The sequence below is a fragment of the Petaurus breviceps genome, unplaced genomic scaffold (genome assembly GCF_028583685.1).
Source record: "Petaurus breviceps papuanus isolate PSGF00001 unplaced genomic scaffold, PetGlider_PUasm1.0 582, whole genome shotgun sequence".
Classification (NCBI taxonomy): Eukaryota; Metazoa; Chordata; class Mammalia; order Diprotodontia; family Petauridae; genus Petaurus; species Petaurus breviceps.
This window is the reverse complement of record NW_027186390.1, coordinates 454,837-585,389: the sequence shown is the minus strand read 5'-3', so window position 1 is coordinate 585,389 and position 130,553 is coordinate 454,837. Positions and strand designations below refer to the sequence as shown.

Here is a 130,553-nt window from a genome sequence, read left to right as displayed (position 1 = left end):
TAGATAGATAGATAGATAGATAGATAGATAGATAGATAGATAGATAGATAGATAGATAGATAGATGCATAAAACATTTAATAAGTGCTTAGTATATGCCAGGCACCATTTTATGCACTGGGGATACAAATACAAGCAAACATGATGGCTCATACCCTCAATGAGAACACATTCTGTTAAGAGAAGAAAATACATATAGGGGAGTGAAAAGAGAAAGGTAAACAAGAAATGGCATGATCTAGAGATGGTTAAAAAGTGAGGTGAAGGTTCGATCTCTACAAGATAAGGCAAAAGCATGCTTATGAGAGCCCAAATGGCTCCAGTTGCAGGATCCAAGTTCTGGTGGGAAGGAATTGGGGATGAAGGCCATAGTAGCAGTGACTGAGAAAGCCTGAGTCCAGGAAACACAAGACAAACATGTATCAAATCCCAAATAGTTCCAAAGGTAGTTCCAAGTTTCCACTGGGGAGAGTGATGGTCTTTATGCCAGTAAAGAGGAGCTAGAATTCCTGAGATATTTTTGTTTTCTAAATTTCAATTGGCATATTTCTTTTTCATTGCCTTAAAATGTTTGATTTTTCCAAGATTTCTTTTTTCAACTTCAAATTTTTACTGTAGCTAAGAAATTTATGTAATTTCCATTGCCTTTCCACAAATCTTAAGTAATGGATTGGTTATACTACATACCTGGAACACTATCATTTTCCTAATTTCTACCTCCTGTCTTTTCTGGCTTCCTTCATCCCAGCTAAAATTATACCTTTTACAGGAAACCTCTCATAATCCCTCTTGACCCAAATGCCTTCTGATAATAAATTTCCTATTTATTTTGTATACAACTTGTTAGTACATTTTTTGTGTGCTTATCATTTCTCCTATTAGGTTGTGATCTTCTTGAGGGCAGGGACTGTCTTTTTCTTCTTTTTGTATCCCCAGTGCTTAGCCTGGCATATAATGTGTACTTAATAAAATACTTATTGACTGATGGACTTCATTACATAACATCCAGTGGAAAGATTTAGATGCTAAAAGGGAAGTCGAAGGAGATGTAAACTGGTTGAAAGTTTGTGGAACTTGACTTTGATTTTTTTTCCTGGTACAAATACTAACAGTTTCCCAGGACTAATTTAAACTTCCTCCACTAATGTCTCTAAGTAAACCATCATATCATCTGTGAAAACTGATCATTTTGTTTTCTCTTTGTCTATGTCCATGCCTTCAATTTCTTTTTCTTGTCATTTTGCCACAACTAGTATTTCTAGCACTATATTAAACATCTATGTTTCAAATACTTGTTTTGCCACATTTTACAGTGTTGTTGTAAGTAAAATGCTTTGTAAGCCTTAAATAGCCACTGAGATATGAGCTGTTAGTTTTTGGAACAGCTTAACAAGGGGAATAGGTGAAATTTCTTTTGAGGAAGAACAGAGTTTTAAAAAAAAAAGAGTATGCGATCACCTCAGGTAATGAAGAAAGAAGGATAGGCTACTTTTCAATGTTACAAATCTATTTCATAAGTATTTTTAGGGTGCTTTCTATGTACATAGTACTATGGAAAACATGAGAAATAGAGGAGATCTTTGTTTTTCAGAACTAACATTTTAGGTAGAGAAATAAATATACATGCTTGAAACTTAGATGGCAATGTGTATTACTTTGACAGAATATTTAGTGCCTTTTCACTGACTCTCTGGATGCTTCTCAGCTTACAAGGCACAGATCTATATAAATAAAGTAGTTTATTTCCTTTGGCTTATATTATTACACTAGCCCATGGTGATCTCTCCATACTCTTTCCTTTTATAGCACTTACTGCTGATATTGTTCATTTGGGACTTCAATTTAATTTGGTTCAATTAAAAATATTTATGAAGTACCTTACTTATACTCAATTTTCTGTTAGTAGCCAGGGACTTGAGTTCAAGTTCTGGTTCCAAAACTACCTACCATATGCCCCAGGAAAATCCTAAACTAATATCAACTATAGCTTATTATTATCATTATTGTTGTTATCATTAACAATAGCTACCATTTATATAGCACTTTGTGGTTTGTAAATCTTTACATATATTATCTCACTTGGTCCTTTGAAAAACTCTGTAAGGTAGGTGTTGTTATTATCCCCATTTTACAGATGAGGAAACTGAGACTGAGAGAGGTTAAGTGACTTACCCTGTGTGACACAGATAGTCATTGTCTGAAGAATGACTTAAGCTTAGGTTTTCCTGACTCCTGTTCCCTGTAATACTTCTAAAATGAGAGTAACTTGTACTTGTAAAAATAATTTAAAATAATCCTATAGGGTTGTAAAAAAAAGTATGTTGTGAATTGTAAAACAACATCTAAATATGCTGTCATTTTTTATTACAACTATACTCATGGTCCCCAAAGTGTCCTCAATTAAAAACCTCAATGAATTAGAGACCTGTTTAATATGTATGTGAATAAAATAGTAAAATTCATTATCAAAGAATCAGAACTGCTCTGATTCTTCTCTTTAAAGTTGAGAATGTCCATATGGCAGATTTGAATAGGCTAAAATCTCTCACCAAAGAAAAATTATGCAAGTGGTATAAAGGATAACATTGGAAAGGTATATGACTGAAAAAAGAAGATGAGACAGCCAGTGAGGTCCACATCCCTCAGATGGACTGATGGACATTCTACATACTCCTTTGGCCACTATGTGATGGCAAGAGATCTAGAGAAAACCTCTCAGCATATTGGACAGAGACCCTGTAGAGGATATACAGGAAGACATGGACAAGGGTCATACACAATGCTGCATGAGGCATAATAGCTTAGATCTACTTGTTCGATGTTGACTGATGACCATTTAAAAGCCCATTATTGGCTATGGTCCCTCACTATTGGGATCCTCTGGAACAGGTACTTTCTTTTGAGGGAGAATTGAACTTTTCAAGGGCTCTAGACTCAAGATGCACTTTAATATATATTTTTCAAAAATCTTCACATATTTATCCTTTATGATAAACACAAAACCAGAAATACATTATATACATTTAGGAAAAATTCCCATTCATCTATTGACTTTTATAAGTAATATTCTTGCAAAGATAGTAATGTACAAAGATATAATGGAATTATAGATTTAAAGACGTTACTTAATGTTTCCAAGACAAATCGAAACTAGTGGATTCTCAAGAAATGGAAATTATTATAAGAAAATAAAGCCAGAAGGGAGCTTATTGGTCATCACTTGAATCCATCCCCTTCATTTTACAGGGGAGGAAACCAAGACCCAGAGATATAAAGGATCTTGCCTAGAGTCACACAACCAATAATTCCTAATAAGCTGATTTTTTTTTCAAGAATTAAGTTTATTGTAGCCAACTCTACTACACCTGCCCTAATAGGATAGATTAGATGACCTCTGTAAATTAATTTTTTCCTTGCAGTTCTGGCTGTATTCACCAAGGATTTGTACTGCTAATCTTGGCAATAGTCAAAAAGGGCCCTTTAAAATGTAATGGTGTTTGCTAAGGACTTAGGATATAAACAAGTTAATAGAGAAGGAACTCAGGTGGTTTATGGAAAGACCTCTATACTGAAGCATACCATCCAGCTCTTTTCAGACAGTATTCCTTTTTAAATAGGACTTTTAAAACTTTGTCATTAAAAGACATAGGAAAAGGTAATTTTTCTATTCTATGTAAAGACTGTCCTTGATAGAGGTAGACAAGTGGCACTTTTACTCAGTAGGGCCCTTCTGGTCCATCTAAAACTGGAGCCACAGGTGGCTGAGGATTGAGAGTACCTCTTTCTGAAGGAGCAGATCACTATGAGAACAGTTTCTGAGACAAAGCTTTATGCAAACTTAATGTAGTGTATGCATCTCAACTGTTTGAGGCAAGATCCAGAAAAAACAAAACAAAAAACTATAACGGTATAAGTGATGGAAAAACAAACACCAGTATAGGAAAGGAAGAGAGACACTTCTCCTTGATGTCTACATTTCTTTGGGCAAATGCTTTTAAACCAAGTGCTATGGAAGTATGGATAACCAGGCAGGCCCTTAGCTTATGTCCTTAGTGGTAGGGGTTCTTGTTCTTAATACATTGTGCCTTTTAGGGATAAATATCCAGATAGTGATATTCCATTTGTACGTTGATTAAAGATTATTGTCTCTGCTTTACATCTGAAAAAAGAAGAAAAACAATTGCATTCCTTCTGTGTGTCCCCTTGATGCTAAACACAGAGTATACATTGAAAATAAGCCTCTGCCTTTTATTTCTCAAAAATACCCAGGGGCCAGATATTTAGGCCACCTTAATTTATCAAATATCAAAGATCACATTTTTTGGGGAAGAGTTCCAATTTGTAATATTCTGACTAAAGTAAACTTGCAAGCAGCTATGCTCTGCATAAATGTGAGTCACACAAAAAAGTTCTTAATCAAACAAACACTTTTACTCAGCCAAATCATCAAAAATTTCCAGAAAGCATTCTGGTAAAACGCTAGATCACAATTCTGATTTATAGTTGAAAAAGTTGTCTCCCATCTGTAATATCTTTAACACCAGGCAAATATCTCCTGCTACCTTCACATCCTCACTGAATTAAGTGAGCTGCTTAATATAATAAAAAGTGATTTATGTATACTCATTAGCTCTAGAGTTCCCTGCTCTCTGTTGCCCAAGTCAGGGCAAATTTTATAGGTAGCTCTTTCTACCAATGAGGAGCCTAGCATTGTTCTGCAGAAGCTATATTGGCATTGATGAGATCAGATCATTGCAAAAATTAAAAATAATACTGGCTAAGAAACAGAAAGGTAGATTAGTGGAACAGAGAGGACATACGATGCACAGTAGCAAATGATTATAGTAACCTTGTGTTCAACAAATGTAAAGACTTAAGTTTTGGGGATAACAATTCATTATTTGATAAAAATTATTGGGAAAACAGGAAAGCAGTCTGGGAGAAATTGGGCATAGACCAATATCTTACACTATTTACCAAGATAAGGTCAAAATGGATACATGACCTAGATATAAAGAGAGATATCACAAGAAGATTAGAACTAACAGTCAGATTAACTTTTACAAAGGAATATTTATTTCAAAATATCTAACAATAACAAATACACAAACGTCTTACTCCCTACCGCAACATATGGAACATAATACCCTCCCTCCCCCAGTTTTGTATCTCTTCATGTTCTAGGGAGGGGAAGAGAAGTAGGTTCAAACCTTAGCTCAGTTTCTATAGAGCAGTCTTAAATTCCAAGACAAAAACCCTCTTTGGCCTAGACTGCACAGGTGGCTTGGAGGCCACATATGACCCTTATATGACTCAGAGTACCGTCCAGGGAATCCAAAGATCCTTCTCATGAGCTAGCCCCCCAAATAAAATACCAACCTCCCAGTATATTTAGTTTTCAACTAATAGTCCCAGAGCCAGAAGGCATCACAACCCTTGTGACTCAGTGCCTAATTAGCTCAGTACCAAAAGGTGTGAAAAGCCTTCCTACCAGCCAAGCCTCCCTCTAAGCAAGCTCCTTCCTAGGCAAGTTCCTCACCCAATGGGCTCTATGTGACTCAGGATGCATCGCAGCTGTTAAAGCAGCAAAATATCCATCTTGGAAATACCTATGTACCTTTAGATCTGGGAGCACAACGCCTGTTCCAAGGAAAAAAGGACACGTGATCACATAGGCCTATTAATGGATGGGGAGGATCTTTACTTTTCATTAACATGACAGTAGTGAGTACCCCATTTATGGAAATGTTTAATTAGAGTCTGGATAACAACTTGACAAATATTGGTTGTAATCATTAACCTCTCATTGTCCTTCTAACTCTAAATTCTAGCATCCTAGGTTCAAAATTGAAATCCTTTTTCTATTTATGGTATCACAATTTTTCCACTCACAGGCTCATCTTCAAGTTATCTCTGGCTGTTTTTGCTCCTTCACACCTTACATCCACTCAGCTACCAGTTCCTGTTTATGAGACAGCAAGATTGTGCAGTGGATAGTACTGGGCCTGGAGTTAGGAAGACCTGAGTTCAAATCCAGCCTCAGATACTTACTAGCTGTGTCACCCTGGGCAAGACACTTAAACGCTGTCTGCCTCAGCTTTTTCATATGTAAAATGGGGGGTGATAACACCTACCTCCCAAGGTTGTTGTAAGGATCAAATATGGTAATATTTGTAAGGCACATAGTAGGCACTGTAAATGTATATCTCTTTCCTTTCTCCTTCCCTATTGATTTATGCTCTGCAATTTCCCTCTCCTTTGTCTTTTCCTTTCCCTTCATACAGCTACTACTCTAGTTCAGGCCCTCATCACTTCTTACTTAGACTCTCATAATAGCTTTATAAACAGTCACCTTGTCTCCATTTTCTATTTTTTTTCAACCTGTCCTTCAAAGGACCGCCAAAATAATCTTCCTAATTCATAGCTCTGATCAACAATTTTCTGCTGAAAAATGTTCAGTAGCTCCTTGTTGCCTATCAGATAAAACCCAGATTCCTTATACTGACAATCAAGGCTTTAACTATTTGGCTGTAACGTAGTTTGCTTCTTTTCCAGGCTCATTTCACAGGATTTTTTATGGGAAGCCTTCCCCAATCCCTTTTAATTCCAATGCCTTCCCTCTGCTAATTATGGCCCATTTATCCTGCACATAAATTGTTTTATATATATATATTTGTTTGCATATTGTCTCCCCCACTAAATTATAAGCTCCTTCAGGGCAGGGACTATCCTTGCCTCTTTTTGTATCCCTTAGCACAGTGCCTTGTACATATTTTTGTTTAGTTGTATCAGTCATGTCCGATTCTTCATGACCTTGTGGACCATACTGTCCTTGGGAGAGTTTTCTTGGCAAAGATACTGGAGTGGTTTGCCATTTCCTACTCCATTGGATTAAGGCAAACAGAGGTTAAGTGACTTGTCCAGGGTGATATAACTCATAAGTGCCTGAGGTCAAATTTGAATTCAGATTTTACTGACTCTACCATCAGTGCTCTATTCACTAAACCACCTATCTGCCTCTTCTGGCACATAGTTGATACTTAATACATATTTGTTGACTTCCCCATTGAAAATTCTCTATTTCATCCAAACACTATTTCCCTAAATCCTGCCCTCTTTTGCCTCCATGCCTTTGAACAGTACTTCTGCTATATCAAAAACAATTTCTTTACTGCTTTTCATTCCCATCTTCATTTAACATCCTTTTCTTTCCTTTCAGATCCCTCCCCTGTTTGAAATGATCTTTCTCAATCAGAAGCTCCTATTCCATTCTGATCTCTTATCTATTTTCAAAATTGTGCTAGTTATTTGTGTACATACCTCATTTCTACCCATTTTCTCATCATGTTAGAAAGTAAGCTTCCTGATGAATGTGACAATTTCATCTTTGTATCTTCAGTGTCCAGCCCAGTACTCATTGTAGGTACTCAGTAATGCATATTGAATTTAATTAAATATTTATAAGCATCAATTTCTGCATAAAAATTAAGTAAGCTAAATGTGGATCACAAGTATGATTTATAATAAAACTTATAAAAAAGCAAATGTAATTTATTTATTTTTTTGCTTTTTGGAGGGGGGAGGGCAGGGCAATTGGGGTTAAGTGACTTGCCCAAGGTCTAGTAAGTGTTAAGTGTCTGAGGCCAGATTTGAACTCAGGTCCTCCCTATTTCAGGCCCTAGCAAATGTAATTTTAATGACACATGATTATAATTAAGGTAATAAAATATTAGTCTTGAAAACTGAAGGTTAAAAACCGATTACAGATGAACAAGCTAGCTTTGAAAGTTACATGTTGAATTTATCATACTTGAAAAGGAAGCTGTACATAACAGGGGACTCAGTTACACGTACCATCCTCTGCTGCTCTGTGTATATAATAAAGCTTATTTTGTTTGATGTTAAGTTCAGAATGACATTTTAATTTTACAAAAGCAAACTGACAGCTAAGCAGAAACAATTTCCTAATTTGCTAATACATTTAAAAAACATTTTGTGGTAGATAACAGCTAGGGAGTCATAATATTCATATGCTATATACACATTAGCTTATTCTTTGATTAGTTCATCTGTATTATGTAATTAGCATAATAACAATAGTGTGTTAAGCAATTGCCTTAATGAGTCAGATGACAGAGACATTCCTCCTGTGCATACATCTTCTTAAGATACAATGCTACTTTTTGGGTTTGGCCCCTGTGGACAGAACTAGGAACACTGGGAAGAATCTGCAAAGAGGAAAATTTAAGCTTGATATCAGGAAAATAAACTGCCTAAGAATTATAGTTGCCCCAATGTAGAATAGGCTGCCCTTGGGGGTGATGGGCTCCCTCTTCTTGAAGACCTCTAAGCAGAGATTGGACAACCATATGACCAGCGGGGGATTCTTTTGGTGTAAGTACTGAACTTAGGTCCCTTATAACTTTCTGGTTCATGATTCAGTGAATCTGAGATTCTATTCATCCAACTTTTAAAATCTAACATTTTCTGATTTATTTCAAACAAGCTATAGTACATGTGCATGATAGTCATACTAGAAAGTTTATGCATATACATAAACAAACACACATATATGTACATATTTCCCTCAACAGGTCGGAATGGTCTATTTCTTCCCTCAGTTTCGTTATCAGATTTAGAAACTGAGCATTTTGAAAGTGGCTATCTAGCCATAGCAAATGTCACTAAATAAGTGTTAGAAAGGAAACTTCTAATCTATTTAATATAGACTTGTATAAAATGTGCTAATGTGAACTTCCATTTCTTCTTTTGGCTTGAAGCAATCAAGAACCTCTGATATACTGATTTAAATACCTTGCTTTTGCATGTAGTAAAAAAAAAAATAGAAAGCTTCATTTAGAATGGTAGGACAGGAAGAATGATATTCTTGGGAAATGAAAAAAAATATCTGTTGTAGTTTTAAAATTACATCAAGATAAATATAGTTTAATACAACTGCACTACTATTAGGCTTTTAGTGTTTAAAACATTAGTAATTGTTATATTTATTTTCATTTGAAAATCTAAACAGCCTTTTTCTCCCAAAAGAAAAAAATGGGGCCCCTAAAGAGCTCACTCAATAGTGTTCGGTTCAGAAAACTTAGCCAGCTACATATATAGGCATTGCATACATACAAATAATCTTCTCAAGTTATTTATCAGCTGTGGAAATGAAACATGAGATCATATGCAATTGACCCAATGTCATCTTCTAGAAAAAGCACAAAGGAGTCAGAAGACCTGGGCTCTGCCCTATGCTTCTCCATTAATTAGCCTTATTGTTTAACTTCTTGTCATTTCAGTTTTATCATTTATAAAATATGAATAATGATACCTAGAAATGATATAGAAACTTTGAGAATAGGTTCAGATTGTAAGTCCATCTTCCAAGGGCCAGCCTATCTAAATTCGAAATGGTTTGTTATCAGATCAAATGATTGGCCATGAAATCATAAAAAAAATTTTTTTGTCATAGCAACTCATGAAGCCATCTATTAAAGTGTGGGTTATAATCTGTGTCAGGGGAGGGAGTGTCTGCACCAATGAAATCATGGGTCACTAAAGTATTGTAGTCATCACTTGCACAATGTGTGGTCATGCTCTCAAAAGTGAAATCAGCTTTGTTGAACTTCGGATTGTCCTTCAGAAGTCCTCATTCTCACATCTAAAGAGCTGATCTATTTGATCAGAATAATTGTTTCCAGGGGCCAGCCCACATCGATACATATCGCAAATTTCTCCTCTCTCTCCCTTGGGTGGAATTGGTTCCTCAATGTATGCCAATGTGGATTTGCTCTCTTGACAGTCATCTTGAATCTTAACTTCTGGATAGATGGTCCTCGGGGTGCAATCTGACATGCGACTACAACTTTGAAGACTTTTCACATCACATACATTGTTGCTGTATTTCACAACAGGTGATTTATAGGCCTGATAGGATACTTTAGTGGTAGTGGTGATCACTGTCTGTAGAGCTGGTGAGGCTCTCCCTAGGTACCTGCAGGAATACTCTGAATTATAATAAGGGTGAGTGGTGGGGGCCTGGTTATTCCTCTCCCCACAGCTAGTTTTCCCAAGAGTTGCTTTTCTCCCATGATATTTGCTGGAGATATCCAAGTTCTGATCATGGGTACTAAGTGAATTTACACTATAGTGTGGTCCATTGAAATAAGTCCAGTCTGTGTCACTGTGTTTTTTACTGGAATCTCTGCAGAGGTTGGGATATGGGTTAGAGTTTATATAATTGGGGACTGTGAATTCATAGCCACAATTTGGCCTAGGCATATAGATCTTAGGATTTGGACATTTCTGAAAGGATGGGATTATGTCTTCTTGAAAGCAGGCTGAGTCATAGGTAGCTTTGTAAGGATCAGATTTTGGGAAAGAAGAGTAAGATTGAACTGGAATAGGAAAGCTGGTATCTGTAAATATACTGAACCCTTCGAGGTTTTCTGAACTGGACAAAGTATTAATGAAATGACCACTGGTGTCTTGATACTGTTCAATCTGAAAAATAAAGCAAAGGCAGATGAAGAATTAGATGATTTGTATATCTTTAATATACAATGATATCAGTAAGCTATGTCAGTTTTGCCCCAGTGTGTGTCTGTAATTAGGAAAAACAGCAAAGGATTGCAAAAATAACCTAACTGGAAGAAAAGCATTCTGAAATAAATAATGTATCTTTCAAATAGATTGGGATGCAAAGCCTCATTATCCTTTATGTTAACATTTTCATGGAAATCCCATTTTCTTCATTCTATATCAATAATGTTGCTAGCTCCTGTAACTAGGAAGAAAAGTAAAGATTTCAGAACTCTCACAGGAAGAACATTTCAAGATAGCAGCTCCAAACAGTAAGCCAGTCAGTCAACAAACGTTTATTGAATATTTGCTAGATGCTAGACACTCTGTAAGTGCTGGGGATAGCTCAGGATGTAGACTAGGGCTGGATAGAAAGAGCAGGAACTCTAGAGATAGAGAGCAAATGGTATACAGAATGTTTAGCACAGTCCCTCGCACATAAGTGCCACATCAATATTAGCTATTATTATTTATAGGTTAAAGATAACTCAGAACCATTTAAAGGCTTTCATGGAGTAACCCATCTCACCTCACTATGTGATCTTAGGTTAAACCACTTAACCTCACTATACTTCACTTTCTTTAACTGTAAAATGAAGGGGGTTAGATTACGTGATTTTTAAGGTCCTTTCCACCATTGAGATCTATAACCTTACCCAATCTCATTTCCTATCTGCTATTTAATATGCATTATCAACTCCCCATCCCTCACTCACATACCAGTCAGGTCAATCTCATTGTCACATACACGTGAGAATGGGTTAATGGTCTTTCCTTACTCAGGCTGTTCCAGTCCACACTAAACATTCTCTTTCCCCAACTTCTGTTTTATTGATCACCAGAACTGCAGAGTTTAATACTTAATTGTTTACTGATTGTGTCATGTACTTTATAGTTTGTCTAACTCAATTAAGGAGGCAAACTCTAAAAAATTAAGGAAAAGAAAAAGGCCCTATATTTTTGTGTCCTTTCTATTGCATAGTACAGCAGTGAGCACAATGCAAGCTGATTATCTGATTCTGAATTAAACTGGGGAGAAATAACTCCTAGACCTCTATGACTAGCTAATTAAAAATAACCAAACTTCCATTTCCACTGGCTCTATATGGTTTTTATCTAGTCCTTAGGTTAATGTTTAGAGTTAATACACATATGTGGAAGGAGGTAATTTCCCTCATGTTATAGTAGAAGTGTGTGGGGAGAGCAGAGAAGAAGTTGATTATAGAGGGCAAAGTTGGATAGGAGATTGATTGCATTTATCAAAGGGAGGAATAACAATATCCATCGTAGGTGGCCTCTGAGGAGCTGTGATGGGTAATCTGGTTCTCCCTATTATTATGATTACATCAGGTCACCTGGGACAAATATGTTCCTTAGATGCATCATTTAAAGGGCAGCTCTCTAAATTACCCTATAATCCTGACCCTCCATGGATTATGGTGGAGAGTAGTACCAGTTGGAGGAACCAACCTCTAGGTTAATAAATTAATATTCCTGGCATGTAAGGCATTATACTAAACATAAAAAAGAAAAGAAAGCCACAAGTTAAATGGCTTGAAGGTAAGTGTGACCACTAAGAAGAATATGGAGTGATAGCAGGCAACTCAGCGTGGCTGAGTGGGGGGAGTGGTTTATGTCTCTTTTTCAGTATTATCTCCATGGCTTCTATGCTTACTGCACTTATTTAGTTTAGAGGATCATAGATTAGGGCTGGAAGAGACATAAGAAGTCAACAAGTCCAATTCCCTCATTTTACAGATGAGGAGACTGAATACCAGTGACTTGTCCAAAGTCACAGAAGTAGTAAGTGAGAGAGGCAGGATTTGAACACAGATTTTACAGATAAGGAAACTGACACCCAGAGAGACTGAGTGATTTGCAAAAGGCCATGAAGCAGAACAAGGATTTAAACCTAGGCCCCTTCACTCCCAATCCAACACAATGCTTGTGCCATTGTTCATAACAACATTAGCCATACTATGAAACTGTCCTTGGAAAACAGGTTTCCTGGACTGAATTGCCAGCAACAAAAAATTTGTCTACTCCTTAAGTCAACAACTCAGAAGAATCCCTCGAGTATGTATATTCATTTTATTTTTGTGTTATCTTTTTTTAAAAGAGAGCACTCTCAAATTCTTTCTCTTCCCCTTATATTTCCTCATCACAACCAATCAATTGACAAGCATTAATTTAGCAACCACTGTGTTCCAGGCCCTATAAAATGTGCTGGGCATTGAAAGGCCAAAGTGAAAGTCTCTAGCCTGAAAGAGTTTACATTCTATAGGGGGAAACACCATGCATATAAATAAGTAATGGGACCTTACCAACCTCTTAGGGTTCTAATGAGTATGAAATGGAAAAAAAAAACTTAGGAACTCATTGAGGGCAGGAACAAGAATCTATTTTTTTTCTCCAGAATTTTCCCATATAGTAAGTTCTTAATATGTTTTCTCAATGAATAAACAAGCCAATTAAATTCTAAAGCACCATGCAGACATAAGGTAATACCTGTGGCTCCATGTTCCTTTTCTTTTGAGCCTGGTGAGGTGATATTTGTCTCTTAATAGCACTTCTTCTTGCTTCTGTCTCTGATTTACTCTCTGGTCTTGGATGATCATGAACTCCCTTGGCCTGCATCAGTTCAAAATACTAGTCATGCCTGTGTTTACCTAAGTATAGACAGGATGCAGAACAATTCCAAGAATCCTGACTTTTTAAGAGCAACCATTGGTATGATAGTTTATGAATAACCATATAGAAAAGATTTCTGTTTGCCAGAAAGTACTATAATTGTACAGCTACCTTGAGAAAGATTCTCCACATAAACTACATAAGCTGTATTTAGAGGACCATTCAGGGCTATTTAGGCGTGACATAAAGAAGAGGGAAGAGAAGGGCAGAAGCATTTGTATAGTTCCTACTATGTACCAGGCACTTTACAGATATGATTTCATTCAATTCTCACAACAACCCTGCAAGAAAGGTATTGTTATTATCCCCATTTTACAGTTGATAAAACTGAGGCAAACAGAGTTGGAGTGATTTCCTCAGGGTAATAAGGCTTATAAGTGCCTGAGGCTGGATTTGAACTTAAGTCTTTCTGTCTCCCGGCCCAACACTCTGTCCACTGTGCTACCTGACACACTACACTAGGAAACAGGAGATTTGGATTCTAATTCCTCCTTTCTTTTCCTTATGGTCACTAACTAGTTGTGTGACTTTGAGAAATAAATTTAACCTTTCTGGGTCTCAATAACCTCACTTGTCAAAATTGAAAATAATACCCTACCTTACTGAAAGCCAGGATCTAGATAATTGATATCACAAAGTCTTTGGGGATATTTTGTCCTCAAATTTATCATAGCAAATAGTTTCTTCTACTTAGTATGGCACTATCTTTGCAGCGTTGGCAAAATTATTAAATTTCCCTGGGCTTCATTTTCCTTACCTATAATGAAGGGGTTAGACTAAACAACTTTTGGGAATATTTCCCAGGGGCAGCTAGGTGGCACAGTGAATAGAGCACCAGCCCTGGACTCAGGAGGACCTGAGTTCAAATCTGGCCTCAGAAACTTAACACTTACTAGCTGTGTGACCTTGGACAAGTCACTTAACCTGAATTGCTCTGCCTTCCCCCTCCAAAAAGACAAAAAAAAAAAAAAAACGAGAACACTTCCCACTCTGGACCTATATAGAATTGTTCTAAATCCTGATCAGAAAGCATAGATTTATCTTACCTGGAAAAATATTGCTTTGCCATCGAGCCTCCAGAAGTTGGTAACAGGGTAGCCACTGTGACCTCGGCAAGGTATCAACTCTAAAGCTGAATTACAATTGGGACATGCTTTTTCTGCCAAATCAAGGGAAGATATTAGTGGGTCTCTCTTCATTCAAAACACTACCACCACAGACCCTTCCAACTGAAGGAAAGATAATAGTTATACTTCAAAATCCCGTTTGTTGTCTTAGATCACTTGACCAGTGACCAAGCTGATTCACTCCATCTAAATAGATCAGTACATCAGAATATTTGACCACATGTTTTTTGGTAGCTCAACGGCCATAACTTTCCATGCTTCTTTAAAGAGTCTGTCTACTTAATTAGCTAAGACAGAAATATAAGAAATGAAGCAGAGAATCTGGGCTCAGTCAAGTTAGTATCTCAATTTATGAGGCTGCCTTTTTTTCTCTGTCTCATTCATTCCTCCCTTCTATTCACCTCTGTGTAGCCTTTACCCAGATTTTACCAGCACCTTCACAACTTTACATCTTTACTTGTTCCCTGGGGAAACCTGAAACTAAAGTACAAAATGATAGAACTATTTAAACAAAGGACAGGACATCCTTCATGGCTTCTGGAAATCTCTTTCTAGTCACTTACACAGTGTAATTTGAGTACTGCTCCTTCCCTCTTCACCTCATAACCCCCTTTTCATCTGCCTGTCACAACTGGCGACTCTTTTCTTTGGGGTGAGGCATTGGGATTGTATCTCTAGGAGTGCCTTGTTAAAATGTAAACATTTGGGGCAATGAACTAATGGAGGTAGCACACTGTAGGGGGAAGAAGACATGACTTCCAGTGCTAGTCTTGTCATTGCTGTGTGACACTGAACAAGTCACTTAGGTCTCTGGGTTCCGTTTCCCTCATCTATAAAATGAGAATTTTGGACGAGATAACCTCTCAGCTCCAAAGTTCCACAGCTTTGATGCCTCTAGTCTTTAACCTTAGCTGTAATGCTGATGCCCATGTTTGGTCTAGAGTAGGGTATGTGGGACTGATGACAATAACCACCACACTTCTTATTCCATTCCACTTTCTCATTAACAGAATTACCACTTTTTGGTAGATAGGAGTCAAAAGGGAATCTGAGTGCACTGGAGCTAATGCCAGTAATAAAAAGAGGAGTGTAAGGGAGACCTTGTTGTATAAGGAGCATTATTTCAAAATCAGTGTTTCCCTATGGTGGTTAGAAGGAAAGCGAGATGATATTTTTAGCCCTTGGATTAAGGGTCATTTATTTTTTTATGAAATTATGAACATGGGCAAATATGGCTCGCATTGAGCAAAACTGTGGATCAGATGAAGTTTGCCTTGGGCATTTTCTAACTCAAGAGAGTATCTCTCTCCCTTTTGGTCCACCTTGGATCCCATAAGAAGACATTCCCACAGGGAGAGAGCTACCCTCTTAAGTTAGAAGACACCCATGGCAAACTTCATCTGCTCCACAACTTTGCCTAAGGCTAGCTATGTCTGCCCGTTTTCACATTTTCATAAAATAATAAGTGACCCTTTATCTGGGGGCTTAGAAAATCTTCTAATATCACTCCACTTCCTTCTCACCACCATGGAAAAATACTGATTTCAGAATAGTACTCTTTTTATAATGAAGGTCTCCTGTGGGACCTTTAGTAAGTCACTTAACTCCTCTGAGTTTGGGTTTTGTCATTTGTTAAATGACACTGTTTCAAGATCTAATATTGTGTGACGGTGAGTCATCACTCGCCCTACCCCCAACCCCTCAGTCCCATCTTACTTTGCTGCTTTTGCCGGGCCTTGTCACAGATGGCAGGCCGAAGCTGCAGCCTTGAGCCATCTGGGAGGTAACAGCTACGTGTACACACCACCACACCAAGGCAAGACTTCTTGAGGATCAGGCAATTGTGATTGTTGGTATTCCGCATGGCCCAGCCGCTGAGATGCCGCTGAGCATTCTTCTCATCTCCTCGGTAGATGAAGCGAACGTAGCCATCTGGCCATTCTCTGAAGTGATCGAAGTGTTTGAGCTCCTGAAAGAGATGAGGGATGGAGAACGGGAATTTGGAAATGGAGAAGAGAATGGGATAGGGAAGAACAGAGAAAGAAGAAAGATTGGAAAAGAGAATGCATTAGATAAAAGCAAACTAGTATAGAGAAAACTAGATGTTCAGCCCTCCATCTACTACATTTTAAAAAAAATTAATAGTTTACTTCAGTGAGAACTGGTTCTTTTCAAAGTAAAAAAAAAGGACTTGGAAAGACTTAGATGAATTTATGCAAAGTAAAGTGAACAGAACCAGGAGAACATTGCACACAGTAACAGCAATATTATATGATAATCAACTGTGAATGACTTAGCTATCCCCAGCAATATAATGATCCAAGACAATTCCAAAGGACTCATGATGAAAAAATTTACCTACCTCCATAGAAAGAACTGAATATACTATTTTTCACTGTATTTTTCTTGTGGTATGTTTTTTTTGTCTGTATTTTTTTTTTCATAACATGCCTATTATGGAAACATGTTTTGCATGACTGCACATCTATAAGCTATATCAAATTGCTTACTGTCTCAGGAAGGGGGGTAAGGGAAGGAGGGAAAGAATTTAGGACTCAAATTTTTTAAAAAAAATGAATGTTAAAATTGTTTTTACATGTAATTGGGAAAATATTCCAAGTTAAAATAAATTAAAGCCAAAAAAGGAGATGATTTTGATACAGAATAGAGCTTTATTTTATGTATCTTATTTATGGACCTTATTTATCTTATCATCATATTTATGGATCATCTTATTTATGGATCAGGTAAATCACAGTCTGATGATGAAATGGGATATTGACAAGAGCACTGGGCTTATATTCAAAGGAACTGAACTCTTCTCATCTCAGACACTTATTAGTTATGTGAACTTGGGGAAATAATTTCATTTCTATGACACAATTTCTCCCATCTGTAAAGTCTTTTCCACTTTAAAATTCTCCAAAGTTCCATACAGTTCTCAAATTCTGTGACTCCATGAATTTATTTCCAAGTTCACACTAGTGAACGGTGCTGAACTTGGAGTTGGGAAGAACTGCATTAAAACCCTACCTCAGGCAGGCACTAGCTGTGTGATCCAGGGCAAGTCACTTAACTTATCTCAGCCTCAGTGTCCTCATCTCTAAAATGGGGTACCTGCCTCACTGGATTGTTGTGAGGATTGCATAACATAATATATGCGCAGTATTTTATAAACTGTGAAGTCCTATTACTATATACCAAGTGATAGAATTCCAGTTCAAGATGATTTGCATATTCTATTTTCTTTCCATTGAAATAGAATTTAAGCTGTAAGCATCTTCACCTCTCTACAGTATTCTTTCCCCCAGAGTATAATACCCACTGGTGAACCCCTTCTAGTCTTAATAGCACTTTTATGAGGTAAATACATAATACAAAACATTGACTTCCCCCAACTCTCTCACCTGCTATTCCTTCCTCACTCCACAGTCATACATCCTTCAAAGTTAAAAAGGATGCCTTAGACAAGTGATAGGGAATCCCCCTTAAATTAGCATAACATTAAATGAAGAGAAATGGGAGGCAGCAGAATATGTGGACAAAATACTGCATTTCATGTCAAAGGGTCTGAGTTTGAATCCTGACTGTTCCTTTCTAGCTGAATGGTTCCATGCAAGTTTTTTAGTATCTCTAAAGCTAAAGTTTTCTCATCTATAAAATAAGGGGTTAGGCTAGATGATCATGAACGCACATTCTAGTTCTAAATCTATGTCCAGTGATTCCACAGCCCATGCCTGTCAAATACACTGCAGCATTGGTATATGCTGGAGAAAAATATGAGTGACCAAGAGAGTCCAGTTGGGAAGTTTACACAAAATGTCTAAACAGTGTCATAGAACAGGGGTCTCCAAAGTGGAATGTGCATGTCCTAGGAGGTTTGCAAGGCAATCCAATGGGCTGTGTGAAGGAACTATTAAAACCGAAGGGAGTAGCTGAGCCATGCATCAGGCTGGCAGCCACTGCCTGCCTCTCCCTCCCCTTATCTGCACCCAATACCTTCCCAGGCTAAGGGCAATAATTTTCTTCTTGTCCCCTAATCACTCCTGCCCTCTCTCCCCTGCAGCAATGGCAGACACATTATATAAGCCCTTTGACTTGGCTGTACACACCATGTCTATTGGGGAATATATTGGGGCCTGAAGAGGGTAGAATTAGACACATTTTTCAGGTGGGAAGATGCAACAGGAACATGCAAACTTTCTTTCCTGGAAAGCAAATACCATTTTGGGGTTCACCCTCAAGAGAAGGTGCATGGGAAGTGTACACAGCTTGGACAGACTGGAGGTCCATTTATAGAATTATAGGGTGGGAAGGGGGCCTCCATGGGCTCAGGTTTGCCATGGGTAGGGGAATGGGGTGGTGGGAAATGATTTTTGATAATTTAAGTTCTTTGAAGGTAGGAATGTTTTTTTATTTTTATCTTTATATTCCTAGCTCCTAAGACAGTGACTTGCATGTAGCAGGCATTTCAGAAGAGTTTACATCAGTGTACCATGTGAATTATAAGCAGTTTTATTTTTCCTTCCCAGTGGAATTAGTCCCAATATTTGTAAAGCACTATGAAATTTTCAAATAGGTGCCTAATTTTCCAATATTATGAAAGAAGGAAGGAAATAAACATCTACTGATGACCTGCCATGTGCCAGGCACTGTGCTAAACACTTTATGAATATCTTATTTGAGCCTCACAACAACCCTGCAAGGTAGGTGCTATTATTACCTTCATTTTACAGTCAAGGAAACTGAGTCAGAGGTAGAGTTATTTTGCCCACAGTCACACAGCTAATTAATATCTGAGGCTGAATTTGGTCTTAGGTCTTCTTGACTCCAGGCCCAGAGTTCTTCTACTGTATCACCTAGCTGCCTTTATTAATGTCACAAATAATAAGTGAAATAGAGACTTAAAAAAGAACATAAAAATACTTTGATATTATTATTTTGCCATTTGGAATCAATAAACCACCAAATTCTAGTGCTAAAAGGGATAGTTTTTTTTTCTTTTTGGAGGGGGAAGGTAGGGCATTTGGGGTTAAGTGACACCCAAAGTCACATGGCTAGTAAGTATGTCAAGTGTCTGAGACTGGATTTGAGCTCAAATCCTCCTGACTCCAGGGCCAGTGCTCTATTCATTGTGACACCCAAAAAAGGGATCTTAAATAAAGATTTCATGGGAATTAGTTCTTAAGCCACATGAATATTTGCAAATTAATGCTCTCTCTAATTTGGATGAGATAAATTGATTAGGAAAAATTATTTGCCTCAACTCTGAAAAGGATCTTTTTTCTAAGACATAAAAGGAATCAGCAAAAATATATAAGACCAAGAGTCATTCCCCAATAGTTCAAAACATGTGAATAAACAATTCTCAAAAGACTTGTAAATTATTTTCAGCCATATGAAAGACTGCAAATTATTAAGAGAAATGAACATTTTAAAAATTCTCAGGTTTCACTTTATACCCAGCAAACTGGCAAAGGTGACAAAGGGTGGAGATAGCCAATATGGGAGGGGCTGTGGGGAGACTGGTCCACTATTATACTGTTGATGGAGCACTGAAATGGTCTAACATTTCTGAAAAACAATTTAGAATTATGCTTTTAAAAAGTAAAATATCTTCATGGAGCTCAAAGACAGAAAGGTATTTTATATTCTAAAATATTTATGTCAGTACTTTATATGGAAGCAGAGCACTGGAACCCATTGGTTGGTAAATAGGCAAATAAACTATATTACAAGAATGTAATGGAATTCTACCATGCTATAAGAAATGGTGACTATGAAGAATTCAAAGGCCTATTGGAAGTCTTTGGCAGCTAAGTGGTGCAGCAGAAAAAGTCCTGGACCTAGATTTAAGAAGATATAAGTTCAAATCCAGCCTCAAATGCATACTAGCTATGTGACCCTGGGAATATCATGTTTTAACCTCTGTCTGCCTCAGTTTTCTTACATGTAAAATGGGAATAATAATAGAATCTATTTCCCAGGGCTGCTGTGAAGATAAAGTGAAATAATATGCATGAAATACTTTGCAAATTTTAAGGTATTATGTAAATGTTTATAATAATGATAACAATAGTAATAATAAATACACAGTGAAATAAATAGAACCAGGAAAATAACAACAAAGTAAACAGGAAGAACAATAAAATAAAACTGAATTCTTTGATATTGTAATGATGAAGTTTGATTTCCACCCCAATAGATGAGAAAATGTACTTTTCTCCCTCCCTCTCTCCCTATCTCTGGTAGAGGACTATGAAAGTAGAATGGGTAATAGGCTGGTTGGTTTCAGTGAATTGCTTTTTTGCTTACTTGTTTGTTTTTGAATCTTTGTTTCAAGGGAAAGTTTTTTGAGTAGTAGTAGGAAGAGAAGGAGCACTTTGGAAAATGAATGTGTTGTTGAAAAGGATCAATAAAACATTAAAAAAATTTAATACTGTCACCAAGGAAAATTAAACCAGAAAGATACACTGGCAACTTTTATTACAAGCCTTCTATTTTATAATGCCTTAGTCACTGAGTAATGTCTGAATTATCAAGAAACATGTGGTAGTGGTCCTTCACTAAAATAGCTTTCAGTATATAAATGTCTTTACTTATATCCATTGCGTATACTCTTTTCACCATCTACCATCCCTTTCCCACCCCAAAGCCAGCGTGACTGCCTTTACTAAAGCTGTATTTTAACCCTTGATAGCAAACTGAGTCAGCCCCTTTATTTTACAGAGAAAAATGAAGTTTACAGGGATTCAGTGCTTTGTCCAAGGTCACACAGCTATTAAGTGGCAGAGATCAGAGTCAGACCCAGGCTGCCTTCTTATTCCAAATCTAGGGCCCTTTCCACAATAACACACCATCCTACTAATGACCACAATGGCCAGATACCTAGATTTTAAAAAATTGTAGATAAAATAAAGTCCCAAACTAAATACAACTAATGTGTGCTTAATTTCAATTATGATGCAACTACAATAGTCTAAAAAGAACCATGATAGGCTTAATTTAAAATGCTTTCTTATTTGAGAAAGGACATTGCAATTTTCATTTCCTCCCCCTCCCCAGAATACAGAGACCCTTCTCTTTAAGATACAATTAATGAGAACCAACCCTACATTGAAAATCATCTAGGAAAGAGAGAAGCGATTGTGATCAGTGAATCTCCAATCTCTTAGGGGAAGAAAAGGGTTATATTTAGCATTTTTTTCTTTCTTTTTTTCTTCCTTGAAGGGATCACAATATCTTTACTAATAATAGATAAAAGAATACACCTTGTTATTTGCATGTGTCAGTTGTAATGGTCAGCTAGGAGGTAGAGCGGATAGAGTGCCAGGCCTGGAGTTAGGAAGAGCTGATGTCAAATTTGACCTCAGACACCTACTGTCTGTGAGATCCTGGACAAGTCACTTATCCTTTTTGCCTCAGATTCCTTATCCACAAAATGGGGATACCAGAATCTAAATTCCCGGGGTGTTGTGAGGATCAAATGACATGATATTTATAAAACACTTATCATGGTACCTGCTATATAAATGCTAGCTATTTTTATAGGCAACTGTGGTGTACTGAAAAGAACACTGGACCTGGAGTCAGAAGACATGAGTTTGATCCCAGCGTCACTAATGGGCAGTTCCATGATCCTGGATAAGTCAACTCTGAGTCTTGGTTTCCTAATTTGTCAAATGGAGAAAATATTATTTCTATTACTTATTTTATAAAGGCATGTAAATGAGGATCCAATGTGATAATTTGTGAAAAGCCCTTTAAACATTAAGGTTTTATATGAATCTCAGTTATTGATTATTGATTTTAACAAGTCATATATATTGATGAAGAACTCTAATTTACCAATTAGTTATGGGTTAGTCTACCTAAATTCGGTAGACAAGACTTAGTCAGGCCAATCAACCCTTTCCCCCACCAGGTTGGGAGGGCTGAAGAAAGGATGAAGGAGGGGGTCAAGAGTCAGGAAGTGGTAAATGGTAGAGCAGATCTACTCCAAAATGACTTTACCATCTTAAGAGCTGCACTTTGTTTAATTGTATTTTAGTCTTTTCCTCACTCCAAGAGAACATAAGCTCTCCAAAGTCAGGGACTTTTTCACTTTTGCTTTTATATTGCCAGCACCTTGTAAATATTAAGTACTTATCAAGTGGTTAGGTGGCGCAGTGAATAGAGCACCAGCCCTGGAGTCAGGAGGATCTGAGTTCAAATCTGATCTCAGATACTTAACACTTACTAGCCATGTGACTTTGGGCAAGTCACTTAACCCCAATTGTCCTGCCTTCCTTCCCCCACAAACCCCCCAAAATACTAAGTACTCATCATAGATTCACAGATCTAGAACTAAAAGGGACCTCAGAAGCCATCTTGTCCAACACTCTTATTTTACAGATAAAGAATATGAGGTCAAGGGGGGTTGAAGGACTTGTCCCAAGTCACAGACGTAGCAGGTTTCAGAGGCAGGATTTGAATCCAGGTCTTCTGACTGCAGAGCCAATGTTCTTTCCACTGTACCATGATCCCACCAATAATAAATATTTATTTAATTGAATTTTCTAGTAAAGTTTCTGAACCCAGACCTTATAATGGTTGAATTGAAGGAAAAAATGCACAACATACCCTAGTCAGGAAGTGATCAGTCAGTTTTCCTTGAGGCTGAGAGTTAGTTTTATGGGAATAGGATATACAGAAGAGAAATCTTTATGTGTGGCAGCTTTGGGGTTTGGTGGCAGAAAACTAATCTTGCCCTTCCAGGAATACTTCTTCACACAACCAAATAGATAATATGGTCAAAGTCCAAAACTGCAAAAGGATTCCAGAAGTGGTATTTATTTTCTATATACTGAACTCTCACTTTAAAAATCCAGATCCCCTCATAACAACTTAACGACATTTTTGTATCTCTAGAAATATTACACCTATTCTCTACCTAGGAAATAGAAAGAAAGAAACAAGAAAGAAAAAGAAAGAACTAATATTTATGTAGTGTTTACTATGTTCCAGGTACTGTGCTAATTGTTTTATGATTTTTATCTCATTTGTCCACAGGCGCTCTCCCTTTCACCCAAAGAAAGAACTAGTTAGGTTTATTTGTTTAAGAACTCAGTCTATTTTTGATGGCTATCAAAATTAAACCTTTTCATAGGACTTAGAGATGGAAGAGACCTAGAGATCATCTACTCTAATCTCTTAAATTCATAAATGATGAAACTGAAGACCAGAGAGTTCCTGGGATCACATAGGTAGTAAATAGCAGAGCTGGGATTTGAAGCTGAATCTTTTGACCCAAGTTCTGTACTTTATAACACACCATGGACTTAGTACAATAAAGAAGTCAATATTTTAGGATTATAGTTAACATCAATGTAGTGAAAGAACCGGGGCTCTTAGATCTCTTGTCTCCCAAGTCAATGTTCTTTCCCCTGTACCATATTTTTGGTTTTTGGTGGGTTTTGTTTTTTGTTTTTTTCTTTTTGGAGGGGAGAAGGTAGGGTAACTGGGGTTAAGTGACTTGCCCAAGGTCAAATGGCTAGTTTTTTTGTCTTAAGTGTCTGAGGCCAGATTGGAACTCAGGTCCTTCTGACTCCAGGGCCAGTGCTCTATTCACTGCTCCTTCTAGCTGCCCAAGTCCCACATTTTCTATGAAGTGGTGAGTTTGGGTTCTCTGGTCATCAATTGCTTCATTTCATCAAACGAAATAATTAGATTAACTAATTCCTAAGGTATAATTGACTCTAAACTCTTTTTGTCTTAGGATCTTCTTTAAACTCTAGGTCTTGACTACAAGCTTATGACTCAACTAAGCAAAGCTGCCTTTTACTCTCCTAAGAAATAGTTATTTTCTAAATATAAAGAATTAGGTTCCATTTAGTCCGTTGTCTTTATTTTATAGATTGGAAATATTTTTACAGACTTTTAATGGATTACATAAGGAAGTAAGTTAAGTTGCTTTCTAATTATACCTATTTTTTATACCAAAAATGGAATTGCTCAGTCTACTTACCTACCTTATTGCCTGGTTTTGAATTTTGCTGACTTTTGACTGATTAAAAAATCAATCAATTAATCAGTAAGCACTTATTAAGTGCCTAATACTATCCTAATACTAGGGATATAGAAAAAGAAAACAGTCCCTTCCTTCAATGAATTTAGTTTAGGGGAAACAACATAATTTCTTCCAAAATGCAAATCCACCCTCAAAGAAGGCAGATCTCCATATACATGGCTGTGTATATTCAAGAGAATAATATTTAGGATTGGAGGGCAGTATTAAAAGTAGAGCAACAAAAATGATTTGAGCCTAGCCAGCACTACTGGAAGAGGCTTCCTTTTTTTGATTCCTTTGCAATGGATTACTTTTAGTCTGATGTGGAGACTGTCAAATTTGAATAAAAATTAGTCACATTATTTCATAGTCATACCACATGTTTTTACTTGGAAGTAATAACATGTAAATCATATGAAACAGGCTTTAAAATCTTTCCTGTACATTTCAAGAAAGGCACAAGCTTTCTTTTTCTAAGAGTAACCTTATAACATGAAAATTATGGCCCAAATTTCAGGGAGAAGCTTTTGGGAGAATCAAGATGTGTAGATCAGAGATGCATTTCTGTTCTCTCTCTTGTCCTATTTCAATCTAATTACTTCAAAATTGCTTGCAAAAGTCAAATTTCTGAAAGCTAACTTGTTGACAGTAGGGGCACAGTCTCTATCCCTTTCCACTGCAAGAGAGTGTAAGGCTTATTTCTGAAAATAGGAATGTGGACCAAAATTTGGGGCCATCACTCTGATAAAGGGTTTCACTGGTATTTATGCAAAGTAAAACTAAGTAGTTGGAAGAGACAGAAAGAGAAAGAGAGACAGAGAGAGAGTTCTGCCTTTCTGTTGAAAGAAAACCCTAGTGGGCTTAATAGATCTAGTCCCTCAACACAGTTCTCACTTACTTGAGGCATTTTGGGATCATTAATGTCCCAGTTGAGTTTCATCCCGTAGGAACATGTGCAGTCGACCTCCTCAAAGGCATCCGTTGCCATTTTCGAACTTCCCTTTCTCTGCTTTCTTTAGTCTTTCTTGCCCCCAAGGGGGTTAGGGAAACACCTTCACCTAAACCCGTTAATCTGAGATTAAAAAAAAAAATCAATAATAGTTTTGGAACTGAGAAGGAAGTTATAGGATTTTTTTCCCCTTATTAAAACAAAAAGAGCCAAGTTTTAGAAATTAAGGAGGCCACTTTTGGAGAGAAGGGAAAGCATCTCCCATGGAGAAGGAAAACAGCCCTGGGAGAGTATGAGCTGTGTCCAGGACTTTGGTGCTGAAGAGGACGAACTGCTAGGATCAATGCCCTTCGAGCACACTTCACCACCAGCCGGTGGAGGCTCCTCCTTGCTTTATGTAGACTGAGAAGGGAGGGCAGTTTCTTCTCCCCGCCCTTCTTATGCCCAAAGTCCTGTCGCTCCTGAACAGTTGATTTGATCAATGGACAGATCCCTGAATCCCGAAATCCTTTCAATGACTAGAGGGAGCCTGAGTCAAGCACTCCCGGGAGAGGAGAACTAGCCAGGAGCTAGCACTTATAGTTCTCGAGTGGCGGCGGCGAGTTCCCTACACTAGGGGAGGTGAGGTTCCCAGCCAAGTTCTGCCCCCTGAAGTACAGAAGGATAGAGGGTTCCTGCCCCTGAATCTAACTTCCACGGAAAAGCTATGAAGTAACAGCTCTGGAAATTGTATTTGAGTGATCAACCCTGGCTCCAGAGAAGATATGGCAATGCACTGTCCTCCCTTCTTTGTAGGACTATGGACAGGGAACTCTTCATAAAATCTTAGACTTGGGTGAGATGTTTGTTAGTTTTGCTGAACTGTCTCCTATCTTTCTTTTTAATTCTTTGTTTTAAAGGATAGCTAAGGGAGAAAAAGAGGAAGGATATACACTTGAGGAATATAAATGACGTAAAAACAAAATATTTCAGTAAAAGTATTTTTAAAAATTGTAGTGAGATCCAAATGAACCTTATCTATTAAAGTGAACATTTCAATGTAGACAACTTTGCTTAAGCCTAAAGATATGGGGAACTCTGGTCTACCTTACAGAATTAGAGAATTAAAAGGTGACTTTACAATAATATTCCAACTCACTCTCTTACAAAGAGGAAACAAGTCCGGAGCTGAGAGTCCCCAGTCACATAAGTGGCAGAGACCAGTATTAAACACAGGCCAGCTGGCAGCCAACTCCAAGATGCTTTCTAGTGCAAGACCTTGGGTATATGTGCTGCCATCATCTAATTGTATTAGCCTGTATTTTCCTTCTGCCAGAGTTTTTCGCAGGCACTTCTAGGGCCTCAGACTCTCTGGTAGAGCATTCTGGTTCTTATTTCCATAGAAGAGACTGTCCTATGCAGCAGTTGTCTCCACTTTCCTTCTCCATTGTACTGGTTGTGAGCATTTTCCGGGAGCAAAGCAGCCTCTTCCTACAAGATGAGAATTTTTTTGAGCTCATCATTTTCTGGTTCTGTTAAAATCTCCCTTGTATCCCAACTCAATTTCACCTGGCCACAACCGTTACTACCCGTGATTTTTTGAAATGGATAAATTATTTCAACCAAAGCATTCCCCCCTCATCTGGGGTGCTTGTGGTAGTGGTGCTAGGGATGGGTGGGCCTGTCGGAGGTTCTATATTCCTTCTGACATACACAGGCAAATGAAGTGAAGGGAGACTCAGTTCCTGGAGAGTTGATTGGTTTTATTGACTTTCCTCTGCACCTTCCTTACTTTCCAACTCAGGATCCAGAGTGCCCTTTTCTATTTCCCCACGCAGGATCCTGAATCTGAAGTAGGCTGTTTAGTGGAAGGAGGTGGTAGAGATCAGGGTTGTTATGAAACTGAATGCGGGGACTGGGGAATGTGGAAGGATGAGCCTTCAGAAGTCTGCCTGAGTGTCTGGAGTTGGGAGACTGGGGATCAACCCTTGTGGATTAAGTGGGAAGTCAGAAGTGAAGATATTCAAGTCCAATTAAGAGGCTAAGAAAAATGAAGCAGCCAAAGTCCCATGAAACCACGAACTCCTTGAAAACTAGAGTGGAATGTTAATTCCTTGAGGATGTCAGGGACTGTTTAATTTTTACCTTTTTATCCCCAAAGCCTAACACTGTTTCTTCTTCTTTTTTTGTTTGTTTATTCTTCACTTTTTTTTTTTTTTTTTTTGCACAAAGTAGGTGTTTAATTGCTCATCTGCATGAACCTCTTAGAACTGAAACACTTAGAGGTGATGAGGGTTGAGAATCAGGGGAAACTTTAGATAGCTTCTGAAGTCCTCTAAGGTTCGGTCTGACTTAGACATTCTGTGATAAACAAGATCTTTCCAATCTGCAATGTGCTATAGACAATGGAAGGCATTGTTATGGCTATTATCATCGTGTAATAAATGCTCGTGGCTAGCTCTTTGCCACTGGTAGGGCAGAACTAACTTCGGCAGCTATACTGATACTATACTATATATAGCTTTTTCTCCGGGGTAATAAAGCTAAATACTTGCACCTTCCCCCTCTTTCTTGTGCTTCGCATTGATTGTCTCGACCTTAGGCTAAACTTCCGCAAGGCTCGGTTGGCCTGGTAGGAGGTTCTGGTATTCCTGTTGTCCTAATGCAAAAGAGTCTTTTACGCAAAATTTGTTCAAGACTTTGCTTACAATAAGTTTGTGCGGGCGGGGGAGCCTTAGGGAATCTAGAAGTCATTGCCTACCTAGGTCAAGGGTCAGTGGTAGCGGAACGAGGAGGAAGTGGGAGGAGAAGAGAGCCTTTTCTGGCTGGATTCTTGGAGTCTCCTGGCCCACCCGCTCCTTAGCGCCAACCACGTGGCCTACCGTGAGCAGGACCCCGTGACTCGGCGTCCCAGTGGCTAGGGCTAATCCGCCGGCCTGGAGCAGCTGTCTTATTAGCGTAGCGCTGAGAATCCTCTGGGGCGGCAAGGGTTCCTCTGTTACCCGAGCCATAGGATGGAGGAGGTGAGTGGTATCGGGAGGGTGCTAGGGCTGAATCCAAAATTCTGCCTTAGTTCCAGTGTGCGGAGTGACTGCAGAGAGCCAGGGTCCTCTACTTTCTACTTTGGGCGAGTTAAACTGGAGCAGAAAGGGAATTGATTTTCAGTTTGTAGAGGGGACATTACTGTAGTTTTAGGTTTACCTAAATTCCAGCCATTAAACTGCGTGGTGCAGTACTATGTATGTATAGTGTATATGTATAGTAGTATGCTGTGCTGGGTTCAAATTCCGATGGGTCACTTAACTTTGAGTCTCAATTTATTCATCGGTAAAACGAAAAGGTTTAGATGCTTTCTGGGCTCTTCTTTGTCCTACTAGCTGAGTGAATAGTAAACCTTTGTCTTTAGAGAAACTTCATTTTGTCTTGCTTGTTAAAAGCTTAGATACAGAAAAAAAAATACCCAACCAAAATTCTGCTTCAAAAAAAAAAAAGCATGTGATAAAGAGTGTGATAATATCCAGGCGTTTCCAACCTGGTGTCTGTGAATTTTTTAACAGAATTTTTTGATAACTGTATTTCAATATCGCTTTCTTTGTAATTTTGTGGTTTATGTATTTTAAAACATTATTCTGATAAAGGGTCGATGGACTTTTCCAGGTTGCCAAAAGAAAGCTGATACAAAAGATTTCCTGCGAAATTTTAAAGTGGTGCCGACTCCTTTGATTCATAGATTTAGAACTGGACAGGGACCTTGAAAACTATCATTTCTAGCCCCATCTTTTCATAGCTGAGGAAATTGCCCTTGAAAAGTTAAAGGACTTGTCCCAGGTCACACAGCTGTAAATGTCTGAGGCGGTTTTTCAGCCTAGGTCTTCTTGACTCCAAATTTACTGACCCTCTGCATTTCCCCACTCTCTTTCTTGTTCCTGTGCTTGGATAGGTTGGTGGCTTCCTTTCTCCTCCTCTCTCACTTCTTCCCTCTTCTCCCTCTATCCACATAGGGAATGATACTGTTATCTGTAGGTGCTGTGCCCAATGGAAAATAAATTTTGATTGCTGAAACTTTGAAGGATATCTTGGATAGACACTAGAACTAGATTCCTTTTTTTCAAGGACCATGCTTTAAACCTAAATCACTCTGACTCTCCTTGATTGGCCAAACAGTGTAGGTCCCAGCCCAAGCTTCATTTGGTCGTTGTTTGGGTTTTGATGACTCCCAGTAAGAGTAAATAGAAATTATTTCTGTTTTGGCCAGAAACCCTGAGGGTCTTCCCTTCCCAGAATGAATTTTTTTTTAAACTGGGTAAAAGAGACTCTTTTTTTGCCTCATTTTTACCTAGCCTTAATCACTGAATGGGTGTTGCCTCAGACAAACTGAGACCTGGGAAAGACCTTAACTTAAAAAGACCAAAGTCTCCTACTGCCTCTGGGGCCATCTCCAGTCATCCTGATCTGTATCTTGCCACTGGACCCAGATGGCTCAGGAGGAGAAAGTGCACAGTCCTCCCTCACTTAAATCCAATTCAGACGTCATGATGTCTCCTTCCTGATGTCATGGTCCTCATTCAGAATGAAGGACAAATAACAATATTGTCCCAGGTAATCATTGGACAACTGCTGCCTATTTGCATTTGTAAAGGGAATTTCCTCACAACCCAGCTCCCTATACCCATGAAATCATTGATCTATAGCAAAAAAAAAAAAAATGTTTAAAATTATGAATGGGCCTGCAAGTAACATTATTTTTCTTTATTAACTTATTCTGATTTTGAAATTGGTTTTTAACAGAATCATTTTAACTTTCTTGATGAATGATAAATTGTTTTTTAATTCTCAGTTTTAATTTTTTATTTGTAGAATCACATTTGAAATGAAATTTTGACTTCCTCTTCCTGATATTTTAATTTATTCTCACAGATGTTGATTTTAAAAAATTAGATTGGGGAGTATTTTTCCTTTGTACATGGCTATGTAAAAGTTTTAAGCTAACATGCTTGTTATTCATACTAAAACTACAAATGTTTTATTATCATGAATTATTTTAAAATAATGATAAAGAGTTCTTTTCCTACTTGAAAACTTATTGGAATAAAAACTTTAAAAAGTTATTTTTACCATGGACAGATAAAGAATGAGAATGCTCCTGAAGATGATGAGAGTGTATCTGCTGAGTTCTCGGTAAAGATAAACTTTATTTTGTGTTCTCTTAACTACTTTACACAGCAAGTATTAATGCATTTTCATATAGGCATCATTGAATTTGCTCTCATTTGACTTTTTACATGATAGTAGTAAAACTAACCATTATAATTAAAGAAATTAAAAGTAATGTAATTTATAATGTATTTATGTAATTTTATTTTAGATATAGATGATTGGACATTGAATATTATTGAAAACTTCAGGTTTGCTAAATTTTTGCTAAAACAAATGGGGTTTTAGGATGCAGACAGGGAAATATCTAAGTTGTCAGTCACATGACAATCTTGTAATGTGGGATGTAAGATTGGAGTATCATAACATGTGAAAGGTATCACATTCAGATGTTTAAAAGAACTGAATGATTGGGGGGTATGTCTTGTGAGAAAAAGAGAGACAAGAGAGACCCTGACCTAGCAAAAGGCAAAAGGTGTAAGCTAATGTATAAGTAGAAAACGACCAGTTCACATATTCCTTATAAAGATGCTATTTCCTGAACACTTAATACTTTCTTATTATTTCTAATCACATTGCTTTTATATTACCTTTCTCTCCTTCATTACAATCAATAATGGCTCTAGGGGAATATGTATATTTGTATTTGAGAATTTTTACTTTTCTAAAGACTAGATCTTTTTTTCCTCCTCCAAATTACAGAGTCTTAATTAAGATTATCATTGGTTGTTGTGCATGATAAAATTCCATTTCACTTCTACCTTATTTTTAGCCCAAATTATCTCCATGCTTAATTTTTAGTTGTAATGGTATTTCTGTGAAACTTGAGTGTGCATTAATGATCTTTGTTGAAAAGGTGATTTTCAAACTTTTTTTCTTTCCAGCTGCAAAAACTTATAATTGATGCATTTCATGGTCATGGATTTGAAAAAATAGGAGAATATTTACAACAGAAAGAGAATTCTCTTTGTCAAAAATACGACCAACTGCTATTAATCCATCTTGATGGATTGATAAATAAGGCAAGTCAAATTTTTGAAGATAGAATGCCAGTATGTAATTTTATCTGAGCTTCATTAACATTATTGTGGCATGAAAATACAGGAGTTGGACAATAATGAATTCCATCGTGTTTCATTATTGCTGAAATGTATTCAGATGTTCTTCATAAATGATACCAAAGAAGATGAGCAGCTGTTAATACAACAAGGATTGATTCCCAAGATAAGTGTCTTAATTAAACAGAACATGGTCATGGGGGGGGGGAGCTTTTTTTTTTTAATCTTACCCCTTTTGTCTTATATCACAATCATTTTTAGATATCTCTTTTCTCTCCTCACCCTACCTTCTTTTCTACTACTTTCAGCATTGTATTCAAGGAGAAATTTATAAGGATACTCTTTGCCTATGCTTCATGTAAGAAAACCATAGTGGAGAATTATGGTTAATTCAAAACTATAAACCCTAGCAACTAGAGAGTTGTTCATGAAGTCAGGAAGACTTGTGTACTGCCCCTGGCCCATGTGACCCTGGGCAAGAAAGATACAGAAACCACCATTCTAGTCCTGCCTATCCCTTAACCCAACACTATTCATTCTATTTATGGGCTGCCTTTTTGGATTGATACATATTTCCAGGGTCCATAGCAATCACAACAAAATCCTAAAGATAACTCCAGAAGTTTGTTGAAAATTGAATCTTTTAAATCAAGTCTCATTTTTCCATTGACTTTTTGTATAAAATTGGATATATATCCTTCAATTCAACACATTTAATTATGCAGCAGGACTTCACAGTCTATTGGAGGGATAGGTAACAGAAACAGATAAGTATAATAAAAAGGAAGGTAATTATAGGTCAAGCAAAGATTCAGACAAATTGGTCTAGGAAAATGTGAAGTAGGAAGGAGTTTTTGGCTTTGGGTAGGGAGGTGGAGAGCTTAGAAGAGGTGGTACCTGCACTGCACCCCAAGAAATGGATTATTTGAAAACTTTTTGCCAAGAAAAGGTTTTGACTGGAGTCAGACTTTGTAGCATGATCAATGTTTAGAATTCTGGAAGTTTTCTTTCCTGTAACACTGTCTCAAATCTGGAATTCTTATCTTTCACTCATGCCTTGGAGATCCATTTTCAGTGCCTCTCAAACTGTGGGTCGACTCCAATAGGGTTGTGAAAATTTTGGCAAGAGTAAAAGGTTTCTGAGTGTGCAATGACCAAAATTTTTTTTTTGCTTTTTTTGGGGGCAATCGGGGTTAAGTGACTTGCCCAAGGTCACACGGCTAGTTTGTGTGTGTGTGTGTGTGTGTGTGTGTTAAGTGTCTGAGGCCAGATCTGAACCCAGGTCCTCCTGACTCCAGGGCTGGTGCTCTATTTATTGCACCACCTAGCTGCCCCGAGCAATGACCAAAAATTAATTCAAAATCAAATGTATAATGAATCTGAGGTGTTTCTGGCAGCACTTGTCTATCTTGCATTGTGAAACTTCACTGCAGCCTGGTTTCTGAACACAAAGCACACAAAGTACAACACTTTGTACTGCACATTCCCCCCAGGATGCACAATGCCAATAAAGGCTGCCAAAACTTGAAAAGGGGTCATGAGTGGAAAAAGTTTTAAGAAGCTCTGGATTAAATGACTAGAGCTCCTGAAATTTCTACCTAATCCTTTTATCTAATTTTTTTTTTTTTTGGTTCCAGACCTGTGATTTCATATTTTAGGCACTTCCAGGTTTGGAAAATCCCTTCATAGATGTAGATTGGCAACTGTCTATAGAGAGTTATTTGAATCACTAGAGGTAAATCTAAGGGTGTGTTGGTCTTGGAGCCCATTGTTAAATTTTCAGTGTGAGTATTTATGCCTCATAAATTGGCAATTGCTACAAATCAGGGTTTGATTTATTGTTGATCATATATACTTAAAGTCTTAATAATGTATCTTACACTTAAAAGTATGGTTGCATACATCTTCCTCTTGCTAAATATTGAACTGTATACCTTTGAGTAAATAAGTCCTTTGTGGTCACACAATTAGTATATATAAGAGACAGGACCTGAACCCAGGTCTTTTGACTTCAAAGATGGTCCTCTACCCACCATATTCATGCTGCCTATCTGTATCTATATCTAGCAAAATGACCTTGACTGTATGTGTATATAATCTGTCCAATAGAGAGTTTGTTGTACTGTAGAATGAAATTCCTTGTATATGAGATTTCAAGGTGGATTTAAAAAGCTAATTTTTAAAAAATTGTTTTGTAAGACTGAAATTCTGTAAAATAAGTTCTTTTTTTAGTTGAATAGATAGTAGTGACATGGTCATTCATGACTACATTTTTTTTTATTTGTACATGGCCTCCTGGTTTGAAAGAGCTATTGGATTTCTGACCAGTGGAGAACTAACTATAACTATGTCCTTGGTTCAAGTTATAGAAGACTTTTTAAACACTGCCTTGGTAAGAAAAGAATGGGAATGGATGTTTATTAGCCAGATGCCATTTAATTAACTAGAAATGTCAAGAATGTAGAAGTTTTTAAAATAAAACTTTAGTGTCTATAAGATGTGAGCTTTGTGAGTATTCCTAACTTTATTCTGAGACTTTTACCTAACATGGAAACCATTTCCTTCTAAGCAATTTAGATTTAGGAATAGAATATTATAGGAAAAGGTTGAGATTTTCTTCCCTTCCATAAACTGGCTGTGGTAAAAACCGAACAGGACTTATTTCTGGACATCTGAAGGGGTTGAAATTGAAGTAGAGTTATCATTAGCTTTTTTTCTCCCCTATAGCTCTCCATTGGGATAGCACTAAAATAGGAATTCTTATCCTTTTTTGTGTCCTAGACACAAAATTGGCAGGCTGACGAAGCCTGTGAACCGCTCCTTAGAATAATGGTTTTTAAATGCATAAAATACATAGAATTATAAAAGAAACCAATTATTTTGATAAACAGTTATCAACAAAACAAGTTCATAGACTCCAGGTTAAGAACCCTTGCATTTATTTATTTTTTAGGGGTAGACAGTTGGGGTTAAGTGACTTACCCAGGTATTCACACAGCTATGAAGTGTCTGAGGACTGATTTGAACTCTGATCCTCTTGACTTCAAGATTTGTGCTCTATGCAGAGAACCCTTGCAATTTAAATTAAAGCTTAATTTTAGAATTCTTTATTAAGATATTATATGGTTTCCTTCACTTTCATATGTTTTTCCCTTTTTGTTAGGTAATTTCCAAATTCAGTCATAAGGGTAAGTAAATTACTGGCTGCTTTAATTAAGAGGTGATTGTCAGAAAGTCTAGTAGAACGTTTGAGTTGTCTTATTTGAACTCATCACAAAACCACAGTCTGGGTTTCAGTTTTTCATATTCAAGAACACTATCTTGTTCTACTCATTCTCCCTTAACTCACTTATTCAAATCGAGCCATTTCTCCACAACACCACTCCTGTATGACACCTTATTTCCAATCACTTAGTTCAGGCTTTCATATTTCACCTAGATTATTGCAAAAGTCTTTTAATTGGTCCTCAACTGTGGCAAGTTAACCCAGTTAGACTCAGTTTCCTCATCTGTAAAATGAGCTAGAGAAGGAAGTGGCAAACCACTCCAGTATCTTTGCCAAGAAAACCCCAAATGGGGTCACAGAGTCAGAAACAACTAATTGACAAAACAACAAAAATTTGCTTCAAGTCTTTTCCTATTAAAGTGTATCTTACACAGAACTACCAATATAGCTTTCCTTAAATGCAGATCTGAATCTGTTATTTTCCCATTCAGTCAAATTTATTGCCTCTAAGATGAAATAGAAAGTCCTAATTTATATACCTTTATATACCTTGCCCCAACATATCATTCCAACTTTATTGGACATTACTCCCCCTCACACACTCTGATCCAGCCAAACTGGCTGCCCCCATCGTTCCTCACTTGGTACACTCCATCTTTAGTCTCCTTGCTTTCACACTGGCCGTCCCTCATCTTTGGAATGCACTGCCTCCTTACCTTTGCCTCACTGAGTCCATTCTTCCTTCAATCGGCAGCTCTGTCGCCATCTTTTCTATAAAACCTTTCCTGCTTTCTGATGCCTCCCCAAACTGCTGGTGTTCTCTTTCTCAAACTAGCTCATATTGAATTATTTTGTATTTATTCACATTATATTTATGTAGTTCTTATCTTCCACATTAGAATGTAAGTTCTTTATGACTAGGGACTGTTACCTTCTTTTGTTTCTTGAAGCACTGTGCTTAGTACATAGTGGGCACTTAGCAAATACTTGTTGATTGATTGATTGAACTCACCTAGGGATGCTTAAGCTCTGGGGGAATGATTTAGTTCAACAGATATTTATTGAACATATTTACAAGGCCCTGGAGATAGAAAGGTGAAAAACTAACAGTGTCCTTGCTCTCAATAATAAAATAACAGCTCATATTTACCTTGAGGTTTATAGCAAAGTGGGAGTATATGACTTTCTTGTGAGATGATTGAGTGTATGACAAATGTCAGGTAGAACAACAAAAGAGATTCAATGATGAGGGATTACTAGCTGGGAGAACCAGGAAAGGATGTATGGAGTTACTGGTGCCTGAGTAGGACCTTAAAGGGATGGAATTTAGTGGAGGGAGGGTATTTGTGCATGGTGACTGGTCTAGATCAGAGGGGTTTTACTAATTGATTTGGGATGGAATGTATGCCAAAGTAATATGGAAAAAAAAGACTTGAAGTATGTTGGAACTTGATTGTAGAGAATAATGTATAATAGGATAAAGAATCTGTTTTATATCCTCTAGGCAAGGAGAATCTATTGAAGGTTCTGAGGAGGGGCGTACTATGATCAGATTTATGCAATGAGATAGAAGATATGATAGAACTGTGATAGAAGATAGAACAATGAAGATTGTTTTAGTAGTGATCAGATTGATGAGAGGAAAGGCTGGAGGCAGAGATGCTAGTATGGCAGGGCCTATACTATGTAGATAACTGTGTGTGTGTTGGGTGGGGGGAGGAGGCAAGGCAAGACAAGAAGGAAAACAAATTAATTCAACACATAATTGTTCACGTCAAGTTCAAGCTTACAAATTACTCATCTGCCTATGTGGTGTGTGATTTGACCAAGACTAGAAGTACCTGCCTCCTTCAACGTATCTCTCCTGTACAAACGTCAGTGACTGAAATGCCATTATTAGATATGTGGTGCCTGTTCCAAAGGTCTTCTTTTAACTGGACCATTCCCCTTTAAAGGAAATCTACCACAAACACTTTTAGCCTACGTGACTTTTATTATGAAAGCACTTGGGGGTTATATGTGGGGGTGAGTGCAGCAAAGGAGTGTAAAAAGGAAGGTCGTTGGATGTCAATGGCAAATTTAGCTTTTTTTGCAACTTTACCTAGATTCCTGCCATCAGGTGATGTTTTAAATTTGGTGATAGTTACATTGGTACCTTTTTTGCATGTGCCTCATTTATATTTTAATTCTGCTTTTAGGAAAAACTCAGCTGGATTCATTCCTATTTAACTTAGGACATCTAGTGGCAAACAAGACTATTAATTATTTGATTCGACAGGAGGTATGTGATAGCTGATGAAAATGGTGACAGGCATCATGTGGTAGAAAGACTGGATGTGGAGACAGGGAAACTGAGTTTAATCTCACTTGGGACATTTACTGGATATGAGACTGCACAGGTGACCTAACCTCCCTTGATCTTCTGTTTCTTCATTTGCAAAATAAGGCAGTTGGGCTAAATGGCTTCTCAGATAAATTCCAGTTCTAGGTCACAGAAATGCGTAGGAAATCTGGGTGGGGGTGGGGAGGGCAGGGAATTATATTTGACTTTCCATGTCATATTGCATCTGTCTCTGTGTGTGTGTGTGTTTTCTCTTAAAAGGGTCTAAGGACTTTGAACTCCATCTTGAAAAAATTGCCTCGGGGAGAAAGAGAGAAATCTTTTTCAGAAGCCAAGCACTTTCTTATGTAAGTAGCCTCATAGCCAATTGTGGGATGTTACAAAGGATATAATATATAATAGAATATGAAATATGATATAATGAAGCATAACCATAGTAACTAATCTCTATACAGTGCTTTAAGATTTGTGAAGTGCTTGATATATTATCTCAATCTGGAATAAATTGTGTCCTTTTTTTCAGGCTCTGAGATACTTTCTTGAAAATTAGGTGATGGGGAGAGATGGTCTCTTGGGTCACTAATTATGGGCTGTCTATATAGTATAAGAAAATGAATCAATTAACAAGCATTCATCAAGCAACTTAACTGTGATAGGTACTATACTAGCTAGAGATTCAAACATGAAACAATCCCTAGCCTCAAGGAGTTTATGTTGTTGGAGAGACATACACACACACACACACACACACACATATATTTCCCCAACAACATATACGTATAAATACACATATGTGTATACACAAGCACATGCAGAACAAATGCAGAATAAAGATGAGGTAGTCAGGGAGGGCAGACCCTGGCAGGTGGGAGACAAGGAGAGGTTTTGAGTAGACAGATGTGCTATTGGAGTCGTGTCTTGAAGGAAGAGAGAGCTTCTCTGATGTGGAGGTGAGGATGTAGTATGTTACAGGTATGGGGGATGGCTAGCATAAATCATGGAAAGGGAGATGGAGTATCCCATGTAAGAAACTGTAAGATAGTTTCCCTGATTTGAAGAGTGTGAGATGTAGAGCGATATATACTGAGGCTGAAAAGATACACTGGGGCTAATTTGTTATTGGTGGTTTTAAAGACCAGATAGAGGAGTTTGTCTTTAGTTTAAATTTAGTGCCAAGCTGAGGAGTGACAAGGTAGTGTACTTTAGGACACTTTGCCAGTTGTATAGAGACTAAGAGCAGGGAAGAGACTGGAGGGAGGGAGACTACACCAGGGGTGGGGAACCTGCAGCCTTGAGGACACATGTGGCCCTCTAGATCCTTGGGCACTATCTTTTGACTGAGTCTAAGTTTTATGGGACAAACCTTTTTATTTAAGGAATTTGCTCTGTGAAGTTTGGATGCAGTCAAAGGGCTGTACTTAAGGACCTAGAGGGTCACATGTGGCCTTGAGGCAATAGGTTCCCCACCCCTGAACTAGATTATTGCAATAGTCTACCTAAGAGATGATGAAAGCTTTGGACTAGGGTGGTTGTGGTATCAGTAGGAAAGAAACAGATGCAAAGGGATGTGGAGAAAAGGGAGTCAACAAGAATCTGGCAGCTGATTACACCAAGATGAGTGAATGAGTGAAAAATTAAGGATGAATCCCAGGTATCAGAACTGGATTAAATTAAATTTATCAAATTAAAATGGGGAATGGAGCTTGCTGATTATCAGTAATACATACAAGGATTTTTACAGTGGTTGAATTGGGCTTTGGATAAGAAATTCTCAGGTTACCTAGCACTGTGGTTTATAAAGTAAATCCCTTCAAAGAACCGTCAGGCAGTTAGTACAAGTATTATTATTATTATCCCCATTTTACAGTTGAGGCTTTCTTACAGAGTAAGAACAAATTAGGAAAGATGCTTTCATGGTTCTGCTTATATGTGATTTTACCAATCTTAACTGTATATTCAGATATTAGGGATCATTTCTTCTCATTTTTTAAATAGTTTTTAATGTAATCTTATAATTGTGATATAAGTTGTCTCTACTTAGGTTTAGAAGTATGTTTTTGAGCAACTCAAGATATTTTTGGGCTATAGACTAAAGATGGGGATCATAGATATGGCAAAAATAGACAGCTTATTTTTAAGTGGCATTACTTGTATTATAGTTTTGGAGTTTTTCTTTAGAATTTAAATAGGCATGAAGTAGTTGATTAATTGATTACTGAAAACTAATACATGTATTTTTTTTTTTATTGAGCTATGACTTGAAATTCCATAAGACTTTTGAACTATACCTATAAAATGGAGATTTAAATTGTTTTGGATTAAAAAAAATAACTTCAACAGTGTTTCATTTTTTACTTTGGATTTGGTTGAACCATAAAAAAATACATAATTTAGGATAATGTGGTAGTTACAACTTCATTTAATTACTGAAATCTCATAAATTCCCAAATCAAAGTTTTACCTGATTTGAAAACTGATAAATTATCAAATGCACAGACCATGTATAACATGCACCAGTCATCAAAGGTCCATTAGGTGACAGAACTACTTTACACTCATATATAATATAAAGGAGTATAAAGGACGATTCCTTGTAAGAGGTATGAACCACAGATTCAGGACTTTAAAGATCTCAGATGAGGAAACAGGCACAAAGAGGGTACAGTAACTGAAACCTCACCTGCATTTATAAATACCTCAATTGACTGTAAAAAGCTAATTTATCAATTATTTAAACTTTTCATTTGACCATTTAATATATGTTCAGGAAATCTTTTTTTTTTCTTTAAAAAGAATCTGTAATTTTTATACTGAAACTGAAAACATCTGTAACTTGTTTTTTGTTGTTTATCATAGATAAATTTTTACCTAATTGGACCTACCATTTATATATAAGACTTTATTGTTCATACTGTAATTTAAATGAACTCATGTATGTTAATTTTTTTCAGGAAAGGCCTTGCCAGGGCAATTCTGGACACAGGTGGTAAGATGTTTAGAAGCATCATGAAAATATTTTTTTATGCTGCTGTTTGTTATACTTGTGTGAGAATTAAATTCAGATCAAATCAAAATAGAGATTTTATTTTGATAATACAAAATAATTAAAATATCAGCTATTATTTCAATTGCTATGGGAAGTCATCTTGGATAATCTTACACTGTAATTCTATTCCATAGGAACTTTTAACAAACTTAATTTAAAATTTTTATTCATAAATGTATGCATCTTGTAAAAAGTTTTAAGCATCTTTTAACATTTTAAGGATTCTTTTAATATTCCTTTATTCTGTGGATCTTGAATCTGTATGTAGGGTGGGTGGATTGCAAGGTTAGTATCAAAGTACATAATGTATGAAAGTTAGTGAAGTAAATTTTATTCCTCTTAATATAAGGAAACAATGCTTGATTCTGAAGAGGGAATTTTTGAGGGCAATTAAGTGCTACTTTGGGGAATTACTTTTTTACTTAAAATATAGTGACTTCTGATTTTTTTTTTAATCCTTAGATTATGATATGCAAGTTGCTCTTTTGGAAGCCTTGTGTAGGATGATGAGCAAAAAGTCCCAACCTGACCTTGCCCATACATTGTTTGAAGATGATACTGTTGCTATAGCTTTCAAAGATATAAGGGACAGAGAATTTGAGACGGTAAGAGGCCCTATCTAGAAAATTCAATTTTTCAGATATTAAGCACCTAGATACAATGGGGTATACAAAAAGGTATAAAATGTATGACCACAGATCTTTTAAAAAAAAATTTAAATTTTTCCCCAATTACATGTAAAAATTTTTTAAAAAAAGTTTTCAGTTCCAAATTCTATCCTTCTCTCCCTCCTCTTGCCTCTCCCTGAGACAGTAAGCAATCACATAAAAAACTTACTTTTCATATTAGTCATTTTGTGGAAGAAAACTGGAACCAAAAAAATGGAAAAAGAAAGTGAAAAATAGTATACTTTGGTCTGTATTCAGATGCCTTCAGTTCTTACTCTGGAGGTGAATAGCTTTTTTCATCATGCGTTCTTTGGAAAAGTCTTGGATCATGGTTATAGATTTTAAGAAGTTTAAATTATCACTGGAGACCTGTGTGTATAAGACAAAAAGACAATGTAAGATAATATGTTAAAATAGGTCCTGTGGGCAGTAGCTACCGGTATCACTGTGGGAAAACCACTTAAACTTCTCTGGGACTTACTTCTTCACCTGTAAAATGATGGGGTGGTACTGGAAGGTTCCTGCTGTGGCCCTCCCAGCTGTTCCTCTAAGTGTTCTAGGATATGAGAGTGTAGATAAATCAGATGGAGTTGGAATACTTGGTGGAAGAGGCTGTGACTTGAAATGAACCTTGAAATTTAGATATGTTTAGAAGAGTAAGAGTAACAGCATTCTAGCATTGGAGGGAACTTGACTAAAGCAATGAAAGGTAGGAATTCTCTATGGTGTTTGGGTACACAAAGAAGATTGACTTGATGTAGAATGTAGGAATTATATTACATGATCCAAGGAACACAGACTTTGTAAATAGCAAATTCCCTATTTTGTTGTTATTCAGTCCTGATGCTTCATGACCCCATTTGGTGTTATTTTTTTTTTTTTGCAAAGATACTAGAGTGGTTTGCCATTTTCTTTTCCAGCTTATTTTACAGATGAGGAAACTGAGGCAAGCAGGGTTAAGTAACTTGCCCAGAGTCACATAGCTAGTAAGTATCTGAGGCCAGATTTGAACTCAGGAAGATGAGCTGTATCCATTGTACCACCTTGCTGCTCCAAATCCCCTATAGTCTAGAGAGGAAAAAAAAACTGATCACTCTGCTTCCATATAACTTAGGTCCACTAGAACTTTTTGAACAATGAATGGGCCCTCCTTTCCTCATGTGTACCTCTGGAATAGAGCAACATTGACTTTTAGAATTTTGTTGCCCAGTTTACCTTGCATTCTGAAATAAATCATTATGTGAAATTAAGGAGTCGAGGTTGAGGAGGCTAAATGTGAGGATTGACTCCTTTGAAAAATGCCATCTTTTTACCTGTAAGATAGCTCATGATGTCCCCCCGTTCATCTTGAACAAAAATTATGTTTGGGAGAGGTAGTATTTTACACTTCTAATTAAATCTGAAGTTTTTAATATATTTTATCTCAGATGCCCACTAAGATTCTTCCTAGCACTTGGTCTACCCTTAAGGATCTTAGAATGGTTTTTTTTTTTCAAATGGCATCTATGTGTACCGTAGATACAGGTTTCAGCCTTGTTGACCTTTTGCTTTTCCATAGAACAGATAATCACAATGGGAAAATTAGGGTTGAGGGAAGGGAATAGGAAAGGATAGATTGCTCCCAAAAGCAGTCAAGATGTTAAGTGATGTGAGGAAAAAAATGGCAATCTTTTATTGAAAATATATATAAATTTCTCTCTCTCTCTCTATATATATACATACATACATATATATATATACATACATACATACATACATACATTAACAGAATGTCTACTTAGTACTCAGAAATGGCATGGAAAATGAGGAGTCTTTTGTTCATTTAAAAAAATTTTATTTTACTTTTTGTTACATCTTAAATTCCAAACTACCTTCCTCCATCCTTACCCTAAATGGAAGGGCCACCATTTGATGCAGATGTGTGTGTGTATAAAAGATATACATACACACATATGTATATGGGTACACATATGTACATATATAAATTAATGATTATAACTAATAAACAGAAGCATGCATAGTGTGTCTTCACAGATATATGTATAAATATAAAACCATACTATGCATACCTCCAATTATCATTTCTTTTTCTGAAGGTAGATCATGTCTTCCTTTAAAGGTACTTTGTAGTTGATTTGAATATTTATAATACTCATAATAGGTTAGTCATTCACAGATATTCCTTGAACAATGTTGGTACTACTGTATCCAATGTTCTCTTGGTTCTGCTCATTTAACTCTTCTTTATTTCATGCAGGTCTTTCCATTTTTTTTTTTTTCACTAAAATCGACCTGCTCATCATTTCTTACAACACAATAGTATTCTATCACAATTATATACCCCAACTTGTTTAGCCATTCCCCAATTGATGGGACATTCCCTCAATTTCCAGTTATTTGCCACCACAAGAAGAACTGATATAAATATTTTAGAAACATATGGGTTCTTTTCCTTTTTACCCTGGTCACCTTGGCACACAGACCTAATGGTGGTATTTCTGGGTCAAAGGGTATACACAGTTTTATAACTCTTTGGACATAATTCCAGATTGTTCTCCAAAATTGTCTGATTAGTTCATAGTTCCACTGACAGTGTATTAGTATCCCAGTTTTTTTTCATGTCCCCTCCAACATTTGTCAGAAAATAAGGAGTCTTACTAGAAGTGGATGTAATACTTTCTTGATGATGAAAGGGAGCAGAGCTAAGATTAATCAGAATAAATTATTATTAATCTATTAAACTTTAAATTGTGCTTTGGGGATCAGAGAATGGAAGGTTTATCTTCCTAGCTGCTCTTATCTTAGGCAGATGCAAAAATGAATCTATGCTCTCATAGTATTTACCATATGATAGTAGGGTGAAGGGATCCAGAAAAGAACTGGCAAATGCATCTGAAAGTATTCATTTGAGTTGATGATCCATGCTCACATGTTATCAAAAGTGGGCTAGGGGAGGGAAAGAAGAAGCTTAAAATTTGAAATGAACTACTCTAACATTGCATGTTGAAAATAACTTGCTTACCTTTCCAAGGGAGTGAAAAATGGCAACATGCATCAAAGTGGAAACCTAAAATTTCTCTGGAAGAAAAAATATTCTTCTAGAAGTTCCAGATATCTCTCTTCTTGGAATTTGTGATAATTCTGATTTTTGTGGACCTTGGTTCAACCTTGTGCAGTCTTATTTTATTCCATCGAATTCTTTTGGGGCTACGAAAAATTCCTCTTCATCAGCATTCTAAAAGTATAATGCAAGCCAATAAAAATTTAGTTTATAATCCCAATCTGTAATTTAAACAAATAACAATTTTACCACTTGTTTTATCTTGAAGGACAGTAGAAGATTTCTTAATTACCTAAATGATAAACTTGGCGATAAAAGAAGGTAAGAATACCAATTTGAATATCATTGGGCTTATTGGTAGCAGTGGGATTTAGAAGTATCTTTGATATTTTAGAAGAACAAATAAAAAGATCATTGACTTTGTAATTGGAGGAACTGGATTTGAATTCAACCTCTTCGACAGAATTTGTGTGACCTTGGGCAAGTCACTTAACTTCTGTAGTCCTTAGTTTTCCTACTCTGTCAAATGAGAGAAATACAGTAGAGGCCTTCCAACTCCTTTCACCTTTTTATTTGTTATCCTAGATGTCTTCCATTCCCTGTTAGAGATTCTGACAAACTTCATTAGCAACCAGCTTTGAGATTTATTAGTTGGAATCTTTGCCCAATTCTGTCCAAAGGGATTTAACAACATACCTGATTTATGTTAGAATGTTTGTCTATAAAGCTTCTAAATTTTGTTTTAGTTCAAATCATATTTTTCTAATAGTGTGCTATTTTTCAGGGTTTATACATTTCCATGTATTGCTGCCCTTGTTGATGGATATGAGGTAATATTATCCTCTCCTTTTCCTTCATCTCCCATGCATGTTCATTGCATAAACAATTTAATTATGAATATGAAATCTATTATGGTTTGGGGAACTTGCCAGAAAATCTTACTCCATTGCCTCATTTTGGCATGTGTATGTGACCCTCAGTTCCTAAAAGCTATACCTGTCAAGATTATACCATACTTGAAATATTTAGAGTCCCAGCAACCCACTTATATCCCATATGGATGTTGTCAAAATAACCTACCCTAAGTACAGAAAGCTGTACCACTAATTGTTTGGCCACTTGGTGATTGATTATTTGGCTGTGGCAATTTAATAAGCAAAGAAAAACACAGTCGCATTCAGTCCTATGTAGCTGCCTTTCATTTATGTAGTGATGGTATTATGGTGACGGAAAAGGGGGCAGCGAATGCTAAGTACTACAGAGTTCTTAGACTGTAAACATTAGCTCAGCTGTTGGTATTCTAAATGTGAGGTTTTTGTCTAGTTACATACCACTGGAGGAACCTAGTCATTTTGCAGTTTGTGTATGTCTCTTGATGAGGATGGAAAAACACAAAAGAATCCATATGTGAAGAATTTTATAAGATCCTGCAAATTATGAATGTATATTTTGATATTTGTCAGATTCAATGGAGGGAGACTGGGCTAGGTGAAGTGGTTGGAAAATAAGAGGAGACAGAGAGAGACCAAAGACTAATAGACACACAGAAGGCTCTTACCTTATTATAAGGGATACATTCTTTTAGAAAAGAATCAGAAAGTTCTAGACTGAGAAAGCCCCAAGTAACATCACAAGAAAAGAAACTGATTATATTTTAAAGGACAGAAAATGACTCATTACTGATTTGGGAATTCTGACTAAATCAGCTCATATCATCAGATCACCAGTTTGTTAGAACAAAGATCAAAATTAATACAAAACTAGAAGAAGAAAGACATTGCAGTCAATGAAAACAACTTTAAGCTGTACACTATGCCTCAAGGTGGCATCATGGAAGGGAGGGGTAGAACTGAGGCAGCTGGTACAGATGGAGAGTAGGTCATAGAGTGAGCTGGGATGGAAATTAGCCGCACGACTGGGGACTTTTGATTGTAGTGGTTACAGGTTAGGACTCCTCAATCAAGTCAGCAGCGAATATGAAATCATCCTGTTGAGGGTTGGCTAATAGGCTCAGCAGGAACTCTGATCTTATCTTAAGACCAGAACCTGCAATTCTGTCTGGAAAGAATTCAACTCAAACTGAATTGGAGTCAGAGTTGTAAAAGTTTATTATACGCCTTACAGTGGGCAAGGATCCTTAGGGGACCTGCAAGCTTAAAGAAGACATAGGCATAGCTTTTAAAGAGTTAGGGCTATTCATTAGATGTCAATTAGGCTGACCAGGTGAGAAGAGGGTGGGATTAGGGAGGAGTTAAGGTGTGGACAGTGTTTAAAGGGACATGCAAGTTCTATGTAACTGTGCAGGCATATTACCCATGATTCACTGGGAAAAAGGCCACGGTGGGGGGGGTGGAGGGCTGGCGGGCAGCGGGGCTACCTGGAGGTGTGGTTTTAGGCTTGAAATGTCACTAAGTCAGCGAGCTGTCAAGGGCAGACTGAGAAGTGCCCAGTCTGCCACCCATCAGTGTCATGTTTGACAAGATTGATATCTGGGAACCAAGGCTAAGGAGTTAACCCAGAGATAGGGTCCTGAAGGATTCATTGAGGCAGCTAAGGAGTCAACCTAGAGATAGCATACCGAAGGATTCATGGGGGCAGCAGGACACAAGGGGGAGATAATAGTTGCCTAAGCTGGAATGTCTATAGATACTTCTGTGAAGGATTCACAGGTGTAGCCTGTCACTGTTCCAAGTTGAGATAAACAATTCAGGAGTTGTTGCTGGGCAGAGTTAATGCTCTGAAGCTGGGGCAAGGGGGGAGGGGAAGGGGCAGAGTTAATGTTCTGAGACTGGGGCGGGTAGTGTGATTTTACAAACTGGTTTTACAGACTGATGTTACAAAATGGTATTACAAACTAATGTTACAAACATAGATCCCAAGCACCCCATCATTACTGATGTTACAAATTGGTATTACAAACTATTACAAACATCGGTCCCAAGCACCCCATCAATCCTGGTGGAGAGGGAGCAAACAACGATAATTATAATAGAGAAAACAAATTAGAATGCGAAAACAGGAGTCCAAATAAGTCCAAGTTTTACTTCTGAAATTTTTACCATGGGAGTAGTGGGAAAATCATGTGAATAGTGACAGGCAATTCTTATTCACAAGCAGACTACACTAACAAACACAATGTAATTTCAGGGGGCAAGAAGGATGCTCTTCGCCAAAATATTTCCCCCATCTAATTGATAATACTTGATACTTACACAAATTGTACTTCTTCCTTGCCTCTGCAACTCACTGGCTTAAACTTTTCAACGGAAATCTGCATCATCTGTAGGAGGCTTTTCTCGGTCCTCCTTTCCACCCCCACCTCTCTTCCCACATCATTTTCCTTACAGTGTGTGTCTTATATTTAATGGTAAAAAACACATCCAAGATTGTAATGTTAAAATTCAAATATGGCTTGATTTACTGTCCTTGGTGGTGAAATGGGTTTATTATGAAAATCTTTGTAAATGTTTTCTGCCTGTTTTCCTTCCACATTTTTTTTTTTTGTATTGTCTCCCCCATTAGAACTGAAGGCGGAGACTGTGTTTCCCTCTCTTTTATATCCCCAGCTCTTGGCACAGAGCTTGGAACATAATAAGAATTTGATAAATACTTTTTGACTGATCACAACAGAAAATAGTGCCTTTAAAAAAATTTTATAGAGAGATTACTAAAACTTTAAATATTCCTGGAAGAAACAATACTTTGACAAATGTATTCATCCTAATGCCATCCCACATTTATATGGCACTTTCTTTATAATAATCCTGCAAAGGAATGAGTGGGAGCTGGCTTTTCATATCTCTTTTTGAGGGTCATGCTCAGTCTTTTTAATGCTGTAGCATTTACTTTCAGTTGTTTTTGTTTGTTTTCCCCATTTTTGTGGCTATGTTCATTGTGTATGGGGTTTTCTTGACTCTTTCTTACTTTACATCAGTTAATGGTAAGGTTTGCTGTGCTAATTTTGTATAAATCATATTCATGATTTCTTATAGCACAGGATTATTTCATTATATTGAAGTACCACAGTTTGAAATTTCATTTATAAAGTAATTTTATCTCTCACAAAACTATATAGGCATAGGGCAAGATCTCAGGGAATAAATTGGAATAATCTCTTTTCTTTGGAGTCACTTAGGGCTGGTGGAAAATTGCCCAGGAAAGATGGGAATAATTTCTTCTCAAGTATAGGCCATGAACCAAAGAAAACCCCATAAAGGAACTCCACACATGGGATGGCTGGGCTGGAAGAACTTCTGCAGGGGGTTTAAATCTTAATTAACATATTTGAGGTTCTCTCTCTCTCTCTCTTTTTTTTTTTTTTTTTTTTTTTTTTGGGGGGGGAAAGACAGGGCAATTGGGGTTAAGTGACTTGCCCAAGGTCACAGGGCTAGTAAGTGTTAAGTGTCTGATGCTGGATTTGAACTCGGGTCTTCCTAACTCCAGGGCCGGTGCTCTATTCACTGTGCCACTTAGCTGCTCCTCTATCTCTTTTTTTAATGCTTCTTTTTCTTCAAGTTCATTCCTGGGCACTTAAATTTCAACCAAGTTATTCCCTATTCCAACAGTTATTCTATGTTGTTTTATTCTTTTAATTTTTACAAACATTTACGCCCTCCCTACCCCAACCCTGCACTGTGCCCTCATTGAACAATGAAAAAAAAAGTTCCTATTAGATATGTTAGGCAAAAATAAATCCCCATATCTGTTATGTACAAAAATTTATATGCCCAGCACATAGAAGGTACTATATAAATGCTAACTTTGTTGTTGTTATTGTTATACCATGAAATCAGAGGCAAGGCTGAAAAAAAAAAATGCTGGCACAGCAGTAAACACTGGGAGAGATAAGTTTTAGATAAGACTTTCCTAGTCTCTTCCTTGGAGTTCACAGCCTAGTATAGGGGATATCACAGTCGTACATGATATGCACAGAAAGCTGTAATACAAAATGCTTAAAAGAACTATAAACCAAAGTACTTTGTGAGGTCTGAGGGGGAAAGGGCCATTATAATCTCAGGCATCTCTAATTGATCCACAAATGATTTTTGAGAAGTTTGTTGTGGTAACTTGGGCCATTTTAATCCTATAGTGTTAACACAGGAACTGGTGACGATTTTCTCCTTGTATTTTTACTGAGAAACAGTACAATCCTGTAGATAATCATCCTGTAGCCAGTGTTGAAATATCTACCATCCTTTTTTCCTTTTTTCTTTTTTTAAAGAGCAGTTGGGGTTAAGTGACTTGCCCAGGATCATACAGTTTATGTGTCTGAGGGAGAATTTAAACTCAGGTCCCCCTGGCTCCAGGGTTGGTGCCTCTACCCACTGTGTCACCTACCTGCCCCCTTTTATTTTCTTAAAGTTTTTTTTTTTTCAGTTTACAAGCATTTGTTTTTTTCTACCATCTGCCTGCGTTGGGGGGAAATATTACAACAAACATATACATATGTATATTACATATATATGTACGTGTATGACACACACACTAGTTATTCAAGCAAAATGAATTCCCACGCTTACCATGTCCAAAAAGTATGTCTTGTTTTGAACCAGTCCATCATTTCTGCATCAGGGGGTAGGTAGCACGAATCATTGATTCTCTAAAATTGTGGATGATCATTGGACTGATCAGTGTTCTTAAGTCTTTCAAAGTTGTTTATGATGTGTTACAAATTATTCTCTTGGTTCTGCTCACTTTGCATCAATTCATACAAATCTTCTGTTTTCTCTAAAACTATCCCTTTTATTCTTATTGCACAATAGCATTCCAATCTATTCATATATCATAATTTGTTCAGCCATTACCCAATTGATGAGTGCCCACCATTCTATGTAGATAAAAATGAAACGCTAATGTCTTGGGGAGTCAAGCTAAATAGCCACTGAAATAAATAGCTCTATTACCATAGTTCTACCTTAGTTTCCTTTTTTAAAAAATGAAATGGGTATTTTCAGAAAGTTTTTCTTTTTTTCTTTTAGTTTGACCTTTGAGAATGCACATATATGATAGAAATGGTCTCTGTTTTCAGGTGAGGAAACCACATGATGAAAACCTGGAGAAATTTTGGATTGATTTTAATATAGGAAGTGAGAGCATAACTTTCTATATCGATAATGCTGAGGTAAAGATTGTTTTTGTACCATATCTGATTAAATCAAAATGCTTCTAGATAGTTTGGGTGAAAAGTATATGTACATGTTTCCTTTATTTTTTTTTTAAGTGTGAACTGTGGGATTCAGTAAGACTTCTAAAGGAAGCTATTGGCGGATTCAGTATAAAAGGTAATACCTTAATCATAAGCATGCCTCAAAGGAAGTGTCGAGTGTCTTGCCCATGACCTCATCCCATCTCTCCTCCAGGCTAAGGGAGAATATGAAGACTAGTCATTGTTTCCCAGTCTGGACATGCCCTTCTAGGCTTTCTTATCATTGTGATATGATAAATATGACATGTGATATGATATATATGATATCGTATCATATGATAAATTAACCTGAACTTTGTTTAAACAAAGGAAAGGTAGTTTTGCTGAGTCTTGCTGACTTCAGGCCCAGAACTCTATTCACTGTGTCACCTAGCTGCCCCCTTTCCAGCCCCTATTCTAGTACTGGCTAGTCCATGTCTATGTAAACTACTATCCTTTGTTTCCCCATCTAGAGGCAGCTAGGTGAGGCAGTGACTGGAGTGCTGGACTTGGAGTCAGGAAGACTTGAGTTCAGATCTAGCCTCAGACACTGTGTGACCTTGGGCAAGTCACTTAACCCTCTTAGTGCTACAAGCAACTAAGACTATAATTGAAAAGAAGTCCTAAGGGGGAAAAAATGTGTATGTGTGTATACACATATAGATCATGGATAAGTTTTATTTGTGTTTTGTCAACTTGAAAATGCACTTTTTTTAAAAAATAGATGCTCATGATTGCTGCCCACCTCCTGACAGGTGATGACTGACTGTTTAGAATAAGACATACTTTTATGGATATGTCCAATGTGGGGATTTGTTTTTCTTGATATCACTTGTTTTAAGAGTTTACTTATTTTTTCTTTTTTTTCAGAAGTGGGAGGTAGAAAGGGAAAAAAATGTCTGGTAGTTGAAGAAAAAAATTTAAGGCAGAAATAAAACCAATACAGAGAGAAAAGTATTGTACTGCATACACAAAGTAGACTTTAATGTCTTCCACTCAGGATATTATAGGATAATCATAGAATTTCTTTTTAGGCTGGAAAGGGACCTCAACGACCCACTCTTTCAACTTTCTCATTTTACATTGGGGAAATTAACTCCCAGAGAAGATTAAAGGATTTGTCCAAGGTGACACGGGCAGAATTTGAACCTATGTCCTCTGATTCCAAATTTGTTGTACCTAATATTAGAATCCCTTTCAGAGAAGGCAGAAGGATCATTTGCTGGGCCCCTCAAAAGCTGCACTTCTTTTGGGGGCACAGCTGATTGAGGCAGTATTGGTGTTAGTGGTATTCAGGCACACCGTTTTTGAGAGTCAGGCCATCCAAGTTGATTCTCTACTGACCACACAGTAAGTGGACCTGAGCAGCATTGGGGGTGTGTGATGGGTGGGAAGGGAATCACAAGGGTTCTAGGTACCCATAGGGAGAAGGCACTAAAAGAGAAATTAGGAAGGTACCAAAGACATCTCACAATTTTTTTCCTTTGATTTTGGAGAGATCACTTCATATTTATTTAGTGCCTACAAGAAATTATCTATCCAACAATTTACAGAACAGTTTATAAAGTGTCTGCTTTTCTCTCCTTCCCTATCAAGTAGCTCAGAGACCATTCATCTGATATTTTACCTTAAAAAAGTTATTTTTAAAAGTCAAGGCTGACAGAATACATTGTGATAATGCAAAAGAGGTTCATTCACACTTTCTAGTCAAAGACAAATTGGATGCCAAGGGTTATTTTTGACATTAGTATTGAAGTCTCATAAAAGTTTTTTTTTTAAAAAACTTCCTCTCCACAATTTTATTTGTCAGGTAGGTGGCACAGGGGTTAGAGTGCCAGGTTTGGAGTCAAGAAGACTCATCTTCTGGGGCAGCTAGGTGGCACAGTGAATGGAGCACCAGCCCTGGTGTCGGGAGGATCTGTTCAAATCTGGCCTCAGACACTTAATACAAAAACTAGCCCGTGACCTTGGGCAAGTCACTTAACCCCAATTGCCCTCCCTTCCCCCTTCCAAAAAGCTAAAAAAAAAAAAAAAAAAAGACTCATCTTCTTGAGTTCAAATCTGACCTCAGAAACTTACTAGCCATGTGACCCCGGGCAAATCACTTAACCCTGTTTGCCTTAGTTTCCTCATCTGTAAAATGAGCTGGAGAAGGAAAGGGCAAACTACTTCCATATTTGTCAAGAAAACTCCAAATGGAGCCGTGAAAAGTTGGATACAACTGAAATGACTGAACAAAACCAAGTTTATTTAGTGTCTGATCTATATAAGTACTTGTCCTAGAAAATCTGGATAGGTAGCAATGGTAAACAAGCATTTTCTGATTCAGTAATCCGAAATTACGAACAGTAAAACAAACCTTTTGGTATGCCTTCTATATGATGCGTCTCCCTTCTTTTTTTCTTTTGGTAGAAACTGGAAAAAAAAAGGTACTTGTTGTTTACCTGAAGAAACCTCATGTTTTCAACAACAAAAAAGTGATGAAAGTAGAAATACATTTTGATTTACAATGCAACATTTTAAAGATTTGCATGAAAGTTCTTGGACCGGACAAATACCTGGCAAGTTCATTTATTTTCAAGTTTTAGTGTTGCTCATTTAAAAACATCAGTATTTATGATTCTGCAAAATTCTTGTTTGGTATTAAAAACTCAATCTTCATTGATAGAAGTGGTTGGAAAGTTGAGATTTTGCTTCCTTGTAGATAAACCCTGACCTTTAAGAGATACTCATAGGATATGTAAATCACTCCTCACCACTCTCAGCTCCCATCTACAATTCCCATCTTTTCTTCTTTCAGGGTTTGGTCTGCTTGCTCATTTGGTCATTACTGTTCCTTGTTTCGGCCTTCATTCTTTTCCAGATATTCCACAGAAAAGAACTCGGGTTTCTAAAGTGATCCCTATTCTGAAACAAGTACATAATCTTAATTTATCCTCGGAGTTTATAAACCTAAATAATCTTGTTTTCTTCTGATGCTCCCAGTGCTAAGTATTCATGTTATGTAACAATTCACAAAGCAAATTTGTTTAGCACAACAAATGTCTCTGTCTCTCTCTCTCTTCGTATCTGTGTCTGTCTCTCTCTCTTGTCAAGGTAATCAGGGCTAAATGACTTGCCTAGGGTCACACAGCTAGGAAGTGTCAAGTGTCTGAGGTTGAATTCATGTCCTCCTGATTTTAGGGCTGGTGCTCTATCCACTGGGTTACCTAGCTGCCCCAACAAACTCTTAAACTGGCTTTGAGTTGTTATGTAAAGGCTTTTGAAGTATGTTTGTTCTGATAGGCTGTCTCCTTCCACATGCCTGCCCTGTTGAATCCCTGAAGTTTTTCTTCAGGCCTCAGCTCAGGTGTCCCAGTTCACTCTGAAGCTCATAGACTGGACCACAATAGGTCCATGCCCAAGCTCCACCTAATGTTCTGTATTTTGGGCCCTCCTGGCTTAGAGTGAAAGTCGATGGTAACTGTTTCTCTTTGGAACTGCAACCCAGACAGTCTTCCCCTCCCAGCTTGATTTTTTTTCCTAATTAAAGGGGCCATCCTTTGACTCACTTCTTAAAGAGTCCTCTTCACTGAATGGGCATTACCTCACTCTCAGTACCTGAAAAGGCCTTAGCCTAAAAGGGCCAGGGGCTCCCATTGCATCCTGGGCCATCTCCGGTCATCATGATGACTATCTGGTCACTGGATCCAGATGGTTCTGGAGGAGAAAGTGAGACTGGTGACCTTGCACAGCCCTCCCTCACTCAAATCAAAGTCAACTGCAAGTCCTGTCATCATCTCCCTTAAGCCAGGGTCCTGTTCAAAAACCAAGGACAAACAACCAGTTTAAGCTCCTTGATGATGGGATAATGATTCATTTTCTCTTTGTATTTCCAGTGCCTAGCAAGATACCTTATACATTAGTCATTCAGTCAATAAACATTTACCTACTGCTGTGTAAATATGTAAAGTGCCTACTATGTGTCAGGAACTTTATGCTAAGTGCTACAGACACAAAGAAAGAAAAAAGACAGCCCCTGCCCTCTAGGAGCTCTAATTCTAATGGTAGGTGGGGAAATGTACAAACTATTTACAGGATAAACAGGAAATAGCTGAAGGAAGGCACTAGTAATAAAATAGTAGACTTTTGATAAATGTTTGTTGAATAGATATGACAGACTATTCTCAAGAAACTTATAACATCATGTGAGAAAGGAAAAGTTCACAGAAATCTGTCCAAATTAAGAGAATGGAATGTGCAAAGATGAGAGAGGTACAGACAAAATGTGAGAAATTTGAGGAGAGAATATTTTTGTGAGGGGAGGTCAGAGATCTATTAATAATTGTTAAACTTGGGGTGGCTGGGTGGTGCAGTGAATAGAGCACCGGCCCTGGAGTCAAGACCTGAGTTCCAATCCAGCCTCAGACATTTAACACTTACTAGCTTGTGACCTTGGGCAAGTCACTTAACCCCAATTACCCTGCCTTTTCCCCTCCAAAAAGCAAAAAACAAAAACAAACAAAAGAAATAATTGTTAAACTCATGTTAATGAGTTTTAAAATTTCAAGTTTGTAAAGAACTTTCCTCACAAATAGATATCAGAAGACCACTCACCGAACATAACTCAGACTTATCAAAGTAGAAGCAAAAACTTTATTATTGTCTTTCTCAAGAAACTGTGTCCCCAAATCTAACAAAGTCAGAAGGGAGGAGAGCACTACAGAAGGCAAAAGCAAGATTATAAAGCCCTAACATGGGAATTCCAAACCTTCTCCACTATCCCACCTTACCATTGGTCGGTAAGGCAAGCTCGCAGTCTTATTAATGCCAACCAATCGGTGCAAAGCCCTCTCCATTCATTACCCTAATTTTTACTAATGAGCCTCTAATTTTGTTGACATACATAATACATGAGGTCCAGTACACAAGGGCAGTAACAACCTCAGAATACTGAACCCCATTCAGTCCAACCTAGATGTGTCCTTATCTGGGCCTGAGTGTCCCAAGGCCTCTGTCTGCTTCCTGATTGGTCAAATCCACCTATTGCTGCCAACTCCTTTTACTCTACATTTTTTGATTTTTAGTTTTATCTAGGAGTTCTCTGGGAACTGGGAACCCAACTTCTTCCAAAGGCTACTGCCTCAACTCTTTACAAAGCTACTGTCCGGTACTTTTTATCAGTGGTCTTGTTTCAGCAATTCTTGCAGTTCTATAGAAACTTAACCCTTTGCTACCTCTCACACTACCATTCCTTTCCCCAAACTAAAAACACCTCTAATTTGGTCTCAATAGTTAATCCAATCAATTGTACTAATACTCAATAGCTCTTACATTACCTTGAAATACACAGTAACCTACATATATATATATATATATATATATATATATATATATATATATATGGGGGGAACAATACTGAACTTAGTTACAAAGAGGAAGTAATAAGAATGTATATAGGATGTTCAGAATGGGGAAACTTCACTGCAAGTTATTCCTCACAATCGTACACCCATTTCTTAGATAAGGAAACAGGCTCAGGTGAAGTAAATTGATCTGTTCATGATCACATGATACTGAGGGCCAACTAGGTGATGCAGTGGATTGAGTATTGAACCTGGGGTTAGGAAGACCTGAGTTCAAATCCAGTCTTGGACACTAGCTTTGTGACTCTGGGCAAGTCACTTAACCCTCTTTGCCTCAGTTTCCTCATCTATAAAATGAGCTGGAGAAGGAAATGGTGAACCACTCCAGTATCTTTGTGAAGAAAATCCCAAATAGGGTCACAAAAAGTTGGGCTCAACTGAAACAAATGAGCAACAAAATACATGCAAAATGTCAGCTCTAGTATTTGAACTTGAGTATCCTAATTCCCAAGTTCAGCACCCCTGAAGATTCTTTTCTTGAATGTTAAACTGATTATAATTGTCTCCTAAGGCAACTAGATAGCTATGTCAATAAGAATGATGGACTTAGAGCCAATTCAGATCTCCCCTCATAGTTATTAGCTGTGTGATTTTGGGCAAATCACTTAACCTTGCTCCATCTCAGTTTCCCCATCTGTAAAGTGGGGATAATAATAACATTGACCTCCCAGGGATGTTGTAAGGATCAAATGGATTGTGAGGATTATAATGTGTAGTAATTTGTAAGACTTGAAGTGTTTATGTGTATATATGTATATGTGTGTGTGTGTTTTTGTTTTTTTGCTTTTTGGAGGGGGGAAGGCAGGGCAATTAGGGTTAAGAGACTTGCCCAAGGTCACATGGCTAGTAAGTGTTAAGTGTCTGAGGTTGAATTTGAACTCAGGGATGGTGCTCTATTCATTGCGCCACCTAGCTGCCCTGAAGTGCTTATATAAATGCTATTATTGTCATTTATTCCTTCTGAAAATCTCTAGGATGCTGGAACCTGGAAATGATGTCTTTGTCTTGATCCATTCTTCTTTCTTTTCCATTTGCTGGGTAGGTCTGCAAATAAGGGTCATCTGGAATGATGGCTAGGAGAAGGAAAGGGAGCTTGAAATTGGTGGAGAAGGCTATTGAAAGGTTTTCTCTATTTTTCAGTTTTGCTTGACCCGGAGTTGCTTTGCTATGTGCTCAATTATGCTTTTTAGTATTTCTCTTGCAAAATATTTTAGAGTAAAGAGGACTGTTTTAAAAAAAAACAACAACTTGTTTTTGTTTGGGTTTCAGCTGAGTCCTTCTCAGATGAAAAGGAAAGAGTCACTAGATATTCTTGAGCGTTTTGATGAACAAGAGAAAGCAGGGATTACCTGTTGCGATGAGAAAAAAGCAGGTATATATGAAAATTAGAAGATAATCTCTTTACTAATTCCTTAAAAAATAATCCATTTGATCTTCAAGGACAATAGTACATTCTAGACTTTACTCTGAATCACTTACCCAGATCTTTCTATGATCATAACTAGACTCATGGTTCTAATAAGACCAATAACTTACCAGTTCAACTTAAAAATATTTTGTTATTAATCTTCTGAAATCCAGTGATCAGTTAATACTGTGAAATTCATGGAATTCTTTCTCAGATATGTAGCTGTTGCATAAACAGTGATCTAGGCTTGAGAGTCTGGAAGGAGAGAGAAAAACATGTTATAGTATTAGGGATGAAACCATTGCTCCCTTTCTGCTAAATCAAGTGACAAGTGATGGCTGAAAATCTAGGACTGGTATTGTGAGGAATGGGAAAGGGCACTAGATTTGGAGACAGTGGCCATGAAAATGGATTCTGTTCTTTCACTTAATTACCTGGATGACCTTGCACAAGTTTCTTTACATGTCTGGGCCTCAGTTTCCTCATATGTAAAATGGATGGGTTGGACCAGGTGATCTCTGAGGATCCTTCCAGCTTTAGATCTGTAATCCTGTGATTATCCTCTCCTCCTTTCTACACCTCTACCTCTCCTTCCCCACAGGAGAATTCACAGTCCTTCAAGAATCCATGATTTCATTGATGACAAGAATATATACCCCAAAAGGCAGTCTAGGTGAGCTGCTTTTATTGAAGAAAAAAAAAATCATCACCTAGTAGCCACTGCCCTGGTAATCGGCCCTTGTAAATATTTAGTTTGGTTGATTCTCAGAGGATGACTAAGGCCTCTTTTCAGCATCTGTGTAGACCCAAAAATCTGCTTTTTGGTAAATTAAATTGTACCTCTACATCAAAATGACCCTAGGAAAAACTGGAGCAAGTGAAATTGGACTCTGCTTATTTACCATATATGTTTTTGTGTACCTGTATCCATTTATTCCTGTTGACTTTTATTCTCACAGTCTGAAAATAATGGTTGATAGGCATAAATTGTTACTCTTCTGGGAATATTTGTGTTTTAATGAATTATCTTTATCATATTCAAATATGAATATGTTGTCCTTAAAAAAAAAAGCACCTCACTGTCACTTCCTGACCAGTTTATCCCCAATAGAATCTTTCCTGTTAACACAGAGCTCAGAATAACAGAACAATACATTGACTGGACCTGGCAACCAGTCAATACCATGTTTTGTATCTATAGTCTACTGCTACTTCTCTGCTAGGAAGAGTGGGAGGCATGCTACACCATCCCTCCTCTGGGAGTGAATTAATCAGGGCTGCTTAATTTTTTTTTAAGTCAAAGTTGTGAGATTTTTACTTTAGCATTTCAAGCATTTTGCAAGGAGGGTGGATTTTTTTTTCATGTTCATTTTCTACTTGGTTTTGTTATTGCAGGATTTTAAAGCCTTGTACCTAATTAAAAAAAAACAAACACCACTCCCCACCTCCCATTCCCAAATACCTGCACAGGACAGATGAGGGCTCATCCAGTCTTACTATGTAGATACTATTTGTTCCTTGGGTTAGTCTTGTGTCAAATCTAATATTTTCATACGTGTAACTGTAGCACCAACACAATATTCACAGCACTAATGGCAACTGTAGATATACTGGCATAGAGCTCAGTTAAAATATATAGCAGACTCTCCACACAGAAGACAGAAGCAAAACATTTATTCATACACCAAAAAACCAAATCCCAACACCAGGAAACCAAATCCATTGTAGCAACACAGAAGTTAATACACCACAACACAGCAGAGAGCCACACCATCCTTTAGTCTTGCCATAAACCAACACTCACAAGTCTGTCTCCTTGCCAATCACAGGCTCCATGTGATTACATTTGAGCTATTAGGGGGCAGGGAACGTCTTCAAATTCCCTTAGGCTTATTAAGAGGCAGGGAAGATCTTCAAATTCCCATTGCCATTACAGTAACTTAAAACTTAACATAGTGCTTTTATTTAAAATTCCACATTTAGTTTCCTGGTTTTAAGTCTTTGAGGGAAGACTAGATTACCAGAAGATGGCACTGACCTCATGATCTCCTAGGATGTCTCAGTATAGAGGAATCCTGGGAGTCCTTCAATAACAAGTTTCTACAAGGAAGAAGACAAAGTGGAAACTGGTGAAAAAATTGATGTAAAATTATTCTTTGGTTCTCCCTTATTCCTTTTTTTTTTTGCCCCTATCTCTTTTTTCCCATTATCAAAACATTCTGGATAAGACTCTTTAGTGTAATGGAAAGAAAACTGAATTAGGAGGTGAGAACCTGAGTTCAAAATCTATCTTTGGTACTTGGTACTTATTACTTGTGAAACTTTGTACAAATTCAACAAGTCAAGTTAACAAGCATTTACTATGTGCCAAGAGCTGGACATGCAAATGCAAGGAAAAAAGAAAACAGTCTCTACCTTCAAAGAGTTTATGTTCTAATGGGGGAAAACAATTCACAAAAAGGTAACTAAAAAGGTGGAAGGGAGGTACCCATGCAGGAGAATGGGGGTAAAATCCAGAGAGACAGAGGCAGAGTCCAGAAAGGAATGAAGGATGCCTGACCTGGACACTTCTTCAAATTGCAGGTTTGGGGAGGAACAAATGGGAGAAGGGGACTATAAGGGCAAAGGGATCTTCCAGGGCAAGAAGGGAGTTGAGGCATAGTGGTCTGGAGAGTGGGAAGCAAAGTCAGAAGAAGAATGAAGCATGTCAATTGACCTTTCTGGTCCTCAATTTCCTCATTTGTAAAATGAGGTTGGGCTAGATAGGAGTCTAAATCATATCTTCTAGCTCTAAATCTATGATTTAAGATTAATAAACTCATTTGCACTGAGGTGTGACAAGGAAATAGTATCCTTCTCAGGAGAACTTTTACAAGATAAAAAATTCAAATCAAAGTTATGAATGGTATAACTTCAGGCATCAGCAACCAGTGGGGAAAGTGTCTTTTGGACAAAGGTGTTACGTATGTAGGCAAATACTTGAAGCATATTAGGATAGCAGTAGTCTAGAACTAAATTATGTCTGTTTCTAAAAGGACTATTTACTTTTTCCTCAACTGTTTTTCGAAGCACAAGAACCCATGTACCGGGAAGAATCTGTGCAAGATGATAAAAATGATTCTTTTTATCAGCCTTCCCAAGAAGCTGTACAGTCTGAGACAACAGTAAGTATGGAAGATTTCTAAATTTGATAGCTGAAACCTATGAACTATCAGGCTGTTAAAGATGGGATTTGAACAGGAGATTTTAACCTGGGGGCCTACGGATAGATTTCAAGGGACTTTTGACCCTGGGTGAGAAAAAAATAAACATTTATCTTCATTTTCATTAAACTTAAACTGAAATTTAGTATTTCCTTCAACAGTTTAAAAATGTTATTCTAAGAAAAAGGGTCCATAGGTTTCACCAAACTTCCAAAAGGGTCAATGACATAAATAAAGCTAATCCTTGGGTTAAAGATTGAAGGTTATGATAGATTTCCCTTCCTATTATTTCACTGGATGAAATCTTTTTAAAATTAAATTTGAAAAATTAACAAGCATTTCTCTCTATACCCCTACTTCCAATGGAAAAGAAATACAAAACCTTTGTAATAAATATGCATAGCCAAGCAAAACAAATTCCCTCCTTGACCAGGTCCAAAACTGCATACCTTGTTCTGTACGTTAGTTCCTTTACCTTTCTTTCAGGAGGTTGGTAATATTCATCATCATTGGTTCTCTGGAGCTATGGTTGGTAATTTAATTGATTGACTTCTTAAGACACTTAATCATTTTTGCATTGTAGTTATTGTGTAATTTGTTCTCCTGCCTCTGCTCACTTCACTCTACATCACTATGTACAAGTCTTTACAAATTTCTCTGAAACTGTCCCTTCCATCATTTCTTAAGTTGTACAAGTATTCAGTTTCTTGAGATTGTCACTTAAATGCTATTTAGATACTTCTAGAATGGCAATCAATTTTATCAGTAGCTAATTATATCAAACTGAAAGAATAGATAGCATACTTAGAAAACTTTAAGCTATCTCATTAGGAAGGCTAGCTAATATATTATATGACAGCAGAATTAGGACACAGAAAAGATCTCAACAGATAAGAAAAATAAGTCGTAGCTAACAAGATGAAATGTAATAGAGATGAAGGTAGAATTCTACAATAAAGTTTTAAAAAATGAACCATAAAATTTTAAAAGAAGGGACTTGTATATGCCTATAGATCAGTTAATGTGAAAAAGACTTGGAAATTTGAATTGACTCACATTTACCCTGCAGTCAATGGTGTGACTTAGCAGTTGAAAAAGCTCATTCAATCTTAGGACTAATTTATAGAAATGACATTTCCAGAATATGGGAAACAGCAGTTCTGTTATATTCTTTCCTAATCAGATCATGTCTGGGGCATTCTACTCAAGTTTTTTTTTTTGGGGGGGGGAGGAGGAGGTATGCATGCGTGTCATTTCAAGAGGGACATCAATATGCTGAAATTAGTCTCTCAAGTTGTATGCTTGATATAGGTGGAGGGGGGGGCACCCAGAGTGGTGAAGGGCTTTGAAACCATGCCATATGAGGATTGAAGAAACTAGGAACTGTTTGACCTGGAGAGGAGAAAACATGGATAGCATAATAACTGCCTTCAAGTATTTGAAGGGCTGTCATGTGGAAGAGTAATTCTTAGACTGTTCTGTTTGGATCCAGAGAGAAGAGCCTAGGGGAAGTAGAAGAAGCTACACTGATTTTTATTCAGAGGAAGTTAGTTAGTGAGGAGTTAGGCATTTTTGAGAATAGAAGGGGCTAACTCATGAAGCAATGGAGCTCCCTTCCTACGTCAGAAGTGGTCACTCAGAGGCTGAATCATTATTTGTCTGAGATAATGGAGGATTTGTGCTTCAAGAAAACATTGAACAATATGACTTCTGATGTTCCTTCCCACTCTAGAGTTCTGATAATGTGTTGGAAAATATCTCTTAAAAGAGACAAGCATCTTATGATTTCTTTCCTAACACTAGAGGTTCTCATCTAAGAATACGGCCTTGACCAGTTGTAGATAACATTATCACAGATTAATGGAACAGTATTGAACTTGAATTCAGAAGAACCTGGTCTAGAGTCCCATCTCCATTGTGTATTAGCTGTGTGGCCTTGGACAAGTCATTTAACTTGTCCGGGATTCAGTTTTTTAATCTCTAAAATGAAGGTCAGTAATCAGTCAACATTTATTAAGTACTATGTGATAAGCACTGTGCCAAACCCTGTTAGCTGATAAAACATGTGATACCTATCTTACAGGAATATTTTTTAAGGAAAGAACTTTGTAAATATTAAAGCGCCATGTCAATGTGAGTAGGCTTAATTGATTTCATGAAGCATTTCTCTTACACATATAAAGATCATTCAAAATGTCTTTATAGATGAAAACATAAAGCTAAGCCTGTTTAACATGTCTGTAGTTATCAGCATAAAATAATAACAAAATAATAATAAAACAGAAAAGTGTGAGCTCATTATTGTCATAGAAGATGTGATTCCCAGTATCCAAGTAGAAGAGGGATTCCATATGGTTGGTGAGGTCATGCAGATGTTCCTGTTTGTGGATAACTTTGTGCTGATTGCATCAAGCTCCAGGATACCACAGTATCTCCTCAAGAAGACAAATTTCTTGGTGCCTGTTCAAAGGGAGCTAGTTAATGAAACACAGACTGCAACCTCTGTATTAAGCATTTTCATTTATAAAATAGGTTGGTGCTGTGGACCCAAAGATAGCTCTGTATCAATCTTCCTCCATTGCATAACTTTAAGTATTAATAATTTTGATCTCAAATTATCTGACTCTACACACATTATGATTTTATATGTTTCTTCCGCAGAAAAGTTATGCAAATCATCCTTCAGCCCATATCTTAGACCTGGAATATTCGAGTCAAGGTCAGGTATAGTTATTAACTATTAGTATTAGGGTATGTGTGGCATACTTGAATGATTTAATGAATTTTTAAAAAAATGTTTTCTCCAAGTAGAAGCTGCTGCTTCAAAACAGAACTCTTTAGATGGATTAAAAGAAATGGATAAAATCCAGGCTCCTAAATTAGATGAGAAACCTAGGTAAGTGATTTCCAAAATACAAATAAAATAATAAGTGCTAACAAAATGAATTTTTTAAAAAGGTACTATCTATGCCAAACACTGTGCAAATACAAATAGCAAAGAATACACAGGATATTAATAGAAAAGAAAGACAATCCCTGATGTCAGGGAGCTCACATTTGTTTGGGTAAGGCAACACATGTGGAGTGGGAAGAAGAGTTCTGGTTCACCTAAAGGCATGACTCCTATCTTTGGGATGCATTGGTAAGGAAGATAGTAATGTCTGGAAATCTAGGGGCATAGTGGCAGGCACCACAGTGTAATGTTAATGGGATAATAAGTTCTTCCCCACCAATTAATAGGCTTCACGTGGAGCCCTTTGGGGAAGAGACTTGCACGGAGTCATGATGTCTTCTGGCTCTGGGAAGTATATATATATATACTCTGAGTTGGCATTTTGCTTTGGGGGTTTGCTCATGAGAAGGATCTTTTGATTTCCTGGTCGAGACTCTGAGTAGCCACGTATTCAGAGCCCCTGATTACTCAGATGTTGTCTGTGCTCCCTCGATCCAGTGATGCATGTAAAGTGTATAGCAATATTGCTTTGCTTAGGCAGTTGGAGCCCTGCCTGTTGGCCTTTGTACTAATTTCTCTGCTTGTATTTTCTCTGTATGTTCTCCAAGTTAAGGGTCCCCTGAATGAATGAATGTAATTAAAAGTAGCATTAACTCCTTTTTGAGCAGTCTTTTCTAGAAAAACAGACCAAAGTACCTGTGCTAGCAGGCCATTCTGGGTGTGCTAGGGTGCTTACTGTTACATATGGTGAGGCCTGATGGGCTGGAGGTTGTAGTGAGATGGTAAGACTCCAAGGTCTGCCATCTTACCAGAAGGATTAGTCAGCATCTTCCTGGTGATCTAAGTGTATTAGTGTCCATGGACAATTATAGTAATAAAATGTAAATGTTTGGAGGATCCTTTTTTCTTTTCTTTCTTAGAGTAAAGATGCTTTTCTGCCAGGTAGCCTAAGGAGAATATTCCCCTGTAGTTAGACATTCCATTGATCTCGTATATTGACAGTTGCTTATGAGGTATAACTTAGGAGGCAGAAGGCTTTCAGTATGTCTCCCATGGTATCTGAAATTCTGCCATTATAAGTCAGTTATGTTGCCAGGAACTCCTATAGGTATTTCTTAGATAATACATCAATTCTCTGAATGTAAGGAGCACTTTGGTTTGAACTTGCTTACCAAATGATCTAGCAGGGCCTGAGAGACTGGGACAAGAGACATGGGAGAAAAAAATAGGCTTAGAGGATGTTGCCATGCTGGAAGGGCTTGGGAAGCTGGGAGGCAGCATAAGGGCGATATGTAGAAGGAGGTTCAGTCCCATTTTATTGCCTGGTTCATTTTGTATACGTTGAAACTAAAGATGGATGTTTTTTGTTGGTGTGGGCCTTTTTCTTCACTGACAACAGATCCTGATCCTTCCATTCAGTGATGGGTAGTCTTTGTGAGTTATAGACAAAATAATATTATGTACAATCTTTGTTGCTGTTCACTAGTTTCAGTCGTGTCTGATTCTTTGTGACCTCATTTAGGGTTTTCTTGGCAAAGATACTGAAGTAATTTTCCATTTTCTTCTCCAGTTCATTTTACAGATGAGGAAACTGAAGTAAAAAGGGTTAAGTGACTTGCCCAGGGTCTCATGACTACAGATTTGAACTGAGGGAAGATGAATCTTCCTGACTCCAGGCCTGGCACTCTAGCCACTGCCCTACCTACTATACCACAAATCATTCTATGCTCTTACACATTTCTGCATGCAAATGAAAATTTATGTGATTTGCAATGTGGGCATTAGTTCTGGGGAGGGAAGGGTGCTGGGAAAGGAAGTTGAAAGCAAACTTCTCACTTTAGCATTTTTTATGGGATTGGCTCCCAGCTAATTGAGAGATCAGATGGGGACTATCCCCAGATAATTAGAAGAGTTTAGGACAATGAAGTATTAATATAATGATTTCATTTTAGAGTCACACCTTCTTTGTCAAATGAGTGTTTACCTTATAAGAGACTTGATGTTTCAAACCTTAACTATGCTCATATTTCATGAATTAATTGGGAGGTACCCTCTTTTTGAACAGGATAGTATTCAAAACTATTAGCTCTGAAAGAAAATGTAGCATAGCATAAAGAGTAACAGACTTGAAGTTGAGGACAGACATATAAGTTCATATCTTACCTGAGATACTTGCTAATGGTGTGAAAACAATGGGTAAATTGTTTAAGCTCTCTGTGCCTGAATTTCATGTGGAATATGGAGATAGGAATATTTGTAGTGCCTACCTCCCAGAACTGGCAAGATAAGATCTATCAAGAGAATGTGTTTGTATGTAGATACATATATGTGCATGCATGCATATAACACATACATACATGTGTTTAGAGGTAGCATGACATCAATTGATTAACAAATGTCTTAAACATCTTATACATGCCAAAGACCCTGCCCAGACCCTAGGGATATGAAGTCAAAGTGAAAAATGAAATAGCCCCAGCCTTTAAGAACCGTGGTAGAAAGAGTTATGGAACTTTGAGTTGGGAGACCTGGGTTTGAATACTGCCTCTGGCATTTGAACTGGGTGACCCAGGGCAATTCACTTACCCTCCCAAAGCCTCAGTTTCCTCATCTTTAAGATAGCCATAATACCTGCATTTATACCTCAGAGTTGTTATGAGGAGAGTGCTTTGCAAACTCTAAAGAGTTAGGTAAATGTGAATTTAATATTATTAGCTATTCATTCCATTTTCATGGGGGAAATTCTATTTCATGCATTGGTTACTCACATTTCTTTTTTTCTTTAAGTTTTAAAATGATCGTAAAATGATTTGTGATTTTTTTTTCTGTTCTTTTGTTCATGCTAGCTATGGCAATTCACCCATGGCTGCTCAGGCTGTCCAGAAGGATGTGCCGGAGGTAGGTGAAGGAAGCAGCAAGAGTACTTCGGAGCATTCCCAGGTGTGCATGCTTCATGTGGAAACCTCCTGAGAAAGAAATCTTTCACTCTACAGCATTCATTAGGAATGAATCGTTTTTCACTGGAAAAGAATCTTGGACTTATAGGCAGAAAGAATGCCAGAAGTCATTTAATAGGCAGCAAGGCACAGTGAATAGAGAGATGAACCTAGCTAGAGTCAAGGAAGCAGTTTCATGTACCACCTCTGACAGTAGTTATGTGACATGGGCAAGTCATTTAATTTCTGCCTCATTTTCTTTGTCAGTAAAATGCTTGTAATAATTCCTTTAGTACTTGACTCACAGGGTTGTTATGAGGTTTAAGATAATGTATGTAAAGTGTTTTACAAACCTAAGATGTTGGGGGAAGTGGTGTGTGTGTGTATGTGTATGTGGGAGAGTTATGGGGGGAGAAGGAGGGAGAGAGAGAGAGGGAAGGACAGGGACAGAGAGAGGGAGGGAGGGACAGAGACAGAGAGACAGACACGGAGAGAGAGGGAGGGAGGGAGACACAGAGAGAGAGAGGGAGGGAGGGAGGGAGACACAGAGAGAGAGAGGGAGGGAGGGAAAGAGAGAGAGACAAGGATGTTATTGAATTTAACTAATCCAAATCATGACTCTTACTACAATAGTCCCAACAAGTGGTCATTCAGCTCTGCTTGAAGCCCTACAGTGGCAGAAATTGCTGCCAGTGAGGCTGTTGATTGCACCTTTGGAAAAGGTCTAAACTCTAAACTCTTCGTCAGTGACCCTTCATCAATTGGGTGTTCCAATGTACTTGGAGAAAATGAAAACAATTAGATTTTTTAAAGTTCATTTGCATTTACATAGTTGCAGCTATTTGTGTACATTGTTTTTCTGGTCACGCTTATTTCACTTTGCATTAATTCTTATGAGTCTCTCCATGCTTCTCTGTATTCATCATATTGTTTCTTACAGAACAGTAAATATTTGTACATACCAACTTGTTTAACCAGTTCCCAGTTGATGGGCATCTACTTTATTTCTGGTTCTTTATTATGAAGATTTTGGGCTTTCTTTCTCTCTCTCTCTTTGTGTATGTATACACACTTATACATATATTTATATATACACACACATACACATACACACACATCTATATCCATATCTCCAGTGTGATTAAAAGAGGGAAGGTCTTTTGGGTTGGATTGCAAAATACAGGATGGGAGGTAGTGTGTGGATACTGGAAAGAGAGGTTTATAGTGCTTTCAAAACATAAACAGAAGAGTCTCTATTTGCAAAGCCATTAGGAAACCACTGAAATTGAGTTAGGGGCATGTCATGGTCAGATCCCTTTGGCAGCAGTGTGGAGGATGAAATGAACTGAGAAGGAACTTGAGGCAGAGAGATTAATTAGGAGACTAAGAAATCCAAGTGAGAGATGAAGAGGGCTAGAAGTAAGGTGGTAGCTGAATGAGAAGAGACATGAGGTCTGATAAAAGATGGTGAGTTATTGTTGTCCAATTGTTTCAGTTGCGTCTGACTCTTTATGACCCTGTTTGAGGTTTTCTTGGCAAAGATACTGGAGTGGTTTGCCATTTCCCTTTTCAGTTCATTTTACAGATGAGGAAAACTGAGGCAAGTAAGGTTAAGTGACTTGCCCAGGGTCACACATCTAAGTGTCAGGGGCCAGATTTTAACTTGGGGAGATGAATTTTCCTGACCTCAGCCTCAGGGCTCCATTCACTTTGCCATCTAGCTGCCCCATTGTTGACTTAGAAACAGTAAAATATGACATCATTGTATATTACTTCTGAATGTTTCCATTGCCTACATTTGCTCCTTCTTCCCTATCTCTACCTATGTACCCAGCTAAAATGTTACTTCCTCCATGAAGTCTTTCTAGATTACCCCAGCCAAGAGCAGTACCTTCCTCTTCCCCATAGAATTCCTTATTCCTAGTTAGACATCCTCTAGCCCTGGTCAGATTCATGTCTCAAAGAATTAAAGGTTCAGAGGCGCTACAAATTTTGGAGTAAACCCAAGTTTATTGCCAATTGTCTCCTGAGAATTAGGGTTAGTGACACAGTGAGATGATCCAGATATCCATTTTCTCTTGTTAAATGTCAGTTTCAATTACCTTTTCAGTGATCCAAGATGCTTACCTTGTCTGCTAGCCTTTAGGCTTTCTTATAAGAAAAGTTTAGAGTTGGTGGCGCATCTTACTTTTCAAATAGATTTCTGGGATTAAGGGAAAGAAAAATCTCACCATGCAGAATCTTAATTTAAGGTAAGGAGGAGTGTAGGGTGTGTAAGACTAGCACCTCTGGCACAATGGCTGCTGCACCCTTTTCAGTGCTGCTTTCTGCCTTTGGTGTCCACCTGTTCCACCTGACTTTCACCTATGGCTGTAGCAAGGAAGCTATAGTAAGAGCAGCGGTCACACCCAGTAAACTGTTTCAGCAGACAGGCTAATCCAGGTTGAGGATAACGCAGGGGTCTCAAATCCATTGTTGAGTGTCTGTCTCAAACATTCGAAGACTTCCCCTGGTGAAATGGGCAAATGAGAACAATATGTTCCACTGACCATGAAGGCAGCTGAAGCAGGCGTGTGGAGCACTTAGACCCTGGTTAGACATTAAAGATGCCAAGGTTGTCCACTCCATCTTGAGCCATCATTCACCATCTTGATTCTGTCCTGCCACTGAACTGTGATGACTCTGGAGGAGAGAGTGAGGTCAAGGACCTCGTGCAGCTCTGCCTCACTTCAATCCAATTTACACATGAATCAAAAGATATCTAAAGACAAAACAACAAAATAAAACTTTAAGGTGAGGAGAAATGGTGCTGATGGGGACTTGGTGCTCTCCTATTCATTTGAGAAATAGTAGTTGACACTTCAATACAGAATTTTAAATATTTTATTTCGGTAGATTCTTACAATAACTCTGAGGGAGGGAGTACAAATATTTCCCCTATATTATAAATGAGGAAACTGAGGCTCAAAGGTGGTTACTTTGTTCAAGATCACAGAGCTCCTAAGTAGCAGGCAGCTCTGAGACTAGAACATGGACTGATTTCTGTGATGAAGCAGACACAGCTACCTTGATGCCTTGCCATGTGGGACTCAATCCCATAACAGAATAAGTATAGATAGTTTAAACATACTGAATCAAGAACTTTTATGCACATAATATGATCTATATTAATACAGGGTGTCCCAAAAGCTTTCGTGCAGTCCTAAGTTACTGTAACTGAAAAACCTTATTTAAGACTTTTGGGACATTCTGAGGTTTTAAGCTATTGAAACTATTAGAACTTAAAACTGCACTGAAACTTTTGGGACACTCCATATTGTAGTCATTTATGCGCAGGTCATATCCTGCACTAGCTCTTGTCATCTTTTTTGAAAACAAGGATCCTGAGGGTCTCATTTTTGCATATACCTCAGTGCTTAGTCCAGTGCCTACAGAGTAGGCACTTAATACATATTTAAATGATTTAACATTAGTACTACTTTAATAGTGTTGAATTATTAGTATTTAAATTCTGGTTTTCTGTGTTCAATATGATACACGTTTTATTTTTTCTATGTTTCTTTTTCCCTTTTTGCTAGTTACAATTACATAATTGTATATCCTACACACAATCCTGCATCAACTTTTGGCTATTTCTATGTCAATAGAAGTTTTTATCAATAATAAGAATAATTATTAGCAATGCCTTTAGTTTTTGGCTTAACTCACTAGAACTTAACTTCTTTCAGGCTGATGGTTTAGAGAAGAAGAGAAAAGGAACAAGTTGGAGCAAGGACATTCCTGAAACACAGTATGGTGCCCCTTGTTTTTATTTAACGTTAAAGCCAAGTCTTAATGCCATGTACCTGCTTTTAAAGTATACATTTTTAAAAGCAACCCCTTCTTAAATAGGAACAAAGGAAAATTTGTGTGCAGCAAGAATTTAGAGAACAGCTTATTATATTAGACAGTGATGCACCATCAAGCTGTCAAGGAGGGTTGAGTATAGTAGAAAAGAGACCCTGATCTTGGCCTAATAATATGCCAGATAAGATGATCCTAACAGTTAATATAGAAGCTGTTTCCTTGGCCCTTCATAGATCTTGGGTTTGATCAGTGCCTTTGAGGGAGAGAGAAAATGGGCTGAAACTCACGTACTTCCTTCCTTGTTTTATCACCCCCAAATGCTTGTACCTGGTTAGGGAATGAGGAAAAACTTTTAATTAAGTCGCTATTCTGAATATGTTGATGGTTTAAAGTTTTGATCACAGGCTTAGCAGCCAAGGAATAATCTTCGAAAAACAACCTAATATCCCATGGTTGATGGGAAAGGCAATATTGGTTACTAGGACTCTTGTTCCATACCACTGTAGGAATGTGCAGTGTTGTTAATGTGTTAATTTGTTCTTCAATCTCTCCTTACTCATGAAGAAATAGTTAATTAACTCTAATCACTTAAGTATCTAGGCATAGCTGGAGTTTTGGCTTACCCTATCGCATTTCCCACCTATTTACTTTCTTACTAGCTGACACAAGTGCATCTCACCGTATACAACATGATTTCAAAAAAATGAATATCGAATACTTAAAATGCTAAAATGGAATATGCAAAGGAATCTTGGGAGAAATCTTTGTAAACAATCATGCTTCCTCCTTTTTAAAAGGTCTATTTATAAATTTAGATGTCTATTGTAGGCCACCTCTTCTTTTCTGCCATAATGTAGTCCTCCGAGTCATGGACCTTGTTATGAAATAGATTATTACAATGTCCCTCTGGGAGACTAATGATGCAATAATGTAATTTGGGCTTGCATCCTCATTCAAGGATTTCAATATGATGCAAAATGTAGCAAAAGCATATAGCAAGTATAAATGGCAATAATTTAAATTAGTAAAATTACACAGAGTTCAGTAAAAGGACATAAATCTACAGTAATAATGGTTCATATTTAAATAGTTTAAAAATAGTTTATAAAGTACAAATCGCTAACCATAGTGAGTTAGAAAATCACAAATCAACATCATCTAAGTTGCATTGTATTTTTTATTTACTTTGTTAAACATTTCCCAATTTTAAACTGGTTCACCTCCTCTTACCCTCTTCCCCCAGACCACTGATAGCAAGTTTGACACCTCTGCTGCAAAGTATATGCACAGTACCACAAAATGTAGCTATCATATGTTTGCTTAAAAATTAATATTTAAATTTACATAAATCTAAAAAATATTTTCCCCTCCTTTTTTAGACTCTAGAAGTCCAATTAGGGATTGAATGTCCAAGGACTCTTTTCAAGGCTGTGTAGGGAAATTTGAGCTGTTGCTATCTTTTTCTTTGCCACTCAAATAATGTTCTTGATCTGAGTTTTCACTCTTCAAAAAGACCCATAGCTTTTTTTTTTATGAAAAAGTTCATAGCTTTTTCCACTAGATGGTGGAATAGTGCAACCATCTAACAGTAGTTCTCAAACTTTTTTTGGGGGGGGGGGTCATTGTTCATGGCAAAGACCATGGTGAAATTGGGCATGCTAGAAAGATTCAAGAGACTTCCTTATGCATGTGTGATTGCATGTTAAGTCCATTACAATTTTCATTTTGCTTAGCTGAAATTTTGCACATATCTAAGAGAATCACTGGTATAATTATCTCATAAAGACTTCAAATGAGATGTAGGTCTATATTGAAGCAAAATGATTGAACTTTGCAAGAATTTTGAACCATAGAGCTATAAGGGAGACACCCAAATATCACGTTTATTCAGATACTTTAAATTGACTGTTGAGCTGTAATCATATAATAGTTCTTAGGCTTGGTACTTTTATTTAAAAAAATGTATATATACATATACAAACACTTTCCCAACTGGAATTCCCTAAATACTGCCCTCTATTATTCCCTAAACACACCCCACTATTTTCCTCATTAACTATAAAACTGTTATGAGTTTGTCCTTGCATCTTATACATTTTGTACATTTTAATAAATTTGCCTTTTCTTTCCAGAGAGAATCCTTATGACTTTGGAAACGATTCCGATACCGTGGACTCTCAAGTGGTGAGCTAACAGAAAAGAGCATTGTGTATTTTGGTTTGTGTTTTCAAACTCCGCAAGTTTAAAACCTTTTTACAAGAAGAACTTACCTATGTACAGTAGCCAGTATTCATAGTTAATTATAATCACTAAGTGTTGTCATTTCTTCAAGGCCTCTGATATATATTAACTGGAACATTTTAAATTTCCTCCTTCTACTTGTTTATTCTTCAGACTCATTTTATTGCATAGTTATTGGGGAAGAGTCTGACTATCCATAGAATATTAAACTAAATGTTTTTAGCATTAATCTTGAGTGTCAGGAAAAAAATCAGAGTTAAACTGAACATCCTCAAAATGTTCTATTAGTGGTTTTTCTATTCAGGATTATTCTAGCTACAAAACAACAAAAAACTAGCTAAATTCTTGTAGTACCAGGCTACTAGGAAGAGTATATTCAGCATCAGAGTTACAGCTATGCTCTCCATTCTTTGTCCTCCATGATAAGTTTTGGCTTGCACCTGTTTCATTAATGTAGGAAGCTCCCAGTGAGGAGCCTCCCTCTATCACTAGAGACTGGCATCTCTTCCAGAATTTAATAGATTTGCTTGCTACACCAAGAGTTTAAGCCCAGGATCAGACAGCCAGTATGTGTCAGAGGTGTGATTTGAGCCCAGGTCTTCCAGACTACAAGGTAGGCTTTCCTTTTATTATGCCATGTTACCAGGAAGAATAATTTTACCCAATTATACTCTGAGAGAGTCCATATGATTTTAAGTGCATCCTACAAAATGGAGAAGAGCATAGCTCCTACCTCTTGGGCGAGTAAAAAAATGACCTCTTTCTCATTGCCTGAATGAAAGGTCTGAGTCCAAAAAGCTACCACTGTGCTCAATATTACTATATTCTCATAAGATCATACACTTTTCAATTTCCTTTTAAGTTACTGTAGACTATTGCAATTATATGTGAGAGGATTTTGTTGTTAAAAAACAAACATCTTGTTTGATGTATGTTAGAATTTATCACTCTCAAATTTAACAGTGATTTAGGAAGGTCAGGAAAAGTGAGAAGACATTTCCATAAAATGTGAGAATCACATCAAATTGCTTTTGAAAACTGAAATGTGATTTACCTTGGTTCTAGGTTATTGAAGCAAAGCAGAGACTTCTCAGCCACAAAGAGTCATCCAAGAAAAAGAGGTGTGTTGTGGGCAACTCTTGTAGGTAACACAGGATTAGAGCTACAAAGAAATCTCAGAGAATCTTTTCATTTTACAGTTAAGGAGAGAGAAGCAGAGAGTGGGTAAACTGACTTTCTGAAAGCAATCTGCTTCTTACAGTTGGAGCCAAATTAAACAACTATTTAATTAAAAAAACCTTGGCATTCAAAGGTACATATTGACTAATCTATTTTGCATTATTATACATGATAGATTACCTTAATATTTCAAATGACCCATGATTTCTCTGGGGATTGGTACTCCCTCATGGTAGAATGAAACCCCTCCCTTCCTTGAGAGAGAGTGTCCAGGAGCTTCTGTGGCAAAAACAAAGTCATTCACTTGGTGCTGCCCGTTTGGTGATAAGCCTCTCTGAACTGAAGCACTGGGCCTCATGTCAGGAAGACCTGAGTTCAAATCCAACCCCAGATGCTTGCAAATCACTTATATCCTCATTTACCACCGTTTCTTCATCTGTAAAATGCGGATAATAGTACCTACCTCCTCCTTGTAGTGAGGATTGAATGAGGTAATAATTAAGTGCTTAGCACACAGTTTGTCTTCTTTTCAAGCAAGGCAAACCCTAAAGGAGGCAGATTAGCCACCAGTATGTACTGACTCCAGGGCCTGTGCTCTATTCACTGTGCCACCTAGCCGCCCCATCTGCCTTTATTTAACTGAATGTAATTGCCAGTCTAGTCTTTCTTCATCTACTTAAAGTATCATACTGGCAGTGTATACAGCAAAAAGGGCAACACAATTAGAGTGAGAGGACCTGCGTTCAAATCCAACCTCTATCATTAACTAAGTGACCTCGGACAAGTCATTTTGACTCTCTATTCTCTGTAAAATAAGATCAAACTAGATGGTCTTTAAGGCCTCTTTCAGCTCTGGCTCTATAATCTAGGGATCTAAACCAAATCAAATGGCATTGCAGGGGAGAGATTAGATATGAAATCAGTGATGATTTATCTGATTCTTAGAAACTGGGGGAGATAGCTATTTTAATCTTGAATCTATTTTAATTCTAGATTTTTTCTTTTGAGAGGAAATTTTCCTTTCAAAATATTTACCTATTTAGGTAAATATGATACTCTTTCTTTCCCATAGTCACAGAATCCCAGAATTTGAGAGTTGGAAAGGATCCCAATGGCTATCCAGTCTAGATAATCAGTGAAAGGATTTCCCACTATAACATACTTAAGAAGTGGTCAGGCACAAAGACCTCCAAAATGAGGGGAGTCTTCACCTCTTGGGGCAACTCATTCTATGTTAGTACAGCTCTAATTGCTAAGAAGTTTTTCTTGGTAATATAATCCCCAGAATTAAAGTTGCCTCATGGACACTGTGTAAATGTGGGATTCTGTCCACTCTCTAACTTAAATCAACTAGCATTGCCATGGCTACTTCCCCTCTTTGACTTTTAACTTGTCTTGGGTTTATTAATAAGGTAAATTATGCCACATTATCTTTTGGTGGAGCTTTTAGTTTTTTCAAAAGCACTTTTGCTTGCTTGACTTTATTTGATCATAACTTGCAAGGCTGATGGGGCAACTAAAATTTCCCCTTTGCCTGGTGAAGATGAGGCAGTGAAATGAGTTGTTTGTGGTCACGTATCGGCATTGGCAAGGCCAGACTTTAATTTGGCTTCCAGCCCCTGGGGTCCTTGGTCCTACTTGGAAAGGTCAGAATAACAAGAATGAAGTTCAGAAAAGGTCACAAGCAAGGCAATGTTGATACTGCTCTGTTAAATTACATACTAAACAAAACACTTTGTCACTGTTTCATATATAATCCTCTTTTTCTGTCCTTTGTGGAAATGTTTATAAGGATTATTCTGGTTCATAATACAACATTTTTTAAGGTCAGAATAAGTATATACTTTGTCTTCTTTTCAAGCAAGGCAAACCCTAAAGGAAGGAGGCACATTAGGCCAACAATATGTCATTTCTTCAGGGCCCCAAGGACCTAATCAAAAATATTTTCCATGGGGCAGCTAGGTGGTGCAGTGAATAGAGCGCTGGTCCTGGAGTCAGGAGGACCTGAGTTTAAATCTGGCCTCAGACATTTAACACTTACTAGCCATTTGACCTTGGTCAAGTCACTTAACCTCAATTGCCCTGCTTTCCCCCCTCCAAAAAGGAAAAATTAAAAAAAAAAAGAAAAGGGGAAAGGAGTTGCAAAGGTCTGAAGCATAGGCACTACTCAGAGAAGGTAAAACTTTGTGGAGATCTAAAATTTGACTCCTAAGCAGTCAGGAGAAAATACTGGGTCAGTGAGTGGGAGATAAAGAATTCAAAATTCACTTAATTTACAATTTTTGCCTAGGGACAGCTCTACTTTCAGCAGTTTCAAAAGCCAAGGAGAAAGTAAGTTGGTAAGTGCAGCTTATACCAAGTATAACTTCTGTTACTTATATAGTTAGTGAATTTTCCCCTCTGTAGGCCATATTGACTGCTAAAATTAATGACTTTTAAAATGGCATATCATGTGCTTCAAATGGATAATGTAGGAAGGAAGCAACGAGTTTCAGCATATGGTTTCTTTAATATCTCTTCACATTCCCTATCATTTTTTTAAATGAGAATGGGGCAAAAAAAAGTATAGGAATACATGTAATATTGTTTAAATAAATTCATTTGCAACAAGTTAGGGAGGATGATGGAAAGCTACGTTCAGTATCATCTTCAAAAAAAAAAAGAGGAACAAGAAACCTTGAAGGAAACAGTGAGTTTACAGAAAGTAAGATCTAATTGAGTTAGATACAAAGGAGAACAAAACTATATTCATTTGTATAGCAAACTGTGTTCATCAATGGGGACAACGTAATCACCACATTTGCACTCCAGCATCTTGCTTCCTTATTGCCTTCTTCATGTAAGAAGGTGGAAATGACCTCAAAGAGGATGAAGATGGAAAGAGCAGCTGGATTCAGACCAAGAAAGCAGCATGGTAGAGCAGAAAAAGTACTGGATTCAAATCCTGATGTTCTGATACTCGTGGAGTCTTAAAAGGCCTCCCATATATTGGGTGCACCCTCCATTGAGAGTTTATGGAACCTCACAGGCAAGAATTGTGTAAGATGAGAAAGTTTGGTTGGATTAGGATATGTACTATTTGGGGGGCAACTTTATAAGCATTATCTAATTTGACTATAGGTAACACTGCCATCCAAATGGTGCATATCCCAACCCAGTCAAAATGTTTCATCTTCATGGAGATGAAAGAATCTAAGACAAGGGGAGGAGAAAAGGAACAAGTATGTAAAGTATCTACTGTGTGCCACATTTCTCCCTATTTTCATGAGATCACAGATCCTTTGAAGTATGGAAATGAGAGAAGCCTGATAGCAATATGGAGTTTCTCTAATTTTCCCCAGAATGTACAACATTGGCTTTGAGGACTTTGGATAATTTTTCTCTTTAATGTAGAAGTGAGAGAAGACAGGAATATTGGTTCAGAAAGTTCCTTCTGTGGTTGTCTTCTTTTCTATTAATTTGTGTATAACTCTGTGTGTGTGTGTGTGTGTGTGTGTGTGTGTGTGTGTGTGTGTGTGTGTGATTTGGAGGAGAATTGGACCTCTCCTCAGCACAAATATGTCAACCCTCTGAGTGGCAGAAGTTAGTGACTTAAGCATAGTTAAGTGATTATGGTTAGGTAGCTAGGTGGTGAAGTGGAAAGAGTGACAGGCCTACAGTCAGGAAGACTCATCTTCCTGATGTTAAATACAGCCTCAGATACTAGTTGTGTGACCCTGGGCAAGTCACTTAACCCTGTTTGCCTCAGTTTCTTCATCTGTAAAATGAGCTGGAAAACAAAATGACAAACTACTCTTTGCCAAGAAAACCCTAAATTGAATCACAAAGAGTTAGACATGATTGAAACAACTGAACAACAACAAACAACAATTTTGTTGACTACAAGTCTAACATTCTACTGAACCATGCTAGCCCATTTGTGATGGTTCCTATAAGGTTATATTTGGTGCCACAAGAATAGCAAAGGAAAGGTTGTCTTTTTCCTTCAAAGTACTTGTCCTGCAATTAGAATGAGCATTCCTCAGATGATTAATGTTATAGTTAGAACATCTAGATTTCCCATGGGCACTTGGTTAACTGAGTCAAGAATAATTACTTTTCCCTTGTTGAATTATTCTTCTTTTCAAAATGTGAGTCTTCATTGAAACCTAGACTAAATGTTAGCTTCTTTTTTTGTTTTTGTTTTTGCTTTTTGGAGGGCAATTGGGGTTAAGTAACTTGCCCAAGGGCACACGGCTAGGTTGTGTGTGTGTGTGTGTGTGTGTGTGTGTGTTAAGTGTCTGGGGCCAGATCTGAACTCAGGTCCTCCTGACTCCAGGGCTGGCACTCTACTCACTACGTCACCTAGCCGCCCCTAAATGTTAGCTTCTTGTTATATTTATGAACAATACATGATTTAAAACCTAATATAAAGAATCACAAACACATTGATTATGTCATTAGTTTTTAATAGTTCTTAGAGGTGACTTCTTGCTGAAGCCAAACTCTTTACATGTACCCTTCATATGATCTCCTCCCATTCTTTCCACCAGATTGTTCCCATTATCATCCCTTCCTCTTAAAATTTAATCTCTTCCTATACACTGACTTCTTTCCAAGTTTCTTTTATCCTTAAAAGACCCTAACCATGTCCTCAAAGCTGTTGTCCTATCTCTTTCTTCCCCTTCTCAGCTAAACTTCTTTTAAAAAAATTGTCTACCCTTGGTGCCTCTATTTCCCCTCTTCTCATTTTCTTAGAAGCCCTATGTGTTCTAGCATCTGGACTCATCATTCATTGAAACTGTCCTCTTGAAAGCTACTAATCTCTTAATTGCCAAATTAACATAGTTTTTTTTTAATCAATCCTCATCCTTCTTTACCTCTCTGAAACATTTTACATCATTATTCACCTTCTCCTCCTGGTTACTCTCTCCTTTCTGGGTTTTCAGGGACATTACTATCTCTTAGTTCTGTTCCAACCTGTATGATTGTTCCTTCATAATGTCCTTTAATGGTTCTTCATCCATATTGTGCCCACTACATGTGTTTATACCCAAAGACTCTATCCTGATCTTTTTTCTCTCTCTACAATCTCTCACTTGGTGATCTTATTGGTTTCCATGGATCCAATTACCACCTCTATGTAGATGACTCATAGATCTATAGATCAAGCCCTTGTCTCTTTTCTTAGTTCCAGTCCTGAAGCATGAACTGCCTATTGGACATTTCCCAATTGGATGTCCCATGGGCAAGAGTGTGGTGGAGCCAGGCTGTACTGGCTCATGAGAGCTGATTATTAAACTTTCAGTGTGACAATTCATACCTCTTAAATGGGCAAACAGTACAAATTGGGGCTTTTTTGTTGATTGTCTAAATTTAAGAAATCTAGTTCTAAAATGTTAATAATTCAGATTAAACTTAAGTATTTCATATTTATTTTTCATTGGTTGTTAGTCACTTATCAGGACAACACTCATGCTTATAGGCATTTTAAACCCAATATGTCCAAAACAACTCATTATATTTTAGATATTAGTTAATATTTAAATATTAGAATATAAGCTCCTCAAAGAGAGGGACTGTTTCTTTTTTCTTCTTTGTATACCCAGCATTTAACATAAAGCCTGATATGTAGCAAGTGCTAAATAAACATTTCTTAAGTGATTTGTCAGTACTTATTTCACCTTGCCATGAAGAGCTAACATCCTGCATCCAAGATTGCTAGCACATAACTTTCAAGAACCTTCTAAACAGAACAGAGAGCTTTTTCTCTTTCCATAAAACTAAAGATGATATCTGCCTTCTAAAAATTATTTTTAAACTTTGAATTTCTTTTTGTAATTAAAAGGCAGAATTTTGAACTCAAGACTGTTCATGCAGCCTTTTGAGGAGTGAGAACATAGCAATTACATTCACGTTGCAAGTGTTTAACTAAAATTTCATTGTATAGCCATATTTTGTAGTAACAATCACCTGGTTAAACACTTTTTAGAGGAGTAGCTCTCTTGACCCTCCCTTCTGTCCTGCCTGTTCCCTATTGCCTCAAATGAGCACATCACCAAATAGAAAATCCAGACATCTTGAACATGTCAATGCCCTTACTTTGAGGGTGGCGATATGTTTTAGTATTCCATAGATGTTAATGATAATTTTCTGAGATTATATATTGAATTTATCTGTTTGTAAGTTTGATGATTTTAGGAAGCACCTGTTTTCTGAAAGTGATCATGAAACCAGCAGTGATATGAGTAGAAGCTCTTGGAACAAAAGCCAAAAGGAAAAAAACATTAAAACATATTCGAAGCAGAAAAAGCCAAGAGTTAGAAGAAAATTAAGAGGTAAGTTTAATATTTTACCTGTCTCACAAACCCCCTGTAAGCCAGTCAATAACAAGTATTTCTTTGGTGCCTGGTTTCTGTTCAGTGCCGTGCTAGGTACTGTGAGGGGATATGGATGCCTGTATTGAAGTCTCTGCCCTCCACCTTCTCTGTTTATGCACAATCAGCACATGCAGCAATAATAACAACATAATATAATTACCTTGTAACACCACACTCAGAACTTTAAATAGTATAGTTGCTTGCATGTTCTCTCTCCCATTAGAATATAAGCTCCTTGAGGACAGGGACTAGTTTTGCTGTAAGCACATAGTAGGTGCTTAATCAATGCTTGTTGATTAACTTGACTAGAATCATTAAGAAGAGGAGAAAAAAAAACATCCGTTAAGGCTATAGTACTCGAGAAAGGATTTGACAAAGAGATGGGAATTCAGTCACCCCTAAAGAATGGAAAGGTTTTAGATAAGTGGTGGGTTTTCTAGAGGTGGAGAAAAGGGCATGAGACAAGGCACGGTTACAAGAATGTGTGAAACAAGTGCTTATGTATAGTAAGGTACAGGTCGAATAGAATGGACTACATTGTGTTGGGAAGATAGGTTTAGATATGGAGGGCTTTAACTGGAAGAAAGAGTAGTTTGGAGTGAACGTGCTAAGGAGTAGATATGTAATAATGGGATTGGGAGTTTGTCTGTTACTTGAGAAATAAAACTGTGTGCTAGAGACCTGTTTTTCTTTTCAGTTTTGCCATTGTCACCCGCAAGTAGTGGTAGTGATTACCAAAAGGACAAAGTAAGTAGCTATGTTCCAATTTAACAGAAATGAAATAATAATTAAATTCTGATCACTGAGGATATAAACAGAGACAGAAAAATCCACACTCTCACATTCTAAGTGGGAAAGGCTGCACAGAGGAGAGGATGTGGCTGCAGGGTGGGATGAGTGTAAGATTTCATTCAGATGAATCAAATCCAAAATGGGAAAATCCATGGTCTTGTGTTCAGGTGAAATAACTGTGCGAACGAAGCTATTGAATGTGAATTTTTAGAGTATTCTGGTTTTTTTTAGATGTGAAAAAATATGAAAAACTGTGTCCATGTGTCTATGCACAATCAGCACCTGCCATATTCAGAAACTGCAAAGAATTCATAACAAATGCATTTAGAATGGATTTTGAATGTTAAAAATTCTGACAATTGAATAGCCCCAGGGACTTCTGATGAGTAGAAAGGTTATTAAAAATGTGAGTCATTTTCAGATGCTTACCACAATCTACCTTAATGTTTTTTAAAGCAAACATGATTATTTAATTACTCTTTCCATAGACTTCAGTGTCACAAGTAAAATTGATATGGATTGCAAAAGTTATTTTTTTAGTCTTTTTTTTTTTTTGCAGATTGGGCAAAATATCTTCATCCTTAGACATATGTTCCCTAACATGAATTTCCTTGGTGCTCCTCTCACATGCTAATGTTAGGGTGATTGTGTATTTGAGAGCAGTGGGTGACAGTGGCCAGCAGAAATACAATATTAGTGTTACATGGATAGATATAAAGCTGTCAGCATTAAAGTGATTCTTTGGCCACAAGATGACTTCTTATGTGCCCTTCCCTAGAACTTTGCTTTTAGGTTTTCAGATTCTTGCCAACCTTCAAGGCTATTTTATTCCTTAATACAATGAATGCTGCATAAATCTCACACAGAGATACCCTGTTTTACCTGTAATAATGCTATGTGAAAGAAAAGGTAGAGAACAATTCTTACCACATGGAGACTTGCTTGAGGTTGAAATTGAGAAACACCCAAACTGTGCCACTATAGAAAATCTTTTTACCATTTCAGTGCCTTAAAAATCTGTGCATTGTTAATTTCCATATGAGTTTTAGTGTTCAGCTCCCTACCTATAATGATTTTGAGTGACTAAGTCATTTTGGCTATTATAAATACACAAATTAAAAATAAGGAACATGTGGGGGCGGCTAGGTGGCTCAGTGAGTTGAACACCGGCTCTGGAGTCAGGAGGACCTGAGTTCAAATCCAACCTTGGACACAACACAAAAAGCTAGCCATGTGACCTTGGGCAAGTAACTTAACCCCAATTGTCCTCCAAAAAAAAAAGGCAGGAAACAAACAAAAGAAAGGAATAGTGTGAAGAAACACACTATATGCATCCAGAAAAAGAATTGATAAATTGAAGTATATGTAGAATAATTTTATACACACACACACACACACAACACACACACACATATATTATATGGGTACACACACATACATCCCATTTGTGTCTAATGGTAACCATCTCTGGGTGGGGGAGAGGAAAGATGGAAGAAAAAAAGGGAAAAAAAGAAATTTACATAATAACTTTGTTGTATATTTGAAGGAAATAGCAAATTGTACAAATGGTAGACTTGCAGTTTCATGTGCAATCATCTTTTTTATTGTCGTGTGTTAGGGAAATGCTTGTTTCATTCCATGAATTGAAAATAAAAAATACCTTTAAAAAAAGTTAGTGGAGGATTGTAATTTGAGGTGTCATTGCATATATACTTATAGACTTATTTTTATTCTTTGAACCAGATGTAATTTGAGATAAACATTCAGCCATGATATATATATCATTGGTGTGTATTTTGGAATTTATTTTATTTGAAAAAAATTATAGGAACCTATAAACCTTTTCTAAGGGACTTTAAAGGATGCTGTAACATTCAAGCAGCTTCTTATTGTTATTTCTGTTGTTCATGAAAAAAGTATCAAGGTGCTATTTTTAAAAATCAAATCAACTCTGTTTTAGGCCACACCAGTAGGAAAGAGGATCTCAAGGCAAAACAATGAAAAAAACTCAGACTTCCCTGTGTTAAAGTTCCAAGATAGCACAGTCTTCCTAACACCTAAAGATTCTGCAAAGAAGAAATCCTGTATGTACCCAACTTTGTTCTTTAACCCATTTGTTATACTTAATTGGATCACTGGTGTATGTGTTGGAGTGGAGAAGGGAGGGTTTTTTTGCCCTTTGTGTTATTTTCTGATTATCTTAGGAAAATGAAAGGATGAAATTCAGTTTTCCTTTAATATAATACCATTATCCTCAGCAGAGAGAAGGGCACTCAGTTTTTATTATAACCTTTGAGATCTGTTTGCATGGAAGGAAGTGAAAATGAATTTTTCTCCTGTTCTCTCATCATTAAAGCTCTATAGATTTTACTTGTCTTGAGCTGCAGGTGCCATTGACAGGTCTAAGACAAGCAAAGAAGAAAGGAAATGGGGAAAGGAAAGTTAAGAAAAGAATGAGATGGGTGGAAAGAGAATAGGGAATGAGGAGAATATGATTCACATTGATGCAAAGCCAGTGGTAAAGTGTTTCCAACTATTAGGTCAGATGGCACTTAGCAGCCCCAGTTCTATAGTCTACCTAACTCTGACCCATGGTGACTGAGTACCCTTGGCTTCCTTAAAGATAGGAAAAAATTATTTTTTTCTCTTTCTAAAATTCAAGCTAATATGTGAAAACTTTCTATCTGTTAACTGCCTAAAATCACTGTCTGATGTGTTTGTTTATCCTTTCTCTTTCTTGGCTCTAATTCCAAAGTCCTAAGTGTATCGCCATTTAGTGATGCATCTTCCCCAGAGGACTCTGCTGTCACAGAGGATTTATCAATGGTATGATTTAATTATTATTGATTCCTCTCAATATAAGTATTTTGATATAGTCACGTGCTTAACTTTAGGGGAAAACATGGTCTAGGGCTTTCTTTTTGGCATTTTTAATATAAAAGAGGCAAATTCATAGCTTCTGGTTTTTGTTTATTATTATTATTAATTATTTTGTTTTTAGGCTGCAGCTTCCAAATCCTCAATGGAAAGTCCCATCCTGAAGCGAAAAACACAAAATGTGGGGGTATCAGGTAAAATCAATGAGATATAATTCTGGAGGATTATTTTTAATGTATAATGCTTCTCTCTTAGGTTGCTTTATCTACCATCACTCATATACAATTGTCCTTGGGCCCTGGAAGCACCAAACTACTTATTTTCTTACTGCAACCTATTGAAATACAATTGATAAGATGAATTTGACCTTACTTCCTCAGTGAGTGTTTAATGGACTGAACTTACCAGGCAGGTCCACTTCCTCTCTAGACCCTTGGGAGCTAGTATATCATGAACAAGGATTATATACTCAAAGCTACATGGAGCCTCTGTGATCTGCTCTAGTTTAACTGTGCTGGTTACAGAGGATCCAAGGCACATGAATCAGTTCTGGGGCTACTTTAGAAACTTAGAACAAGAAAGACCAGTGTATCCTGTAGTCAGACTAGATGTACAGGTAAATAGGGCCTGGAGTCTACTTAGGTTCCTGGGAATCCTTTGGGTTTTGGATGGGAGTTGACTGTGATGATGGGAAAGCCAAATAATGCTTAACAAAGGGTACCTATCTTGTTGTAGATTATCTCTCTAGCATTCAGGATAATGCTGGGCATTGTCAGTTAGCTTGTTGTTGTTTTTTTTTAATACTGTATTCATGGATTTCCACATCCTTCTTATTTCTATACCCATGTACTGTTCTCTGTGTTTATTACACTAGTGTGGTATTTCTTAGCTGATAGAAGGGGGGAATTTACATAATGGCACACAGCTAAAATGTAAAAATAATTAAAAACCATGCAAGTTTAAACTTGAACCCACTAGATATCTTTTTGGCATCTTATTTGATTACCTTTTGGATATTTAATGTGAGATAGAAAAAGAAATGTATTTGTCATAGAAAAGGGTAAATTAGCTACCTCTGATCCAATTAGTATTTATTTGTTCTAAAAGGTGCAATGGAAAGAATCTTGGATTTGGAGTCCAGAACCATTTTTAAATTCTAGTACTGCCACTTACTGGGTGTGTGACCATGTTCAAGTTATTAACCTTATTAAGCCTCAGTTTCCTCCTTTGTAAAATTGGGGTTGATAGTAACTTTCATGAGGTTCACATGACACAACATACTGTATTATTTCAGTCAATAAGTAATCCTAGAAATTTAGATTTGAAAGACACCTTTGAGATAATTTAGCCTCAAAATTCCAGAGTTGGAAGGGACCTCAGTGACCATAGAGTATAATTCACCCCCTAAAAAGAATCCCTCTTATGCCATGTCTCCTGAGTGTTCACCAGTGTTTTTGACTGCTATAGCACGCTGCTGACTTACTAATTTGGCATTGGGAACATGGGGAAAGATGAAAAGCTAAAATATATCTGGTCTCTTTCTTTGAGGATCTCAGTCAAGGACATGAGGAAACCACTGTGTGACTTCTCTGAAACTTTTCTCTGTATTCAAATGGAATCTATAGAAAATATTTGATTTTTTAGGAAATATATAGTACTGAGCAGGTTGTAAAACTATGGAGCTTGTTGAGGAAATTGATAATAATTGAAGAAAGGAGAAAGGAGTAAGTTAATTAAGTGAATTAGTATCTTGGCTGCTAAAGTTATTGTTTTCTAATTAGAAGAGAATCACTATGGGATTGCATTCAGTGCCAGAGAAGAGAGACTATTCAGGAGGCTATTATAATAGTCTATATAACAGACGAAGTGGGGTAGCAGTGGGAATAAAGAGAAAGAAAGAGATACAAGAGCTATTTGGAAGGAAAAACAGAAAGGGGAAATTAAAGGTAGATCAAGAAAAGAGAAGCCTGGGTCCTTGACCAAATAGTAGTAATATTGACAACAATAAGCAAATTAAGAGGAAAGTTAAGTTTTGTTGGGAGAAGGGTAGCAAGCAGTAATGGAAATGGTGATGCCTAATTTTGACCAAGATGGCTATAAGGTGACGGTAGGACATGAAAACAGAAATGCTTAGCTCGAGTTGTAAGGCTCCATCTCAACCAAGAGCTGGATTTAACTCATGAAGAATCATGTGGTCAAAGACTCTCAAAGGTCATAGAGTCAAACCTGGTCCAGAATCTTCTGTATGACTTGCCTGACAGGTGTCATCTCACTGCCATCTGAAGGCCTCCAGTCGGGGAACGGAATGCCTCCTAAGGTCACCAGTTCTGCTTCTAGATAGATGTTAAGAAACTATTGTGGGACATCCTTTAAAACTGTTCTATATACTTAAAACAGACCTGAATTTCCTCAGGTAAAAATCTTCATTTGCTTCTCTGCAACTTCTGTCCCATGTTTAGTCCATGCCTAATCTGCCTTCCATGTCATAGCTCTTTCTAAGGGTGACAGAATGGTATAGTGGGGGAAAGTGCCAGATATGGAAATATAAGACCTGGGGTCAAATCTTGGCTCCTTCATTTATTACCTATTTGATCTTTGGTTCCATTAGATTAAACTCAGTTGTTTGGATTAGGTGTCTTCTGAGGTCCTTCCCAGGTCTAAATTTGTGAAACTCTACCAAGGAATGATTAAAGCCCATGTTCATTATAGCACTTTCTTTACAATGATCCTTTGAGAAATAGTCCTATTGTTATTTTCTATGCTCCCATGATCCTAGAAGCCAAGTCTATCCCATATAATAATCCAAGGATGTTTCATTTGTAAAGAGCAAAAAAGACCAATGTTATACAGTGTGGTTTCACTTCTATGTGTGTAGTGGAGGGGATCCCATTTTATTGACTATAGGGGCAGCATCAAACTGAGGTTTCAGTGTATTTGTACTAGAATGGGGGACTTTGTAGAGCCAGCTCTGGTAATAATAGCTGATATTTATAAAATCCCTACCACATGCCAATCACTGAACTAATTGCATTACAAATATTATCTTATTTGATCCTCTTAATAACCTTGGGAGGGAAGTGCTATTATCCTCATTTCTCAGGTGAGGAAACTGAGGCAAACAGATGTTAAGTGACTTGCCTGGGGCCACACAGCTAGTAAGTGTCTGAGGTTGGATTTGAACCCAGGTATTCCTGACTCCAGGACCAGTGCTCCATCAATTCTAACACCTAGCTGCCCCTGATAGTAAGTAGTAGGTAACAGGGTGTCCCTTAACTCTAAAGGCTTTATATGTTGCCAAACATTTTTCTGTCCTGTTACAGTGCCTGAGATTCCAGGTTACATTCCTTTTGGGTTAAAACATTATTTCTCAAAAAGCACATTTTGAAATGAAGGTTTTATTTGGGAGGATATAACAATAATAAACATTTTTGTCATGGAATTATACAAACACTTAAGATTTCAGCCCTAATGTACCATCTAGCTGAACTTTAGTAAATGGTAAATTTAGTAAATTCACAGTCACAGAACTCATCAGTGATAGAGCCATAATTGGAAACTGACACCCTGGTCCATGGCTCAAAGCACACCATGGATTATTTTCCATGAGAACTGGTATATAGTATACTGGATAAAGAGCTGGCCTGAATTCAAGCCCCATCTCTGAAATTTGTGTGCTGTTTGATTTTGGGAAAGTCATTTTGCCTCACAATGCTCTAGGCAAATCTTTAAGGCTATAGGCCACAGAGAGGGTGCTATCCTACATGGGAAGGGGGAGTTCCTCATTAGGAACTCCCTATATTGAGCAAATCCTGAGTGTAAACTGTGAGGTCTGGCCAATGAATCTCCATCATTAGAGTCTAAGTATTGAGCTTCATTTGGGGGCTCCAATTTAACAGGTGCCATCTAGCAAAGGGAGTGGGGTGGGGAAATGGAGCATTTGTCAGGTTTTAAATAGGAGATGAGATTCAGAGCATGGGGTATAGCCTGGGAGGGTACTTGGGTAGGTCACTGCAGTAAAAGGGTGGAGGTAGACTTCTAAGGAGAGATGAGGAGATAACTGGGGAGAGAAAAAAAAGAGATGGAGAAACAGAAAGGAAAAATGAAAGGGGTACTAGAAACTATTTACTTTGATTTAGCCCAAAACTGGTCCTAAAAAGATTCTTTTAAAAACATTATTAGTTGGGGCGGCCAGCACCCACTCCAGTGTTGGGATGACCTGGGGATCAAATCCTGGGCTAAACACTTAGCACCCACCCAGAAACACCTGGCAGTGTAACCTTGAGCAAGTTACTTAACTCCGATTGCTTAAAAAAAAAAACCACATTATTAGTTACTTAAAAAGCAATTATTATGCAGACACTGCTTTGGTTGCTGGAGATACAAATAGATAAGCAAAAAGGAAGAGAACCCCTGCTTGCAAAGAGCTTACATTCTGATGGGGAAAGACGACACATAAAAAGAATCTGAAAAGCTGGAAGCGGTACTGACTTAATGGAACAGTGGCAAGATCTATAGTCAACAGAGCTGAGAGAAAGAATGAAGAATGGATGGCCTGGGACTCTTCCCCAAAATGGAGATTCTGGGAGGAACTCACCAGGGAGGGGGAGGGAGATGCAGAGTGGAGGGATGTTCCAGGGTGAGGACACAGATGTTCCTAGCTCTGTCAGTCTTCACCTTTGCTAAGCAGATTGTTTCCTATTTCTGGGGAGAAATATTTTCTATGTTTCTCTTCTCTTTGGGGATCACTGAAATGTTTTTACTTCCCTTGGTCACTTTAAATCAGGCGGCATGGCATAGAAACATAGAATGAGTAGTACTCAACACTTTCTCTTGCAGTCGGTCAGTTTGTTATTGTTTCAGCAAGGAGAAAACTTGGACTTGGGGTAATGTGATGTTTATGGAGCTTTCTTTGCCTTTAGATTTATCAGATAGTACTTTGATAAAGCCAAAACAGCGAAAATTAGAAGAGGGCCACACACCATTTTCCCCTGTTGCCTTAATGCCTGGAGAAAACCCCGTTCCTGCAGGTAACATTGTACATATAGCAAAGTTAAAGGTAAAATGCTAGTTATGTGTTTAGAAAGGCTGACTCTTGTTTTTTTTAATTTTATTTTTCAAAGAACAAAAATTAAGTTTTTCTCTTTTCCACTTCTAACATTGAAAAAAATAACAACCAAAAACTTTTGTAAAAATATATAGTCAATCCAAAAAAATAGGACATGTCCAAAAACTATGTCCATTCTGCATCTTGCATCCATTACCTCTGTCAGGAGGTGGGTAGTAAGCTTCATCTTCAGTGCTATGGAATCTTCTTTGGTCACTGAATTAATCAGTCATGATTTGCGTTTGGGTTGTATGTTATGTAATAGCCACATGGTAGATGTTCAGCAAATGTTTGTTTTTAATGCAAATTTTTTACTGTGTCTTTCAACTTATTCTAAGAAATACTTAGCCTCACAGGTCATACCAGACAATCTAGGAGAGCCCGCTGTCATCTCTACCTTTGAAAACTTTACTAATGAATTGAAGAAAAAATTTGAGGTAATGTGACTTTTGACACTTTGGTGAATTCAGTAGAATCTAGATTTTCCTTCATTGATGCAACTCACAATCCTTTTCTAATTATTTATGGACCGTCTTGGCCAACTAACCCATGACTTTCTGGCTAATATAGTGTTAAGCCCCTCTGCGCTAAGATGGCCATTGGGTAGATAGGAGCACATTCTCTCACTAGGCCAGCACTGTAAACCTGTCCCACGTGGTAGGATGACCAAAAATTTTGTTCCGTTGATATGGCCTTTGAGAGCCCAGGGTCACCTTTATATCATGATGAAACTGTCCTGTAAGACTTTAGTGGAGGTTTACAAAGTCATGCATTATTATAGTAAAAGGTTGCAGGGACTGAACAATGACCGGTTCCAATTTATTTTGTAATGCCTAATTCTCTGTACTCACTGCATGTCTGTTGAATAGTTACTTGAGTTTGAGGGGGAGGAATAGTAGACTTTCTCTGATCCACACACATAATCACCCAGTTCCCTCTCAGACCAATGTCATCCATTTTAGGAGGACTATAGACAGAAGCTAACTGGAGCCATACGAGTGAACTCTCGTCCACATCCTTATTATCACTGCAGTCATACTGACTAAGTTAATAAAAATGGATGATTGTTGCATGCTGGCAGGAAAAAGGGATTAGCAAACACAAAAACAATATTCAGGAGGAGAATTGATAAAGTAGAACAAGAAGAGAGGTGATTGGGGAGAATGGTTATGAGGCAAGTTTAAAGAGGCAGATTGAGAAGTGGAACACTTTGGAACCAAGAATAAAAGCAACTCGAATCTCTGTAAAAATTGCTCACTAGTGTTAGATAGGAGTCTTTGATGTTTTATTGCCTCTTAAAGGGCTTGCCCACAGCAATAGGTAATTTTCTGGCCTCATGCTATATATGGCCAATATATTAGTCAACAATCACAACAATCTTTGAAAACCTTTGCCATTTTTCTTAACAGCAACTCAAAATGTTGCTAGCATTTTAGCTAAATGTACTGGAAATGTTTTCAAAGGTCCCTTTCAATGTTAAAATGCTATCACTCTGAGAAAATTGTATAAGTTAAGACAGAGTATAGTCTTTGACAGCATGTGCTGATGAAGTGAAAGTGCGTCTTCTATTGCCATGTGCTGTTCTTGTCCTCACTAATCAACAGTGCTATCAATCAGCATTCTGGCATCATCCCTTTAAATGAAAACATGATGCTTTTAGTCATATTTTGCCTAGCTTTTAAAAACATTTTTATTGATTCGTTTCCACATTAATTCTTCTACCTTCCCACCATCCCAGAATCCTCCTTTTCAATGAAAAAAATTATAACGTAAATCTAATTAACCTTTTGGTTATGATTCAGTCTAGGAACAAGGAAAAAGACACTTGTTTCCAAAATGCTACGAAAGCATCTGAGAAGTTAGCCCTGCTTTTAAACCAGATACATCAATGTAGGTAAATACTCATTAAATTGAACAAGATCGTTATGAGTGCAGTGGCCACTCAATTAGGTGGTGTAGAGATTGAAAGCAAATTGAAGAAATCTGTGACCTTAAGAAACTTTCTATCTCTACCACATGGTAGTAGTTATTTATCTTTCTTCCCTTCTTTTCCTCATTCTTCCCTCCCCCCTTTTTGTTTTTCTGCCCCCTCTTTTTCTTATTTCCCTCCTTTTTCTTTGATGCTCAGACTTTAACACCCTGGCAGTGTGACCCTGGGCAAATCTTTGAACTTCTCAGTGGTTTAAGTAACTCTCAAGAACTGCACATTGCAGAGGGGGGGCCAAGCTGCATTGGCAAAGGGAATTTTCCTCATCCAGGAATTCCCTATATCAATGAAATCACAGGTCCTATTGCTATCCTTACAAATGATGACTCTCTGGGATAGGAAGTAGGGAGGATTATGTTGGGAAAGTAGGTAATATAAAAAAAAATCAATAAAATTTATTTGAAAAAAATTACCATCTTTACTGAATTGAAAAGAAATTGTTTCTGGACTGGAGATGGATAAGAGTTGGAGAGGACTGTGGTATGCACTGCTGATAGCCCAACTCCATCAGAGCACTTACATGTTTTTTTGGACGTGACCTTAAAAAAAAAAAAAGACAAAGCAGCAGATAAGGTAAATTGAAGTGAGCCTTAGAGAGGCCTGTCTTCAAGGAGGAGAATGGCATATAATGGCATAAGACAGAAAGAGTGATAGGGGGTATTCTTAAGAGTAGAGTTTGGTAGTATTTGAATAATGCTTTTAGGTACTTTTCCTTAGCTTTCATGTTTTGTCACTTTAATAAAAATCATACAAAGTGTATAGAGCAAGGATGATAGTCTCCATTTTACTGTTGGGGAAACTGAGACATCAAAGTTACTGGCATCCCATAAAGTGACCAATGTGCTACTAGAATACAGGTTTCCTGATTTCTAGGACATGGCCATTAGATAAGACTTTATGGCCTTTTCCAAATCATTTCATCCACCTTCTAGCCACTGTCTTTCTCCCACCCCTAATCAGACTGCGCCTCCATGAACCTGGACTCTGACAGGTGATATTTTACTTGTATGGGACTTGGTCACCATGGTATTTCATTTCCAAGCCTTGTTCTTCCTCTATTCTGAATTCTAACCCCCCTGTATATAGCCTTCCCCATTAAAATGAACATGGTTATTTGAATTAGTATCCCCAGTATTTACCACATAATAGACATTAAATACATTTTCATTCATTCATTTATTCTTTTAGAGGAAGATCTCAATATTTTTAACATAAGCCATCAGGAGCCAATAAAAGATTAAGAAAGGAAGGCTTAGTTCCTTGCATAAATGGTAGGTTCTCAAGCTTTGGTACTGAGATAAGGCAAAAACAAAACAACTTAACAATTGGGGACAATTTGGGAGAACAAGTTACTCTGAATAAAGTCAGTCAATCTGCTAGCATTTACTAATTCCCAACTATGGGCCAGGCCTGCTGCAAAGTACTCAGGATACAGAGAAAGGCAAAAACCAGTCCTTGCTTTCAAAGGTCCCCATAGTCTAATGGGGGAGACAACCAAAAATAGCTATGTAAAGGACACTATATGTACAGGATAAAGAGATAATCTCAGAGGGCAGGCACTAGCATTAAGGAGGACTGGGAAAGAAGATGGATTGTAGCTGAGGCTTGAAGAAAGCCAGGGAAGTTGAGAGGTCTAAATGAGAAGAGAGAGTTCCAGGCATAGGGGGCAGTCAGGAGATGGAGCTTCTTGCATAAGGGGCAGCAAGTGACCAATGTGGAGTCCACTGTCACTGGATCGCAGAGTACAGGAAGAAAAGAAAGGTGCAAGCGAAGGAGGGTCCCAAAGTGAGGTCCTTATGATTGACGCTAATGGATTTTATTGAATAGGGGATAATAGGGTGAGACGGGCACTTTAGGAAGATCAGTTTGACTGTTAAATGGATTTAGGAGAGACCTGAGTCAGGCAGAGCCACCATGAGGCTATTGTAATAGGCCAGGTGTGAGATGGTGAGGGCTTTCACTAGAGTGGTAGCAGTGTCAGAGGAGAGGAGGGGCCATATTGGAGAGATGTTGCAAAGGCACAAAGTGACAAGATAATATGCTTATTAGCCACATGTTAACAGTTTTTAGTAGAGAGGCTTTTTTAAAAGCATGAAACTACTTCTATTTCCCTTTCTCTCAAGTATTTAAATGGATCTGCCATCAATTTGGGAGTTTCTTCCAGCAATGCAGATTTCAATCTATTCCCACCAATCCTGGGCAACTCTCAGACATGTGGGATCCATCCAATTTGCTAGAAGCTTTCTTCATAGCATTTCAAGGGTAACTGGCTGTCCACCTGTGATTCCTTGATCTTGCCGCATACCAAGCCCATATTCTTCTTAGGTCCTATAATTCCCTTTCTAGAGGGATAAATAAGTTTTAAACTGGGGTTGAAGTGGGGGAGGAGAGGATAACTACTGATAGAAATCTGTTGATGGAGAACTGGGAATGTTCAATGCCCAAATACACCTAGCGACATTCTGAAATTTGGGGGCAGTGAGGTTAGAAAAGGATATAAAAGAAGAAATAATATGGGAGTGGAGCTGCTAACATGAGCTTTGTCTCTGTCCCAGGTACATCAACAGCATTATTCTCTTTTAGAGTCTAGCTGTTGTAAACCACTCTCTCCCACTGACTTTTCCTCAGTCAGATGAGCTTGAGATGTCCATTTCTTTTGAATTTAGAAATATCACTTCATGAAAAATGAGTCTCTGAAAATGATTGGCTCAATGTCAAAATGCTCTATTAAAGGTAAACAACTTTTAGAGTGTATGAGGTGGGTAGGAAAACTCAAATGACCTTCATGGCAAACTAAAAAATTTCTAACACAGGGGTGGGGAACCTGCCTCATTTGAACTATCTCTTATGGCAGGAAGATTAGGTTGTATTCTCATGGTGTATCTGTATCCTCAGATAACTAATTTTGTGATTTTTTTTCACACAATCAGGCTAGATAAGATAGAACAGTTCCATAAGAGCATTCTTCATGAATTGGACAACTTTAAGAAGGATATGCAAACTCTGAAAGATCTTGAGAAGGAAATCCTTGTAAGTTCTGGCTTGTCTTCCTCTTCTCTGGGGTCTGTCTGCTTATATCGTAGGGCAAAGTAATAATAAGTAGCGACTTTTTCTTCTCTGCATCAATTTTAGGACGTTTGGAAAGAACAGTCCACCAAACTAAATTCATTCTGTGACCTGGAAATGCAGAGGTACTTATTTTTTTTTAAAGCATTCTTTTGGGGACAGTGATAGAAGTCATAGAATCATAGGTCTAGAACTGGAACGGACCTCAGTGGCCATCAAATCCATCCACCTCATTTTACAGATGAGGAAACTGAGACATAGAGAGGGGAAGACAAAGCTGCCAAGGCAGTTAGATGGCGCAGTGCATAAAATGCTGGTTCTACAGCATATTCTTGAGTTTGAATCTGAAGTCAGGCCAGGAGATAGGAAGACCAGAGTTCAAATCTGGTCTCAGACATTAGCTGTGTGACCCTGGCCAAGTCACAATCTCCCCCTCCCCCTCTCCCCCCCTCCCTTCTCCCTCCCTCTCCCCTCCCCTCTCTCAGTTTCCTCAATTGTAAAATAGGGGTAATGATACCTACCTCTTTGGATCATTTTGAGTATAAAATGAGAATATTTATAAAATGTTTTGCAAACCTGAAAGCATTCTATTTGTGCTAGTTATCATTGAGTAATTTGCCCAGGGTTATACAACTAGTAAGTGTCTTAGGGTAGGAGTTGAACCTAGCTCTTCCTAACTCCAAGTCCAATGCAATACACCAGTGATGGCGAACTCAAACAGAAAACATCTCTACAGGTAGCCTATCAATACAGAAAACACAAATTAACCCTGTATACGTTGTGTTGTATTTTTACTTATTTTGTTATATAAATATTTCCAATTACATTTTAATCTGGTTCAGGCCAGGCTGTGTGAGTATGATACCATTGGCTCTAGCCATTACTCTATCTTGCCTCCCCAGAGGATTGTAGCTTATTCAAATTAACCACCCCTGCATCACCTGTTCTTTCTATTTTGGTTCATTGGCCCTCCCCAAGGAGGGAAGAAATACTAAACTCAACTTGCCAAATGTCAAAATAGAATATGAATTTAGCTTGCCAGTCTGAAAACTTTAAAATTAAAGCTTAAAATTATGCAGTTATCGTGTTCAGATTTTTGTTCTTTGAGAATACAGTTGATTTTTAGTTCTATGTTTTTGGACGTTCTCTACTATACATTTGTTGAGTTCACAAAGGTTTTCCTTTTCTCTCCAGAATGTTTCTTTGCCTCCTTTCCTTTCTGTCGGTATGTTTTCAGGAAAGGCAAATTAGTGTTATTTCCACATCGAGTCCTGCCACCCTTGTGTTTCCAGCTTCTATCCCAAGGGGTTAGTATATGAAAGAGCTGCAGACTCAGAGTTGAAGAGGGAGCTTAAAAGTCACTGGACTCAGGCATGGGGTAGATGAGAATCCTTTCTACAATATAACTGACAAGTATTTGTCTGGCCTTTGCTTTCAAGACCTCCAATAAAGACCTCCATTAACTCCTGACATAGTCCACATATATCTTTAGACAGAGCTCAGAGCACTGGGCCTGGAATCAAGACTCATCTCCCTGAATTCTAATCTGGCCTCAGATACTTACTAGCTGTGTAACCCTGGGCAAGTCACTTAACCCCGTTTGCCTTAGTCTCCTCATCTGCAAAATGAATTGGAGAAGGAAATGGAAAACCACTCCAGGTATCTTTTCCAAGAAAACCCCAAATAGGGTCACAAAGGGTTGGACACAACTGAATTGTGCTATTTGCCCGTAAAACTCCTAACTTTCTTTTGCAGAGTTGGGAGACTATGGGTATGGATGTACTGTTAGATACAAGTGATGCTTTTGCTGAACTACTTTCCCCTACCTCCATCATTTTTTTATTCTTTGTTACAAGGAATGGCTCTCTGGGCACAAGAGACAGGGAAGGGAAAGTAATGGGAAATGATCAGTAAAACCAAAAGATATCAGTACAAATAATATAAACAAAATACAGCTAAGCACAAAACCCTTCCAACACAAGTTACTATTCCCCTTGCACTTTCCAGGGAAAGTTCTAATGTCTCAGGAGGAATTAGGTTCCCAGTCCTTGAAATTCTTGGAACAAAGGCCAGTAAACAGCATGCCCATTATGTTGTAGAAAGAAATCTTGTTCAGTGTGGGTTGGGCTGGGCTGGATGGCCTCTGAGGCTCCTTCCCACCCTGAGATGCTAGGACTCTGTCCTTCCACAGCTCTTCTCCTTTCTGTTAGCAAAAGTAAAAAACAAACAAACACAAAACAAACCTTAAATTCGATGGAACGTCCTAGTGAAGTGAATACAAGCCTTCTAATTCCATGTCCTTATCCCCATCTCTGTCCTATTATAGCTGAGTGTTCTTGTTATCTTTTTCATTAGAGAGAAAAAGAACAAAAACCCTTTGCACAGATAGCACTTTACAGTTTCTTGGAAGTGTTTCCAAGTAGATTTACTCATAGTTGTCATATATTTTAAAAATATTAGGTTTCAGTGCCAGTAGTTTTCTGTGAGTTAAAGTACAAAGAACTCTTCTTTGGTGTGTCTTGAGAGATGCCATCTTCAGGCAGCTAATGGATAGAATGCTGACCTTGGAATCAAGAAAACCGGAGCTGAAGCCCTGCCTTTAAACTTTTCTGTATGACTCTGGGCACATTACTTCTCCCAGCCTCATTTTTTTTTCTTTTTGGAGGGCAATTGGGGTTAAGTGACTTGCCCAAGGTCACATGGCTAGTTTTTGTGCTAAGTATCTGAGGCCAGATTTGAACTCAGGTCCTCCTGACTCCAGGGCTAGTGCTCTATTCACTGCTCCACCTAGCCACCCCTCCCCCCAAGCCTCATTTTCCTCTTTCATAAAATGGGGCTATAATAGTACTTTTGTCACAGAATTGTTATGAGGCTCAAGTTATAGAATGTATCTATGGTTATATTTTATATATATTGATATCTATATCATTATCTCTACCTACATTTCATATACATATATATATATATCAGTATTTCTCCAAATCAATATATTTTATCTATATTGACATCTATATCTGTATATATATTTTATCTATATCAATATCTTTATCTTATCTGTATTAATATCTAACCTATTATAGCCATGGTTTATCTATATTTATGGTTTATGTAGATATCTCTATATATCTACCTATCTCTATATTTTATCTATATTGATATCTATCTTTATCTTTCTATGTCTATATCTTTGTAAAACTCAAAAGCCCCCCAAAATGCTAGCTTACAAGCACTAGCTTTTTAGCCTTAAGAAACTTGGAACTACTTTATTTTGATTTATTTTGACTGATATCAGTCAGTTTTCTGTTAAATTCATCTAGTGATGAACATTTTTTTCTTGCCTTCTCATTCCTCACCTGGCCCAGGTCCCCTGTGGGGCTTCAGAATATCTCAACTGCTAGAGGAAGCATTCTCCCACTAATACTACTCTGTCTCAGCTTGTAGTCCTTGGGACTTATTTCTTATTCAATGATCCCAGAAGAATTTAACTTTGGCTCTAAGTATTCTGTGACATATGTAGCCTGTTTTCCATCATTTCCATAGCAGGTTAGTAGGAAAGTAGGATCGGATGTGTCTAACTTGATTAGTTCAGGCCCTAGCATAGATAAATGTATCCAGTGGAAACAAATGAATGCACAAACTTTTTGTTGTTGTTGTTGAATATTGATGCAAAAAACTTTAACAAAATACTGCCAAGGACATTACAACAACACATCACAAAGATCATATACCGTGACCAGGTGAGATCCACACCATGAATGGAGGGCTGCTTTAAAACTAGGAAAACTGTAAGCATATTTGAACATAATAATAACAAAAACAACAAAAATCATATGACTATACAATATATGCAGGAAAAAAAACCCTGAAAAATATAATACTCATTCCTTTTTTTTAAGGTTATACATGTATAATTATAGTAAATATATTTACACATTAGTCCTGTTGTGAAAGAAGAATCAAAACAAAAGGTAAAAGCCATGAGAGAAAAACCAAAAAAAGTGAAAAGAGAATGCTTTGATCTATATTCAGATTCCACAGTCCTTTCTCTGTATGTGGATAGAAATTCACAAAATTTTATTGAAATGTGTAGCTTTTCCCAAATTAAGACAGGAAAATGCTGTCTCGAGATGTAGTATAGTCTACTTTTCTAAGAATTATTTTAATGAAGATTCAGAAATTCTCCCTTCTAGAGACAGTAATCCTTAGGATAGATTCAAGTTTTGAATAGCTGACAATATTAGAGTTCTGACTACGAAAGTGGTTATTTCTAGACAAGATACTTTTAAAAATCCCTTGAAACTATACTTAATCCTGAGTTGTTTTACTCACTCTCAACTAGCTATAATATTCCATTAAAACTTTGTTCTGGTGGTTGGTGTCAATTTAATTACTGGCTGTGAGTCCAGTATGAGACTGCCAATTTTTTTCCAGAATTTACTTCATTCAACCATCATAAGAAAAACCAAGACCAATTTTATGCTACAGCTCCAGGATAGGTACATAAATTGCCTTGTTTGGGGATATGAAATTTTTTTTTTTCCCAAGGTACTAAAATGTACTAAAATGCAAAAAGTACTAAAATGCAAAGCAATTCGACCCATAGCCTAGCAATGGGGGAAACTTCAGCTGAAGCCCCTTTTTGTGTTCTTATTTCTTTCCATGACGATTCCTAGGAGTTGTAGCCTGGGCTTAGGACGTTGAAGGCGCTAAATGCTGGCTTATATATTCTCTATTTAACATTCTACTTTACTACTGTGAATAGCAGGACTTTCCCATTCTACCTGCCTTAATTAAGACTGTAAGTTCTTTAAGGGCCTGGAGTAGATATCTTGCTCCTTTTGGCTTTTCTGTTTGGGAAGCAGTGTGGTACAACAGCGAAGACACTGGATTTGGAGCCAGAAAACCAAAGTTCAAACCTATCTTAGTCATTTGTCAACTATGTGCAACCCTGGGCAAATCATCCCACTTCTGCTAGCCTCAGTTTCCTCACCTGTAAAATGAGGGGGGCAGTTCTGATGACCTCTAAGGTCTCTTCCAGCTTGGAATCCATGATCTGTGGTTGGCACTCCAGTGCTTCCACTTGCCTTTGTGACCCTGAGCACTTAATCTGACTACACCTCATTTTATACCATCTGTACAATGAGGTGGTTAGATTAAATGACCTCTAGGGTCCCTTTAGCTCTAAGTGGATGCTCCTTGACCTAGGATTTTCTGTATCCTCTAGAAACAGCAGCCAGGATGCTCCATATACATCTCTTCACTTGATATTTCTGTAGCATCTTAAAGTTCTACAAAGTGCTTTCCTCACCCTAGCTCTGTGAGGGAGGTAGTTCCAAGTATTTTTATTTCCATTTCTTTTTAGACAAGGAAACTGAGGCTCTGGTGAAGTGACAACCCATGGTCACACAGTAGGTGACCTTTGAGCCAGGACTAAAGCTTGGGCCCCTTGATTTCAAAACTCACCATCTTTTCCACTACACCTCATTATCTTGCAACATAGTCCTTGATTTTCTGTAACACATACTTAGCTAAATTCTATAATCTGTCAACATTTATTAAGTGCCTTCTGTATTCCAGGCACTGTGCTAAGCACTGGGGATAAAGAGAAAGACACAAAAGATAGTCCTTGCTCTCAAGCTGAAAGGGGAGATGATGTGCAAACAACTGTATGTTCAAACAAGCTACAGGATATATAAAGAGGGCTAGGGGAGTGGTACCACCTTGGTCTAGAAAATTCACATAAAATCTTTTGGCCCTCCCATCATGCCAGAGAAGTCTGAATTTTTTCTTTTTCTTTTATGGGTTTTTTTTACCTTATCATAAAATTTTGGTTAAGTATTTGGTCATAAACTCTGTGTCGTCTGCTGGGCTTCACAAGTCATCTGTGGCTTCTGCAAAACTCCCTCAAAATTCCCATTTATTTATTTTTTATGTCAACCCTTGATAAATTGAAACCGCAATGGGGAAAGTCACAATGTGGGAGGGATAATGGTATATACAAGATAAATTGTAAAGGGAGTAGAATTAAGGAAGATAAGTAAAGGCTTCCTTTCCAATTGGAAGACAGACTTTTAGATTTGGGAATAAATAGAGCTTGACCGTTTATCTATCAGAGGAGCCCAATGCTATTTGTCTTAAAACAGTGTGTGGCAATTCCTGCAAGAGGACCTCAGTAACTATATGTGTTGGAGATTTTTTAAATGGGTAAATGAAATGTATAAGTTTGAACTGAATCCTTAAATAGCACCACTCAGAAGGAAAGGGAAAAGACCACATTTGCTTGGTCCACAATGATAGAAATTTCTACTCCATGACTGGTCAGTAACTTCTCAGTAACCTTGTGGTGCATCTTAGGGTAGGGAATGTCATTCTTATGGGGAATTAGAGGGATACCGTTTAAGGTCAGACTTCACTCACTGCATCTGTATTTTCTCTCCTATCCCAGTCTAAACCACCTGAGGAAAAGATGAACGAAGATGGCCTCCTTGCTCTTTTGCCTTTGACTAAATAAATGATGTACTGGCATTGCAGCTGTTGTTGACACCATTCTGTTCTATTTCCATCGCTGAATTATTTGAATTAGAACTAAATATAAAATATTGCATTGGCTTGAAATTGAATTTTTTAGCTCCTTGTCCACAAAATCCCTGCTTTGGGGGTTAAGTTAGAAGAAAGAATGTTCAAATATTAGTCAACAACTTTAAGAACTCTTTAAAAAATGCAATTGAAGTGATGAGCAATTAAAAAAATCCTTCCGCTTCCCTTTTTGACAAAGCTATTTTTTCCTTTTTCCAATTGCTCTTAATTTCATCCATCTCTTCTTAAAATTTGTTTTGGAGGTAAAATTAAAGCTTTAAATTTTTGGAAAATATGAAGGAAAAATAAGATGGAAAAGGAGAAGTGCTAGATTTCAGAAAGGTTCTCATCTAGATTGGAATAATTTTCTTTTCCTCGACAGATGTGTGTTTTGACTCCTAAAAACTGACATCATGAAACCAAGTAATCTTCAAAATAGGAAAAAAAAGATTTGAAGTTTCTGTGAAGATTGAACACATGAAATCATGTACATATTGAATATTTGAATTTTCATAATGGAAAAACATTAATTCATATACCTACTTTTAGTAGTGACTTTGTTTCTACTTTGCAAAATATACAGTAATCAGTTTAAACCATTGAAAACAGATTAAGGTTATTTAGAGTTCTAATGGGTATTGAAAAGCATTTAATCCAGGCTCTTTGGGCAGTGAATGAGGAAATGGAAGTCTAGGGAGATCATCATCCAGGTAGGGATTGAGGATGTTAGTCAATAAGCATTTACTAAGCTCCTACCAGTTCAAATCTGGTCTTGGATGCTAGCTGTGTGACCTTGGGCAAGTCACTTAATCCTATTTGCCTCAGCTTCCTCATATATAAAATGAAAAGGAGAAGGAAATGGCAAACCACTCTAGTATCTTTGCCAAGAAAACCCCAAATGGGGTCACACTGCTGAAAAATGACCGAACAGCAACAAAGCTCCTACTACAGTGCCAAGCACTGTCCTAATAGTCCCCACTTTCAAGAAGCTCCCAGAATGAGAACTAAAATTCTGGCTCCAAATCTGTCTTTTTAAATACTTAATATTTTATTTTCCCCCAGTTACATGTAAAAAACAATTTTTAGCATTAGTTCTTAATTTTTTTGAATTCCAAATTCTTTCCCTCACACCCTCGTTATGAAAAACATATTTCTATGTTAAAGAAAATAGACCCCAAAAAACCTAAAACTTGAGAAAGTAAAGAAAAAATGTGTTGATCTGCATTCAGACTCCATCAGTTTTCTTCTCTAGAGATGGATAGTATTTTTCATCCTAAGTCCTTCAGAATGCTTTTGGATCACTTATATTGTTGAGAATTGGTAAGTCATTCATAGTTGATCATCATACAATATTTCTATTACTGTATACAATGTTTTCCTCATTTCATTTTACATCACTTCAGGTAAGTCCAGGTTTTTCTGAGAACATCTCTCACTCATCACTTTATATAGCACAATAGTATTCTACCACAATCATATACAACAACTTGTTCAGCCATTCCCCATTTGATGGACATCCCCTCAACTTCCAATTCTTTGCCACCATAAAAGAGTTGCTATAAATATTTTTGTACATAGATGTCCTTTTCCTTTTTTATCTCTTTGGGATATAGATCTAAGAGAGGTTTTGCTTGGTCAACAGATATGCATGATTTTATAGTCCTTTGGGCATAGTTCTAAATTGCTGTACAGAATGGTTGAACATTATTTGAAATTGCTCTACAGAATGATTGAACATTGAAGTTGAACCTACAACTCCAACAGTGCATTAGTGTCTCAATTTTCCCACATTCCTCCAACATTTATTTTCATTTTATGTCATTAGTCAATCTGATAGGTATTGGGTGGTAACTCAGAGTTGTTTTAATTTGTTTTCTCTAATCAATAGTGATATAGAGCATTTTTTCACATGACTATAGATAGTTTGCTTCATCTGAAAACTACCTGTTTATATCTATTTTGACAATTTTTCAATTGAGGGATGGCTGTTATTTTATAAATTTGATTCAATTCTCCACATACTTAAGAAATGAGGTCTTTATAAGAGGAATTTTCTGTAAAATTTTTTTTCAGTTATGATTACTATATATTTCTCTCTATCCTGTTTTCCCCTTCCCTCTTTTATCCTGCTTTCTCTCTGCTTTCATCCTGTCCATTCTCAAAAGTGTTTTGCTTCTGACTTTTAACTCCTCCAATCAGACCTCCTTCCTGTCAAGCACCCCACCCTATTCTCTTCCCCTTCTACTTTCCTGTAGGGTAATATAGGTTTCTATACCCTGGTGAGTGTGTGTCATTCCCTCTTTGATCCAGTTCTGGTGAGAGAATGCTCCCTTTCACATGTCTTTTCACACCTCTTTTCACATGTCTTTCACATGCTCCTCCCTGTCTTTCCACGGTAAAACCTCTTTTATGAGAAATAATTTACCCCATTCTACCTATCCCTTACCCATTTTCCCAGTGAATTCTTCTTTTTCACCCCTAATTTTAATTTTTTAATCATTCCATCATATTCAATTGACACCTGTGTCCAACTGTTTGTATACACATTTCTTCTAACTGCCTTAATAATGAGAAAGTTTTTAGGAATTACAAGTATCATTATCCTGTGAAGGAATGTAAACAGTTTAACCTTATTGAATCTCTTATGGTTTCTCTTTCCTGCTTACCTTTTTAATATTTCTTTGAGTCTTGTATTTGAAAGTCAGATTTTCCCAAATCTTTCTAATAAACAACATTGCCTCCACCCACTGCTTACAATACCACATTATAATCTGTGGTTTGATCTTTATGGTATCAATATGTTTAATATTGCTCTGAATAATTTGTTGCTAGTTGATATAAATCCCCCCTTAAAAAAACTTGTTTGTAGATTATTCTTTGTACTCTGTAACTAATCAGCATTTTAATTAAACATTATTGAGGCAAAAATATTGTTTTTACTTATTTCACTTAAGACTTTTTAAAAAACTTGGATGGGGGCGGGTAGGTGGTGCAGTGAGTAAAGTGCTGGCCTGTAGTCGGGAGACCCGGGATCGGTTCCAGCTTCAAATACTTAACACCCACACAAAATAACTGGCCATGTAACCTTGAGCAAGTTACTTAACCCCAACTGATTAAAAAAAAAACAAAACTTAGATTTTGTTTTGCACATTTATCCATTTGGATTTACCTTCTGCAATCTAGTTTTGTAGATCGGTAGTTGGCTGTGGTAGACTGTACTTTGACAAGTTATTCAGAATAACTTTGGGTCCTTACAGAATAGACCTTCCTATATTAGAAAGATTCAAGCTTTGCCACAAATATTTAAAGAGGCAATCACAGCTCCCTAGGTGTATTTCCAACAGAACGGTAAATGCGCAGCCTCTTTTCTATGTCAAGTCAAGGTGGATAGGAAGCAAGAAAAATGTGTCTATGATCCTCTCTACACAAGAGCCATTCATTGAGAAGAATAATCTTGCCCATGTAAAAAGGGGTCTTTAGAAGCCTGTAGCAGTCAACGTGTTCCTATACCTCGATTTGAGGTTATGGGCCCATGGAGGTTTTATCTTCCCTTCCATCACTAAAGTGTCCATCTTGGGCTTAAAGGCTGTGTGTTGAGTTCTCTTCAGTTATGGTTGTCTGGACCCACACAAGTTCCATCCATTAAGGGCTTCTGAGTACCTCTGTTGACTGACACTGAAACCCAAATTGCATTTCTCCAGGATTGTTGGTCCCAAAAGGCTCCATTTTTTTAGATGAGGTTCTGATTCTATCTCCACTTCCAGAATCCATACTGCTGATGTCTGGGCTAGGTAAGAAGTAAAACACTGTTAAGTAAACCCACCTCTGAGCCTTTGCTTGGAAAAAGAGTGGGATGTGCTTTTTGGAGTGGGTTGGTCTAAAGTAGTCTCTCTTTTTTTAATCTCCATTTCGTAACTTTAATTTGTGAACTACCTCTGCTGAATGATGGTACTTGGTTTCTTCTGTGGTAAAGACTTTATGAGGAACACATCCAGCATCTCTCAGCCCTGTCTGCTACCGTCTTATGTCTGTTTTGTTCTAGGAGAATTTGCAGCGATGCCCTTAGCCTTGACCCTCACCACTGGCACCTTGTTCCCGTGGTCATTGGAAGTTGAGGGGTTATGATAGGAGAATACAAATTATTTTCTCCTTCTTCAACCTTGGAAAGGTGCTGGCATATCCAATTTGAGATGACTGTCTTTTTCCATAGGACCTTACATCACATTTCAAATGGAGAAGGAATCATTGCTGTGGGATCTTCTAGGCAGGGGTGGGGAACCTACGACCTCGAGGCCACATGTGACCTTCCAGGTTCTCAAGTGCAGCCCTTTGACTTAATCCAAACTTCACAGAATAAATTCCCTTAAAAGGATTTGTTTCGTAAAACTTGGGATTCAGTCAAAAGGATGCACCCAAAGACCTAGAAGACATGTGGCCTCAGAACCACAGGTTCCCCACCCCTGTCTAGGGTATCATCATAAGTGAATGCTGTGGTGCACTCCAGATGGCAGGGATAGCTTGCCTAGAAACCCACCTGTGCTGTGCTCGGTAAGCAGGCATGTTGCTCTCTGGATGCCAATAAAAGATTGTGATTCAGGTGTTTCTCCGATTCCTATGGCGAAAGTCAATGGGAGTCATACAGATGTGACAGACATCAGAAAGAAGCATTCTGCATCTGGTGACAAACAGTAGAGTCCCAAGCAGAGGCTGTCCTGACTTCTGGGCTTGTGTGGGAGAAAGAGGGAGAGAATGGCTTCTAGGAAGGTTCTAGGCCCTGTGCCCTCTGAGCACCAAACCTCGAGAGATGAAGATATGATGCAAATGGTGCCAGGACCTAAGAGGACTTTGGGGGTCATATGGGGGTGGAGCAGAGATAAAGCCTCTCTTAAGACTTTTCAAAAGTTCAGAATTCAGAAGTTTTCAGTGGTCACAGTTAAGTCTCCAAGCTGTCTCTCCAGACATATTGTACCCTTACTTCCCCTCATGCACTCATATTCCAGCCTAACCAGCTTACTTTGTACTCCCTGTACATGATATTCCTTCTCCTATCTTCGTCTTTGAATAGTCTGTCCTCCCTTTTCACCTCTTCCTTGTGGAATCTATGGTGTTTTTCAGTTATTTCGGCTGTGTCTGACTCTTTGTGACCACTTTTGGAGTTTTCTTGGCAAAGATACTGAAGTGATGCACCATTTACTTCTCCAGCTCCCTTTAAAGATGGGGATCTGAAGAAAACAGGGTTAAGTGACTGACAATGATCACACAGCTAGTAAGTGTCTTGAGGTCTACCCTAATTCAAAGCACAGCTCATGTCATCTATAAGTGGCCTTTCCTAATCCCTCAATTGTGTTTTTTCCCATCCCCCACCCCACTGAAATACTCTATATCCTTTGTATTTGTATATTTGTAAACTTAATAATTTTTGCTTTTCTTTCAGTGAAATGTAGTCATTTGAGGAAGGACTGTCTCTTTAGTCCCTAGGACCGTGACAGACACCCAAAACTTTATTGAACTGAATTGTACTGAAATAGATTCTAAGGACAAATGAATATTTAATGGATCTTGTGGAAGGATTGAAGAACATTTGATATTTCTATTGAGAGCAGGGGTTCTTAACTTTTTCATGAACTTCTCTGGCAGGCTGGCAAAGCCAATGGACCCTTTTCTCAGAATGATGTTTTCAAATACATATAATAAAATTTATAGATTTCAAAGGAAACCAATTATATAGAAATGCTATTATCAAAAAAAAATTTTTTTAATTCATGGGCCCTTGGTTAAGAACTCAAGGACTAGAAGAACTATTCCATACCTGCTCTGTGCAAGACACTATGCAAAGCATGGATAAGGAGTGCCGTAGAAATTCACAATAGAGAATATGCCTCACTTATGAGCAATCTCAAAGGAAGTGGCATTTGAGCCTAGAAAAAAGGCCAGATTTTCCATATGTTGGAGGCTTTTCCGGGGAAGAGATTGGTATGAGGTGAGAAGTTTAAAATTTGATCCTGTATCATTTTCTTATTGATCCTGTTTACAAGTAATCGATTTTGTCTTGCAGCCATCATAGTTCTTTGTCTCTGAGCTTAGTTCAGAATTCAGCTGGGTTGTCATGAGTTAAACTGAAAAAGTCTAACTCTCCTGCTTCAAGGAATTTTGGTAATGGGGGCTAGCAAAGACTCCCCTCTTCTCTCAGGACACTAAGAAGTGCTCATTATCTGAGTGCAGGTGCAAGATAATAACCCAGACTTTTGGACAGCAAAGCACATATTCTTGAAGGACAGCTTGGTGGAGTAAAGGTATCAGGCCCAAACTCCCTTTGTATTTAAGTGACCTTGGAGAATGCTTGTGAATGCAAAGGGGAGGTCAGGGACATTTCTTCTAGTTAGAAGGTTATTGAGCCGGCTAAAACCTGCCCTATGGGATGTGAAAATGTACTTAAGGCCTCAACCATTCCTCAGATAAGTAGCCAAAAAGAGAATCAAGGTTTCCCAAATTATTTGACTTGAGGAAGGCTTCATCTGACTGACTTGGTAGATATACTGTAGATCTCCTCCATCAGCCCATTGTGGATCTTCTAAATGTAGTTTGATCTATGACCTGACTTGGTTTACCTATAGGACTGTTTAACTAGGTTTGATTCTTTAGGGAACATATGAGATTATGATTCTGTTTAAGTAAGTTTATTCAACTTTTATGATTTTGAAGGAAGCATAGGATGAATCTGTCTTTAAAAAAACAAACTTCTGTAGCCTAAAAGAATGTATGAAATTGCAATGTACAATATAATTCAGTTATTTATCTGTTATAATTTTTTCTGTAAAAGCTTTTCAGAAACTTCATTTGGAGTTCAGGGTTATTTTTCTGTCTCCCGAACCTGTGCTTAAACATAATAAAACCTCTGTAATTTTTGCTTCCATAATTTCTGTGGTTGTGGTAAAACTATTTTGGAAGCAGGTACTTTCCACATGAACTCAAAAAAGAGATATTTCTCCCCTAACAATGATATCTAATTTCAATTTATCATTGTTATTCTTTATTAAAATCCTATGTGATTGCATCATGATAGTTTCAGGCTTAAGATGCTCTTGATCTCTTGAGCCAACTTTCCTTTTAGAGTCTCAGTTCATGGGATCCTTTTTGTCTTTTTAAACTTTTTGAAGTGCATTATTTCCATCCTTAGTATGGTGTAGATGATAGAGAGCTTGCCGGGAAAACTTAGGTTCACGTGTAGCCTCTGATGCCTACTGACTTCGTGACCCTGGGCAAGTTACTGTGTTTCCCCGATAATAAGACCTATCCCGAAAATAAGCCCTCCCCTTACTGTGTAAGATTTCTCTAAAATAAGCCCTCCCCCGAAAATAAGCCCTATTGAGATTGCTACTGTAGTGAAGGTGATCCCCTGCACTACATTACAGTACCCTCTGTATGCACCTTCCCCCCCCCCAAAACACACGCCGCACTCTGAGCTGCATCCAATCAGAGCTGCAGCAGTGAGCACGTCATCCTGTTCTTCCCCAGTGATTTGCTTATTGAATAAAGGTACATTTTTTTGTTCACATTTACCTGTTTATTAAAATTGCTGTCAATGTTCATTAAAATAAGCCCTCCCCTGAAAATAAGCCCTCTGGTGTTTTTCTGTCCAAAAAAAATAATAAGACAGTGTCTTATTATCGGGGAAACACGATACATAACATCTCAGTGCTCCAGGCCAGTGGTAGCAAATGCAAATAGAAATGGGGCCACTAACCCATATATAAGGATACCTTTTCGTTGTTTTTCAGTCATGTCTGACTCTTCATGGTCCTGTTTGGGATTTTCTTGACAAACACATTGGAGAGGTTTGTCATTTCATTTTACAGCTGAGGGAACTGAGGCAAACAGGTTACTTGCTTAGGATAGCAAGGCTAGTAAGTGTCTGAGGTCAGATTGAATTGAGTCTTCCTGAATGGGGGCCCAGCACTCTATCCATAGTGCCACCTAGCTGCCCAATAAGGATGCATATTGACTTAGTTTTATAATGTAATATTATCTATGTTGTATTTTTATTTTGTTAAACATTTCCTAATTACATTTTAATTCAGTGCTGGCACTGGGCCCTAGCTACAACAAAACACCTGAGTATCTCCTGAACCAGATCATAACATATTTAGGAAATGCTTAACAAAATAAACAAAAGTACAATACAACATAGATAATGCTGTGTGGGGGGAAAGTGAAAACTTCTCAGAACTTCCCTCCCTGTCCCTCTTCTTCTGCTGTTAATCAGCAGCAAGCCCTTTCAGGAGGCTTTCAGATTTCCTGCCTCTCCAGGCCCCTCCAGGACCCTCCTCCCTTTCCCTTGCTGTCAATCAGCCTCCTTGGCAGGTTCCTCTGTGTTTACCATTGGGGAAGATTTTTGTACCAAGACTTGTACCACCCCACCCCCAACCAATGGGAGAAGGGACCCTATTAGGGTATAAATTCTTGTTCTGCCTTTTGTAAAGTGCCTCTTCCTCATGATCGGGGAAGAGAATAAATTCCTCTTCCTATCCTAAGAGATCTTGTTCTTGATTAAATTTTGGATGAGATTTTTCATCACACACAATGCTCATTTGTAGTTTTCTTTCTTTCTTTTTTTTTTTTTGGAGGGAGGAAGCCTGGGCAATTAGGGTTAAGTGACTTGCCCAAGGTCACACGACTAGTATGAGTTAAGTATCTGAGGCTGGATTTGAACTCAGGTCCTCCTAACTCCAGGGCTGGTGCTTTATTCACTGCGCCACCTAGCTACCCCTAACTTGTAGTTTTCTAAGTCAATCTGCAACCCTCAGGGACTCCTTTTGGTTTGAGTTTAACACTGCTCTAGGCAACTCTCTGAGATACTCCATTTCAGAGAAGGTGCCAATCTACATTGGTAGCAATTCTTTCCTCCCCTGGAAATTCTCTATTCCAATGACATCATAGGTCCAGTCATCATCCCTACCCATCAAAAACTCTTAAGATGATGGTTATTTTTTTCTGTCATATCTACTTTGTCATTCAACTCTTCCTGGTTCTGAGTCAGAAACAGACACAGGTCAACACTCCCTGAGTTGCTTACTCTTTTTCAAAGCTGAAGTAATTAGCAAGATAAACCAAGCATTTATCAGAGGCTCTACTTTTAGCAAGTAGGAAAAGGAGCTACCTGGTAGAAAATAAACCTCTTGGCATATGGAGTTTCTTCAATACTATCAGCATGTTGATAGTACCATAGACTAGAGACATTCAACTTGTATCTGTCAGCAGTGCAGTGGCCCACTACCAGTTGACTCCCTTATTCATGCAGCTTTGATTTCTGTGCAGAGGGAAATAATATTCTGCAAAATTAAACTAGTTAAAAATTTTTTAGCATGACTAGTTATCCCAAGTAGATATTACTTATTCTTTCAATAAAATGAACATCTGCTAATGCCCAGAAATAGGGCTCAATTAATCCAAAAGGAAAAATAATATTCCATTTCCAGTGTCAGCATGACAACTCCTGAAAAAAATTGCAAAGTTGGTAGTTTGTTGTCACTGGTTTTGTGTTCTTTGATTGTTTCTATCACCCCCCAACCCATCACAGCCTGACCTTTTCTGCCACATCCTTCTGTTTGAAAAAAAAATCAATTAAAATCACATTTATTGTCATTAAGTCAAATGTGCTCACTATGTGCTAGGCAGCTGGGGACATGAGGAAAGGAAAAACTTAGTGCCTGTCATTAGAGGACTACACATTATTAGAGGAGAGAGAACATGCAAACAACTATGTACCTACAAGATAGATATGTGGTAGGTAGAAAAGAATCTCAGGGGAGAAGTCCCCAGTATTGAGGGGTATTAGGAAAGGCTTCTATTATATTGAAGGCACTGTTGGGTAGTGATAGATCAAGTTTTTATTAAGCACTTACTATACAATGTCTTTACCAAGAAAACCACAAATGAGGTCATGAAGAGTAAGACACAACTGGAAAAAAATGACAACATCTGGGGATGCAAATACAAGCACGATAGCCCATTCCCTTGAGTTTACATTGTGATGGAGGAAGGTAGAAAACACATAAAGAGAGGTGTGAAAGTGGAGTATGTGTGGGGTGACATGATGTGGAGATGGCTTGAAAGTGGCATAGAAATCTGGTTCCAAGCAAAATAAGATTAAAACTCACATATATGACTCCAGCATCCCAGGGATGGAGTCCAAGGTTCCTGTGGGTGAGGAAAAAGGAGGACCAGAGTTCAAGCATCATGTTCAAGATGGCTAAGGAGACACCAAAAATGAAACTAGATATGATCCCTATATGCAAGGAGCTCACATCCTAATTAGAGGGATAAGACATATGCCAATAGCTGATACTGGGTAGAATGTATAAATGTCTAGAAGAGATTTTAGGGTGGGGGATGGATTCAGGGAGAGAAGATCACTTTCAAGTGGGGAAACCGACAATTTTAAATGAGGATTAAGTATTTGGTCTTCATAGTAGAGAAATAAAAATTACCACATATGAAATTTTTCTATTACCTCTAGCACAGTGTGGATTCAAAATATTAGACCATTTTATGCCTTACTTTCTATGACATGTGGATGAAACTGGTTATTCTTGTTTTCACAAGTATGTAAAGAAAGGAATTTCATTAGAGGTGCTGTTTGTCTGAGATCTAAGTGCATCCATAGCATTTATAACTCCTCACTTTTGCCTCAAGTGATTATATCGATGCACTCAACCATGTTGCTGCTTGTTTCAAACTGGCCAAGGTCAAGTCCATTATATTCTACAAATAGAAGTTTAATTGTGAGTTCTCTATTAGGAATGCATTACATTAAGGAAGACCCCATTTTAAAACTAAATCTTGGGCAAGAAAGAAAAATTTATTATTCACAATTCAAAAAAGACCCAAGTAAAATATCTGTGGTTTTTAAACCCATAAAATAGTTTAAAAGGGGAGTCCCAATTTTGAGAAGCAGCATTCCTCATCCAAATAATCTTTTCAAGTTTTTTTTCTTTTCAAAAGTACTGTGTCATACACTACTGCAATCTCTTAAAAGTAGGTAGTCCTGGACTGAAATCTTACCTCCAAAAAGCAGATTAGTTACATTAACTTCTGCATTTATCTTTTTCATTATATAAGACAAGTAGTTTTTCCTTCTAAATGAATTGAACCTTACCTTGTAAATAGGTTATGATTGGATCTTTCACCAATTGTTTTTTTCTTTTCTGGCTTCTCAAAAACTTAAGACTTTTAAAATGCCATCAGATATTTCAGATGGAATAACACTGATCTTCACGAACCTGTCAGCTGATTCCTGCATATCTCAATATCAGCAGTATTGTTCTATTTCTCCTAAACACAATGAAAAGGCAGATACCAGTCTGTTGGTTTTACCTTCATAACACCCCTCACATAATTAACAGAGGGGAGACACTAGAATTAAGAGGCATTGGGAGAAGCTTCCTGTAAAAAGTAAGATTTTAGCTGGAACTTGAAAGACGTCAAGGGAGGCCGTTCTGGTGTGGGTCTTCAGCCCCTCATTTTTGGACTATTGCAATAACCAACTAGTTGCTCTTCCTGACTCATCTCTCCCATTTCAATTCATCCTATCTCCTTTCAGTTGAAGCAATCTTCCTAAAGTGCAAATCAGCCCCCTCCCCTTTGCCCCCCATTCACTAAACACCAGTGACTCCCTGTCACCTCTCGGATCAAACATAAAAGCCTCTGCTTGTGTTCAAAGCCCTTCATGACCATTCTCTTCTCCGCCTCTCCCCCATACCTTTTTGCTTAGAGCTAATCCCCTCTACCCCTTTAATCCATGATCCAGTGACCCTGCTGTCCTTGCTGTCCCTCAAGCGCAGCACTCCAACTTCAGGCATTCTCATTGGCTGTCCCTCATTCCTGGAACGTTTTCCCTCCTCATCTCTATATCCTGGCTTTCCTGACTTTCTTCAGGTCCCACATAAAATCCCACCTGTTGTAGGAAGGCTTTCCTGCTCCCTCTTAATTCCATAATAATTCTAACAATCCGTTTGTTGCTCATTTCCAATTCATTCTGTATAGTCGTCCGCGTGTTTTCTCCGCCATTAGACTGGGAGCTGCTTGAGAGCCCTTTTGCTTTCCTTTGTATTTCCAGGGCTTAGTACAGTGCCTGGCACACAGTAGGTACTTAGTGTTTCTGACTGGCTGAACTTACTTACTAAATGAGATTCGGCATTCTTGTGATAGAGACTTTTATTGCCACTATAACTGAATGGGTAGAGTAAAAAATCACATACTGTTGGGACATATCAAGTAGGGAAAATAAGGCAAGAGGAAAGTGCATTAAAGTGGTATATTAATTTTTTTTCCTTTAAAACCTGTGATTTAATCCATGTGGAAAACTCCTTTCACTGATGCATATCGGTACCTCATCTGTAACTAAGAGATCTCTATATTGGTGGCATGGAGAAGTTGTTTCTTGCCTAGGGTCATAAAGTTAGCAAGTGCCAAAGTCAGAACTTAAACCCTGATTTTTCTGGCTAAAAGGTCAACCCCCAATCCAATGCACCACACTATCTATATAAAATTAAACTTAGGATCCTTATTTCCATCAAAACTTGGCTCAAATGCCACCTTCTATTTCTTCTTCTCTGATGTTGGTGCTTATTTTACAGATAAGGAAACTGAGACCCAAAGATGTTAGATGATTTGCTCCTCGTCACTCAGGCAGGAAATGGCAGAGCTAGGCTTCCCACTCACATCCTCTGCCTCCAAATCCAGGGCTCCTTCCACTATTCCACACTGTCCTCTTGAACTAAGAGCTCATCAGATCAAATGAGGAGCTGAGCATCTAAAAACCTTCCCAGTTATAAGTTTCCTTCTGAGTGACAAGTCATTTAGACCTGTAAACAGGCACACACTTAGGAAAAACTATGACACATTATGGTTTAAGGTAAAAATAAATTTAATATACAACAATCATACTGAATGCTTTTAATACATGAAGAAAAAATGGCTTCTCCTGCCTCCCTGCCCACTCTTATCATGATGCTGTATTCTTGAAACTTAAGTCTTTTCTATATGAACACAAGAAATTGATGTCTTTATCCAGGTTTCAAACAGAAAAATACCCAGAAACATTCACAAAATAAGGAAAGTGTCTTTGACTCTTTGGAAAGAATTCAGACTGGCTTCTCACTCACTTGTTTCCCTCCAATCTACCAGCACAAATGACATTTTCCCTAGAAAACACAAATACCACTCAGGTGAAAATAATTTTATCCTTCAGTACATATTACATGAATTTTAACTGCATTTTAAAAGTTGAAGTTTTTCATGTTCCATTCTGTTTAGACAAACATTTCATTTTAATTTTTTAATTGGAAAAACTATCAACAGATGTATGTATTCACTAAAATCTATTTTTTCACTGTTGTGGGAAAAGAACATTTCTTCCCCATCCAAAAAGTTCTGCTTGTACTTATTTCCTAAACATAGGATTAGACAGACATGTAAAAGTTTTATTTACAGTATTCTTATAAGAAACCACATCTTAAAAAATTCAATGTCTCTATTTTTCAAAGTTGCAATATTTCAAAGGTGTTTTAAGACAGAAGTATTTGGAACACACCCGATTCAGTTCTCACAGCTAAGATTTCAAAGCTATGAGTGTGTGCCCTTTTCCAAGCCCTTGAATGGTTTATGATTTTATATGTATATTATAGCTATATAAATATACATGTGTGTATATTTTAAAATTAAGCCTCATTGAACTAAAGGCCAGCTTAGAATTGGACAAAGCTCTGAGCTAACCTTGAGCCATTAATTAAATTGCTTGTGTATTCAAGGCTGTCAGCTTAAGTGCATGCTTGCCTATGGAGGCTTCCTCAAAATGTCAGATTTCCCTCTTTGCCTCCAACAGTCCCTGGGCCATTCTATGTTCACAACTGTTTGACTCTGTGATTCAGCTGAAAGGGACCTGCCCTCTTTTCAGTATTAAGCAGCCTAGTACAATACTTAGCAATGGAAACTTAGTGGGGACTTTTAGTGCCTGGTTAATAACTAAACACTCTGACTAGAAGGAACAGGGCTGATGAATGGGACTCTTTGATGGCTATCTGCAAAAAGTTTTTTTTTTTATCTTGATTGTACTTAAGTAACAAGATTCAGCTTTGTCTAAGATCTAGACCTGAAGAAGAAACTTATTTCTCAAAAGAATGTCCTTTTCATCCTGTTTTATTCTTAGCCCAAAAGAAGCTATAACAATTGCTCTCAACTCTAACTCTAGTTTTAAAAGGCATTGTGCAAATGCTATGCTGGCTTGAAGGTGTGTCATGGGGCGGGGCGGGGGGGGAGATGGGGTTATTAGAAGGTAGTAGCTACTCCAGTGAATAAGAATAAAGGTATAGGTTTAATGCAAGGTGGAATTAATGGTTAACTACTTGGAGCCCCAGAGGAGGCTGGACTTAATTACAATATGCCAGAAATTAAAAAAAAAAAATCCTAGAGTGAGAAGGTGCCAAGATGGAACCAAAATCTGCTCTGTTGTGCTCGATAGAAATGGATCTAAGTTCAAAGGGTAATGTTAAACTGTGGTAAGAAAAAGATAAACCACATAGTCATCTTGACAATTTATTGACACTAAATGCTGTACTCAGGTGACCTCTCAGAAGGTGAGCACAGCCTCTTAAGTGAGCAATGTAAATGAAAGAGAAATCAGAGATATCATAAGTTTTTATAAGAAAATGATTTAAAAGCTATTAAGAGTTGGTGGAAAAGGTGGAAAAGCAGTAGGTAGAAAGTTATCAATTAAAATGCTTTTCTGATGCCAACAACTGATGTCAACAGGATGAACTGAAGAGCATTTTTAAAAGATATAAAAATGAGAAACATCTACAGTAAGACAAAGTGTGGGGGAAAGGATGAAGTTATAAAGCTGCCCATTCTAGTTCTGTAGGCTAGAAATTAATCTTTATCAAATATTCAGATAACATTCTTCTATTTCTAATCTGAGGACAGTATCACAGTATTAAATTAAATCTAAAGATTCCCTTAGGGAAAGAGGGGAATTCTCATTAGGGCGGCGTTCATCTTTTAGGGTTGGCCCCCATTAAATGCAGCAGTGCCAGCATAAAGAAGTTTTGCTAAGTTGGCTTTTGCCAGTGTCTCATTACTATCCCACTATTTTCCATGGGAATTGTATTTTTTTAACAGTACATCCTAGACCCACTTCTTCCTTCCTAGGCTGAAGAATGTAAATACCTTTCAAAGGGTGGTATAAGGCAACTATTGCCATGTCTCTGACTAGGTCCAAAATAAGCACCATAAAAATTCCATTTGTCTTGTCTCCATTGCTCAGTTAATTCTGATTTCAAAACAAGTATCAGTGATGCATACAACCCAACAGAAGAGAAGGTTGGACTCTAGTCATTGCATAGAGATAGGAAGAGTGGACAATCAGAATCAGAGGCTGGTACACTAAGCTAGCTGCCCCCTATATCTTAACTAAACCAAAGGCTTAACCCATGAAGAGGCCTGATATGAAGACAGTGTTTTATAAGGACCATGGACTCTATGAATTTCTGAAGAGTCAGATTCCTAACCAAAGCCTCTGTGGTTATGAGGATTTGGCAGTGCATGTTTTCTCTCTTAGCAAAGCTAATGTTCAAAATTTAAAAAAAAGCATATTCTATCACAAGCTCACTAAGATTCTTTTTGGAAGAAGTAAGTAGAAAATGTGAGACAAAGTAGATTGTAGCTTTGGAAAGAAAGACATTTTGTTTTAGCCCTTTCTTTTCTTATTCCACTTTCCCTTTTAAATGATTTCTAGAGATTTATGCCATATTGAGCCTGGTAGATTGACTACTCTATCCATGGGTGTTTAATGCCTACTGTATGTAGCCTAAAAGATAATTAACATTGTAGTCTAAACATTTTAACCTGAACAAAACTCTAACTTTTTTTTTTACTTAAAGGCTTACCATGAGAATACTTAATATTCTTTGGGTTTACTTGGGAAACCGTGTATAAGGCATCATAAAAAGAAACAGGGTGGGAGGGCACTTGGGAGGTGTTTATACTAATGTTGAGATCTAAAATTTCCAGCATCATCTCAGTGGTTAACCTTTGACCAAAGCATTTAGTAAATATATTAAACCTAATAGCAATTAATTAATAATACATTTTTGGTACAAATGATTTATAAACAACAGATATCAGTTTGCATTAAAACTTAAAGAACTGTTTCAACTCAGTTTTCGTTTTAAAACAAAAGAACTTCTTAGGCTCCGTTGTGTGCTGCTTTCTTTCCTATTTTCATTGTGCTTTCTTGTCTCCAACTCCATTAGCTGCAGTGAAATGAACTTTGGGAAAACCATTTGTGACTTCTTTCCCTGTAAGCTTCTCTTTTGTATCTTGTCGCAGAGGCTTTTTCCGGTATGTCTGGTGGACATGCAGATCAGGAAGAAAAAAAAAAGTATTTCAGTGAGAGCTTTTCTATATTACTGCAACTTTTTTTCCCAAAAACACTACTTAAAACTTTTTGAAGTGCTGGATTTTCCCCTCCACTTTCACACTCTTCACTGTATATCATTCCTTTTTATTCATAAAACTTTCTAAGCTAAATTGACCTAATTTCTGTTCCCTGCACACAAGTTTCTATTTTCTGCCTCCATGTCTTTGCACAGAATGCTCCTCTAAAGAGGAGGTCCCCCCCTCTTCACTTCCACTTTTTCGAGCCCCTAGTTTCCTTGAAGGCTCAGCTTGACAGCCATCTCCTGCATGAAACCTATCTTGATTCCACCATTTGTAAGTGTCCCTTCTTCTCCCACCCAAAATTACCTTGTAGATATGCTTTGGACATATTTTGTATTTACTTATCTGTGTACCTATTGTTTCTCACCAACAGAATGTAAGCTTCTTGAGACTAGGGGTGTTTTATTTTTGTCTTTCTCTCCCCAGCACCTAGCACAGTACCTGACATTTAAAAACTGTTTAATATATCCTGGTTTAATGCGTAAATGAACACAGAATTTCTCTTTGTTCAAAGCTAGAATATCCTCTGAGCTCTACTTATACGTGAAAAAAGGGTTGTAGTCAAAGTAGTTGCATAGTTTTCAATACAAACTTGCTTATTTCACCTATTCTATACCAACCTATGTGTTGCTAATGTGACTATTACTACAGTAATTATCTTTCTAGTAAGAGTAACCAGTAACCAGGCTTTTGGACCCAACAAGGTCATTCCAAGCATGTCTAAATACCTGGTTACTAAGGACATACTGTTTTACAATGGAATGCTATTGAGGCTGCATCAGGAGGAGCTGAAGTTCTTCTTCAGGCCTCAATTGGCCTGTGCCATTTCCCCACTACCATGCCAGAATACATGAGCTCCACCTGAAAAGTCTGAGAAAGGGAGCTGTTTTTAAGCCAGTCAAAGGTATCACATAGAATGGAGACTGAAATCATAGACTTTTGTTCACAAAGGGCTCTCGTCTCATTTGAGTCAGAGTGCCCAGTTCCATCCATTACTGTCGTCTGTTCTTCTTTGTTCCTGGTTGTGAAGTCGTTGGCAACTCGGCCAATTTTATCTACAGTCAGCCCTAGATAGTCTCATAGGATACTAAGTTTTTGTGTCTTACATTCAAAGGCAAGTTTGCCCAGCCAATTTCACTAATAAAGGGTCTTGAAAGCTGTCAAAGTGTTAGTTCCTCTGTCTATGATTTGACTAAAACTGTTATGGATTAATTTCAGCAAACACAAGTAGAAAATAAGAAGGAACGCTTTGCTTCTCTATAGAAATTAAAAAAACAAACATCAAATACAATTTCAAAAATTATTTTGCATGTCAAATTTATCTTTTTCTAATGCTCTTTACTTTTGCTCCACTTCCACAAAAATAGATTAATTGAAAATGTTATCCACCCAAGGCCTATACTTTGTCATTGTCTTTATCAGTTCTTAAACAAAAGAGTTGGTACAAAGTTAGACGTTGAATCCATCTCCTTTTCTGGGTATAGTTCATTTTTATAACCATTTGATAAGAAAAAGGCAAACATAACCTTTCCTCACTAGATAATTTGAAAGGAATTCTTCCAAGTTAATAATAAGGCCCAAACTCTAGTTGGTAGCATAACAGCAATATTTTTTTAAACTCATTTACAAAATACATTTTTTTTGTTGCTATTTGTAAGATTTTCTGGACCAGGCTCAATTATATGAGACATGACTCTCAAATTTCAGATTCTGAAAGTACAAGGCAAACATGTGATGTCAGGATGTAGAAATCTATAAAACAGATAACACATTGCTTACTCATCTGAGAATACTTATTTCAACTCACCTGAACATAAAAATTTAAGAATAAGATGACTAATGTGAGCATGTAGGAAGACTGGAAGATGAGACAGCCAAAAGGAAAGCCACAAGGAATCACAACTGCACTCAAGGTGTGTGATATGGTCAGCACAAACTGGATCTGTGAGAGTCACATAAAAATCAGAGCTATGAATGAATCAACTTTTGAGTCAACCTAAAATCTGCTTTGAAATCATGAGATTTATTCTTTAAGTTTTGCTGAGTATAGCAAGAAACATCAAAATAATTTCAACAGAATTCTTTTATCCTAGGTAGAATATTTGTAAGTATATAACTGTCCATTATATGAAATATATGATATATAACTAAATATATTCTATATAACTATGTTTCCAGAGTTTGTGTAGCATAGGGGAAAGAATTCCAGATTTAGAATCGAAGTCTGTTGTTCAGTTGTTTTCAATCATGTCTGACTCTTTGTGACTCCATTGGGGCTTTCTTGATAAAAGATACTGGAGTGGTTGCCATTTCCTTCTCCAATTCACTTTACATTTGAGGAAACTGAGGCAAACAGGGTTAAATGACTTGCCCAGGGTCACACACGACTAAGCATTTGAGGCTGGATTTGAATTTAGGAAGACGAGTCTTTCTGACTGCAGCTCTGATGTTCTATCCACTATGACACTTAGTTGCCCGTAGAATCAAATCCTAGCTCTGCCACATAAGTACCCCTGCAGCCTCCCTGGGCTTTCGTTTTCTTTAATGTAAGATGACGGAGTAGGACTGGATGATTTCTAATGTCTTCTGTAGCTTTAAATCTATGATACTAGGATTCTGTACAAGTCACAGTCTTCTATTTTATCCTATTTGTCTATTTATGTATTGTAGAGGGGAAAGAGGGCTGGTTTTACAGTAAAAAACAAAACAAAAACAGGTTTAGCCCTGCCTGTGATCACAGGCAAGTTACTTAAGTCCTTAGTGCCCTCAGGCAAATCTCTAAGATTATAAATTGCAAAGAAGGTACCAATCTGCATTGGCTGAGTCCTTTCTAAACTGGGAGCTCCTTAAACTGATCATATTAAAGTTCTGTCTCCTTCTTCTCCAAAAGACTATGATTTCCTCCAGCTCTCATTGTATTGAATGAATAGAAATTCTAATTATCTAATTTAGAGACGGAAAAAAGATTTTAGTTCATAAATAAGTTTGAAAGTTTTCTGGAAAAAGCAATATGATGTAACTGAAAGAATACTGGTCCAGGAATCAGGAGATCTGGGCTCTGGTCCTGGTTCTGCTAGTGACTAGCTGTCTGACTGTGGGTCAGTCACTTCACATCTTTGGGTGTGATATTCCCCATCTATAAAATGAGAGGAATGGCCTAGATGTTCTCCATAGTTTTTTTGAGCCTTAATAATTATTCTAAAGTTTTATAACTTCATGTAATGAGGAACTTCTTGTCTGTTTCAAAGTGGTAGTCAACTCACCCTCCTCTGTTACCTACATGCACAAAGAATACTCTTAATATACAAGGATTACTTCTTTAAAAATCTATGAGCTTCTAACAGTATAGAGATATCTTGGATATCTTCCCCCTTCCATGAAAGTATGTGGATGTTATCACATGATCTATAGAAGGAAAAAAGGTTGAAATAAGAGTTAACATACCAGTTGTGCCTGTGTGAGATATTTCTTCCACCACAGATACTTGTGCATGGATGGAATCACTGAAAGTCCATAGTAGGAATACATTAGAATGTGGATAAAACTGTTCAGTGTTGGTCCAAAAAAACCTGTGAAAAGTACAGCATGAGAACGACTATTTTAGAAACCATGATCGAGTTCATTGAGGGCAAAATACAACTCTTGTTTGTTTAAAAAAAAGTTCTTTTCTGTGTATAGTGGACAGAAATCATTAAATAATTCTGATACCAATCATTACTCTACAGGCTTTATACTGGTTATGACATTACTCTAAATATTTAGGGCAAGTTTACTGTTGGAAGGGCTGCATTTATAGGTTTTTTGTTTTTTCCAGAAAGGCTGCAGTTATCATAAGAGTTCCTGGTTTGTGCTTATTAGATTAATGAAGATGACACACTCCTGGTCTGCAGTTAATCTGAGCATAATTAATCTGCAAACATGTATGAGCATCTGCCCACATGGATATGGTACTATCCCATAAATAAATGTTCAATGCCAAGCTGATAATATAGGCTGTGATGTCTTTATCCCATCTGCCTTGAGTTCCTACCTATACAAAACTCAAATTGTATTCCAACACCTCCATAAAGCCTTCCCTGGTGCCCCTGTCTCTAAAAAGGTTCATTTTCTCCTGTGAAACCTCATAGTGCTTGATTAGTATCCCTTTTTGGACCTTACATTTATTTGAATAATTTTATTTTAAATAAATTTTGATTTATTTTGAATAATAGGGTTTTTTTTGTCTACATGCCTCATTTCCCCTACTGAATTGTAAATTTCTTAAGGGCAAATATGTGTCTTATTTATTCTAGCAATTGTCCTAGGCCCTGGCACAGTGCCTTCTATGTGGTAGGCACTTAATATGTGATTGACAGATAGAAGAATGTAAAATGAGAAGACTGGACTAGTTTGCTTTTGATGTCCCTTCCAGCTCTGAGTTTATGACCCTAAGATTCTGTGGGCTAATGAACAAATGAGCAAAAGGTCCCCTCCAGTTCTGTGTTTATGACCCTAAGATCCTGTAAGTTAATGAACAAACGAAAACATCTGTGCTCTTGCGTAGCAATGCCAAAGGCTCATCAAAATACCAGGGTTTTTTTAGTTCTGTTGACAACTACATGAAAGGGATGCCCACTTTTTACTTATAGTGAAACTTTGAATATATACATTAAATCCTTGCTGCAGTTTGTCCAATGTGTGAATATGCGCCTGTACTAAAGCTTAGAGAAAGGTCACCTATAGCAACCATTTATGTTTTGGAAAAGGTGGTTGCATGGCTACCTTGTCATAACACAATCACCCAATCTTTTTTTTTTCCTTTTTCTTTTCTTTTTTTCTTTTACAAATTTTTTAAAATTTTCTTTTTTGTTTTTGTAATTTTTTTTATTTATCAAGGCAGGTTTTAAAAATTGGGTGCTAAGTGTCGGAGCCCGGATTTGATCCCCAGGTCATCCCAACACTGGAGCCGGTGCTCTTACTCGCTGTGCTACCTGGCCACCCCACAATCACCCAATTTTTAAAAACTTCCCTGGTAAATCAAAGTATCTACTAAGAAGAGACAGATAATTTTGAATAATTTGGTAACACATGGTGGCGGGATGGGGTGGGGCAGATCTTGCTTCCCACTCTGCAATTCATGCATTTCTTTGCTGTGTCTTCAATCCTCTATTATGTTGAAGCTAAAAGCTAAAAATCTGTCCCTTCATCCCATTTGTGTGCTTATGTCATAATAATAATAATAATAATGACTGCATTTTATTCCTCCAAGGAATTAAAAACAGTGGATAGCAATCTTGTGCAATAATTCCTAAAGCCATAGGCCTTTTACCCATTTGATAAAAAGAGAAGGAGATATACGATAGTAATTGCTATGTATGTAAGCTTTAAGGTTTGGAAAGTGCTTTTCATACATGAGTTCACTTGATCTCCAAAGGAACCTTGTGAAGTAAGTAATATAGGTATTTAGTTATCTCCATTTTAGAGATTTCAGGAGACTCCATTTATGTGATTTAGTGGCTTACCCAGGGTCCCATAGCTAGCTTCATGAGATGTTCCTGATGAACCCAGGTTCAATGACATATCCATCACTCCACACTGCCTCTCATTAAAATATTGGTTAGTTGAACACATCATTGGACAAACTATTTTTTGTTTCACAGAAATACAGATAGTGATTTTTATATTGGATCATTGGGAAGCACAGCCAAGGGAGTTTAGTTAATGGTCTTTCTCACTCACCAGGGTTCTTCTGACTTTCATTAACAAAGGCAAATGAGCAGCTACTGAATATCATTCTAATGATACTCAAACCTGAATGTAATTTGTTATTCACAAAATACTATATTATAAACACTAACCAGGAGTCTGTGGGTGTAGCCATTGTTCAGATTTATTTTTAAATCTGGGGAATGTGAGCACTGATGAATGAAACAGTCAAGCTTGTTCATTATCCTTTGGGCTCTCTAGTAGCCTGCCCACTTCTATTAGCAATTGAAGAAACTGAATTCAAATCTTTCTGGGAGAAATGCCAAGGGACTTCATTTTCTGCTTCACACTGGTTTCAATTTGCATTTTTTGTCATTAATGGGTGAAATCCAGTTACGTGTTCTTGGGATTTAAAGTAAGAGTATCAACAGAGTCCCAAACCTCTGGTCAAACCATTTGATCTAAAGTTGGCCCACTCTGCTTTTTCAAATACTGGATATGTTTCTGAACCTCAGTATTAGGTTATGAAAATAACTTCCATTTTTGAGGAATGGGAAAAAGCAGGACATTAGATGGAATAGCTTAATGTCAACACCATCATTATCTGTGATCATGGATATTGGTGTGTAATTATTGGAATCCTAACTACATTACTACTAACTAGCTACAGTAACTAAAGTAGGAATGTGCCAAGTGTGGGTATTCTCTAAAAGCTTCTGATGGTTTGCAAAGCTTAAAAAATTTTTAACTAAAAAAATCATTCATCATTTTGCCAGTCTTGCACCCTAGAAACTAGAAGTGAGTGTCTGGGGCTGAGAGATGTGAGATATCCACCTCTGCTATTGTATCTGATGTGAGGCTACACTACCAAGGCCAAGGTCACATTCATCCAGAAGTGAAAGAATGACCAAATGCTTACTTTGTCCACATGGTATCCAGTTCAGAACGCACCACCAGATGTTAAACATTGAAGTATGATGGTACACATGGAGAAAAGTAATCTGACTGGTTTTCTTCCTCAGAACAAAGAAAATCGTGTCCATGAATTCTATCAGTTTGGAGAAGTAGTACCACCACAGAACTTTAGCTACCTACAAAGTGAAAAAGAAGTTACTTTTGTCCCAGAACAGAGCACCTGTGTGCAGTCTGCACTAGCCTATCATGTATTTATCATGCTTCCCTGAAGTCATTCTCTAACTGTTTCATATGCATTGGCTTTAGCTGCTCAAATAAAGAGAATGATAAGCTAAATCATTTTTTTCCCTCTTCATCTGCCTTCTCACCAAGATTGGGGGGCTGGGGGGATGTTCCTTGATCTTTGTTACTCCAGGTAGGGACCTCAGTGCTTCACACTCTTAATTCCTTTGTAATCCTAAGGTTTGAAAATGCCTTTTCTAAAGTTATTACCTTTCTAACTCTTATACTTACATTTGAGATGCCTCCAGAGGTATTGCGAACATTGATATCCAGAATATCATGGTCTCTTTTCCGCATAATTAATCATAAGATTGCATTGCTTAACATCCATGTAAAAGAGGCTTATTTTGCATAAAGTTTTATACTTCCCCCTAGTTTCACTGTTTGCAAACCCCCTTACCCCAATAAAACCCCAAACCCTCAGAACAGACTTCTGAGTTGGCAACGCTGAAAGAATTGTATGGAAGCTCAAATCCATGATGACAAGAATCATAATTAAAGCAAGTGATACACTGTTAGTTGAGCTATGAATTGGTCCAGACATTCTAGAAAGAAATTTATAAATGTTACTGAACTATGCATATCTTTTGACCTGGAGATACCAAAGAAATCAAAGAAACAGGAAAAGGACTACTATATTTATAGCAACTCTTTTCATAGCAGCAAAGAACTGGAAACTAAGGAGAGTCTCATCAATTGGGAGATGGCTGAATAAGCTATGGCATAAGAATATAATGGAATATTATTGTGCTATAAGAAATAAAGAAAGATGGTTTTTTTGTTTCAAAATTTAGTATTTTATTTTCCCAATTACATGTAGAATAATTTTTTACATTCATTCTTAAAATTTTTGAGTTCCAAATTCTTTCCCTCCCTTCTTCATCTCCTCCCTCCTTTAGAAGGCAAGCAATTTGATATAGATTATACATGTACAGTCTTGCAAAATATATTTCCATTTTAATCATGTTGTGAAAGAAAACAAACCAAAAAAAACCCCTAGAAAAATAAAGGGAAAAAAAAGTATGCTTTGATCTGCATTCAGACTCCATCAGTTCTTTCTCTGGATGTGGAGAGCATTTTTCATCATAAGTCCTTTGGAATTGTCTTAGATCCTTGTACTGCTGAGAATAGTTAAGTCATTCACAGTTGATCATTGTACTATATTGCTGAAACTGTGTACAATGTTTTCCTGGTTCTGCTCACTTTGCATTAGTTCATTTAAGTCTTTCCAGGTTTAAGAAAGATTATTTCAAAGAAACCTGGAAAGATTTGCATGAAGTGAACAGAACAAGGAGGACTTTACAAATATTAACATTGTAAAAACAAACAACTTAGGCCTAAGACTTCTAATCAATACAGTTAACCACCATGATTCCAAAGGACTGGTGAAGCATGCTACCTACTTCTGACCAGAGAGGTAATGGACTCACATTGCAGAATGGAACCTATATTTTTTGACTTAGCCAATGGAAGAATTTATTTTGCATGACTATGCATATTTGTTAAAGGCCTTTTGTTTCACTTTTGTGTGTGTGTGTGTATGTGTGTGTATATCATGTGTGTGTGTGCACACAGAGGAGGTGGGGGAGAATGAGAAGTAAGAGAGAAAATAAATTTTTAAAATGAAAAATTAAATTAAATTTAGAAAATTAATGCAAGTGATAAAGAATTATATGAGAGGTGTTCCAGAACTGGAGGTAGGTAAATGTCTTGATTTTCAAAAATGAGGAGGCAGATTCTTCAAAACACGTAAGTAGATCAGCGGGATACACATACTTGGATTTCAATGAGGAATTTGACAAAGTCTTTCTTATGATAGCCTCATGAACAAAATGGGAAGATGTAACAGTTAGATATGGACTTGGAACTAGCTGGATAATTGTACCAGTGATGACTAATGGACTGATCTTGGCCTGGAGGGATGTCTCTAGGGCTGCAGAATTCTGTATTTCACTTTTTTCTGTTAATTTTTATCAATAACTTGTATTTCTCATAATTACATTTGTATCTCCAGCACCTTACACATCATAGATGCTTAATAAATGCTTGTTAATTGATTGATTGAAGAAGACATAGTCAATTAAACAAATTCAACAAATATTTATTAGTCACCTATTATGAAGAGGAAGATTGCAGCTAGGTGGTACAATGGCTAGAGCACTGGGCTTGGAATCAGGAAGACTCTTCTTCCCAAGTTCAAATCCAGCCTCACACACTTAGCTGTGTGACACTGGGCAAGTCACTTAACCCTGTTTGCCTCAGTTTCCTCATCTGTAAAATGAAATAGAGAAGGAAATGGCAAACCTCTCCAGCATCTTTGCCAAGAAAACCTCAAATGGGATCACAGAGAGTCAGACACAATTGAAACAAAGAGGAAGAGGAGGGTATACTGCCTTTGAGAGATTTCAGGCTGAAACAAAGGTCCATCTTGTTAATACCAACATTTTTCTAGTGTTGTAAATCATAGAATAATATAGTCTCCAAAGAACTGAAAATGGATAATAGAGAGGCCCATGATATGTATAACACATCAAAAACAAAGAATCATGAAAGAGAAGTGGAGTAAAGGATGACGTTAAACAAATATATGAACAAAAGAAAGTGAAGGTTTATTGATGGACAATTCATCACCTGACCCAACTAGGTGGTACAGTGGATAGAGTATTGGGTCTGGAGTAAGAAAGGCCTGAGTTCAAATATGATCTTGGATACTTAATAACTGTGTGACTCTGGGCAAGTCACTTGACCTCTTTTTGCCTGTTTCCTCATTTGTAAAATGGGGATAACAGCAGCACCTGCCCTGAAAGCTGTTGGGGGGTTTGACTAAGATAATAATCGTAAACTGCTTAGTACAGTGCCTGGCACATAGTAATAAGCATCATATACACGTTAGCTATTATTATTTACTTCACTAGTATCCCTGTAATGATAGGAGAAATCAAAGAGCAGGTTAAGTGGATCTCCTATGGCAAACTTATAGGAAGACATGGGCAAGAATAACACAGAGGAGGGCCAGGCACAGATGGGCAGCCACCAGCACAACGGCCTCACTGGAGATCTGAGATCACAGATTCATATATATATATACACACACACACACACACACACACACACATATACATACATATATTCATTTACATATGTACTAGGTGCTGGAGACAGAAATATAAAAAGTAAAGTCTGCCCTCAAAGAACTTACATCTTCCTAGATGGCATGCTTATCAGACTTAGAGAGGCCATGAAGCTTGGAGAGACTGTCAAATGATTGGATGAGAAGATCAAAACCTCAAAAGATTTCAACAGTCAGCTAGCATTTATTAAACACATAGGATGTTCTGGGCACTCTGCTAAGCACTGTCATGATAGCACAAATCTACTAAGGTGAAGTTTAATACACACAGAGAGAATCCTATATTTGAGTTTACAAGAACATCAACTGGGGAAGGGAGATTGAATAGTGAAAAAGATCTGAGGATTTTAGTGGACTGAAAACTCATAATCAGTTAATAATGCTACTTTAATAGAAGCAGTGTTCAGAATGAGAGAGGTTATAGTTGCTCAATATTCTGTACCAAATATTTTAGGAAGAACATTGATTAAGTGGAGTGCCACCAGAAGAGGGCCACCAGGAATGCAAGGAGACTAAAAGAAAAGCCATCTAAAAATAGGTTGAAAGAACTGGGGATTTTAGCTAGGATAAGCAGAGATTAGTAGAAGACATTAGAGCTACCTTCAAGTATTTAAAGGATTGTTATGTGTAAGAGTGATTAGACACCTTTTATGTCTCCTGAGTGGGCAGAACTAGGTTGTAGATGTAGAGCTTGAAAGGACTTTAAAGGACATTGAATCTAACTCTCCTCATTTTATAGATGACCCAACTGAGGGATTAAGTAACTCACACAGCTAGTAAACATCTGAAGCAGAACTTGAACCCAAGTCTTTTTAACTCTAAGTCTAGTGTTCTATCTACTATTCCACACTACCTCTTCCCCAAATTTCACCTGGATTTAAGGGAAAAAATTTCCTAATAATTATATGAATCCAAAAGAATAGAATGTCCCAGGAGGTATTTTTGAAGTATAATCTGGGTGACTTCTTGTCAGGGATGTAGGAGAAAGGGTTCCTGCTCAAGTATAATGACAGCTCACATTTACATACCACTTTTACGTTTTTTAAAGTGCTTAATATCTTACTTAATCTTTACAATATCCCTGAGGTACATGCTACTATTATCCCCATTTTTCAGATGAGGAAGTTGAGATTAAGTGACTTGCCCAGTATGTGTGGGAGGAGAGGATTTGAACTCAGGCCTTATTTATTCTAGCAGCTCTATCTACAATAGGCCAAGCTGACTCTCTAGTATGGATTTGACTAGATGACTTCTGAGGTTTCTTCCAACTTTGAGATTCTGTGATTACTGTGTAGACACATAGAAATGTAAAAGATGGCAGAGACAAAGAGTCAAAGGGCTGTACTCGAGGACCTAGAGAGCCACATTATGGCCTCAAGGCTGTAGGTTCCCCAACCCTAGACTGGATAAAATGAACATTTAACATTTCTATTTGACTAACATTTCTAATTCACCAGATAAAATTCACATTAACATTTCTGTAATCAGTGAGATGATGTCACCATCCCCCACTCTTGATCTCCCTATGCTTCTAACACAGTTGATCCAAGATGAAAAACTTGTTGCTTTTCATGAAACATGTTCCAACTATGAGAAATCTCAAAAATGATATTCTACTCTTACCAAAGACAGAAATCCCCCTCCTGCCCAACTCCACCACAGTGGGCAAACCCAAGGAGAAAAACCCCTCTGTCTCACAGAGAAGCCTATATAGAGCTGTCGGTTTTCTATTTGAGGCTCACCCGGATATCCGCTTCTCCCGCACTGACGAGATTCTGACATTGTAAGTTGTAGCCTCCTTCCCAAGTGGCAAGAATGAGCTGGCAGAAAAAAAAAAAAAGGAAAAGATTAAAAAATAGCAGAAAGTGAGTCTAAGCAGACTCACTCGTTCATGTTTTCTATTGGCATTTATTCAGGAAAATGACCAGAACTGGGGCTTGTGCCAATTCATTCTTAAATGGATACTATCAAAGGACTTGATTCTTGCTTTTGAACTGAATTAATTGATTATATTACATACTATCTGCTATATAAAACTTTTAATAATCTATAGCTGTTCAGTAACTTATAATTTGGATGACATTGGGTAGAAATATAGTTTTATATGTTTAGAAATTATCTAGCCCTGTTTTCACCAATCTCTTATTCATCAGAATTATCTCTTGCATGAAAATTTAAGGATGCTTAACTTAAACATCAAAATCAACTTTTTTCTGTCTTGAAAAAACTAGGAAAAAACCTGTTTTCTTTTTCCTTCTATTAATTGCTGAGGTTTAAAATATACTTTACTAACTTACAAATTGATTGAGTATGGGTTACAGAGCAGTTATGCTTGGAATGTGCTTAGCATACTGTATTGTGTATAAGAAATAGTCTCTGGATGTAGTTTGAAAATCTGTGCAGTTTTTAAATGACATGCCTTTAATGAAACAATCCTTCCTTCTCCACCCCCTATCCCTCCCACTTCTTGGATCTGCATCTATTTTAATTAGTTGTCCAAGACAACTAAGTGACAAAGAAAGTGATCTTCCCAGCCAGTCCCTGAAAAGAAACTATTGATTCCAGTTTCTACAGTTGGATAAGAAACTTTTTTTTCCCTTTTTTGCATCTTGTTTCTATACCGTTTGTCACAGAACACCTTTTATCTGCAAAACTCCCCATTCATCCCTATACATATAATTTTTATTTTTTTCTCAATTGCATATAAACAAAAATTTTTACCATTCATTTAAAAAAAAATTTGAGTTAGGTATTCCCTCTCTCTGCCCCTCCTCCTCTCCTTGAGAAGACAAGCAATTGGATATAGATTATACATGTGTAGTCATGCAACAAAATTCTGTATTAGTTGTGTTGCAAAAGAAAATGCCAACCAAAAAAACCCCCCAAGAATAATAAAAAGGATGCTTCAATTTGCATTCAAACTCCATCAGTTTTTTTTTATCTGGAAGTGGATAGCATTTTTCATTAGTCCTTCAGAATTGTCTTGCATCATTAAATTGTCAAGAATGGTTAAGTCATTCACAGTTGCTCATTGTACAATATTACTGTTACTGTGTACAATGTTCTCCTGATTATTTCATTTTGTATCAGTTCTTCCCAGGTTTTTCTGAAAGTATCCTGCTGGTCATTTCTTACATCACAATTCCATCACAATCATATATCACAACTTGTTCAGCTATTTCCCAATTGATGGACATCCCCTCAATTTCCAATTTTTTGTCACCACAAAAATGGCTACTATAAATATTTTTGAACACTTAGGCTTTTTTCCCCTTTTATCTCTTTGGGGGTACAGATCTGGTAGTAGTAGTATTGCTGGGTCAAAGGATATGCAAAGTTTGATAGAGTTTTGGGCATAGTTGCAAATTGCTCTCCAGAAAGGTTGGATTAGTTCATAACTCCACTAACAATGCATTAGTTTCCCTATTCCTGCATACCCTCCTTTTCCTTTTCTGTTGTATTTATTGTTTAGCAATTTTTTTCAGTCATGTCTCTTCATGAGCTCATTTGGGGTTTTCTTAGCAAAGATACAGGAGTGGTTTGCCATTTCTTTCTCCAGTGCATTTTATACACAAGGAAACTGAGACAAACAAGTTAAGTGACTTGCCCAGGGTTCCACAGTTAGCAAGTGTCTGAGGTGGGATTTGAACTCAGGAAGATGAGTCTTCTTGCCTCCAGACCCAGCCCTCTATCCACTTAGCTGTCATATAAGCCAATCTGGTAGGTGTGAGGTGGTACCTCAGGGTTATTTTAATTTGCATTTTTCTAAACAACATTTTTTTTTAGAATTTAGAACATTTTTTTTCATATGAATCCATTAGTGTCTTGTGATCAGATACTTGAGACACTATGAAAAAGAAAGGTATTTCCACTTTGTTATATATCTCCTGAAGATCCACCTCTTTTCTTTGGATGGATTCCAGACTCATAGACTTTTGATTCAGAGAAATCTAGGGCAGATGGAATTTATATTTCTCCTTGGATACTGGTGGGTTTGTTT

The 130,553-nt window shown here is 37.5% G+C and overlaps 3 protein-coding genes across 8 annotated transcripts in view; 1 reads left to right on the top strand and 2 right to left on the bottom strand.

Moving 5' to 3' along the window:
- Window positions 1–9,641: 9,641 nt before the first annotated feature.
- On the bottom strand, window positions 9,642–25,437 carry GCM2 (glial cells missing transcription factor 2). The gene is made up of 5 exons (XM_069103460.1): window positions 25,348–25,437; window positions 16,118–16,370; window positions 14,321–14,433; window positions 13,092–13,214; window positions 9,642–10,505 (listed from the first exon to the last, which is right to left on the bottom strand). Exons 1-5 carry the CDS (start codon window positions 25,435–25,437, stop codon window positions 9,642–9,644), a joined length of 1,443 nt encoding a protein of 480 aa, XP_068959561.1.
- Window positions 25,438–27,710: 2,273 nt separating this feature from the next.
- Window positions 27,711–100,046, top strand: SYCP2L (synaptonemal complex protein 2 like). The gene is made up of 35 exons (XM_069103489.1): window positions 27,711–28,400; window positions 30,502–30,555; window positions 31,416–31,553; window positions 31,636–31,757; window positions 33,879–33,981; window positions 34,753–34,777; window positions 37,014–37,096; window positions 37,418–37,503; window positions 40,108–40,142; window positions 40,665–40,807; window positions 44,200–44,252; window positions 44,716–44,761; window positions 49,960–50,052; window positions 50,152–50,212; window positions 52,528–52,676; window positions 56,790–56,892; window positions 59,998–60,092; window positions 62,793–62,850; window positions 62,943–63,027; window positions 65,931–66,024; window positions 69,749–69,810; window positions 71,999–72,050; window positions 73,173–73,228; window positions 75,577–75,625; window positions 79,453–79,603; window positions 80,343–80,392; window positions 82,398–82,521; window positions 83,193–83,263; window positions 83,439–83,508; window positions 88,234–88,341; window positions 88,767–88,855; window positions 90,221–90,312; window positions 93,336–93,435; window positions 93,538–93,596; window positions 99,917–100,046. Exons 1-35 carry the CDS (start codon window positions 28,392–28,394, stop codon window positions 99,939–99,941), a joined length of 2,793 nt encoding a protein of 930 aa, XP_068959590.1. The 5' UTR covers window positions 27,711–28,391; the 3' UTR covers window positions 99,942–100,046.
- A 13,021-nt stretch (window positions 100,047–113,067) lies between these two features.
- The window catches only part of ELOVL2 (ELOVL fatty acid elongase 2), a 104,564-nt gene continuing 87,078 nt past the window's right edge, over window positions 113,068–130,553 (bottom strand). For all 6 annotated transcript variants that reach the window (XM_069103487.1, XM_069103485.1, XM_069103483.1 and 3 more), the window contains 5 exons: window positions 128,296–128,373; window positions 123,146–123,317; window positions 119,986–120,110; window positions 118,349–118,483; window positions 113,068–116,448 (listed from right to left, as the gene is read on the bottom strand). In XM_069103487.1, coding sequence (XP_068959588.1) covers window positions 116,323–116,448; window positions 118,349–118,483; window positions 119,986–120,110; window positions 123,146–123,317; window positions 128,296–128,373 — 636 coding nt within the window. In that variant the 3' untranslated portion in view covers window positions 113,068–116,322. The remainder of the gene's footprint in view (window positions 116,449–118,348; window positions 118,484–119,985; window positions 120,111–123,145; window positions 123,318–128,295; window positions 128,374–130,553) is intronic.

What these genes read in the sequence shown, in the direction of transcription:
- GCM2 (XM_069103460.1), bottom strand. Translation starts at nt 25,437, where the DNA reads ATGGCAACGGATGCCTTTGAGGAGGTCGACTGCACATGTTCCTACGGG. An exon ending in GGCCCGGCAAAAGCAGCAAA is followed by an intron (nt 14,434 to 16,117) that starts GTAAGATGGGAC and finishes TTGATTTGGCAG; the next exon opens with AAAAAGCATGTCCCAATTGT. An exon ending in AAAGGAACATGGAGCCACAG is followed by an intron (nt 10,506 to 13,091) that starts GTATTACCTTAT and finishes TTTATTTTTCAG; the next exon opens with ATTGAACAGTATCAAGACAC.
- SYCP2L (XM_069103489.1), top strand. An exon ending in CCCTTGTTGATGGATATGAG is followed by an intron (nt 44,762 to 49,959) that starts GTAATATTATCC and finishes CTCTGTTTTCAG; the next exon opens with GTGAGGAAACCACATGATGA. An exon ending in TGGCGGATTCAGTATAAAAG is followed by an intron (nt 50,213 to 52,527) that starts GTAATACCTTAA and finishes TTCTTTTGGTAG; the next exon opens with AAACTGGAAAAAAAAAGGTA.